This window comes from Metarhizium album (genome assembly GCF_000804445.1).
Source record: "Metarhizium album ARSEF 1941 chromosome Unknown scaffold_3, whole genome shotgun sequence".
Taxonomy (NCBI): Eukaryota; Fungi; Ascomycota; class Sordariomycetes; order Hypocreales; family Clavicipitaceae; genus Metarhizium; species Metarhizium album.
Genome location: NW_024467577.1, coordinates 305,973 through 440,974, shown reverse-complemented (window position 1 = coordinate 440,974; position 135,002 = coordinate 305,973). Strand labels below are relative to the sequence as shown.

Genomic DNA, 135,002 nt, shown 5'->3' with positions numbered 1-135,002 from the left:
AATCCTCCCCTTTCCCGCACCAAGTCTTCGACTGTGATCTTCCTGTCTCCAAAGATATTCAAATGGTCGCTGATTACGTGTCGGTTTCGACAACTAGGACAAGTGATGAGGACCGAGCCCGTGTGGTAGCCTTGCTTCGAGACGTTGTGGTGGCTGCGATGCCCGCACGGCACGCAGGTAAACGACAGCTGGTAGTACGCAGGGTTGGCCTTTGGACGCGGCCCCTCGCTTACGGGCGCCTCGCCCGACTCGTTTGCCTGCGCTTCGGCTTCGGGGCTCAAGTAGACCGGTTTCTGGGAGGGCCTGGGGATCGAGTGCGCTGCGCGGGCGACGACGGGAGCGACGGGCTTTGCAGAGCGGAAGGCGGACTGCCGAAAGGGGATTGCGCGGAGCCCTTGGGGACGCAGTCGCCGCAAGATGGAATAGAGCGGCTGTGTTGCTCTTGCCGCCATTGTCTGTGGTGTTGTGGATGCTCGGAGGCGTGATGGAGAGCAAAGGAGGTGATTGAAGCGTGTGGTGTGGCTGTTGAGGAACGAGAAAATTGGGAAGAGACGGACGTCATCTGGCATTCGTCTGTGGTTGGTTGTTTTGGCGGGTCCCTGCGAGACTCCTGTGGCGACAGGGGCTTGAAGGCTTGAAGAGTTGAAGAATTGGCTGTGATAAGGGGGATATTGGAGAGTGGCAGGACGTATTCACATTTGACGGCATATTTTAACCAACGCAGAATATCACGCCCAGATCAAAGTCTTGGTCCGGAATGGCCCGAGGTACCGAATACCGAATACTCGCAGGCAACTCACCGCGCAACTGAGCGGAGCTTCTTGCCTCGTGTCGCGACTCCGTGTAAGTCGCTCCTGACCAGTTTGCTCGAATTCAGGCAGAGACATTCCGTGGCACCTTCCATTTTGGAAAACCGAGAGCTCCCTCTCCTTGGTCGGGGCACAAAGAAACATCTTGCCCTGGGCGGTACAGATTCATGTCTGAACCACAACCACTGCACCTCTCGCGCTCTCCCCGGGTCACTATCGAGCGTCGTTTTCCTGGCCAAGTATCTGGACTAGGCCGCAATCATGAAGAGCTTCCTTGGTTTAATGATAATGGGCTTCCTTTTGGCTCATAGCAGCCCCGTCACAGCTGTCAGCGATGATCCAAACATGGCCTTGGCGCTTGTAAACCAGGCTCGTCAAGCCAAAGGGCTTCAACCTCTCTTGTGGGACACCAGCCTGAAGGCCTATGCTCAGTTCTGGGCAGATGAAATGGGCAGTGGTAGACAACCTTTTGAACATGCACCGGTTTCATATCGGCCGAGCCAAGGAGAAAACCTATACGAGCAGTCGGCCGGACAGTGTGACGCGAACTATGACAACCCCCTCCAGACGGGAATGCGTGCTTGGTTATCGCAGGAGCATCTGTATACTGGTCAGCCGATAACTACTGGGCATGAGCCGTGGCTTCACTGGTGTAAGTACAGGTCGTTGTCGTTCACCGGCGATATCGTGCGGGCGCAAGCTGATGTCCTGAGTAGCTCAGTGCATGTGGTCTTCTACCACGCGGATTGGCTGTGCTCGAGCTTACAGCCTCTCTGAGCCCTATAAATTCTTTGATGTTTGCCGGTTCTCTCCGGAAGGGAATATGTAAGTAAACTGCTGATCGTCTTGTGTCTGTCTGCACTCTCGCTGACAGGCTTAGTGTTGGTCAGAAACCGTTTTAGGTACAGCTGTCAGTAGCAGCTAGAACGGACCGTCTCTTGACGCAAACGAAGAAAACATCACTTCTAAAGAGGACCAGTTGCTATCATTGTTTCAAATTTGACGCGGAAATCGCTCGAAACAATTGTGAAAATGAAAATTCTGTTCATCGGACCAAGCAATTTTGTCAGCCATTACAAGTCATGTCCTGGACGGCACTGTTACAACGCGGATCTATTGGTTGTACACTTTCTTGATTTGCAGGATTATCAGAGTCCGCAAATGAGTCCTCGGGTAAAGCCCCTTTGCTGCTGCAAGGCTGAGTGCGCATCGTTCACCACGCTCCGGGTTTAGAGTCCTGGTTAACTTTGTCCATTACTATTTATCAATGTCAGGGGATATGTCGTCTGTACTCGGCATATTTGCCAGTGTCATGTGGTCGTGCAGAGTGAGGCATTGTTCACACTAGCAAGGCAACTAGTTAGCTATTAATTTATCAAAATGGGCAACGGCTTACATCCTTTATAATTGAAATTCTGCGGCAGGTCTCGGACACAGTAATCTCGATAAGTTGGGCAGGTCTAGTTCAGCTTCTATCCACCACTGCCCAAACCGGGCTGTCGTTCCAGTCGTTGACTTTCGGCCAACAAGGTATGAGAGAAGCAACATCTCTTTGTGGTCTATGAGGCAAATACGAATATAATTCGGAGTCGGCACCACCGCCTCGATAGACGATGTGTTGTTTCACTCCACCAAAGCTCCAAGTTGTTGAGGCGGCCTCTGGCAGGATGGAGTCGGGACAAAGAATGTGGCTGGTGTGGATAGAGCCACGCTTGTGCACCGCCGCATTCCCCTGCGAAACGGAATATGCCGAAATTTCTGACCGACGCGACTGCCAAAGCGACAGACGGACACACAAGTCGCGACTGTGACTGTGAAGGCTTCAACCACCATCGAGCCACGTCCATCCGGCATCCAGTGCAGCCACCCACACCGATCCCGTCCCGACTGCGATCTTCAACAGCATCATCCTGGAGAGGCCGCCAGCTACGTGATTTTCTGGGACGCGCTTTTGCAGTCAATTGCGGACACGGGGTTTGTCCCTGTCCTCCCTCCTGCTGCTGCGCGTTGCCATCAACTTCGCCGCCGCTGCTCCCTTGCGCCGGCATGACCTGACGCATACGGTCGTCTACTGCACATCATGGAGCGATCGAAACCCCAAGCCTTTCAATCGTCTTACGCGCCTCGCCTGCGCGCCTACAACAACTCTCTTCTGACGCCCGTGCTGCCGAGCGCCCCCTCGGGACCCCTCTCCAGAACGACGAAGCGAGGCACCACCATCATCAACTACGCCGAGGATGGTTACGATGACTTGGAAGAGGACAGCGACGACACCCGCCGCCGACCGACTGGCTTAAGAAGCCTGCGCAAGGAAGATTCCGCATCCAGACAAGATCTAGCCGACAAGGCTGGCAAAGACACCAAGGAGCCGGTGGAAGTTCAAGGCATCTGGCGAGACTGGATGGGCAAGAATCGAGCACTGAAGAGCGATCAACAAAATGCTGCGCAAGCAAGTCTCCCTCTCACCCTGATTCCCATACGAATTGATCTCGACATACCGGCGTTTGTTCCCGCCGCCGCCTTTCCCATTCCAAACACCACTGCGGTTGACAGCACTCTTCCGCAATATCGACCGGGTGAGATGACAGTGCCGTACAAGCTCAGAGACATATTCTGCTGGAACCTGCACGAAACACTCGTCACGACTGATCAATTTGCGCAGACTCTGGCCCAGGACTTGGACCTGCCCAACCGCAGTCTCGTGGTTGCCGAGATAAGCAAGCAAATTAGAACCCAGCTGGAGGAGTATGCAGGGGTCGCGCTTCATCCTTTGTTTCACACGGAGCAAAATACGCTGGCAGCAGCGCCGGTGCCGGCGCCGGCGCCGGCGCCACCTCCCACAGGCGGTTCCCACGGCACTGCCATGGGAACGCCAAGGCCGAGTCTGATGATGAAGTCGAGAGAAGACTCGCCGGCGTCGATGGCGAGACCACTGTCACGACCGGACACTCCTGCTCGAGGCGGCGCCGGCCCAGCAACCCCGTCGCAGGTCGCAGCGCCGAACGTTACGGCGGACGCTACACCGATCCCGCCCGATTCTGACGACTACAACCCCGATGATACCTACCGTTGCATCATCAACCTCAGCCTCAACTTGTCATCCATGTTGTACACGGACAAGTTTGAGTGGTCACTACTTCACCCCCCGGGCACGGCGGAAGCCTTTGCAAAGACGACTTGCGCAGATCTGGGTTTGACTGGCGAATGGATACCGGCCGTGACCCACGCCATTTACGAAGCCGTTCTGCGGCTGAAGAAGGAGGCCTGCGAAGCCGGCGGCTTGGTTGCCGGTTGGGGCGGGCTACAGCAAGACCTGCCCAACGACGCGGCCCTCGGTACGGAAGCCGGATGGAGATATGATCCCGACCACCTGGCAGATGAGTGGGAGCCAAAGGTTGAATTCCTGAGCAAAGAGGAAATCGAAAAGCGAGAGGGCGAGCGGGAGCGAGAAGCCCGCCGACTGCGTCGCGAGACGGCGCGATTCAGCTCGACGGCCGGCCTGCTGGGAGGCACACCCTTCGGCGCCCCTGCCGAGGTGGAGGAGGAGAGGATGGGCCGCGGCGAACGGTCAAAGAAGAAACGGCGCTTCAGAAGCCTCAGCCCGCTGAACCGCAGCGGAACGCCCGGCGGTCGCGGCACCCCGGACGTCGGCGGCTACGGCGGCGGAGGCGCACTGACAGACTTGGAGAGGCAGACATGGAGGTGCACACACTGCCGAGTATGGGGAACCAGCGTCTGGGCAGTCCGCGACGGTCCTGCCGGCCCCAAGGTAAGTGGAATCGTGTTCGTCCACGAAGTCGCGTGGCTGTGCTGACGGACGCGCCGCTGCAGTCTCTGTGCGCAAACTGCGGGTATTTGTACGAGCGCGATCGCAAGCTCCCTCGCCAAACGAGAAACCTGCACGTGCAAGACCCCCGAGCGGCCTAGGAGTCCTCCGTCTCGCAAAGCGGCAAGGACAAGGCGGACAAGGCGACGCCCGACCCTCACGCCCAGCAGGCGCAGGCCTCGACTGGCTCTCCTCGAAAGGGCCAGGGTGCTTCCCCCCCGTCCGCCTCGCATCCGGGCTCCAGGCGAGGGCGCCTGCTGCCCATCTCTAGAGAGTGGTTGCAGGCGCTCCCCGTCACAGGCGGAGACCGTAGCATTGGCTCTATAATCGCTCGAGCCGTCGAGTCTGGTATACAACAAAGACGGTCAGTCCGGCTGTGAACCCGGCAGGCAGGAACAGGAACGCCATCTACAATATGTCAGGGGAAAAGGGGCGTACAGGCAAAACTTGTTTCATGTTGTGTTTGATATATTCTCTTTTTTTTTGCCCGCGCCCCCCTTGCCTGTCGAAGGAGGGGAGAGACGAGCGTGAGGCCAAGGGTGTTGTTTGTGTTTGTGTGCGTGTTTGTGTGCGTCTGACAGAGGCCCTCGTTGATCCGGGTTTGAGCCATGCGGGAGGGGAGCTTCAGCACTGAGGTTTTGTGCGAGGGCGAATGGGCAAAGTTCCCGTGTAGAGTAGAACTGCATGTTGGGTGGTCGATATTGCCGGGGAAATCAACAAGCACTCGCGGCATGTGTTTTGGAGACCCCTGCTCGAGGGCTATGTTCCGGGCACCGTCGCCTTGTCTCTGTCCGTGTCCGTGGACGGCGTGCGCCCTGAACGGTGTGATGTGCTTGTCGGATCAAGTATCAAGTACCTGAGGCGACACCATTTGCGGTGAACACAATATTCGGTGATACCCCATCTCTACTTATGCGCGGAAGAAGGATGGATGGAAAGAAGAGGGGGGAAGAAACGGGGAAGGGCAAATCAAGCATTCCGGCTCGCGACGACAAACCTGTCTGCAGTACGACGTCGTTTCAATGCAAACAATCACATCGTCCAGACGTGTTTGTAAGATCCGGCTGGCTCTTGTAGCAACGGATCTTGGGCCAGGGCGCCTCTCGACCTCTAACATTCAACATCACAGTTGCAGGCATCATTCACCTCCTTTTGCTTATTCTGAGTACATGTATTATTAGATCTCGATCCTTGATCGGAATCAAAGCGCATGGCCGTCCGAGGTGTGACACGGAAATGGCCAAGGACGGAGAAGCACCTGAGCCGCAGCACCGTGCGTGCTCGTGAGTACTGTTCAAAATCGTATATACAAGTACGGGTATTATATCCTTTTTCTCCCTTGTACGGAAAAAAAAACAAAAACAAAAACAAAATAAAACACGCAATTTACCCTTAAAAGCTCGTCAGCATACATTACTTTTCCAAATGAGAATAAAAGGAACGGCAACGTCGACTATTGGCGAGGCCCTCCGTGCATCATCTGGGTTGCATCCACTCCTATCCATCTCATGCCGGCGGGTGCCTGCTGACCTTGGCCTTGGATCTGAACTGCTCCCGGGGGGGCGATAGAATGCAATCCATTCTGATACTGGCCATGACCTGATATCTGACGGAGATTTCTCAGGCGGTCCACTGTCCCGTTCGACAATTGCTCAAAGCTCTGCTTCAGCATCAGAGCATCTTCCCACTTCGTCCCGTAAAGCTGCAACGTCTTGGGAATGCGCTCCAAACACCAAATGGTTCTGCCAAGATTAAGATTGCTGTCCACGGGAACATCAGGTCTCATATGACGGTGGGGTATGGGAGGCGCTGGCGCAGAGCCAGGAGGAGCCGGAGGGGGTGGAACATGCGCCCCAAAGATGAGTAAGTCCTGAGCGTCTCGCAGCACGGCCAGTAACTGATTTGCCATGAAGTAGACCTTTAATGCGTCGTGGTATGTGTAAAATGCGCTGTTCAAGCCACTGTATGTAATGTCATACATGTTGTTGAGATACTCTAGAGAGTACTCGAATATCAGGACTCGGATGTAGTCGGTGATTTGAGGGGCCCTGTCTGATGGCGCAATGCAGTACACATAGCTGTAGCGTAGCTCTTGCTCAAACATTTGCCGAATACCTGGGGGAAGTGTCTTGGGAAGGGACTCCTGCCATTCCCTCATATCCAAGCACATCTGCCAAAGAAAACCGATGGGATCCGGCAAAGGAGTCGGCGCTGATTGATATAACGCCTGGTACCAGTATGACTGTGCTCGACGTAGCTGGAAAAGTAACAGGGCCGGATTCGCAGATTGAGGTCCGGATATGGGTTTCGAAGCAACTGGCTTATCTCCCGGGTTCGATATTTGAGGGAACGCAACATTAATGGATTCGTCCGCGAATGAGAAACTCCGCGCATGGGCCATGCTGATAGCACTGGTTCAAGTAAGCATGCGCTGATAGGCGTGAGACATAAGTATAGGGGAACAAACTGACCGGTCGAGAGCGTAGGTACAATAAAATATCTTGCGTCGCATATCCAGCGCAGACCGGTCCGATACCGACGATGTGGGAGGATCCTGGTGCAATCCCAAGTCAACTACGGCCCGGGACGTAAACCCTATCAGATGCCACGTATCAAAGTGTGCAGGATCCATCATGGAGTAGATAGTAAGCAGAAGTAGCGACTGGATCTGGGTGACATATCCGGGCCTAAGTGCCCGATGTGCATAAGACATAGCGCTGCAAACGAAATCGACGCCGCGAACATAATACTCGTCGTGGATCTCGCGACTTTGAGACGTAGAGCCTATAGCAAGAACCAGGTAAAGCAGCCAGTAGTCGGAGTCCCTGATGACGCGCTCATCTTGACGATACACATCGTCCAATATTGTCAAGAGGGCAGTTTCAGAGAAACACGGAAATAAGGAGTATATGTGGGCCATGAAATATTCAACTATCGCGTTGGCGGTCTGTCTAGAAGGCAGCACAGATTGCGTTGAAACTGGTAAAGGGTCCTTTGTCGTTACTGCCAAAACGAGCCTTGCAAATGTAATGTTTCCCAGGGAAGGCTCAAAATCTCTGGTCGTGGCATCGACCGATCTGCAAATTCGCGTCTTGTCAGAAAAGAAGCCGGAGGAGAGAGGAGAAAAGAGAAAGGGGGGGAGGACAAAAGTATGCTACTAGGTAAAGGGTAGAGCTCATACAAGATGCCGAAGTCCGACACCAGGGAATTGACGTCCAAGTTCTCCCGGTTACGCGCCGCCTTGCGATGGATGGCAGCTCGAATAGCAGCCAGGGAATCTCTTCTCTCCACCTCGGTCAGGTTGGTGTTGGCAGTACCATTGACTTCATGTTGACCGATGGAATCCTTTCGAGACTTTGCATAGTCCAAACGTCGTTCGAGCTTCTCGATGCGAAGTTCAAGGGCGGCGACGTAGCTGTTCACCCAAAGGTCAGCCAGGATGAGCGGCAAATGTCGTCGGGCTTGTCATTGACACACCTCCGTTCTTTTCCCCTGGCGAATTGATCATTGGCTGCCGAACATTCATTTTCACGACCTGCCTTTTCGCAGGCGGTGCAAGCAGGCAGTTTACCGTCACACTGAGGTTCACGAGGAGTTAACTACGAGGATCAATACCGCGACGCACTTGATGAGCAGTGTGTACTTTGACCTTGGCGGCACGGCCTAGGATGACAACGGTCAGTCGAAGGAACAGAAAAGATGTACCGGGGGAGGCTCGTAATCTCTTGTATCAACTCACATCGCGAGCACGCCGAGACTGGTCTTGAGACCCTCAACAAGGGATTTCGCGAGAAGCTGGTGCGGGGCATGGCGCATTGCTGCTTTCGCAATTACTGCGGTACGGAAGACGGGGCAAAAGGCCCGACCGACACCTGTGCTTCTCGGGAGAAGACAAGAAAGATGCCAAGGCGATGCAGATTGGCGTCTAGCAAAGCTCGCAAGCACAGGTTGGTGATGCAGAGCTAAAGGCGGCTCTTATTACCACCGACTGAGCCGGGTGAATGAAGTGTCAGGTGTGTGAGTGGGACTGGGACACAGCGACCGAGGGGAGCGTGAGCAGCACGACGCGGCCAATCGATAGACTCCGAGGATTATGGATTATCGTCACGGGCCATGGCCCATACATGCATGGCTGGTGGGGTCGGTCTCGGATCTGGCCAAGTCGATGATGAAGGAGAACCTACTTGAAGCGCAGACCAGGTTGGGGATTGCTGCTGTGTACTCCGTAGGCGTAATTGAACCGAAGCAAAGTTTTCTAGAAGGCGATTCAAGGTTGACGCCTGCGCCTGTACGCCCTGGGCGGGAGCTGGCCGCAGCAGCGGATGGCCGATTCAAATTCGAGGTGCAGCGATGCAAGTTAGCGGGCAAGCAAGTACGTACCACCGGCGACAGGACCAACTTCCGGCTGACACGAGGCCTGGCGGGTGCTGTCGAGCGCTGCCCCACACGCACTTGACACATCTTTCTTTGGGAAGATATGCCCGAGATGAGGGCGGCACGCTGGAAGGATAGAAGCATCCTTTTTTTCATCTTTCTCTCTCTCTCTCTCTCCTCATTTGTTTTCTTTTGTACCGACCGTAGGCTTACGCCTGCTCTCAAATAAATGGCTGACCAGAAGGACAAGCCGATAAACATGCCCTGAGCCCCCTGCTAGTACCCGCTGACGGAGAAAGGAGGACGAAACATCCCCGCTGTCCCCAAAAGGACAGCTAAGATCTGCTACATGTACCTAGTATAGCGATAGCACGCCTGATGCTCCGACCGGAGCGGGGATTAGCCCCAACCAAGGCGAAAAACACACACACACACACACACACACACACACTTGACGGATTCCCCAAGGCAACTACGTAGCGTGCTCCCGGATTGCCCCGCGCGCCCGGCATCCCCCATCCCCCACCAGTGCCTCCCCGACGGAGCGCTCAAAGACGCCATCGCGATAATCCATGGTGTTGATGGTTACCCCGCCACGCTCGTTTCCTCCTCTTCCCATTGAAAGGGCCTCTCCTCTCCTCGCAAAGTCGGCGTCATCCACCATGTCCGCAAACCAAAAGATTGCCATTCTGTCCGTCTACGACAAGACGGGCCTGTTGGACCTGGCCAAGGGCCTCGTCCAACACAAGGTCAGAATTCTCGCCTCGGGGGGAACGTCGCGTATGATCCGCGACGCTGGCATTGCCGTTGAGTACGAATTCCCTCCCCCTTCGTCCCGATGCCTGCAGGCTCCATGTCAACGTGTCAACGTCCCAAGCGTCATGGGATGCGTAACGCCAAAACTAACCGTGGACAACATTAAAAAACCAGAGACGTCAGCGCCATCACCAATGCTCCCGAGATGCTCGGTGGCCGCGTCAAGACTCTGCATCCCGCTGTCCACGCCGGTATTCTCGCACGCGACCTCGAGTCGGACGACAAGGACTTGGCTGAGCAGGGCATTGCCAAGGTCGACTACGTCGTCTGCAACCTGTACCCCTTCAAAGACACCGTCGCCAAGGTCAATGTCAGCATCCCCGAGGCTGTCGAGGAGATTGACATTGGAGGCGTCACCCTCATCCGCGCCGCCGCCAAAAACCACAGCCGTGTCACCATCCTCAGCGACCCTCTGGACTACGCCGGCTTCCTCGAGGAGCTCGAGCGCGGCGGAATCACCCCAGCGAGCCGGAACCGATATGCCCTCAAGGCCTTTGAGCACACGGCCGATTACGACGCCGCCATCTCTGCCTTCTTCCGCAAGGAGTACGCTGCCAACGGCGAGCAACACATGGCCCTCCGTTACGGCGCCAACCCTCACCAGAAGCCCGCCGCCGCCTACACCGTCTCCGAGAAGCTTCCCTTCAAGGTCCTCTGCGGCTCACCCGGCTACATCAACCTTCTCGACGCTCTGAACGCCTGGCCCCTGGTCAAGGAGCTCAAGCAGGCACTTGGAAAGCCCGCCGCCGCCAGCTTCAAGCACGTCTCTCCCGCCGGTGCTGCCGTTGGTCTTCCCCTGACCCCCGCCGAGCGCAAGGTGTACTTTGTCAACGACATCGAGGGCATTGAGAACTCTCCCCTCGCCCAGGCATACGCCCGTGCCCGTGGCGCCGACCGCATGAGCAGCTTCGGTGACGTCATCGCCCTCAGCGACATTGTCGACGTCCCCACCGCCAGCATCATCTCCAAGGAGGTCTCGGACGGCGTCATCGCCCCCGGCTACGAGGACGCCGCCCTCGAAATCCTCAGGAAGAAGAAGGGCGGCAAGTACCTCGTCCTCCAGATCGACCCCGAATACAAGCCCTCCCCCACCGAGACCCGCACCGTCTACGGCGTCACCCTGCAGCAGCACCGAAACGATGTCGAAATCTCCCCCAAGTCCTTCGACACCGTCATCACTTCCAAGGGTGCCGGTGCCCTCCCCGAAAACGCCGCCCGCGACCTGACCGTGGCCACCATCACCCTCAAGTACACACAGAGCAACTCCGTCTGCTACGCCTACAATGGCCAGGTCATTGGTCTCGGCGCGGGCCAGCAGTCCCGCATCCACTGCACCCGTCTTGCCGGAGACAAGGCCGACAACTGGTGGATGCGCTTCCACGAGCGCGTCCTCAACATCAAGTGGAAGAAGGGCACCAAGCGGCCCGACAAGAGCAACGCCATCGACCTGCTCGTCAGTGGCGAGCTCCCCGAGTCTGGTGCCGAGCGTGACGCTTTCGAGGCCATCTTCGAAAAGGTTCCTCCTGCCTTCACCGACGACGAGAGAGAGGCCTGGATGAAGCAGCTCAGCAATGTCTGCGTCTCCAGCGACGCCTTTGTACGTGTCTCCCCTCCCCCCCTGCGCATTTTGGCTCACACATGTTAGTTCCCTTTTGTCGACAATGTCTTCCGCGCCTCTCGCTCAGGAGTCAAATTCATCGCCGCTCCAAGCGGCAGCCAAAACGACAGTGCCGTCTTCGAAACCGCCGAAAAGCTGGGCATCACCTTTGTCCAGCAAAGCACTCGTCTCTTCCATCACTAGAGGGCAGCGACGAGGAGGAAGATTAAAATACTGACTGAGTTTTATTTTTACTTTTTCAAGGGGCGGTGCAAAACACACACACATACTCAACGGGACGTCATTTCAAAAATTGGGACAAGTAGGCAAGAAGAGCTGGAATTGGGTGGTTCTTGGTCAAATGTCCAGCACATGTCAATTCTAGTGGGGTTCTTTTTTGTCTTTCCTTTCCAATCTGTATATACTTAGGTGATTGGAGTTGTCAAATGCTCGCCTCAGCGTGGTGCGATGCCCTCGCACACTCGTCGAGGAGTTGGTGCCGCTGGACTCTGTGTCTCGGCGCCAGCAAGACGCGGCACTTGGAGCCGGAAGGAGAAGGGGAGAGAGAACCATGCGCGTACTCAATGTCAGGGAAGAAACACATTCCACATTCCACCAAAGTTTCTTCGAAGGCTTCGTGCCCTACCTTGTCGGCCGTCGGTCCGTGCTGTGCCGTTCTGCGTGCACGTGTGTGCCGTGCTACCCGCTATCCGCTACTATCGACAACCCGAAACCAGGTCACAGCAAAAAGGGCCAGGCACGAGCGTGAAGGGGCCGGCTCATGGGAGATTCGGAAGCCTAGGCGGAAGAGTCCGGCAGGCCATTTTGCATTGACAATGCGACCACGCCTTTCCCGTCGCATAGAGTGCCGATCTTGAGATGTCGATATTGCTGTTCATAATGCACTCCCGCGCTCTTTCGATCCCGAAGTCGAGTCCAAAGATAACGGACCGGCTCTACGTTGACGTTGGAAGCCGACACGCTCATGCCCCACGAGTTTATTTGCGGAGCCTCGTCGTCGAAACAAGATGGACTAGGCTGTTGCGTGATTGGCTGCCGGATTCATGCATGACAAGTCTGCCACGAAACAGGGTTCATGGCTTGAGCACCTACGGAGTATACCATCCATCTATTAGTTCTTGGGCGGCCGGGCTCTTGGGACCAGGCAAATGAGAAATCCCAGAGAGGGCCAAGGGAACAAAGGATGCATGGACTGCAACCTGGGGCCAGAGTAAGTACTACGTACTGATGAATCGGGAATACATGGTAACGTTAGTAACTACATGGTTGTTTTTTAATTCCCGGCCCGCATGTCGACGCCATTCCACGTGGCAGCGCTGCGCGTCGAGGTGCCAACTGAAACATGACGTCCGTATATCCATCATCTACCATCTACATCTACGTGCCTAGGCAGGTACCAAGCGAGACAGGTAGCAAGACGTGATTGTCTTCCGAGGATGCCAATATTTACACATCGGCATCATTGTCAGTGACATGTACTTGACCTACCACCAATAGTTTGCGTGACGAGGCCCTGCGCCCTCGCCTCCGTCATCATCAAACCGCTTCGCACACGGACTGGCCTATGCTACTGATTTATTGTATACATGTCTCTAGGATCTGGAGTCTGGACAGGAAAGTGACGTGAACCACCATGGACTTGGCCCTCGTCTTCCTCACCTCTTTACCACCAGTCGTTGATACGCTGAGCACTCGAGTCGGTCATGATCAAACCGTTACACGACCCTGGCTACGCTTGGCCGTGTGGATCCAGGGCGCTTTAGTGCTCCCGAGATCCCCCCCTCAAGCCCTGCCCGTGGTGGGCATCGTTGGTCCATCACGAGTCGGCATTTTGGCGGCCAGGCCGCCTGGCCAAGTATCGTTGTGCGTGGTTTCTCGTGTTTTTCCGCGTCGGCAGCCCGTTCAGACGAGCGATGCGACGTCGGCCAGCCATCAACATCTGCAGGCACACGCGAGCCATCGAGGTTCGGCCATTGTGTGCTGGCGATGAAGGCTGGCTGGCGGCTGCATGCCCTGTGCATAATCACCCGCCACATTCCTGACTTAGATGCCCAGGTAGATGGATGGATAGATATGAGCCTCCCTCAACTGCAACTGCCTTGCACGGAGCCTATCAGCGCCAACGCATCGCCATCGCCATCGTCTTGGACCAAGTCCACTCTTTGCTGCTCACGTGTCAAAGGCCATGACATTTCGACACCTGGACCTGGACGTGGACGGCATGCACGCCTGCACGGCACATGGTGGAAGGCTGAATGCTGAGTGCTGAGTGTGGGCTCTTTCCCGCACCTTGTCGCATGTCGTGCCAATCAGCACACGCCCAGCCCAGACGTTCTTTCTGCCTCGCCCCGTTGCCAGCAGGCCGCCGACGAACTGTCAAGCGTACTTACTTAAGCACGCCACGGTCGGTACGGTCTACCGTCTGCTCAAGTACCTTGCCCTAGTACTTACGCAGGTACCTGTGGGCTGTGGGCGCCTAGGCAGGTACCCAGGCTCGTTTAAGTAAAGTTCAATGTTACTTTACGTTGGGTACTCGCTAATGTGCCGACGTCTTCAGAGGGCCATGGTTGGTTCTTGTTGGTCATCAAGAGTCAAGACCCTCCTAAACATGCCATATCCCATGTCAATCTCTCCTTTCCGCCAAGCAACCATTGCTCCGTACTGACCACTTTCCCGAGTCGAGCGAGCACCTTGATCCCGACTTTGCAACTTTTGCGCATCGCTCGCTCCGTCACGGCGCCTCTGCCGACTCTCTGCTCTGCCTTGGCCCGTCCCTTGTCGCTCGATTCACCGGGGATATATAGCTGTCATTGACTCAGGCGACTCGCCTCCCTAGCAACCTAGTAGCCCGCCGCTATAATCTTGCTTCGCCTCGAGGTCAGCGTGCGAACCTTGTCTTGTCGCGCAGTCGCTCTCTGCGGCCCCTTGGACGTGCCTCGTCGACGGCGTTGTTGTTCCGGATTGCTGGGAGAGGCACACCTTGGCGCCCAAAAAGAAACCAAGGAAAAAAAAAAAGAGAGGAACGGAAAAGGAACGATAAGTGGCCTACTACAACGAGCTTGGCCGGCGCCTCGGTAACTGTACACCACCTCACGAGTCACCTACTCACCTACCCTCCTCCTTTCCAGCCTGTTTCCGGCGGCCCGGTCCAAGGCGACGCCCCACGACGTACGCCGACGTGGCTGACCAGCCAGCCAGCCAGTCAGTCAGTCAGTCAGTCAGTCGTACGGGGCTTCTCGTGCAACCCGGCGTCGTCGTTCAAATACGTTTGGGAGGGTGCGATTGACTGGCGCGTTTTACGATTCACATTTGCCTCTGTCAAAAGTGCATGCTCTCGACACCAGCGTTTTGCCACCAAGCTGGAGGATCCCATGATGGATCCGGCACACATTTTTAGGCAAGGACTTGGGTCTGTGCCTACCCGCCCAAATCAACCATACACAGCTCGTCATCAGAAACCACCAAGGTCCAATGACGATCTTTCCGATGGTGATGGCTCAGGCCACCGCGTGGCGCATACATTGACGGCCTGCTGTCGCTGTCGTCAGGTATGGCTAGCCTTACCCGCCCCATGCGCTTATGCTGACACTGTTTGTAGCGGAAAACCCGCTGCGATCCGTCCTTGCCGCGATGTTTGCCATGTGAGCGATCCGGCTCAAAGTGCGAATACTTGGACACTGCCAAAGGCAAGAAGATCGACCGACACTATGTCGTCAAGCTCCAGGACAAGGTCAGGGCGCTCGAGGCCGAGTTGGCCCATTACACGGATGATGAGAATGACTATCCCAGAACTACCGAGGACATTGTTCGGCCCGGAGGCATGATCCGTCTGCAAACAAGTGACGAAACGTCTAGGTACTTGGGGCCCAGCAGTGGCATTGCTATGACGAGGCTGTTAATGGAGGAAGCCAAGAGATACACAGCATCCAACCGCATATCTGACCTGATACCGGGGGTGCGGGCTAGAAGTCAGGCCCGGATGCAATCTATACAAATGACCGGGCCGCCACATGGCAGAAAGAAAAGCTACCCGATGCTCAGTGATCGCCCTGCCGACGATCTACCGTCTCGCGCAATCATGGACAAGCTTGTCGAGCTATTCATTCAGAAGTGTATGACTGTTCCAATCCCAGACTGGCCACCCACCTACTAACTCAGCTTCCAGCACTAGTCTTTTGGCCTGTCCTACACGAGAAAAACCTTGAGAAGGACATGGAAGCGGTGTACAACGGCGATGAGGACCCATACAAGAACTTTGTGCTTCGAATGGTTATTGCCATTGCCCTGCAAAAATTCGACTCGCAATACGCCGGGTTAGCGGACAGCTACTACTTGGCAGCCATGCAGTATGCTGAAGCCGTGATACGTCCCAAGGACCTGAAGACGTTGCAGTGCTTGGTCTTGGTCGGCCATTACTCGCTTCTCACCCCCACGAGGACACCAGTGTACTACGTTATTGGCCTCGCGACTCGCATCTGTCAACAAGAGGGCTTGACGGACGAGCAGACGATCACGACGGGTTACAACCTGGATGAGCAGACCATTGATATGCGGCGACGCCTGGCGTGGATTGTGGCAGTCATGGACTTTGGGTTGTCGTATCACATGGGGAGACCCAGCGGGTTCGCAACAGGAAACGATAAGATACATGTGGCCATCTTTTCTACTGCCGATGACGAGCACATCACGGCAAACGGAATCAGTGCTGGCCCTACCAGTCCCCGCAAGGCGTTTGCTGCTCACTTCTACGAATGCCGAGAACTGCAAGCCGAAGTTCGAAGAACCCTGTACGAACAAAAGCGAGCCGAGCCAACCAACGACTCGCATCCTTGGTACAACAGCATAGAGAAGAAGATGAAGTCTTGGCTGGACGCCGCGCCCAAGGACTTCCAATGGGGCCCTCCCTGGTATGCCCATGATTGTTCAGACATGACACGTAACGCCTTGGGCTAACAGATGCAACAGGTGTGCCACCTTTTATCACCACACACTTGTGGTTCTGTACCGACCCTCGCCGCAGGTGCCCCAGCCCTCTGCACGGGCAGCTACGGTTTGTTTTGAGAGCTCCGCCTCTGTAGTTAACCTGGCGGAGAAGCAAATAAGCAGCGGGCTCTTCAGCGTCACTTGGCTTCTGCTACTCATGCTCACCTCATGTCTGAATGCCCTCTTATGGGCAACGTCGTACCCGGAAGTTCGGCAGGCCCATTCCCGACAGGAAGTGCAGGATCTTGTGGCCAGAGCATTGGCATGTCTCGAAAAGTGTGCAGAGCGATGGCCGGGCACTCGCTACACGGCTCAACTGTACAGCATCATCGCCAACGCCTGCTTGCAAAGCTACGACCGGGCTCCTGACAGTCACCACCCAGGCCTCTCCTTCCCCAGTCCATCGTCGGTCGCCGAGCCGCGGTCGTCGCCTGATGGCTACGTACAGACCGGGGCTCCTCAGCAGCTCCAGTACTTGAATCCTCCCCAATTTGGTTTCGTTTTTGATTCACCGCCCGAGTCTATGAACGCATACACGTTTGATCCGAACTACCCGCCGCCCCAGCCGACTTTTAGATCCAACTCGATCTTCTGCAATCCTGCTACTGACGCAAACGGGAGGCGGTTCTCGTACTTCCCGCCCGAGGGCTCGCCGGAGGATCAACTCACCCAAGCTGCTGTAGGTCATGACCAGACGACTCCGCCTTGCACGGACCACTCGAAGCAGATGCCGACCCCGCCCGATTCGATTCCAAACACGACCCTGTCACCGCAAAACTTGTCGTTGCAATCGTCAGCTCCGTCTGACGCTGCATCTGCACCTCGTGTTGTGCCGATGCAAGACCACACATCACCTCCCCAAAGCGGACAGCCAACTCACGCAACGTCCAACTTCACCACGGCAAGGCCACCAGTTCCCCAGCGGCCGTTGCCGGTGACCAACTCTTCTGCCGACTGGGTCTGCCCCGAGGCTCCCTTTGTTTCGCCCTACAACTTTGGACCCATGAGCAGCAACTTCTTCAACGACGCAATGCCTAACAATTTTGCCGAGATACCAACTGGTAACCTGGGCGGGCTGCAGCACATTGCCACGGGGTTTGATGCCCCCGGCCATTACGGCTTCATGCCTGGGAGGCAGGGCAGCCTTACTCACTCGCAACAGTTGGAGCTGATGAACGCGTTGGAGACGGAGGGCATCGGAGACATTGATGCTTTTCTGAATGCCGGGAACAACGTGGCGGATGTCAGATGGTGTTAGAACCACTGTCGGGCAAAGACTTGTCCGGGACCTCGGGATTGCAGCAGACGTTCCTTCAAGCACATTTGTGCCGGAATTTGCTTCGGCTTTTGAGACATTGCAGTTTTCCTTGACATGATGATGAATGGCGTTTGGTCACGCGAGCGGGCGTTTGTTGGATGGGAAGGGATATATATTGGGATATACCCCAGCGGTCTTGGGGAAAAAAGGCGAGTTGCCAACGCGAAACTTTCGCCTCGAGAAGCGGACGTGCACTGCAATACATGTACACGACCGCCACATATTCATGGAGTCTCGAGAACCTCAACGCTGTGCCGGTGCGCTGTTTTGCATTGACTTGCATCTTCTAAAGCTAGATACCGCGTATATATGTACACCCGGCCACGGCATCGGGCCAACGGCAGTCTCACTCTCCAACCGTGTCCAACCCGCTCATCTCGGCCGACAGCCCATCGGCCTCGACGCCCGTCCGTTTGGACCGCTTCCTCCTCCTCGTCATGCCCGTTACTATCGGCACTTCGAGGACCCAGCGTGCAATGGCTGCTGCCCTCTCTGTCAGCAGCGGATGGTGCTCGCATGCGTCGCCGCGGCTCGGATCCCGGGGTAAACACAAGTCACACTTGAATGTTGGTGTGGGTGGTGCTACGAGGACAAGGTCACCCAGGGGCTCACTGATACTCGTTTGAGACGAGGCCCCGGAGAGCCCACGTCTCTCATCGTCTGGCGAGCATGTTCCCGCACCGTCTCGTCTTATCAGAGATGTGACGGCAGACGCTAGGGCGCGGTGCGCTGCATCGGCACCCACGAATGCGGGTGTGCAGAGGATTTCCCAGTGCGGCCCCAGAGGGAGCGAGCTCGTTGTCCGGCGGAGGACTTCTACCCAGTCGTATTGAGCTGGAGATGTGGTGGCGCGAAATACAGGAAAGCCGTCGGATATTCGCATCAGACGAGCAACCATTTGGGCGTGGCGCTGCAGTTCCTTGACCGACGTTTGCAGGAGACAGTGGCAGAGGAGTAAGGCGTGCAGGGCTTCAGCCAGGAGGGGATGATACGTGACTTTCTCGCTTGTCGTAGGCTCTTGGCCAATTTGCGCCGTGGTCTTGATCCCAACCCTTTCCCCGATTTCTAGGAATGGGTGGGGAGGGAGATCTTGAGGTGACACAGCTGCAAAGAGGCGAGATACGGGGTACGTGTGCTCCCCAGAGGCGCTGCCGGTTTCGAAAGGTCTGTACGGCTTGCGATCACTATTCACTGCTTGTGCGACGCGTGCGTTAAACTCGGAGTCGGCCGCTTTTGGTACGTTCGGGGAGTAGTCGAAACAGGAGAGAAAGCATGTGTAGTCGTTCAATGCCCGTCTAGCCAGCTTCTTCACGCGCCTTCGGTTTTCAAGCTGTTCACTTGACACCTCTTGTGTCTCGACAACATCCCCAGGCGTTGCATTCGCATCTTCATCTCCACCTGGAGGCTCCTGAGGCGGCGAGGGGCCGATGCTCGGATCGACATATCGACAAGCCATCAGGATTTGTACCGAAGCTCGGTGGAAGAGCAACTGTGCAGAGAGGCCGCTGGGCTGGTCCTCCTCTGGCACCACAGTGCCGCGTATCCTTCCCAGTCCACGGGGGCGAAGACGATGCCCCTGCAGGTCCAGCGCCCTTGTCAGATCTTGCATAGCGCCATCGAGATCATCCAAGAGAACTTTGGCCAGTGCCCGAGTGCGAAGGACTTCTGCCTGGTCATGCGCCGACTCAATTATGTCGTTCAAGGACGAAAGGCTTGTTGTGTCAACCAGTTGCCCCGGCGCTATCTTTTCATGGAAAAAGTAAACATATTTGGCGTGAAGGTCATCGCGTTTTCGTTGCAACACCAAGCCAGCGACTTCTTTCAAAGCAGTCGAGGTTCGCCTTGTTGCAACACTACAAGCTATCTCGTCCAAACGATACGCATGAGCAAGCTTTTGGCATGCCTGCTCTCTCATCCGCAGCTTCCTCTCACCACTCAGCTTTTTGTGATGGCGTGCGAGGCTGAAATGTGAAGCGCCTCCGTCCACATTGACAAGCGTCGAAGGACCCAAATCAATGGCAGCTCCTCCGGCGATGCCATCTGCCTGATCGACTGCTTTGCGAATCTTCAGGACATCAAACACAACAGCTGGGTCAAGGGGACGAGGTCGGGGGTGGTCGTAGTTTATGGTAGCAATGATTTCTAGGACCTGAATGGGCAATTTTAACCACGGCCCCTGGAAAAAGGATACATAACGCCAATTCCTAGTATTGTCCATTAGAAACCGAAGCAGTCAGAGGCATCTACGGCCCCAGCATGGCTTGTGCAAACACGGCAGACGAGATATATCGGAAGAGGACGACTCACTTGCCGCGGCATACCACGACGTCGTTCGACTGTGTCGTGTCCTCTTCTCCTTTGCAGACCTGATGACCAGGTGGCACCGGAGACGGAGGGGAAATGTCAGATGGCGTGCCCATCTCCCCGACAGGAGAAGAAGAGCTGCCATTGCTTCCGGGCTCGATGTTGCTTGACGGCCTCTCTTCCTCCGAGTGTGTGGGCATTCCGAGAAGGACAAGGGTCGTAGTAAAACGCTGCCTGCCTCCAGATCTCACCTTCTACCCGGTGGCAATATGTTTGTCATGGAGCTGTGCCTTCGGTCCATAAACGTGGCGAGATTCCGGGCAGAAGTTTAGTTCAGACCTGAGGGAGGAGAAACTTGATGTTATGGATAGACTTGGATGCCATATAATAGAACTAGCGCAAATGACTTGGGGAAGAATTACCAGACGTATTGGAAAAGAGAGTAAACCAAAACAACATCCAAAGAAAAAAAAACTGGAATTAAAGGTCAACAACTTGGCTGAGCAGGTGGCGCGCAAGTCGAACAGAAGTCACAAGGGAGCTCGAACATGCGGGATGCAAATCACGTGCTGCAGCGTGTTTGCAATCTGCATCTCGCATCTTGGATCCTGGGTGAGGCTATCCCAACTTTCCAATTTCCACTGCTTCTCCGCCGCTTCCACACCTGCCACTTGGCGATGGATGAACATGGCCAACCCGAGCGTAGGCTTGACTGGATGACGTGAGCCGTGAGCGTTGTTGTTTTCCCGCCCCGTCGCCGATGGGGGTTGATGTTGATGGTCACGCCCGCTCGCTGGCAGGAACCGTCCGCCTGTTGTCTCCTCTTCTCTTCCACACTCCAACGCGGCTTGGCGTGTTGGAGGCGAGGCGCGGCCCAAGCTCAAAGAGAGGACAGTACTGGACGTGACTTGCTACTGTCGCGTTGTTTCTGGACTCGAGATAGAACAGAACGCCTGCTCGCAGGTGTCGTCTCGATGGTGCAGTCGAGAAAGCTCAAACCGGGAGAGTTTCGGTTTCTTGGTCGTGACCTTGTGTGTGTGTGTGTGTGTGTTTTGTATACTTTTGAATGAGACGGGGGTCATGCACTTGCATGTTCAGTCGCAAATCACCAGACGTTTCACGTGAAGACTGTCATCTGACTCATGAAGCTCATTTTCAGAGTCGGCCTTTCTTTGTACCTTTTTTTATCGGTCGGTGGCCACGGTGATGCAAGATGATTGCCCGCCGTCCACACCAAATTATGCAGTGTCTATGATTATACAATACATCAAGGACAACCTGTCCCCGAAAGTTGGTGAAGATGCTAGAGAACAAAAATCGCCAGCGCCACGCTTCCCACCCACCATAGCAATGGGCCCGGAACCCCCCTTCCCGGCGGCGGCGATGACGACTGTCGGCGTCGGGATGACGAAACCGCTAGAAGAAACCCCCGTGCCTGCTGGAGGAGACTTTGTCGACGATGTCGGGGGGCTGCTTGTCGTCGTCGCGGTCGCAGACGCAGACGCAGACGCAGACGCAGACGCAGACGGCGTGCTGGACGATGTCGCCGTCGTCGGCCCGGAACTACGCTCACCGCTGCCGGTACAGAAACAGGCTTGACTAGTTACTGTCGTTGCTGGAGCGCGAGTGCAGAACTGCACATCAGAGGAGCTGACCCCGGGTAGCGAGACGCTCGGAATGTCAGGCCCGTTCTTGACAAAGTCGGCACAGGTGAGACGAGTTGAGTTGGCCAGGTGGACGACAAAGGATCGGTTGCCAAAGAAGGCAGCGTCGCTTTCTTTGAGAGAGAGGAATTTATCGACGTACTCAACGACGAACGGGTCGCTGCTTATCGTGCCATATTTCCCAGACATGTCTCCGACCTGGCACGATGCAAGATTGTTGACGTCGCAAGGCGGCTTGTCACCGCGCTTCATGGTGTCCAAGTGGCCGCCGGTCGCAGTACAGTTGCCGCCGCTTGCTTTGTTGACATGGATGTGGTAGGCTGCCTTGCTGTTAGCGATGCGTGCCTCTTTAACGTGACGAGTAGGCTTTTGATCCCGTTCCTTCTGGAGCGTCTTACTCACGGAAAGGGCCTCCTGTCTTTGGCAGGTTCTGGAATCGCACGGTGAATCGAACTCCCACACCGTCTGGGGGGGCGGCAGCACTGATAAAACCTCTCATATTGCCATCAAGCTGTGGCGCGTGGAAGAAGGCGTCCTCAGGAAGCGTAGCTGTGTAGACTACATGGAGCGGATTGTCCTTGATTTCCGGCGCAGGGTCCGCGGCGTTGGCAAGGTTGACGGCGGCGGCGAGAGCCACGACGGCCGCTGCAAGTCGCATTCCCCTTCTTCCCATGTCGACTATGTCAGAGAGAGAGTTTGAGCAGTTGCTGGGTCTCTTTGATGTGTATTGCACACAGGTTGGGTTCAGAGTTTCCCGGACAATACTTGACTGCCAGCAATTTATATATCGCAGAGGCAGAAAGTTTGGCGTCACACCAGACAGACTCCAATGACAGGTCGTGGGAAGACTCCAAGAAAGAAACAGGCAGAAGCGGATGCCCAGGCCCAGCCAGGTACGTGGTTTGATCGAAGAGTTTGAAGTCGACAGGCGGTAGGGGAACATGGATGCTGGAACGCATCAAAACATGTCAGACAGTTGATGATGATAATAATAACACAAAGACAACTTAAATCGGAGCATGGACGAATGCACAGAATGGGCAACGATTGGAAACGACATACAAAGGCCGACGTGATGGATAAATAAAGAAACCACAAGTGGCCGGGACCTGAGATGGGCACTCGTTTATTTTTAACAACCAACGCGTTGAGACATGGGCGCCCAATCCGCACTTCCACTTGGCTTCGCTGGTCGCAAGCACAATAGACCTATCACGCATGGACAAGACTGGCAATTCGAGGGCGCGAGCCTCTGTGTCTGCTCGCCGTCGGATGAGGCCGGGTAGACGAGATGGCAGTCTGAATGCACTCCGTATCACGGAGAACCGGCAGTCAGCTCAGCCTCAAAGGAATCGCTTCCACAATCCCAACTGATGGAATCTTGAGTGCCAGACTAGACCGCTTCCAGGTTCCAGCTGGTAGATATCAAGAAACGGCCACTCGGCGTGGCGCTGCCGTTGCTATTAGATGACTTCGGTAGACTGATCCACAGCCAAAGTGACTGGCCGAGGAGTCATCATGGCATGGCGCATGGTAGGACGGTTAAGGATGGTGTTTTAGGATTTGCACGGATGCTCAGTAAAGGCGCCTGCTCGGACACGTCTGAAATTTCAGCCATCTTGATTGCCGAGATTCGAGATTTCCAGGGACTGAGTCTGACTGGCTGACCACTCCGTACTTGAGCGCGAATCGTTTCGCGTCAGCTACGAGACGGCATCTGGAGTCACCCTGAGAACCCCTGCAAACTAGCGCATTGTTGTTTCGTGAATAACACACAAGACACATGGCGAGGCCACGTGGTAAGGCCACAAGGCTGGATGCAATCCCGTCCGGAGCGGAGAACTGTTCGCGGTTATTGTTTGAGTCTCACTTCCAAGGTTTCGTAAACGCAGGTTGTGAGGTTGGATCGACGCCCGTGTTTTCATCGGTCCGTATTGTTTTGCTTCATGCTCAGCGAAACGATTTGGTCCCGATGACACACGCGAATGGATCCGCCCGAACTGTGAGGATGGAGACGGCCGTAAAAACTGACTTGAGCTGTTGAGAAGACGATCAGGCGAAAGATGGCATCCATCCTAAGGCTCAGGGGAGGGAGAAGTCCGCTCTCGCCTCGAGTCCCAACGAGCATGTGGCGCGCAGCTTGGGTATGTGGCTGAAACATGCTGGTGGTGGCTGTGGCTGTGGCTGGTGAGCTGCCCATCATTGTCGGCCTTATCCTTGAGGCGAGCAAAGCCACGGCACGGCGTACGTAAGAACTTCCAACTTGGACTATCACTCAACAGAGCTACGGACGGGGCGGACATCTCGGAAAGCCATCACCACTGCCCGCGACAGCAACACGTCCGTATCACGCGGCTCTACTGAAACATCTCAACGGCAATCGCATTCGCCTCAGTCGAGTAAACGGGCTCGCGCCACCAGCCCTCATCATGAAGCCCGTCGTCAGCGCCATGCACGCTTGGTCGTGGTATGTCCTCGTCCACACTGAACAAGTCACTCGTTGTCGCTGGTCTGCGCTCTCGGCAGTTGACTAACGTCAAGCTTCCGCCTACAGCACCGTCATATCTGTCTTTGCCATCATCATCCTCAGCATTCTTGCCGGGCTGTACCGCAGTGGACATGAGGAGTTTGTCGGAGGCGTTGCGGACCCCAGCCCCGAGGAAGGCAAGGCGGTAGCTGGAACCATCTTCACAGCCGTCATTGTCTACGCAGTACGGGAATCCTTGTTTCCCATCCGAAACATGCTTCGTGTGCTACTTTACTGATCTTGTCAAGGTTTTCCTTGTGTTCTGCGGTTTCCAGGGACTACTGCACGTCCGCGAGAACCGAAGAGGCACCATCGCCCTATAGACCGTTTATCTCGACCACCCTCTCTCACACAAAAACACATAGGCGCTGGCGTTGGATGGATTGTCTTTGGGCTGGGAATTTTGTCATTTTTTTTTCTCCATGATTCGTCTGTTTTACACTGCATCCCGCGATGGGGGGATTGGCAGGGCAGCAGGCAGCCGGACAGCGATGGCTTGGGCGGTGCCTTTGTTGGCTAGGGCCCGCGCTCCCGGAAAGAGCTACTTTAATTCAGGCGCCAGGGAAATGGCTGTGTGTATACAATTAACAAAGAGATGACTATATGGTGAGACCTAAATGTGATGCTTGCATCTCCTGCTCTTCCCTAACTGTGCCATTCCGCCGGGCTACATGTGCTGTCTTGTCTGGTCCGCAGCATCCGCTCAACGACGACCATGACCAGCTGCCAGTGTGGTTGATGAAGTCGTGAGGCTAATGCGCGCCACTTCCTTATTCGAAGCTACTTGTCTTTGCGGATGATCAAGTCCCCCTGTGATGCATTCTATCGCACATGTGGACTGACGAAGCAATCACTCCCAATGACTTGTCCCCCAAGCGCAGGCACGACGCCCGTGAGAAGAAAGCATGGGACAAGATATCGAATGTCGTCGGCGCCTAGCTGGTATTTCTGTCGCGCAAAGAATGAGCTGGGCTGCAGCCTACGAGGCGGACCACCGCGCGAGCCCAAGACGCTCCATGCTGTCTGTCTACTTGGCATAATCGACGCCAGCATGCCGCCGCTTCTGTACGGAGAGGGTGCCGCCAGCCAAGGCACTCAGGCGCCTTCAATACGAGGTGGTGAGTCGACTGACGACGACGAGCCGCTCCATGTATAGCGCTACTTGACTGACATGGGGCGTCGGTCTGAAGAGCAGAGCACGAATGCGAGCGCCGAGTGTGAACGGGTGCTGGATCAGGGGGCGAGGAGAGGGCTCATTGTTCTGGCTCATCATGTTGTGCTTCCAGGTAGTCGTGGTTGGTCTTTACATGGAGCGTTGGAGCGGGGGAGATGAGGATGGAGGCATCAAGGCGCGCAGAGACCTCGAGACAGCACAGCCACTGCATCCGGATTCCGGACGCGCCACAGACTCGCAGAGGCTTGCTGCACCTGGCACCACTCCACTGAACCGACCGACTGACAGCGCCCGAGTGGCCCAGCGGCCCACTGACACTGACGCTGACACTGACACTGGTGTCCACTGTTCCCCCGCCGCCTGGCCTGGCCCAAACCGGAGTTGACCAGTCAGCCTGGCGCTGGCTACCCAGCATTCATTCGCCTGCACCGTCGTCGTCTTGACCCTCGAATCTTGAATCTTGATTCTTGATGCATCGAGCCAAGCAACACTCGTCAACGTCAGCATCGAATCCAAGCTGGACTCTCTGCTCTCCATGTCTTCATAGATTCCTCTACGGTCTGGTGCCGAATCCAGCCGCAGAAACCGCCAAACTGCCTTGGTACCCTCCACCTTGCCTCCCCCAAGTCCGGCCTCGACGCTTCCCGACGCTTCCCGACTGAAGGCAACCATCACAGTCGTTCAACGCCGTGCATGTCGCCACTGGAGGAGCCCACGGGCCAAGAGGTTACTTGCCAGCCTGGCGGCAGAGACGCAGCACCTGTCAAGGAAAATGTAGAGTCGACGCAGCCCTCCGACTCCCCAACCCACTCTTTGGTTGACCCAGCCGGTGCTACGGACAAGCAAGACGACCTCGAGAACAAGGAGAAGCAGCAAGCGCACGCCTCTGCCTCGGGCGAAACGGGTACGGAACAGGATGCTGCCTCTGCCCAAGGTTTGTCCGAGTCTTCCAACACTGCCAAGGACACCAAACAACCTTCAGCACCCATCCTCCGGAAGCACATCCCAGCACCACTGGAGATCGTTGAACCGGACGCATCAGACGCCATGTCCTCTTCTGTGTCTACCATCAAGGCCCCGACTTCGTCGTCACACAAACTCGAAAATGATGCCCAATATCTTACGGCCGAGCAGTCGGTCTATGTCGATCCCACACCCGCAACCCCGACCACCTCACAGCCACCATCGCGGAGCCCGTCCACCACCACCGCAAGATTTTACCGATCTGACAACCCGTCACCCGCAAGGTCCGATGGGGCAGATGAAGAAAAGAGGTACACGAGCGAAGACGAACAGGATGGCGGCTCTCGCTCCGAGATCCAGAGTATCATGGAGCAGTTCAGCGAAGCAGGTGGAGGACCTGGGTTGGACGAAGTTATGAGCCCGCGGTTGGAATTTGCTTCTCCCATTCTCGCCGGCCCTTCTCAGCATCCGCCGCGGAAGTCGAGCCTAGAGCCCCTGTCGCAGACGATATCGAGCCCACTCCAAGAATTCACCGCCTTGCGGGTGTCCTCATCGTCTCCGTCTAGTGTACGGTCCAAGGAACGAGCCTTCGACGACGAAGCGCCTCCCGTCCCCCCCAAGGATGGTGCCTTTGGAACGCCTCCTAGAACACGGGAGAACAGACGGCCATCTAGCATCAGATCGCCAACCTCTCCCCAGCTGTCTATGCATCGGCCACCCCCACCTGAGCCGGAGCCGGAACCGGCGCTGCCCTTCGATTTTCACAGATTCTTGGAGCAACTGCGGAACAAGAAAGCCGATCCAGTCGCGAGGTATCTCAAGTCATTCTTGTCCGAGTTTGGGAAAAAGCAGTGGATGGTTCATGAACAAGTCAAGATCACGAGCGATTTCCTGGCCTTCATTGCTAATAAGATGATGCTGTGCGATGTTTGGAGGGATGTATCTGACGCTGAGTTCGACAATGCCCGTGAGGGGATGGAAAAGCTCGTCATGAATCGATTGTATGCGCAGACATTTTCCCCCGCGATTGCACCTCCGAAACCTATCCCTGGCGCCAAGCCAAGACGGCGAGGCGGCGATGTCCCTCTGGGGCCCGGCCGTCGTGGTCAACATCAGGAAGATGTCGAACGCGATGAGATACTTGCACAAAAGATTAACATCTACGGATGGGTGAAGTTGGAGCATCTGGACATTCCACCCGTAGGTGACAGTGGTCGCCGGTTTTTGAAACTAGCTCAGCAAGGTTGGCCCGTCCTCTCAAACTCGTCGCGTCTGGAAAAGTCGTTCTAACGTGTCTTCTTGTTTGCCTTTTTTTTTCCTTGGCCAGAACTCTTGAAGATCAAATCATATAGAGCTCCGCGAGACAAGATAATCTGTGTTCTCAACTGCTCCAAGGTGATATTTGGTAAGCTGCCTCGAGGAAAGTAATGATCATCTCGTCTTCCTCAGTTGCTAATCTCGGCAGGTCTGTTGAAACACAACAAGTCCGACTCATCAGCCGACTCATTCATGCCGCTTCTGATTTACGTTGTGCTGCAATCCAATCCGGAGCATTTGGTTTCCAATGTGCAGTACATACTGCGATTCAGAAATCAGGAGAAGCTCGGCGGCGAGGCTGGATACTACTTGTCATCTCTGGTACGTTTTCACACCAACACACATGCCATGCTTGCCCTCCACGTAGCTAACGCAAGTCCCCCCTCCCGCAGATGGGTGCTATCCAATTCATTGAGAATATGGATCGTTCGTCACTCACAATATCCGACGACGAGTTTGAAAGACACGTAGAGGCAGCTGTGTCAGCTATTGCCGAAAAACACCAAGCCACATCTCCCGTCATCCAGCAACAGACGACATTCCACGAAAAAACCGGCCTCCGCCGCAGCGGGTCAAGCGGTCGCCCCGTCGCGGACAGCAGCGCGGAGGGCTCGGCCCCCCGCCGCTCAACTTCCTCCTACGAGGGCGAAGCCCAAGATGGCGCAGCCATCAGCGGCCTCCTCCGAACCATCCAGAGACCTCTCAGCACCATCGGCCGCATCTTCTCCGACGAAAACGGCCCGTCGTCCTCCAACCCCGGGAGCGCGCCCCAGTCTCCAGGCCCGCCGGATCGTCACCCCTCCCGGTCCAACCACCGCGACGAGCAGGTCGCCTCGCAACGTCAGCAACACCAGTTGCTGCCCAAGCACGCGCTTTCCGCTGAAGAGGCGGCTGCGAGACAGGCGAGTGCTGAGGCGGCCGAAGCCCAGCGCCTGCACCGTGCCGAACACGCGAATGTCGTGGAGACACTGGCAGGCATGTTTCCCGATCTCGACAAGGAGATCATCAGCGACGTGGTTTACCAGAAGCAAGGGAGGTAAGGACTTTGATTCTCTTGACGTCCCGACGCCCTTCTTTCGATCTCGATTGAGCGCTGAGAGCTGAGCGCAAGTACTAACGTGGTGATGTGATAGGGTTGGCCTGGCGGTTGATGCATGTCTGGCGCTATCTTCATAGACATTTGGGGACCTGGGACTGCAGGCCATCTGATCATTACGGTTAATATATTTAATTGGGGGGACACATAATTCATTACATAGGCATTCTCAAGTCATTACTTTCTCATGTCCCGTCTGGCCGCACACGCGCAGCGCGGGACGCATATTAATCAAGTTCTCACAAAGCTACCGCGATCCCAAACCTGTACGCCATCTCAGCATCTGGATCAGAAGATCGGTTTTCCACGGAAAGTTCAAGATATCACGCGCGAGCTGTACCCGGTAATTGTAATCGCAATCTCCAGACACTTCCGAGAGGGGTCGCACTAGCTGCAGCACGGTGCACAACACCTTGGGGTTGTCGATGAGTTGCTTCTCGAGATGCACCAAGGAAAAGGGCGGTTGGGCAGGGGACGGTAGGGCCAAGCCGAGATTCTCGCAGATGCGTTTGAACATCTCCTCTTCGGAGCAATCTCTAAATCAGAGCGGGTATTCATCCAGCAAGCTCCTGACTCTGATGCCCCGCAAAGCTTCAGAGTTCGGATCCGCTGGGCGCTCTGCCGTTGTAGGACGAGGCAGGAGACGTGGCAGGCGTCGTTGTTGGCGGACAAGTCGGACGTCTTCGTCATGTGCGTCGTGGTCGAGTGCTTCGTGGTCGAGTGCTTCGTCGGAGGGATCCGGTACCATTACCGACGCCAACGGGGGCTCCTCGTGGTTTTCAGAATTCATGTTTCGTTACGGAGGCGGCGGTTGTGGTTGGTTTCGCACTTGCAGGACATCAGACCTGGAGGAATGGTGGGCACATTTGTCTTTCTTTTTAACTTCGTAACAACATGGCTAGGTCTCTGGAATCGACTGGAATACATGTACAAGGGGGACAGCGAGTTCGGGGCTCGTGGAGGTGGTGATGCGTGGTAGTTTGTCATGGCTGCGCGGCCTTGTTCACGACCGAGGAGCCGCGTTGAGAACGTAGCCCCGGTTGGGCTCATTTGGTGCATCGCCAACGTGCCGTTGGAAAGGGAACGTGGGTTGAAAAGAAAGACGGTTTGGTCGATGGCTGTGTGGTTGGTTATGGTCGTTCAAAGAAGAGGCTGAACTTGGGGCACCGATGACTTGCACGCAGCTTCAACGACCACGAACGAACGTATAAAATGAAACTTGGCGCAAACTTGGGTCCGCAGGCATAACCTTCGGTGCTGGAGCAGCATCTTTCCAGCGACGTAGACATGGAGAGAGTATCTGAGCTTGACTTTTTCGCATCCGCCGCCCGCATGGCCGCTGAATCCCACGCTCTGCGTCTCAAATGGCTGTCTTGGTTTCCTCGTAATGTCTTGTTCGGCCAGATGCTCCTGGGACGACTGTGCAATGTAATCGAACATGGTGCCCACGTTGTCCCGCCCAAGGTAAACATGGCCCTTTCCGGGTTCCTTGTCCAGCATTTCGACCCGAATGGCTCTTTTCCACGACTTGTTTTCATAACGATTCCCCGACGCGGGTGATTCAGGCGAGGAATGTCAACGACGAGTCTGGCCTTGGGGGCCGGAGATACGCAGCCCACTGCTGGACAACGCGGGCAGAGGTCGTCGAACAAGATGAACACATTGGAGCAAATAGTTGCATGATACGAGCCCTTGACAAGATGCTCGCAGGACCCAAGATCCATGGCATCGTACTAAGGACCAGTCGGCGGGACAGCGTATCATTAGTGATCTGCATTTTGCGACAGACGTCAAGCATTGCCTCGTTCCATGGCGGGTTCGAGGCCAGTGCTGCAGGCGAGGATAACACACGATGACCGGGTCGAATGTCGACAAGCTTCACAAATCGGGCGGTGCATTGCAGGTGCCATGAGTTGTCGTAGTATCCTGCGCGGGCTCGATATGACTCTTGGGCTGGCGCAAAATATGAGCACTACTCGGGAGTCACTGACGCTGGAGTCTGCTTTATCTTTGCAGCAGCGATGGAAACAGGGCCGAAAGTCCATACAAGACAGGCTGTGAACCTCCGGGGGTTTATAAATCACAAAGCATGAATCCGAGGACCAAGAGGTATTCAGGCCGTGCTTCGTCTGCCATCACTGAAAGTGCCAGTAACTCCTACGGCCACAGCAATAGAGTCGGTTTCGGATCGGTCCTGCACACGGCTACGCTTTGCCCATCGCCATGTAATGCCATGGCATGCGTGGATCATATCGTAGATACTTGAGCACAATCATTCCATTCCACTACAGCTGTTCGCCTCACAGAGTAACGGTCAGCGTAAGGAACGCGAACGTAACGAGTAGACAGGGCCGCGATACCCTTGCCTCTTGCCTGGCAACGTGTTTCAACACTTGGCAAAGCATGAGAAGCTTCGAGCTGGCACCCCGGTTGGAGAACCACACCAGTCGAAGGCTACATTTGCTGATTGGGCAAGTGAAGGCTGCAAATAGAACAACACCAAAATGATGACAGCTATTCTCGCCCCTCCCAAAATCCCCATGGGTTTGGTGGATCGTAATGTGCTTTATTTGCGCGTCTGGAAGAAACAATTGGTACTGGAGATGGCGAGAGAGGTCCGATGGAGGGCAGTGTTTGCGTTGGTTATGCGTCGGCTTCTCTCTTCGAAAAGAAAAAACAACAATGTTGTTGCCTGACATCTACCTCGGAGCCTCAAGGGAAGGTGAATCGCGTTAGGGAGGCCTTCGATCGCGGGCCACTCTCGGCGGCAGTACCCGCCGTATATGAGGTAGCTGGTTCCACACATGTACATGAGTAGGGATGACAGAACCGCTTGACGTGGTTGAGGTCCTTGGCGAGGACTGAACTGAAACGCTGATTGATGCCTTGAGCTATTATCGGACCTTCAAAGGGTTTGATCACCCTGGCATAGGCTGCTCGATTAAACACAGCGCCATTGGCTGGAATAAATGCCACTTGAACTTGTGTCGCCGACAACCCGTGGAGCGTTTGAAAAGGGTGTCGACAAAAATGGAATAAGAAAAAAAAGAATCAATACAAACAACCCTTCCTTGGCTGCGGCGGATGGGATCAAGAGTCAAGACCACGGCCGGAAAAGGCAACTGCCGGACACGAAAATATGGAACCGAACAGAAACGCGGCATCACTGAGAGAAGAGAGTGGTGACTCAGTCGGTCTCGGCGCCATCACTGTTGACTTGACTGGCTTTCGACCGGCGATTGAGAGTGACCCTGGATTTCTTGATGGGCTGTGACTGGGCTGCCCTACGATGGACGGGATGGTGGAGGACGGCCGCGCAACGGACAGATCTCAATTGTGATGCTGATTGGATGCAGTCGCGGCGCCAGTCTGGCGTGACAATAGATGCAACACATGTCGCAGGTGGTGCTTGGTGGCTCTCTAAACGCCACCATCTGCCGGAGAACCAGGGAGAGTTGGTGATCGACAGGTCAAATGGGCCAACCAACAAGGCTCAGGGCCAACGCTGTTATTGAAGCCATGTGGGCTGCTGCTGTACGGAGTATGTAGTTAGTAGTTATATATTATGCCGTACACCAAAGTCCTGGACAAAAGGTCGCGGGCTCTCGGGCACGTCGATGAGGGTCGGGTTGCAGCACTGTACCAAATGTCAACGTCAAAGCGCTTCTTTGCTGACAAACCGCTTCGTGGCTATGAGCAAAAGTATCAGAGGATATCGATCCGGTCTTTCAGCCTCCAGGGGCCGCAGCCAGCCAGTCTGTGGTGCAGTGCGTCGTTCCATCGATCGCGGAGTGGCTCGCTGCTATGACGTGCCCACATAGGACATTGATGGGAGTGTGTCAATTCGTCTTGCTCCATGTTTGTTTCCGCACCAGGATGGACAGAGTCAAAAAGCATCCATGCCAGCACCAACAGAAATGCACACTCAACGCGGGTTCAACAGCCGAGTCCTAGCTGCAGTTGGTAGTCACTGGTCAGGGGCTAATGGACTGGCAAGGCAAGGAGGACCACGCCATGAGGTGACTACTCCGTACCCTGAGAGTCGTATCAAGCCACGATATCGCGCTGCTCTTGGAAGACGAGGAGCACGAGGAGCTGTTGGGCGTTGGGCCCATCGATTTCGACAGCCGACTTTTGCGTGCTGCTCGCGAGGCATTGCGACAGGCTTACGGCGGCGGCAGCGCCGGGCCAGGCCACGGTGTCAAGGTCCGAGGCCAAACATGGAAGCAACTCGTCATCAACCCCAACAACCGTCCGTCTGAAGTCGTCAACCGCTCGCTCCCATCCTGCCGTTCTGCCGTCCGACGCACCCACGCATCGCGGGGGGGTTTTGCGAGGTGGAACTAGGACGTGGTATGCAGACGCAATGCTCGTCGTCATGTCATTCGGGACGGACGATTTTTCTGATGACGCAGCCGCTTCTTTGGTGTTCTTGCAGGTGTTCAAAGCCCTCAAGCCGGCCTGGCGACTTGCACCGGGGAGTCGGCACTCGCAGATGCCACAAACCTACTCCGTACCTTGGTAGTTGACTCGGCCTCCAGGAGTGCCAGGTGCTTGGACCTTGGGGCACTATCCGACGCGATAGATACGTCGAGGTCATGCCCTTGTTGAAGATCTGTGTGAGGATGCGGCTCTGCGCCAGCAAGTTCGTGAAATCCCACCCGCTGCATTTACCACCCCAAAGTACCTCCTTGTCATCCAGCCAATCACCCGCGACGTTGCCGACAGGGATTATCGTCCTCCGCGCAACCCACCCTGACATACCCATCAGCTTGCGGAAGCCACTAGTCTCGTTTAGGCCAGAACTCTAGGCAGCAGCGTCCCCGGGGCTGAGGACGACTGGCACTCGCCCGGTTGGCACCGTCCATTTCCCGCCTCGTCACCGAAAGGCACTCTTCTCGTCTCAACGTCCGTCGTCTCTCATCTCCTCTCGCCGCTCTTCATCCGTCTCGTCGTTCCTTGCCTAACGCCCACCATCATCTGGTGGCCATTATCGTGTTGTTTTCGTTCTTTGGCGGGTCCCTGCCCGTCTAGCCGCTCCGTACCTCCGTTACTGCCGACTCCTATTTCCGCCTTCACACATATATCCAATCCATTTTACGCCCTAGTCCTCGCCCGAACACCAACCTTTCCCAATCTACCTGGTTGCTCATAACAAGCATTCTCTCGGCTGTCGGCATTTCCCTCATTCATGCGACATCATTTGCTCGGGTAACAGTCATATGTGAGGGTCGTCCGCCAGGGACATCGTCCTGTGCTTCTGTTCCCCGTTCAACACCATCAGCCGGCACTCCTGGCCCAAGCCTCTCGGCCATTCACCCGTGTGTCCATTGCCGGAGTTCCCATATATAAATCGACTATCCACCGGCATCGACAAGTAGATTGGTGAGGGACAGCTACTGTTCTCTCCAATTTCTCAATATTCCATTGTCTCCTCTTTCCTCTACGTCGCCAGGACAGGCATTTGGCCTGTCGTGGCTCCAATTCGAACCTACGTCGGTCCGTCCCGTCATTTGGCGCAACAGGCTGTGACTCACACACCACCAACATTACCGTTCTTCTCCGCCAGCCTCACGTTGATTCAATTGCGGGACAGAAAGGTTACCTGTGTCATTGCCGAACCAACCCTAGAAAGGACACCTGTGGTATTATCATCAATTTACTCTACCTGCATTGGGCCTTGAACATGTCCTTCGCCAACCCTCGTCGAAGGACTGCGGCGAGGAGTCCTGGGAAGGACAAGGACAACGAGAGTGGCCTGGCACTTAAAACAACCATGACCCTCCGTAAGGGTGCCACCTTTCATTCTCCCACGTCTCCTGCTTCTTCAAATTTGGAAGACACCTTTAATCCGCCTCTACTCTCTCGGTCCCAGACTCGTCTTGATGACGTTATCGACGCCAACCGTCGACGCATTGCTCTCACTCTGAGCGACATCGACGAGGCTCTCTCCAGGACCGAGAACCTGTCTCTATCGCCTAAACCCGAGAAGAAGAACCTTCGTGACACCAGCCTTCCTGTTCCCCAAAGCTTCCTCAACCTTCCTGTCGTTGACTCAACCATGGCCCACCCCGAGCCTGAGCGTCCGGTCTTGCGCCCTCGCTCAGTGCGTCGATCAAAGCAGCGAATGTCGGACAGCGGCCTCGGTTCTTCTATCGCCACTACTATTGAGAAGTGCGAGGCTGCTCAAACTGCTCGAAAGAACGGCATCAATACACCGAAAACGGCAGTAGCCCTTACCGGCTCCGGTGGGTCTTCTACAAAAGGTTCTCTTCCTTCATTGAGCCAAAAAGCCTTCAACCGCATCCACGAGCACACCCTTCGTCCCCTTCTCGAGAAGCCAACCCTCAAAGATTTCAAGTCTATTGTGCTAGATATACCCGGGAGAATTCGATCCAAGGAGATTATTTGCCTTCGAGATCTTGAAAAGACTCTGTTTTTTATGGCACCAGTAAGTCGGCTTTTAACTGATGACGGCGTTTGGAGTTATACTCATCAGCGATTGCTTCTAAAGGGAACGGCCAAGTCCGCCACCTTGTACCTCGATTTCTGCCTTACCTCGATTCGATGCATTCAAGCAACTGTCGAATATCTTACGGATCGAGATCAAGTTCGACCTGGCGACCGCCCTTACACTAACGGCTACTTCATCGACCTGAAGGAACAAATCTACCAGTACGGCAGACAGCTTGCCGCCGCCAGAGAGAAAGGCAGCTCTGGCGACGCGGATGTGGACAAGTATGTACCGCGCTTCGTGCCGCTAGACCATCCCGCTAACAACTATCCAAGGGAGGATGAGATCAGGCTCTACGGTGGTATCGCCGAGAATGGCCGCCCCGCTGAACTCATTCGCGTGAGAAAGGACGGATCTGCCATCTCTATTGCTACTGGAAAACCTGTAGATCTCAGCGAAAACCCCGTCACTTTCAAGCGCTCGCTTTCTGAGCAGCGTGAGGACGAGGAGGAGATTATGCGCTCCATGGCTCGCAGGAAGAAGAACGCCACCGCTGAGGAGCTGGCGCCCAAGAAGTGCCGTGAGCCAGGTTGCAAAAAAGAGTTCAAGCGACCATGCGATCTGACCAAGCACGAGAAGACGCATTCTCGACCATGGAAATGCCCTATCCCAACTTGCAAGTATCACGAGTTTGGATGGCCCACTGAGAAGGAGATGGATCGCCACGTCAATGACAAGCACTCTGATGCGCCCGCCAAGTTTGAGTGCCTCTTCAAGCCTTGCCCATACAAGTCGAAGCGTGAATCGAACTGCAAGCAACACATGGAGAAGACTCACGGCTGGACCTACGTGCGAACCAAAACCAACGGCAGAAAGCATTCTGGCAAACCGGCCAGCTCTGCTCAACAGACTCCTCCTCTTGGTAATACGTCCACCCCGTCCAGCACTCCCACTTATAGCGTCCCAACTCCTCCACAGGATCAGGATGCCATGACTTTCCCCACCTACCAAGCAGACAGCGATTGGTTTGCCACGTACGGTATCCAGCCAGCGACACTGGATGGTATGGACTTGACACTGGAACACACGTCTCCGTCTTCTGCCACCTCTTATGAGCAGTACCCTCCTTACCAGAATGGGTCGACGTTCATCCTCAACGACGAGGATCTCTATGCTGCGCACGTGCAGCTTCCCGTGCAGTTGCAGGTGCCGGAGCAACTATACAACAAGATTATGCCTCAGCAGCCACCATCTTACAGGGATGTTCAACGACGTCCGCCTCCCCAGTTGCAGGTTCCGGCCCACTTCTCGCCCTCTGGACAAGAAAACGCGATGCTCTTCACTCCGAACTCACTTCGCGAAGTTGATGAGGGGTTTGATGAGGCATACATTGGAGACGGCTCGGATTTCCCGCTTTTCCCTGCTACTTCTGCTCACAAGGACAACAAGTTTCAACAGCCCTTGTTTGCTGAGGTTCCTAGCGCAGATGTTGGCTTCTCCCAGGCGTCCCAGGCAGATTTGTTTGACCAAGTGGACTGGACAAACTTGGACCTCTAATTTATCCGTGAGTGAATGACTGTGGACGATGAATAGACTGTGATGGGCTTCATAGCCATCACTCAAACACAGCAAGACTGTGCTTTCAACGGAAGACGCGAGTCAATTTTTTGCTTATGAATTTACGAAGATGGAATGAAACTGGGACAGCGAAGACGATTCGCTCTTGTTTTAAGGAGACATTTGTCGTACTGTTCGCCAAGTTGTGCTTGTTGAAGTTGCACTTCAATATGGTAGGATGAAGGTTCACAGGTTAACACTATACTGGAACGTCGCGGCCCATTTGGGTATTAATTTTGATGAAGATTGCAGGGGTGGATATTTAGCGAAACAGATTTCGCCTTTTCCAATTAATGGAGTATAGAAAGACTATCCACCTAGAAATACTCACGCCGTACTGTGTGCCTTGAGCGTGGTGAGAAGTCAGTTGCTGACTTAGTGTGAGTGTTCAGCAATATTCTTGCTAGATTGTGTCAACCAAGATCCTTAGGTTGAGAGCTACCCGGTACAAAACAAGAGGAATCTGTCTTGTTTCCTTGGGTTGAGCCATATTTCTGTACAATTATTCTATTGACACTGGTGGGGGGTTGGTGCGAATTGACAAAGGCTAGATGGGACCAGGACCAGGACCGTTTGGACTACTGAGCCAAGAAACGGCCGTACAGAGCCAGCGCCGCAGACTCCAGATCAACATGTAGGGAATTCCAGCTTGAACAAGGGTGCAGCCAGGTCAACGTTCCCTCTGCCGCCGGGGTATGCGAAGTAACAAGTCGACACGTGGCCGAAGGCAGACGAGAGCCTACGACGCCACTGGTAGCCCGTGTAAATCGGCCGGGCAGGGTACTCCGTACTGAACATGGTAACAGGCCAGCAGCAACACGAAATCGCTTAGCCGGAGACTTTAAGCCCAAGGGGCATGATGTTTATATATATATTTGAAAAAAAAAAAAAAGGCCAAGCAAGCGATTTGATGTGTAGGCAAGCTGCTTAGTGTTCGAGGGACAAAAAAATCTTCTCCGATACAGGGAATCGAACCCTGGGCTGCTCGGTTCGCCATGCGCGACATGAGAGCGAGCGATGTTAGCCACTACACCATATCGGACTTGGGCGATTGCACGACTGCCTTGCAGGCGCCATAGGTGGGATGCCGTGGGGTTTCCTATTACGCTATAAGGAGGATTCACGGCCAGGTCGCGAGGGAGACGAGTTCGCCGTCTGACCTGGTTGGGAACTCGGATCGATATTTCTCAGACTTCTAATGGCGTAGGCACCGTCAGTGCACCGCTTCTGGGCTCATACGTCTGTCTTCTTCCACTTCAGTGATGAGCGTGCGCTCGCGAATGCCCAATGGGTTCATCTTGCCATTGCCACCTTTGTGCTCCTGCCCGCCGCATCATTCTTCGCATCTGAATTCTAGACAGGGGCTTCTATTGCATGAGACTGGATTGTATATTGAACCTGTCGCCATTTGTGGCCTGAACAACGCAAGGCAAGGCAAGGCCGTGTACGGAATAGCTGATTGCCAGTGCAGCAGTTGTCCGCGGACTGCTCCGTACCTTTCTTTGTGTTTAACCAACGCTGGATGGATGGGGACTGCCACGGCTCGTGGCCCTCTGCACCAGCTCTAAGCGCCAGGAACGGGCTTGGGCTCGTTGAGGAATCCCTTGGCAGCAGCTTCTTGGATGCCGCGGAGCCAAATGGCAGCCATCTTGCTGTAGCCCGCGTCATTGGGGTGCGTGGCGTCGGCCATGTCGGGCGCCTGAGGAGCGTCGGCGGCGTGCATGTCCACCAGGACGATTCTCTTGCCCTGGGCCGCCCGGTCCTCGGCGACCTGCTCAATCTGCGCGTTTACCCTCCCGACGCGCGCTTCGACCGGGGGGGACAGGTTGACGAGGAGCGTGGACAGGATGACGGTGGAGCCGGGGGACGCCGTCCACAGATACTCGAGGAGGCGGTCGATTCGGCGTCCCGCGGCGTCGAGGTCCAGGTTGACGGCGCAGTCGTTGGTGCCGGCGTTGACGAGGAACACGTTGGGGAGGCGGCTGGGCACGGCGGCCTCGGCCTTGGACCGGACCTCGTGGATCAGGAAGCCGGGCCAGCCCTCGACGGCGTTGTCCTCCATGGACCCGTGCCTGCGGGACCCGACCATGCCGACGGCGTAGCCGTTGCTGGTGAGGAGGTCGTGCAGGTCGCCGCGGTAGCCGTTGCCGGTGGACGAGCCTTGGCCGTAGGTGATGGACGCGCCGAGGGGCATGAGGCGCAAGGCGACCTTGACCCTGGTGGCTTCTCCTCGGGGCATGGAGGCTGGTGGTGCTCGAGCCGGACTGGGCTTTTGGTCGGTGGTGGTGCGTGTTGCTGTTGTCGTGGCCCTGGGTGCTGCGAGAAGGGTCAAGTTGCAGATGCCGGTGGTGACGAGGGCCAGGCCCGCCACGGCCAACCGGCTCAGGCTCAGGCTCAGGCTTTGGACGGGCGGTGACATGTCGGCGTTGCGGTTGAATCCTCCTTGTTGCGCGCGCGTCTGGATGTGAATCTGGGCAGAGCCGGCGGCGGCCATTTAAGGTGTACGGACAACACCACGCACCGAATGTGGCGATGATGCCCTTTATTATCCGTGTGCATGGCAGGGATTGCGGGCCACGATTTACGGCCAGATAGGTACTACCAGCACTCCGATTGCGCATTTCTGATTTCAAATTCTCGGTTGAACATCAACGCTTTACGACGAGGCTCGACTTGGAACCGAGGGCAAGGGGGCGAGGCGACCTGCTTTCTGGCAATCCTTGGACCGTCTTGGCTCCGTTTCTGCGTTTCTGCCGGGATTCTCGGATGCTCTCGCTGCATTGGGGCGTACTGGGACATGTCGGCTTGGACTTGCTGGTCGATCTCGGTAACGGCTCGTCAGCTTCGGATGGATGGTAAGCGACCGCGTGGGCGGCGACGTGTTGTGGCAGTGAGCGGCCGGGCCGTGTGGTTGGACTGCTGGACCGTTGATTTGTTTCGACGAGTCGACCACGTTGATGTGACTAATAATGAAAACCGTACTGTCGATTTCGGAGTTGCAATGACAAGTGTGGTAAGGATTAAATTCTTGGCATGAGCGGTGGTGGGTAAGTAGTTGTATAGTCAACCTGCGAGACCAACTTTCGTGTACAGTAAACCAGGTCTATAACGATAACCTTCGTGAGCAATTTTGCATCGTTATAACCCGACTACAGGGATTATATCGCTAAGATGCGACTACCCTTTTAGGAAAGAGCCCCACATAGCCCCACTTTTGTTAGTAGATAAGGCTGATAAGGCCTGATAGGGCCTGATAAGGGATTTTAGGGGGGATAAGTTGGTGTGTAATTATAAACTTATATATATTAATAAGCAATATTTACAAGAAAAATCGCTATAGATAAGAAGTCACTTTTATATATATAACATATAGGAAAGGTACTTCACGCCTAGGCGTGTGTGCCGAATCGCTATAACAGGGGATCGTTATAAACCTGCTTTACTGTAGATGGACAGATTCTGGAGGTGTCACCTTTCCATGGGGTTTGTAAGCACCGGTGACCTCTGCGCCGTGTCCAAGGTGGGTCTCGGCTCCAAGTATCTACCAGGTACGGAGTACTTAAAAGAATCAACGTCGCGGCCACAGACCTTGGAGGAAAAAAGCATTTTCACGGCCACTTCGTGCTGCCACCACAGAGGGGAGCAGAAAAGTCCCACGGGCCGGGAGACAAGAGTCTCATCTTGAATCGGCGCTGGCTGGAACATGTGCGGCATCTATGCTGTCATTTACACAGCTGGACAATGTCCCATCCCGTCTGCCACCCTACAACGTCGCCTCCAGAATCGCGGCCCCGATCACCTGGGCACGGTCACGACCGGCCTGGGCGGAAATGACGCGATATCGTTGTCATTCACTTCGACGGTGCTTTCTTTGCGAGGGGATCATGTCACAAAACAGCCGCTCGTCGACGACACCACCGGCTCTGTGCTCTGCTGGAACGGAGAAGCATGGGAGCTCGACCGGCAGACAGTCCAAGGTAATGACAGTGAGGCTGTTCTGTCCTTGCTGAGCGTGGCGAGTCACCGTTCCTTGAAGGATGATGGAAGAGGCGTGCTTGACGCGCTTCGTGGAATCCGTGGCCCCTTTTCTTTCATTTATTTTGACAAGCCCGCGAAGCGTCTGTACTATGGGCGAGATCGTTTAGGACGGCGGTCCTTGCTGGTCCAGCCTGGAAGCCCGTTTCTTCTGGCGAGCATATCTGACTCTCTCAACTCTGGATGGAGTGAAGTTGAAGCAGATGGGATATACACCCTACAGTTCAGCCACGAGGCTGTTGCACTGGAGGACCTGGTTCACGCCAAGCACGACTGGGTCGAGAATACCTCGCTAGTGAGTCCATTCATGATGCAAAGCATACCACATCTCGGGATTTTGTCCTTGCCACTTACGCCACGACCCTGCAGGTATCAGGAATCGGCGCCTTCAACAGCTCGATTCCGCTCGAACCCTTCCACCTCACCTCGCAGTCTGGCGTCGTGGCCCAGCTCCGCCAGCTTCTCACCGAGTCCTTGCAGCTGCGAGTGCTCCAGGTACCCATACCGCCCAAGGCTTCATCCACGGATGCCAGAATAGCCGTCTTGTTCTCCGGGGGGCTGGATTGCACCGTCCTGGCTCGTCTCGCAAGTCATGTACTGCCGCCGGACCAGCCCATCGACCTGATCAATGTTGCCTTTGAGAATCCTAGACTTGCAGCCCAGAACAAGGGTGCCTCTCAAGATGAACTGTTCGCATCGTGTCCAGATCGAATCACCGCAAGAAAGTCGTTTGCTGAATTGCTCGCTGTTTGTCCCTCGCGCAAGTGGCGTTTGGTCGTCGTAGGTCCCCATCTGCGATTGCCCAGGTCAGCCTCTCAGCTCTTTCTCTTCCACTGACAATGTTTGCAGGTAAACGTACCATTCTCGCTAGCCACAGAACATCGCGCCGAAGTCATTGACCTCATGCATCCTCACAACACGGAAATGGACCTCTCCATCGCCTTTGCCCTCTACTTTGCCGCGAGGGGCTCCGGGCTTGGCCAGACCAGACTGGTTACACAGCCAGAGCCGTACGAGAGCACCGCTCGGGTGCTCATTTCTGGTCTGGGCGCAGACGAACTCTTTGGAGGCTACGTCCGGCACCAGAAAGCATTCAACCTCCGCGGTCACGCTGGACTCGTTGACGAGCTCAGACTCGATCTAAAACGTTTGGGCAAAAGAAATCTCGGACGGGACGACAGGGTGATGGCTACCTGGAAGCGAGAAGTGCGCTTTCCCTACCTCGATGAATCATTGGTAAAATGGGCTATGGAGCTCCCTGTCTCCCATAAATGCGGGTTTACAAACGACGGCGTGGACGACAGCTGCAATGGGACACCTGAGCCGGGAAAGCGGGTGCTGCGTTTGCTTGCCGAAGAGCTAGGCATGAACGTCGTGGCAAGGGAGAAGAAACGTGCCGTAAGTGAGCTTTCTCGACTTGTCCTTTGCAGAACATGGTGCGAAAATGATCAGTCTGCCCGTCCAAATTCCGTCGGGCCATCTTGGAGCAGTAAACAGGCTAACGCCGCGCACAGATTCAATTCGGTGCTAGAACAGCCAAGATGGAGAACGGCAAGGTCAAGGGGACCACTCTCATATGCCCATGATGCGGGATATATACTCGGCGCCTCCCGTCCTGTACCATGTACTCGGAATCTTTCTGCGTGAGGCAAGTACCACTGTCGGATTCTCAGACGGAAGCCCCTTCAGCTAGTTTCAGGGCGCTCTGTACTGCGGAGCATCTCGTACCAGTCTTAAGGTGACGAGACGGACCTGGTTAGTCGGCCGTGATGACGACCAACAGATACTTCTGAGCTATGTGTCGTTTCTTTTGGCGGGGCGGGTTCGTCTTTCCCATCCATGAACTCGGCTGTGTGTTTTGCCCAGAGCAAAACCCCCCTCTGTTCTGTGCTTGGGAAACGCGTCCTGTCCGCCTACGACAATGGCAATGACGTCGTAAAGGCAAGTCTGAGCCGCATGTGCACACTGTCTTGCTTGCACGTTTGTTTTCCCGCCAGCCTCGGCACGTGCATGATGGTGAATCAACGGTTCTGTCAGATGGCGAACGATGATACATCTTGATGAAAATTCGGCATCATCCGTGGATCAAGAGTCAAGACAGTACGTAGCTTGACGCGGTCCAAGGAGAGAGTACTACCCGGGTGCCGTGTCAAGCAGGGTCGAACACACGCAAACTCGTGGCGGCAGAAGTAGTTAGAGGAGAGAGCAGAAGACAACTGGGACCGAGTCGAGCCGCCCATCCTTGCGCCCGAGCCCGGGCGGGCGCCTTGGCTGTGCGACATTACTCGCGGGGAATTATCACAAATCGCAAAAGTATCCCGTATTCGGAAGTCGGGACACACGTACGGAGTACATGCATGCACGCATGCAGACGGACAGACAGACCAACAGACAGAAATGGTCGCCGAGTACCAAGAGCAGCGTCGTTATTGCACAGCGACAGCGAAAAGGGGCTTCTCTCATGGGCAGGGATGGCACGGCGCCCTGACCTGGCTGTAGCCTGTCAAGCTCGCTGGACAAGGTGCTCACTAGCAGTAGAATTACCGACCTGTATCATGTTGGGGAGAAGAGGAAAAAGGAAACAAGTAAAAGACCACAGGACATGAATGTGCGGACAACCACCACTCGCTTGTTGCAGATGTTGTAGCCAGCATGGACAACGGCCGCCGGGCACTCCTGAGTCCTTACTAGCTACCCAAGCAGGTAGCAAGCAGGAGTATGTAGTAAATTCCAGACATGGAATCGAAAGACATGGTTCGCTTCGGCACGTAGCCGTATTCTTCACGGCGCGTGTAATGGCGCCCGTTGGATGCCGACCAGTCGATTGACGTGTTGGAACCACGGTTTGCCTGCCGGCCATCTTGCATCGTGTGGTTTGCTCGTGTCCCTCGGATCAGGTCTCGCGGAGGCATTGTTCACATGCAAAAAAGAACAGAGGGCAGCACCGTCGCTCACGAACGACTCCGAATCACGTCGGGATGCTCTGGAAACGCTAGACCACGTTATCTGCACGTTCCATCAGGGACACCGCAACGGTGACTCAGCCTCGTTCGTCTCTGTCGCCGCTTGGCAAATTGCACCTGCATGTCCCAGCGTCGTCACATCATCCATCATACATGTCCGGCACGCCGGCAACGAGATGCCCTGAATCATTAATCATTTGGGCCAGAACCAGAACGGGCGCCGATGAGATGAGCAACGTTTCTTTTTTTTCTCTTTTCTTTCCATCCTTTTTTCCCTGGTTTTACTTTTTCTCTCTTCCCCCGGCCCGTCAACAACCAGTCTCCACTTGTCTTGTCCACCTTCAGTCGTGGCTGAGCTCGCGGCGGTCAACAACAGAACAGAGGCCGGGATGGGATGAAGATGGATCTGCAGAGTTCCTTGATCCATGCGGGCGCCCGTTCCCGCCTCTGGGGCATCATGAGGCTGCCGATCCCAGTTCGTTGGCGACATGCTGTGTACGGCGTACATGGCCGCCCTGTTCACGGGCTGCATACGGAGTAACTACTCGGTGCATACTCCGTACGCCTTGGTTGTTTGGCTGCCAAGAGGTTCCTCTAATTTGGTGCTGCCCAACGCATTGCCGTGAGACATCAGCAGAAAGTCGAGGCTGAGGCTGTTGCCGGCATTGAGATTAAGTTGCTTTCCTTCTTCACTCCAATTGACCGAGAGAGAAGACTCACAAGAGGAGGCACTCATCAGGCCTCAAGGGGAGAGGGGGAAACTTGCTTTTGCTGCTTGCAGACAGCGCGTGCCTTGACATTGTCTCCGACAGCGGCCCGTCCAAATTACACAAACTTCCGGTAGCCTTATGATGCATGGGTCGACAAAAACTTGCTAGTATGTACTCCGTACGGAGTAGTTGCATCATAGTGGTGGTAGAAGACTAGAAGTGATGTCTCAGCCGAGAATTGTAATGCGAGAGCTGTCTACTCCGTACGGCGTGCGGAGCACCGGGTACGGAGTATGACCAACATCGTGGTCAGCATCCGAGTACCTGCCATGTCTGCGCGCCAGTCCTTATGGCGCAACTTGTTGTTCTATCGTTGGTTTGCTGTGCAATGGGAATAATACCCAATGCTGCACGTAATTCCTAACTGGCGACGAGAAATTCCGAGGTGGCCTCAACGTCGTGATTCGCAAGCCGGCAATGTCTATGGACATGCCGCCAGGACAAGCGTCAAGTTGGTACAGACTCCTGGCCTAGCCTGGCGCCGGATGCTTCCACCGGCCAGAAAATGAGTTGCCATGGTCAGGGGGGGGTGTGATTTAGGCTCTCAGAATTCATCGTGAGAAAACAACCACCTTGGAGCTCGTCCCGGCAAATACAAGCACCTGTTTTGCCAAGGTTTCACACACAACTTGACAGGCCTCGAATACCAGACCAGACCAGACCAGAGCTTGGAACAATGAGTACTGGTGACTTCGGGAATTGCCGATGTAGCATAGCAGTCTCATGTAACCTGTTAATGCCCCTGACTCTGATCGTGGTCGTTTGTCTGATAATTGCTGCGGGTCCCCGTGCTTCCCGTGAAGACAACAACAACCTTGGCCGTGGTATTGTTCCGTCCCTTGTCGTCGACCACAGATCCAGTCGGATGGGAATCAATACATGGTACTCCGTAGGCGCTGTCCACGGGGCCTCCTATTAATATTTCTTCCGGCATATCATGGGTCTTTGTGGGGCTGTCAATCTCGAGGTTTGCTTCTTGTGCTGCGTCCGATATGCCATGATCCGTCTTGTGAAAGGGTGACGGCCAAGATCCACAGATAGCGGCCTGCCGACGACGGTGACCACCGGGTGGATGGTGCATAGTGGCTGAAATGCACAGTCTCCAGCTGAATGGGACCGGGGCCGTTGGCGAGTGCCTCTGTTGTGATGTGATGTGTCCTCCACGATGATTCTTGGTCGACGGGGGTGGCGGAACGGTCTGTGTCTGTGTAGGGACTCGTGTGCCGAGTAATCCTGGAAGCTGGGCCTTGTTGTAGACTTGTAGTGCTGCGTGCGCCAGGCTTCAGCCAACTTGGCACGGGGGACGAGTCCCAGACGACAATTCAGTAGTTATTTCGCGAGAAGCACCGTCAGAAAATGTTATATAAGTCGACGTGCGGTCCCACGACCTCCCGCCTCTCTCGGTACCTCAGCCTCGGTCTCCTCCTCAGCAACTCTCAAGCCCTCAAGCGCATCAGCTTTGTCATTCATTCGTTCCTAAACACTCAGTCGCTCTTTTCTAAGCCAATATGCGTTTCATTGTTGCTGTCGCCAGCCTTGCTGGTATCGCCTCCGCTACCGTCATCAATGCCGTTGCGGATGTTGCAGTTGACGCCCTTGTCGACGTCGACGCCGCAGCCCACCTCGGCGTCAAGCTTCTCGACGCCAAGAAGGCACACAGTGGTTACAAATGCCCTCACGCAATGAGCTACTGCCCGTGGACCAAGGCCTGCGCCTGCCCCCCTGGCCAGAAGCTCGACCTCGAGACCAAGACCTGTGTCGGTGACGTACTTCGAGGTGCTTGGCCCGAGCCTGATGTCAGTGTCTACGCCTCGGTCGGCGTCACGCTCGGCAAATTCTGTGCATTCTCTCCCACCAAAATCGTCAAGTACGACCCCAACCACGAGTATTGCCAGGCAAACCTCCACAACGTTGCCTTCTTGGCGGATATTGCTATTGCGGCAGAGATCGCTCACCTGGTCGAGATCGACGTCAATGCCAACATTAGTGCCGAGCTGAAGAACGTATGCGCCGCCCTGACTGGTCTTTACATCGAGGACGTGCTTGATGCCGTCGTCGCCTTCAACACCGACCTCCTTGGCCTCGCTGTTGTCGAGGCCGACATCAAGGCCAGCCTGGGTGTAGGTATTTTCAACCTGGTCAACAGCCTCACTTGCAGGCTCGGTTTGGGCGGCTGCAACTATGACTGCGTCGCTTACTGCACCAAAGGCTGCCCCAACTATGTCGACGTCGTTGGCGAGCTTGGTGGTCGTATCACCGGTCTCGTTGGCTTCTGCATTCTGCCAAAGGTCATCTTGGTCGTTAACAGCCTCAAGGTGGTCGTCAGCGTCGTTGTTGACGGTCTTCTGTGTCTTGTCGGTGGTGTTATCAGGACCGTCTTGTCTACGTTCAACTGCCACTGCAAATAGTTGTTCTAGGACATGTGACCGTAGCATCTGGACCAAGTGCCTGGTTGAGTACGGAGTGGTTGATAGAAGACGATCTAGCGTTTGTATCCGGTAATGTCTTGGCGTCGGTCATGCCTGCAACGATGTAAATAGTTAATTTCTTTTTAGAGGCGATGCAATAGTCTCTAGATTATAATATACCAGCCTGGCATCACCAAGACGTCCAACGGTGACAAAAAAATGAAGCGCGACTACGTCCTCCAGTATGTTTGACCATGTCCTACGTGTGTGAGCTGCCCAAAAAGCAATGGGGTATACAGATACGACTCAACTAGAGCTACAGCAGACATGTGACATAGCAGATCCACCACATTATGAAATACAAGCCTTCACGCACACGTTGACACAACCATCGGCTTTCCAAGATTGTCCAGCATAAAGTGGCTAAACGATTCGTCATCATTGTCGTCAGTTAGGAAAGCCCGGTCTTTGGTTTCTGGAGGGAGTTTGGAGTACAAGCCTTGCCCAGCTCTGGGCCAGGTAGGCGGTAGCGCGTCTCCCTCGACGTCCTCATCTTCTGGTGTGTCGACCTCATGTTGTGCCATTATGAGACGCTTCAGCGCTTTCTTTGCGTTTTTCTGCCTCTGTCGTGATTTTGGATTAAGTACAGCATGGCCATGTCTACGTCTTCCAGCTGGACGAGCACCACGAGCTGCCGCAGCAATCTGGACGTCTAGAGAACGGGGGATAGACCTCTCCCAGTCCGGAGAATCGAAAATCGGCAAGTCTGGATGCTTTCTCGACACAGACACCAGGATATCAGCAAGAAGCTGGGGTTTAATCTGATCACAGAATGAAAGAATATCCAGTAAATCCGTTCTTTCCTTCCTCAGGAAATATTGTGTGCGCTCCAAGTGTCACTTGTTAGTTCAATGGGGGCTGTGATGCAGTGCGTTGACGGAACTCACGGCTACATCGGAGGACTGTCCAGCATAAAATCCCACCAAGTCTGATTTTGCAGGAGAAATTCCATCGCTAAAAGCTGAAAGTGCGTTCTCCCTTATATCGTCAACTGCGGTTTGACCTGGAAAGCCTATTGTCGATGGGAGACTTTCCAATGCAGTCTTTGATGTGCTGCGCTCTGCAGTTGAGAACAGCCGAGGAGATGCAAATATTTTGGAGTTGGAGTTGCTGAGCATCGATTTTGGGCATGCTATTGTACTTTGTGTAAAGTCCGGGGGGTCAGAATCGGGGTCGTGCTTGCGTTTTAAGCTGAACGAGACGGAGGCTATCTGTTCCTGCTGCGTCATCGAGGCAAGAGGTGAGGACAGAGCTGAGCTATTAGGCAACGACATTGTCCATGAATCCGCGGGCTTCACTTTCCCCTTGTTGCAGCCAAGCTCATTGGGCATATGTGATGAGCTCCCTTTGGTCGGCCCCAGGTTGTCACTGTTGTCTCGAATCCGGCTTAGAATGAACGCAGCTGCCGAGGTGAACTGCGGCATGTAATTACTGCCAACGACCTGATGCCCTACAACTTGGCTTGAAGTCGCTTCTGTGACGTTGGTCTCAGTCGATGGAGGAATTGAAGGCGTGCGGTCGGAATCTATAACCTTGACAGCGATGCATCCTTCCCCCAGCGGCGTCTCTGGTGGTGATGTCATGGTCCACTGGATGGCTGGAAACTCGTTGAGGTATGAATGTTCATGGACGCTACGTGGTGATGCTCGATAAGAGTTGAGATTGGCTGGGCGAGACTTGCTGAATCCTGATAGATCCATGGGCGGATGGGTGTCACGTGATGCCACCACATGGACCTACACTGTGACCTCTTGTCAACAAGGTGCGACGATACATGGAATTAATGGATCTACAGCTATTGTCTAATGTTCTCCCAAAAAGGGCAAAAAAATCTTTCAACGTATGGCGCCTCGTTCTTTCAGGGCCGAAATGTCAGACTTGGTCATGCCAAGATGCTCGCGGAGAATTTCGTCGGTGTGCTGGCCAAGCATGGGCGGCACGGAGCGGATAGAAGGCTGGGTTTCAGAGAATTTGAAGGGCGTGTTGACCATTTTGATTGGACCACAAACTTCATGTTCCATTTCGACAACCATGTTACGCGCCTTTGTGTGGGCATGGTTCAGCGTGGTTTGCACGTCGTTCACGGCCGCGTAGGGCATACCACTGCCTTCAAACACCTGCAGCCACTCCTGGGTGGTTCGCTGCCGTGAGATGTTTTCAATCTCAGCCTCCAACTGCTGGCGGTTTGCGACTCTGTCAGCGTTCGTCTTGAATTTTGCATCACCCTTCCACTCAGGTTTACCAAGACCGTCGCATAGGACTCCAAACAAGCGATCATTCCCGCCGCCAAAGAGGATGTCTCCGTCCTTGGTCTTGAATGATCTGTAAGGAACAATGGAAGCTGGAGAGCGTCAGCTTCCCGACAAGTCATTCGTGAATCGGGGGAACGACTCACGATGTGCTGTGCCCCATCTGCCCGCGTCTTTCTTCCCGCTGACGAGGCAGCTGCTGGCAATATTCGCCAGGGTTGCTGTCTGGCAGTCGCTCAGGGCTACATCGATATATTGGCCCTTGCCCGTCTTGGCCCTGCCCAACAGTGCTGCCATGATGCTGTTGCTGGTGTAGAGGCCGGTGGTAAGATCGGTAACGGCCACGCCAACCTTGACAGGAGGACCGTCTCGCTGGCCGGTGATGTGCATTAGGCCAAACTCGGCCTCGACCATGACATCATAGCCGGCGCGGTTGGCATATGGGCCGGTTTGCCCGTAGCCGGTGATGGAGGCGTAGATGAGACCAGGGTTGATCCTGCGCACGGTGTCATAGTCCATCGAGTACTTCTTTAATGTGCCGGGGAGATAATTCTCAACGAGGATGTCGCATTTGGCAACAAGCTTGTGCAAAATGTCTACCCCATCAGCATGCTGAAAAGAGAGAGCCAGTGACTTTTTGTTTCGGTTGGCCTATGACAAAGAGATGTTGTTCAGCGGGATCGGAGGCTGTCGATTCCCTATCGGCCACGGACGGGTGCAGTGAACCTACTCCGAGAAAGTATGCAGCCTCTCCAGGGCCGTCGACTTGTGCCTCGGGCTTGTATGCGGCATAGGGTGGCCCCCATGCTCGTGTGTCATCTCCTCTCACAGGATGCTCGATTTTGATGACCTCGGCACTGCATTGTGAAGGGGGGCGGGGGGGAAGTGAACGAGGTCAGCAAGTCGACATCCACATATGCACCGAAGCCATCGTGAAGCATGTTCAACTCACCCAAGATCACCCAGAATTTGGGTGCAATAGGGCTGTATTTGGCCACGTCAGCAAAAGTGCACCCTGCTACCTGCCATGGCGGCGTCACTGGCGCCTGGTGTGTTGTGGCGGTCAAGAATCGAAGGCACTCACACCGGCCAAGACTCGTGTCATGTCCAACACTCGATAGCCTTGTAGAGGCAGAGGCAGAGGCAGCGGGGGCTCTGGCGCAGTCGAATGCCGACGGAAGCCATTGGCACGATACGAGGACCGCATCGGCGACAGCGGCCGAATACACCTGGAAATGGCCGACATTGCCAATACGCGTGCCGTCGACAGCGTCGCTGGAGCGCGTGTTGGTCGGAGCGAGGGTGAGGGTGATGAGAAGGAGTGTGGGCGGGAGCGAGCAGTCGGCCCGTCGTGTGTCTGTATTATGCCAGTCGGTTCGGTGATGAACAGGGCGGAATCGGGGCGGGGCGGGGGGGCCCTTCACAGAGCAGCCAGCACCAGCGGGGGACGACAGCGGGGCGCTCGGGGCGGTTCCGCCTGGGGGCGGTTGCATCTTGGGCGGATGGGCGGCTAGCTTTGGCGGGTTGGCGGCGTTCAGTGATGACTGGGGCGGGCCCGGGCCGCGGATTGACATGTCAACAACGTCCAAGGCCGCTCCAAGGAAGGACCAATCGCCACCGCCCGCAAAGGTTGACAATTTCGACCAACATCAATTGCTTCATCGGCTTTGCCCAACTTGAACGCACGTATTTCTGTTGACTCGCGCCTTGTTTTGGTCCAACAAGGCGCAGTGACCAGAAAACGCTCTTGCTTTACCCCTACATTGGCCAATGCGTCGACAACACGAGAGCGGCGCAGGCGCAGTCTTCATCCGGTTTGGAGTTCTGGACAGCACAGCCGCCAACGCCTCATTGACACCGTATTGTTGATCTGCGCGTTGGGCATTCAATGTCCACAGCATCAAACTATTATTAGATGCTCGATCCATGTCGCCGTGGATATCGTAACAACTTGGAACACGAACAGCGTCTACAGCACAGGCTGTCCGTCAACTGCCAAATGCCAAATGCCAAATTCCAACTGCCAGACAGTGACAGAATCTGTCACTAGCATTTGTCACTCGAGAGATAATACCAGGAGAGGAGCAAGGGGGAAAACAGCGGCCATGTCTAGCCTGCTTGCACCCCCCTCCTCCGTGTTTGATCACGCGCAACCCGCCAATTATTGAAGCCAAAGTGCGGCACACTAGTTGATTGATTGGTGCCAGAATGACGGCACTCAAAAGTGACAAGGTCCACGGCTCCTCGTATTTCTTTGACGTTCCTCCCGGTCTCCGAGTCGAGACCCGGAGCCAGTCTTCACCACCTCATGTGGTGACCGCCTGGAAAAACATCGCCATGGCGCACTTGTCGAAACGACCATTACCCGACGATCAGCCTCCAGAATTTGGAATATGGGTCGTCGTGGCCATAATAGCCGCCATTGTCGTCGTTTCTGGCGTTGCTGCTGCCCTCGTCATCCTTGTCTTGAAGTACAGGCAACCACAGTCCTACAGCCAACTCCACCACATCGACTCTCAGCCGTCGAGTGCAAAGCTACCAAAGATTGCACATGATATGACTCCAAGGAATGTTTTGTACTCCGTGCATGAGGACCAGAGGAGGTGCATGATCCGAAAGTCGCTGGCTGACCGGAGGGTCGAGCCTTTGACTTGCCTTCACGAAGAAGGCCGCCGAGTCAGGCCAAGCAGTCGTTCAGGAAACCAGAGCTGTCAAAGCCATGAAGCGGGCTCTTTAGTAAAAGACTGGAAGGAGTTTGAGGCGGCACTGCGGATGGACAAGTCAAGATCGCCGATGTGCCATCCCAGCGTCATGCTGTCGACACACCCGCCGCCTGCACGAAGAGCTGCCGAACCATTCGCTCCGTGACACTGAAGAGGCAATTGTCGACGGGGAAGGAAATACCGATCATACCGATGGGTGCCAAGGGTGCAGCGCGGAGCTGCAGATGCCAGTTGAGTGGCCAGGACAGAGATGGCCGTTAGTAGAAACGGTACAAAATGGGAGAAGTCCATGGGCGGCTGGAGGAAGCTGTGTGAGGAGACATGCTGAATGGGATGTGGTTATGAATCGTGTGGCGTAAGTATCCTGTATCCACGAGCTACTGACACAAAAGCCAAGCTCAACCCCATGATGCAGGATAGTATATAATCCCAAGGCTATTTATTCTTGTCTCCAAGTAGATCTAGTTCATGTGCGCAACGTCAAATTGAACATTTGGACCGTCCTAGCCACAAGACTATGGTCAGTGCCAGACTCCGAATCCGATCAATCATGAACCAATCTCGTTGGTAATGTTGACAAACGCTTGCCACTGCTTCCAAGACTCGCCGCTCTTGATAGCCCACTTGGCTCTTCTGAATCCCTCCTTCCAACGCTGACCAGCGTGGCCACGCTCCAAGATGACCTTGCCGTCGTCGCCGTGTCCCATATCACTGGTGTCGGCCTCACAAATGCCTGCCACCACGAAAAGCGCCGCCGTGTTGATGGCGATGAAGTCGATTAGCGGATCTTGGTCGGGGAACTCTCCGCATAGAATTTGTCGCAAGATTTCGGCATTCTCAGCCGCTTCTTTGCCCGGCGATACTTCGCTGAGGGGATGACGCGTGGCACCAAAGTCCTCCGGAGTAATGGTAAAGTGCTCAATTTCGATCTCACTGCCGGGAGACTTCTCCCGGATCATCCAGCAAAGGGTCGCGCCGGCGCAACTAATCTCGTCTAGCTCCTCCTCTCCGCAGACAACCAGGGCCTTGCGGCAACCTGCAGTTTTCAGCGCCTCAGCAAAGGCAGGACCAAGGTCCCGTCTTCCGACACCAATTACACGTGCCTCCAGGACATCCTCCACGGGGTTTGCTAGCGGGCCCAAGTTGTTGAAGATGGTTCTGAATGGCAGCTGTTTCCGAATGGGCGCAACGTAGCGCATGCCGGTATGAAAAACGGGTGCAAATAGGAAGCTGTAGTTGGTCGACGAATAGACCCTGAGTAGGGAGTCGGGCTTGACAGCGTTCAGGATCGGCGCCCTGGGTTTCATGCTGTTGATCATGTCGGCACTGCCTGACTTGGAGGTGCTGGCTCTGTTCCCGTGCTTGGATACCATGAGAAGCGAAGAGGCCAGGATGGATGCCGTCGTGCTGACGTTGAAGGTGTTGTGAGAGTCGCCTCCCGTGCCAACAATGTCGCACTACATGTCAGGTATCAATCAACGGCTTGCTCTCGTATGGACTGTCAAATTGTGAATCGCAAGAGACGTACCAAGCCGCCATTATAAGCGCCTTCCTTCCTGCCTCTTCTCGCAAGGACCTGTTTGAGCTCCTTCGCCGGAATGTCCTCGGCAGCCTTCAGCATGACGCCCGCCGTCTTTTGCAAAACATCTGCTCGGAAATCCAACTTGGTGAAGTGAAGGGCCATCAACAGGGCAGCGGTCTGCGCCTCGGTCACCTGATTTGTGAAGAAGTGAGAGATGGCCTCGGCAATTTCATCGGCCGTCACCTCCGTCTTGACGGGCCAGAGTTTGGTCAACAGAGGCTTCAGGTCGACCGGCGGCAAGCCCGACTGGTGGCAGCGGCAAGAGCCGGAGGGCGTGGGCGTGGAGGATGCCATTGTCGGGCAGTGACTGGACAAGATCGCTGCAGGGTCACCGGGAGATGCTGGCAATCCGGACTTATATGTTATCAAGTACGGAGCACGGAGCACGGAGTAGTCTGGCTGCCAGCAAGATGACCGACTGCGCTCAATGTGAGTCGACTCATATCATGGCTGCATCGTCGACTCCATCGGGCGTGCAGCGACAGAATTTCAGTGGAGAATGCTGCCGTGAGGGGTGCCATTATTGGCCGACCTCGGATCCACGCACCAATGGGAGGTACCGCCTGCCTGAGGTAGGTCCCTATGCACCTAGGTAGGTACATAAGTAGGAGGGTTCAATGCGACTTCCTCGGCCAGAGAAGAAAAAGAGGTCGCCTACTCCGTAGCGTTTTTGAAGTTCGCGCACATAGGCGTGGCGCGATAATGGTTTCCATAATTACGGTCTTGACGCAAATAAAGACGAAGTTGCTAATATTGATTCTGCAGGTTTCTGCTTCTGGTTGCTGTGTGTTGCTCTTTTATTACTAATGCTGTCGAGTGTTGACAACTTGGATAAATAAACCTCGACTTAGAAAGCGCCGGGAGTGAGCCACTTCTGCTAGGCGGCAGGTCATGTGACTTGGACCGACAATGTGCAATTTTACCACTCGTGCAGTCATGCCCACGGCTGCCCTTCACTTCCCCTCGGTCAAGGGAGATTCTGTAGCTGCAGAAAAGTCCTCGGGCGGCCAAGCGACTCCGTAAAGTGTCAACTGGTTCGACGAAGTGAGCAGCGCAGCGCAGCGCAGCGGTCCGTCGCAGCGGTCGCACCGCCGCCAATCCAGACGAAGCCAGAATGTTTCCTCCAGGAGGAGATGCGAATGGTGGAGGCTACCAAGAGGACCTGAACAACATCCTCTGTTGTCCAGACTGCAAAGAGATCCCGCCCAACCTGGTGGAGGAGTTCTCCAGCGGTGACATGGTGTGTCAAAGCTGCGGCGTCGTCGTCGGCACCCGCATCATCGACACACGCTCGGAATGGCGTACTTTTGCCAACGACGATCATGGTGGCGATGACCCCAGCCGTGTCGGCGGTCCTCAGGATGAGTTTGTGGAAGGCGAACAACTTGCTACGACTGTCGCCTTCTCCGAATCAAAGGCACACAAGGCTCTCTCGCGTACACAGAACAACGCCAACCAGGACAAGGCGCAGAAGGGCTTGATGCAAGCCTACAAAGAGATCGTGTCGCTATGTGAGGCCATCAACATGGGCCAGAACGTCTCCAACGCTGCCAAGCACATTTTCAAGCTTGTCGACAAGCACAAGTTCATGAAGGGCAAGCCCCAGGAAGCTGTCATTGCCGGATGCATCTTCATTGCCTGTCGGCAGAACAATGTGCCGCGAACATTCCGTGAAATCTTCAACCTTACCAGTGTCAGCAAGAAGGAAGTTGGCCGCGTCTTCAAGCAACTACAAAAGTTCCTTCAAAAGTTGCAGGATACCGAGGGTGAGGGCGCAACAGGCTTGAACACTGTGACCAATTACGAGAACACCTCTGTTGGTGCGGAAGACCTCTGCAGCCGATACGTCTCGCAACTCGGCTTCAAGAACCAACAAAAGATTTCCAAGATTTCTCGGGATTTGGCCGAAAAGGCAAACGACATTTCCGCACTTGCCGGGCGATCTCCCCTCTCTGTCGCTGCCGCTTGTATCTACCTGGCTTGTCATCTTGTGGGCGAACCTCGCTCCTCGCTTCCTATTGCGAAGCAAGCGGGTGTAAGTGACGGCACTGTCAAGACAGCCTACAAGCATCTTTTCGCTGCACGCGAGCAGCTCGTCAAAAAGGAATGGCTCGAGGATGGTGGCAGCATGGATAACATCCCTCAGGTGCAGGCATAGAGGGACATCAGAGGCGTTCTGGTTTAAAGCCGCATGGGATACCGCATGAATGCTCGTGACCTTTTCGTCGGACCTATTTTCCCCCGCCCTTTGTCTCTCTCTCTCCGTCTCTTTTTTTTCCCCTCTCCCCCTTGCTCTCTTCCTCTCTCTCCCTCTCCGTCTCCCCGTCTCTCCATCTATCCGTCTTTGTATGTGTGTGTTCTCGCGGAAGTTCGTTGGCTGATTCGCGAACTTGAAATTCGCAAGTAGTTTTAAATCATTGTTTGTTTCGCTTTTATTCTAGACGAGCAGCAGCGCAATTTGGCCATGGCGTTACAACGGGGAATATGATTTGTTTTTACCATCTGGCACAAATGGCACCATCGGGCAAATGGTTTAGGTACTTACACTGGACGGAAGCATTAGAAGAGCCTAGATTGGGATATCAGAAATAGCTCTGAGCGAATAATAAAAGCTTGATACCACGCCTTCTGCGTTTTTCTTTGTCAGCATTTTTGTGAGTGGTGATGAATCGACGACTATTCTCGGGATGCACTGGAGATACCCATCAACCAGCCTACGCTGCCTTTTCTGATTTACCAAAACACCCTTCATCTCATGGCACTCGCTCTAGACCGCACTAATAGCCTGTTGTTCTTCCCGCTCTCACCACAAAGCGAATCAATTGTCCACACTACGGGTTGTCCCGCAGGTGCCGCATCTCGAAATTTTCTCTATAAGCACAATAGTAGAGATATGTCATCATACATGATAGCCCCGCGTCTTGTTAATTTCGTCTTCAAGTAGATTCGTGACATGTTTTGAATTCCATTTGAGCAAAGAATTGACAGGGCTGTCCAGCGCTGTGGTGAAGGAAAGGTTTCATGAGTAAGTCAGTCTATTCATAAGAGGACCAGCAAGTACTCCGCGCCCACAAAGCCCACAGAGCTACCTGGAGGGACGCCCATCGACATTGTGCCATCTAGTGAATAGGAGATCTGCCTTCCTTACAGGCTGATTGCTGGCCTAGGGGCTAGCGTCCACGCGTCCTTGCCACTCACTTCGCAATCAACATTAAAAGCTGAGCCAGCATCGATGTTCCGGCGCAAACGCCACTGGTCCCCCCCACGTGGCTTGAAAGCCACTTGCTAAATGGAACATTTGAAGTTCTTGATTGTTCCCCAATTAGACCTGGCGCAGTCGGTCCTGGGGCTGGTACGCTTGCGGATTGGCGCATATTGTCCGCTGGCGGAATGCATCTGTGTCGAGGGCGGGCAGGCCGAGCTGCTGCGAACTGTCCAACCAGCAGGCGGCGACGGCTGCATGTTGTGAAGGGTTGCTCCCCGATCCAGATCTGCTCGAGTCAACAATGTGGGTTTTTGTTGACGGCAGGCGCACGGAGTACTCCGTAGCGCAACAGCGGTTATGGGTTATGGGGTCTACACTCGCGGGTGTAACCATCACCCGAACCGATGTTCGCTCCTCCAAAACTGTAGCTGTTGCACGTTGGCTGTCGATCAGTCATGGGGTGGTAAAAGCGAGGCGGCGTGCGAATGGAGATGAGTCCGTGAGCAAGCCATGTAAAGGAATACCCGACCATGTCCTTCCCTCATCGAGACGGTTTTTTTTAGGGCAAAAAAAAAAAAAAACTTTCTGGATATTGCGAGACCATTGGTCACTCGCCGTCTTCGTCGTTCGTTGGTCCGTCAGAAATAGAGTCGAGCCACAACGTAGCACTGTGTTGCACTGCCCGCTCAATTTGGGCGATTCAACGGTTCCATCGCTACATCCAAGACCTTCCTTGTCTTGTCTTGAACAGAGTGGCTAGCTGCGACCTGGAAGATGCCCTCAACCCCTGTGCTATAACTAGCACCAATACTAGTCTCTCGGATCCCTTCATTCGTTGCTCCATCTTCCGACAACACGAGGTGCCGTCGTGGTTTCATTTGCATGTGGGTATTTTCTGGCCGGACAACCGGGGCACGACGAATGCGTCGAGCAGTGCGGCAACATCGCCAGGTCAGGATATCTGTCTTAGCCTCTTCGTTCTTTAAGCTTCAATCTTGTGTCAGAGTCCTCTGTCTTTTATTCTTGAGACCCTGGAAATTGGGCAGTCGGAAGAGCTGGCTCACCTCGATTCGCTCCCAGTCGCATTATGGCCAAGGGTGAGTGCCGCACGACAGAAGAGCGCCCGGTCCAGAATGCCCACGAACCCATCGTGCGTCGACGTAAAGCACTGGCGACTTCAGTTCCATCGGTACGGCAGCTCGAGAGAAATTTCCGTGAAGTGGCCAGCAAATTCTACCAGTCGACCGTGGTTGAGTTGATCCTTCGGCGCAAGCACTTGACTGCGTCCAAAGACGGAAGGCACATCCCACTTTCCATTGAGCACCGCGAGCCTTTGGTCGACACCAGGCGAGGCCACTCGTACATCTCCAACAATGTTCGGACATGCAGATACACGGTCTGGGATTTCATCCCGAAACAGCTGTTCTTTCAATTCACCCGTGTAGGAAACTTTTACTTCCTGTGTGTTGGCGTGCCGCAAATGGTGAGGATCCCCTCCATCAATGTCTTCCGCTGCTCGTCGCCGCAGTCTCAACCTTTGTCCCGCTGACTTTGTCTTGATCATAGATCCCCGGCTTGTCGACAACTGGGTCGTATACAACAATTTTGCCCTTGCTCTTCTTCATTCTCTTGTCCATAGCCAAGGAAGGATACGATGACTTTAGGAGACATCGACTGGACAAGGTGGAAAATGCCAACTTTGCGACGGTCCTCGGCAGAGAAGACTACTGCACGGCAAAACCCAAACCTCTGCGTCTGCTCAACCGTCTGAACCCTTTTCACATTGAAACCACAGCTAAATGTCGCCCTGTGGCCGATGAGGAGTTTGAGGGTATTCGCTGGGTCTCGACCAGGTGGAGCAACATCAAGGTCGGAGATGTTGTGAGACTGTCTCGCGATGACCCTATCCCTGCCGACCTGGTATTGCTCCATAGCGACGGAGAAAACGGCCTTACATATGTCGACACGATGGCGCTCGATGGCGAAACAAATCTCAAAACCAAGCAGGTTTGCCATGCTCTTGAGGGTTGCAGTACCATTCAAGGCATCGCAAACACCAAAGCTGAGTTTGTTGTTGAGGACCCGAATCCCGAATTGTTTAATTTTGACGGCAGAGTCACGATGAACGGGAAAGCCGTACCGTTGACTTTGAACGATGTCATTTACAGAGGCAGCGTCATGAGAAATACGACATCGGCTACAGGCATTGTCATCAACACAGGTGAGGAATGCAAAGTCCGCATGAACTCAAATCAGCATCCCAGAGCAAAAAAACCGGCACTTGAGAAGGTAGTCAACATGGTTGTCATAACTCTTGCTGCTTATGTTGTCATTCTCTCCGTCGGCGTATCAATGGGCTATGTCAAATGGAAAGGCGACTATGAGCAGCTTGCCTGGTATTTGGATAGGGCCACGGTACCCTTTTACCAAATCATTATTGCGTTCATCATCATGTTCAACAACGTTATTCCTCTAGCTCTCTATATTAGCTTGGAGATTGTCAAGATTGGTCAACTGTTGCTCCTGAATTCCGACATCGAAATGTACCACGACGAGTCTGATACCCCGGCTCGGTGCAACACCAACACTATCTTGGAGAATCTAGGCCAAGTTGGCTACATATTTTCTGACAAAACTGGTACCTTGACCGACAACATAATGAAATTCCGAAAATTGAGTGTTGCAGGGACAGTTTGGCTGCACGAAATGGACCTGGAAGAAACCGATGGTTATGATCCTATTCAGAAACCCACGGTACACTCCTTCGCCCGGAGACCTCTGATTCAAAAACCCGACAAAGTTTCCCCCACAATTCACGAAGACCAAATCAGCGCCCTGGAAAAGCCAATGTCTCCGTCAAGGGCATCTTTTGCTGGCCGACGATCGTCCTCGCAGTGGCGTTCAACTGGTCGCCCAGACCACATCCAACCAGACGTCAACACATCTGATCTCGTTGACTATCTCAGAGTCCGACCGAATTCTGCGTTTTCCAGGAAAGCTAGAGAATATCTTCTAGCGATTGCCTTGTGTCACACTTGCTTGCCTGAAGTAAAAGACGGCAAAATGGACTTCCAAGCATCTTCGCCGGACGAATTGGCTCTAGTTCGAGCCGCCTACGAGCTGGGGTATCGAATTACGCGCCGCACGGCCAAATCGATCACCTTGCAAGTCCCCCAGCCAAACGGAGGCACCGAGAAGATGGAATTTGAGATCCTAGACGTAATTGAGTTCAGTAGTGCACGAAAACGTATGTCAATCGTCGTCCGATATCCAGATGGGCGGATATCTATCATTTGCAAAGGCGCCGATTCGGTAATCCTCCCCAGGCTGAAATTAGCCTCTTTGGCTATGCAAAAGGCCAATGAAGTGAGGAAAAGTGCAGATCTTGAACATGAGATGTACCGCCGAAGCCAGCAGCACGAACCCCGTAATAGTTTTGGCGGGAGGCTCAGTCTAACCGCACGACGAACTCCCGTTATATACCGAGACCGCAGCATCGATCAACAGCGACCTCCGATGAACAGAAGAAGGTCTTTTGAAGTACACAAGCTTATGAGACCTTCCGATGACCGCCAACATTGCAGCCCTCTTGCGCCGCGCGGAGTCTCCTTGGACGTATCTAGAACGACAGCCTTGAGCCCATCGAGCCATCACCAACCGCAATCCGTGCCAGCGCATCTCGGTTTTCTTGAAGACTCTACCATCTATGGCGAGTCTGAGATTTTCACCAAGTGCTTCAAGCATTTGGATGATTTTGCAACGGAAGGCTTACGAACATTGCTCTACGCCCAAAGGTTCATATCCGATCATGAGTACCGATCGTGGAAAAAGTGTTACGACGACGCGTCAACCAGTCTTGTTGATCGACAGGAGCTCATTGAGGCAGCAGGCGATGTGATTGAGCAGTCGTTTGACCTTATTGGAGCGACTGCAATCGAAGACAAGCTTCAGCAAGGGGTTCCCGAAACTATTGATAAACTACGACGAGCCAACATTAAAATCTGGATGCTGACAGGCGACAAGCGCGAGACAGCTATTAACATTGCCCATTCCGCCAGGATATGTCGCCCTGGGTCCGACTTGTATGTGCTGAACGTTGCCAAAGGATCGCTAGAGTCCCAGCTCATGGCACTAGCCGAGGAATTGCACAATGGATCAACACACAGCGTTGTTGTCATCGATGGTCAAACGCTGGCAATTGTGGAAAAGTCCGATTCCCTTTCGAAGCGATTCTTCTCAATTATGCTGCTTGTTGATTCGGTGATTTGCTGCCGTGCGTCTCCTGCCCAAAAGGCGCTGTTGGTGAGAACTGTGCGGTCCTTGTTAGGCAAGCTCAAGGGTAATGAGCATCGCGGCTTGACCTTGGCCATTGGCGATGGAGCCAACGACTTGGCTATGATTCAAGCAAGCCATGTGGGCATTGGAATATCTGGAAAAGAAGGGCTTCAGGCAGCGCGTGTTGCAGACTACTCGATTGCGCAGTTTCGTTACCTTCAACGACTACTCCTCGTCCATGGTCGATGGAGCTACGTGCGGACAGCGAAGTTTATTCTCTACACGTTTTGGAAGGAAATGTTCTTCTACCTTCCCGCTGCCCAGTACCAAAGGTACAACGGATACACCGGTACATCACTCTACCAAGCGACGAGCTTGACGGTGTTCAATACCCTGTTCACGAGTCTGTGCACAATCTGCATGGGAATTTGGGAACAGGATCTCAGTGCCGAGACGCTCCTTGCTGTCCCGGAGCTCTACGTATATGGGCAACGCAACATGGGACTGAACCCATGGAAATACGTCCGCTGGATGATTCTGGCCGCGGTCGAAGGAGTCATCGTCTGGTACGGCGTCTGGGCAGGGTACGGCTGGATCTCTCCTGCAGCCCGTGACGAGGGCGTATACGCTCTGGGCACTCTCGCATTTACTGTAGGGGTACTGTGGATTAACTGGAAGCTATTGTAAGTCGACTCGATGCACAGCCATTCCTTGCAAAGCAGATTTGTCCTAACAAGTTGGCAGTATTTTCGAAACCCACTACAAGTCAACCATTGTCATGTGCTCCTTTTTCATCACAACGTGTGGTTGGTTTGCCTGGTTAGCCTTTTTAGATGGTGTCTACGCGCCAGGCCCAGAGGGCCCATACCTCATCCGGCACACCTTTACACGCGCATTTGGCAATGATGCCGTGTGGTGGGCAACGGCCTTTGTCGTCCTCGCGTTCCTCGGCCTCATGGAGCTCGTCGGCAAGACCATCAAGCGGAACATGTTGGCAGCAGGCATGTGGCACTGGCCGCCATGGAAAATGCATCGGTTGAGCGACAACGCAGAGGAATGGGACCTCCAAGTCTGGCAAGAGATGGAACAGGACCCCAAGGTCCGTGAGCGGTTGAGGAGACTGGCCAATGACGAAGAGGGGATGGAAGACATGGAAGCGGAGGATGTGTTTGATGTCGAAGCTAGAATGGATGGGTAGAAATGCTTTCTTCCGTCTTCTTTTGTTCTTTCCCCGGACACTTGTTCGCGCCGAGACAGGCGCATGATACCCCTGATTTTACAAGACACGATACCACTGATGAATACTAGAACAGGTACACAAAGAAGATGCACACAAGGAACAGGTACACCACGTACAGGTACAAAAAGTACACATGTAAATAGAGAGCCGTCACATATACATTGAAGAGTTTCTTGTTCATTATAATGGCCGCTGCATGGGTATATGGGTACGTGTGTCCCACGGCGCGTTGCGCCACATGTTGTCCGTCACAGTCATTCCGAGGTGTTGTCCTCATCATCATCATCATCATCATCATCATCATCATCATCATCGTGGATTCCTGTCGTCGTGATGCCGTGGCGAGTTTCGGCCTCGACAAGACTGGCATCAGGCCTCGGCCTGCCGATGACATCCATGCTCCGGAAAGCCGTCACAGCCACCAGCAGGAAGGCCACTCCAAAGGCAAAATCCACCCAGCTGGCCGCCCTCAAGCCCGTGAGCGAATCGGCATCCCACTGTCGAACAGGGCCGGCCTCCTCTACGGCGACGCCGCGCGCCTTGGCCATGGCAGCCGCCTGGACAGACGTCCCGACAGCCAGACCAATCGACCGGCCAAAGTGTGCGAGGGCGTTGATCAGCGCACCACCAACAGCCTGGTCCTCCCGCGGGAGAGCCTGGGACGTGAACAGCGTCAGGCAGGGCCACGCGGTGTCGGCGCCCACGACGGCGAGCACCATGGCGGGAAAGCCGTAGGCCCAGTACGTCGTGGTCGGCGGGATGGGGACGGCGTACAGCAGACACGCGGCCGACGTGGCCAGGGTTCCGCAAACGAGGATGAACAGCATCGGGACGCGACCGAGGAGCTGTGCCACGACGAGGGCCACCAGGATGCCCGTGACGCCGGTGGGGATGTACCGCAGCATGGTGTCGAGCGGCGACAGCCCCTGGAGGTCCTGGAAGAAGTAGGTGGTGAAGATGAGGTAGTTGTTGAAGGCGGCGAAGAAGAGGCCCGTGATGACCATGGCAGCGGCGAAGCGCCGGTTGCGGAAGACGGAGGTCTTGACGAGCGGCGCGCGGGAGAGGTGGCGGCTGCGGGCGTGCCGGCGCTCGAGGTAGATTTGCCAGAGGGCGAAGAGGGCGACGAGGACGAGGGACGCGACGAGAAGCACGGGCACCCAGGGCGTGGCCCAGCCGACGACGTTGCCCTCCGTGAGGGACAAGTTGAGCGCCAGGAGGGCGGCGGTGACGAGCGCGGCGCCGAGCCAGTCGACCGCCGGAGCAGCGTGAGCCTCGGGCGCGCCGCCGTCCGGCGTGGCGTCGTCGGGAGGAGACGGCGCGCGGGGCGGGATGAGGAATACGCCGGCGACGGTGATGAGGGCGGAGAGGATGGCGAGCGCGCCAAAGACCCATTTCCAGCTGGCGTACTCGGCGACGAGGCCGGAGAGGAGGTTGCCGCAAACGCTGCCGAGGGGCGCACCGGCTCCTTGGTGGCAGCGTTCGAAGGCTTGTCAGCAGAGGGCGCGACTTCTGGCCGGCGAGGTCAACTGCTTGCCGGACTCACCATAGGTGCTAAAGGCGTAGTTCTTTGCCTTGCCTGGCGGGAAGGTGACGCCCAATATGCCAATGGCCGTGGGCACGGTCGCGGCGGCCCCCTGTCGAATGGGTGGGTGGGTGAGTGAGTGAGTGTACGAAGACACGAGGCGCATGTCATGACAAAGGCCTACCAGTCCTTGAAGCCCTCGGAACAGATTAAAGGTAATCTCATCGGGCAGAAACGGATTGGCCGCCGTCACACACGTCACCCAGACGGAGCCGAGGATGAAGATGAGCCGCTTGCCGTAGACGTCGGCAACGCGGCCCCAGAGCAGGAGGAAGCACCCAAAGGCGAGGGAATACGACGACACGATCCACTGCTGGCGGCTTTCGGGGATTTGGAGATGGCGTCCGATGGTGGGGAGGATGATGACGACACTTTGGATGCTGAGGACCTGGACAAAAGCGTCATCACCAAGCTGGTCCATTTCTGGGTTTTTCTTCTTCCTCTTCTTTCCTCTTCTCTTCTCTTCTTTTCCTCCTTTCGCCATCTATTCTTCAGGTAGAGCAAGGCAACAACGGCACTTACGTTGAGAAAAGCAGCCCCCGTGACAGTGGCCACGAGCGCAACACATCGTGTCTTGGACATGGGCAAGCCGCCATTGGCATCCTCGCCGTCGGTCTCGGTGCGCCCACGGCCGGTACGCCGTGATTCATCTTGCTTCTCTGGCGCCGAGACGACCCTGGCGCCGTTTGCCTCGCCATCAGCCCGCCCGCGTCGCGGCCTCGACGTCGCATCCTCGTTTGGAGCGGGGGGCCCGGGGCCCATCATGACGTGAATTTCTCCCACGCTGCAGCTCTCATGAAAGTCGTCCGGACTGCGCCCGGCATCATCTTCAAAGGGGGAGAGGAAGGAAATCAAAATCGACCAAGCAAGCAGGTACAGGTTGGTCCATGTCCCCGGGAGTCGGGATCGTCGGGACTACCAACTTTGCTTCAACTTGCATTTAAGTAGTAATTGCCTGTCGGTGGGCCGGACGACGAAACACGCATAACTCCAAAAGTAAATGCGCATGACCCCCTCTGCACGGGGTACCATTACAATACGTACCTAAGTAGGTACTTTTAAGTACATTTTGCAGCATCAGTACCTGTGGCCAGCCAAGTGCGTGATGTACATGGAACAAGTCACGAATTGCCCCTCGCAGCAAATGGACTTGTCCTGTGACATTTGTCAATGTACATGATTTATTTCTCATTGGCTGTCTCCTATCGCCTCGCATCGCATCGCATCGCATCTCATCACATCTCCTGGAAAACGATCAAAAACTCCTCATGTGCACACTCCCTCCCCCCCCTTTGTCAAATACAATCTGTCTTGTTCCGTCATCGCCTATGCTGAAAACGAAAACCCTCGTGAGCCAACGTCAACCCTCTCACGCCTTCCCCCGAGGTGGGAGCAGTTGTTAAACAATATTACCAAGAAAAGAAAAGAAAAAGAACCATAGAGTGAGAGACAGTGAGTGGGGAGGAGAGAGCAAAAAAAGGCAGCTTCTTGCGCAGTCGCAAACGCCTCTAACACTATCCACGCTTGATGTTCTGTGTAGAAAAGATGAGCTCGGCATTGTTTCCCCTTCCCTCGTGTTTTTTCCTATAGACGGTACCGTTTCACCCCCCTGATTCTTTCTTTTTTTTTAGGATATTCTCGATGAAAACAAGAGGCGGCGAGATAGAAAAAAGAAAAACGCAGTAAACAGGTTTTCTTTTGCAATTGTACACGTGCGCCATGGGCCAAAAATCAAATAAAAAAAAAACACAAATCCGTCCGGCCCATTGCTGTTCCCTTTGCCTCTCTCCCCGTGATTCCAATTAAACATCTGTGCGTTGCGGCACGTATCTTGGTGATCATGTTTTCCCCTCCCATGCTTCGTTATAAAACACACAAAGACAACCATCTCAGGGATTCGGTAAGCCAAGGCCGAGCTCTCTCATCATGCGTTCCTCACGTTCCCTGACACGTATTCCTCGCTCGCCATAATCTGGGCGGTATCTACCTCGCCGCTTTCCATCGCGATCACGGTTCCTACCCCACTAATGGTAGTTTCCGCCCCAGCCGCCACGCTGTTGCTGCCCGCCTCCGTAGTAACCGCCGCTGCCAAAGCCCTGTCCGTAAGATCCATAGGGAGTGTTGCCGTGTTGGCTGGCCCCCGCTCCGGCGCCCATTCCATAGGTACTGCCATGAAGGTTGTGTCCCTGGAGATGGCTTGGATATCCGCCATAAGCGCCGCCCATCTGGGAGTTCTGAGGAGGCGGGAGACCGCTTTGGCCGCCACTCGGGGCGTTGTTGGTAGCAGATCCGGGCCGAGGTCCGCCCGCTAGAGAAGGGGAGGGCCCAGAGGCGGCCGTTTTAGCGTCACCGAAGTGTTTCAAGTCGTCGGCGGAGCCAGATGCTGGGGCCTGGGTCTGGCTGTTAAAAGACTGGTTTTGAGACTGGAAAGAAGAGGTGCCACGAGCAAAACTCTCGTGGGCGCCGCCGAAGCTGCTGCCACCCAAACCGGGCTGGCTACCCGCCTGGCCAGACGCAGCGCGACCGTACTCACCGAGGCCAGAGCCAAGGCTGCTATCTCGGTGAAGCGAAGATGGGCCGCCAAAAGTGCTAGGGGACGACGCATGGTCATATGGCGCGTTGGGGGACATTCCATAAGGTTGACCATACATTCCGCCCTTGCCGCCATAAGGACCAAAACCGCCTTGCCCGTAGCCAGAGTAGTACTGATGATAGTAAGGGTTGCTGTAATAAGGATGATTGTATCCAGGATACTGCCCATGAGACTGAGGCTGCGAGCCAGGTGCTCCCTGCTGAGGCTGCTGGGACGGCTGGGCTTGCTGGGCCTGTTGAGCCTGCTGGCCTTGTTGCTGGGCTTGAGCTGCGGGATTGGGAGTTGAGTGGCCGCTGTTTTGGCTTTCATTCGAACCACCAAATCTAGGCTGATTGTGCAGAGAGCCACTCTGCGGGTATTGGCTAAGGTTGTCAGCAACATTGTAGCCGGCAAAAGGACGCTGCTGGGAAACACCGTCGTGCTGGCCATGAGCAGCTTGCTGGGCGCCGTACTGCTGCCCGTAAACGTTGTAGGTGTTTCGATCCTGCTGATTGGCAGTGTAGTAGTTGGAGTAGTCGGATGGGGTAGACGTAAAAGCTGCGCCAGGCTGCTGAGCTTGGGGTTGCGTAGTCTGGGTGGCGAAGCTGTCGAACTGAGGCTGGGAGGAAGGCGCAGGCTGGGCAGCGTTGAAGGGATCGAGAGGCTTCTGAGTGGCTGCGGCAGAGTCTGGGGGCACAAATCGACCGAATTGTTGAGTTGCAGTGGTAGCAGAGGCCTGAGCGGCAGCGGGAGCGGTGGGAACTATACCGGATGATTTTTTTACATCAGTGTCGCTCATGTAGAAAAGGAGCACAAATATGGACTTACCAGCTCCGGTGACGGCTGAGGGAACGATACCAGTAGTCTTCTGAGAGAACGATTCAGGAACGGCGACAGGTTGAGAAACCGGAGGAAGAGAAGCACGAGGATGAGCAACAGGGGAGTCCGCCGGCGGTTGAGCCCGGGTCTCTGCTTCCTCACGCTCGCCATCAACATCCTCGTCACCGTCATTCAGGCTGAAAGCTCCGAACTTAACAGCAGCTCGATCCACCTCGCGGTTGCCCGGCATGCGAACAGCCTCTTCTTGATCCAAAACTCGTCGTTGGAAGCTAGGAGCACGAGCCGACCGTTCAGTAGTTGCCTTGATCGCTGATGCGGCATACCCGCTTGCAGCAGTCCGCTGAGCCTGGTGCTGGTGGTGAGCAGCCGAGATGGGGGTGGTGGAAGAACTAATGGGGCTCTGTCGCGGGTCCCAAGAGTCAGCAGCGGTGCTAGCAGCTGTGCCAGTCGCGGGTGGATTGGAGGCGTCAACAACCTGTTCAAGATTTGTCTCGGTGAGTTCGTCCTTGCTTGGTGGCAGGGTAGCTTCGGGTTCAGTAGCAATGACAGAGGCGGAGGCGGGGACGGGAACGGCTCGTTGGGCCACAGGGGTGGTTTCTTCTTCTGTAGGCTCAACAAGTCCGGGCTCGGCGGGGACAGGCTCGGGTACAGGCTGGGCTTCGAGGTCAACGGGCTTCGACGCAGGAACTTCCTTGGGAGCAGTAGGCGTGGGGTTGAGGGCGGTCGACTGACGAAGCATGCTGGCCCACGTCTTGGCTGCGGGAGCTGCTGGCTTGGCAGGTTCGACAGGAGCAGACTTGTCGGCAGTAGTACTCTTGAGCTCAAGCTTGTCATCTTTCGATTTGGGACTATCCCATGCTGGGGATTCCTCAGTTGGGACCGAGAGCTGTTGGTTCTCCTTGTTACGAGTGCCGTTGGTGCTGGGTTGGGATGACCGGCCACGGCCAGCGCCACCACGAGCACCTCTTTCAAAACCTCGGCCTCGACCGCGGCCGGCCTCAGCGACAGCCCGTCCGCCACGAGCAGATCGCGAGCTTGACGCAGCCGGCTCGCCGGCAGCAGCGGTCGTCGTCTCCTTCGCCTTTGTGCGGATGGTCTTCTTGGGCTTTGAGACCTCGCCCCACTGGGAGACGGTGCCTATGCAGGGAGCACAGAGTCAGCTTGGAGACTGCACCGCGACAGCGTGAAGAGCTCGAACAGGACGGCTGCAAAGAAAAGACGAGGCAACGGCGGGCGGAACATGGGGAAATGGTCGGTACATTGGTTGTTTAGACATGTGCTCGAATCATGATGGAACGAATTGACGGCAGGCAGGCGGCGGCAGAGCAAGAGCAAGTTTTGAGAAGCTGGGAAAAATTCAAGTGCAAAAGGGGACTACGCACCTTCAGCAATACGTGCGACAGCTTCGTTCTCGTCGCCGTTTGTCTCCTGGAGGGCAAAAAGGACGTCGGCCTCGGACCAGTCGGGGAACATCTCGCGGATGACAGATGTTTTATCGCCGTACTGCTTGCGCAGCTCGGCAAACTCGCCCTCGTCTTCGAATGCACCGAGGTTTTCGTCCTTGTGGTCTGACTTGTCGCCATTGGTTCTGGAGCGGCCGCCTCGACCGGCGAAACCTCCTCTACCGCCTCGGCCAGAGCCTCTGCCACGCGTGGCGGACGACCGTGATGCGACCTCGGACATGGAGATGGTTTGTGGTGTGGCGCGTGGGACGGAGGAATGGTCTGAGGCGAGAGAGGTCTGGAGCTCTGGAGGGATGCAGCGGCCTTGATCAGGTGGCCCTCTGCAGAGAGAAGGAGAATAAAAAGGGACAAAGTGACACAGTAAGGCGGCTATTGGCCAGCTCCAAAACGAAGAGATAGTCCCGTGGATGAGGACGCGGCAATGAGTTGCGAAGCGATGGGCGTTGCTGAGGAGAAGGAGATTGGGGATGGTGAAAGTGCTAAGGGAGGCACGAGGTTTTTCCCCGGAAGCAACAGAGGGCCGGGTGTGGTTGACGAAGGATTTTGACTTTGACGGCCACCAGAAGGGCAACGCGCAGCCACCAGTCGGGGCTGGGTCCATGTGCCAGCGCCAGCGCCAGCGCCAGTGCCGGTGCCAGCCAGCCAGACTCGCAGTGGGGGGGGTTGGGCGCGCGCAGGTGTGCGCAAGTGGTCTGTAAGTCTGGCGGGAAGACGGCCAAGTGGGAACCATTCAGTGCGAGGCCCAGTGTGCGCCAGGCGCCTCAAGCCGCCTGGCCACCGCTGCAGGGGTCAACTGGTCCCAACGGTCCAGCAGCACACTCGGGCACTTGCGATTTTGTCAACTGCCTGGCTGGCCGGCCTTTTTCTTTTCTTTTCTTTTTTTTTTTCCCAGCGGCCAACTGGTCAGATCTGGGGCGCTGGCACCGAAGCACCAAAGGAGATGTGCCCGAGCAGCTGAAGCGCAGATGCTCCGCACTCCGTACCTAAGTACCTAGGTACTACTTAAGCACCTGGGTACCCGATACAGCATCTACCGAGTATGTTCATGCAGCGCGCACACTCGGGGGCGTGCCCGGTGTCTCGTATTTTTGCCAACCCTTGCCGTGTGTGCTCAAGTATGCAAGCTAGGGCTTCTGGGACGTTGGGACGGCGTCGGGGAGGAAGAAGAGGCATGACAGGTACCTCGAGACCACGGTCCTCAGGGTAGGTAAGTTACTCCGCCATATAACAATCCGTCACCCATTGAAGCGCGCGCCATGACGCTTTCCAGCCCTTTGTCCTAGCCGCGCATACAAGGTGAAGGTGAGCCGGTCATCACCCTGATCTGGCACATCTCGGCACAACTTACTATTTTTGGGCTTGAGTTGGGGCTCCGCGTCGTCACGGTCCAGTCTCTGGTGCTCGCCAAGTCCCTATGTATAATGTTAGTCAGATACTCCGTACAAGCCAACGGTACTCCGTACGCGTCTATTAGACGGCGAGTCCTGGCGAGCCTTTTAATAGCGGGGGGTTGCACGAGTACGGGTTTTGCCGTTTTTCATGAAGCAGTTGCCAAAACCGCGCCGGCCTAACCAATGCGTCAGGGCACTGGTTTCTAAATCCCAAGTCTTCACTTGCTCGCTCTGCATCTCCCGTCCTACAACCTGACTTACCGCCGCGAGCTTGACCAATGCCAAGATTTCGGCTGTCCTGAGGCAAGAGTCAGGACCCTCGGGTCCAAGGGACGGACATTGACAGCCCCACACTAGCTCCCCGCTCTCTCAATGGCCAGAGCCAAAGTCAACCCGACTCATCACGTGATGCCAATTCGAGACTCCAGCACCTCCAGCGCGCGGGCTGATAACCACCGACCAGCCCAAACGTCATCACATCCAGTCGAGCGGCACAGTTATCATTGCGCCCGGCAAGGGCAGCAAGTCCTGACATGAGTCTGCCGTAGGCAGAGCCAGCCCCCTCTGCGCCTCCTCATGTTGAGATCAAGCCAGAGCCCACCATGTTTCCGACAAAACCTGCCCGAGCGCTCCGCAACCTCTTCGCGGGCTATCACGAACCAGCCGGGTTGTCGAAGCAACAGACTCAAAAGCTCCTGGATGGCCTCAAGGCGTCCTTTCGACGGCACCTCGACCGCGAATACGGCCGAATTGGCTTCGAGCGCGCCGCAGTCGTAGCCAAGGTCACGGATCCCGACGACGCTGTTCGACATTCGGCCGCAACGAGACATCTAAGGTCCATTCTCTCCAACCCGCTCTTCAGCTACAGCCAGCGCGCCGGCTCCCCCTCGCAAGCCGAAAAGCTCCACGCGACCAGGCGAGATCCCATGGACGTGTTCGACCACGCCGTAGCCAAGGGGATGATGACGCTCACAGCCGCCACGGGATGCATGGTGGCCAAGCGACAATTGCTCTCCGCATCCGACGCCCCCCAAGACCTGTCTTCCTCGCAGACGGCACTACGCGTCGTGCGGTGGCTCAGATCGTCCGGCGCCGAGTCGAAACTCTCGTTCCTCCACAACTTGTCCTTTGTCCGAGCCCTGACGCCATTGCTCGTCGCAGAAGGTCTGGAAAGCATCGCGTGGGAATGGATAACCCGGGCCGTCGGCGACGCAAGCCTCTGCTGGGAGACAGGCGCACGGGTCAATCACGCCGCCTTCTTACTCGCCCAGATTGTCCGCACCAAGAGTCAGCCGCAACACGGGAACCTAGACGCAGCCATCACGGCCATCTTGGACGCCGAACGGCTCTACAGGAGCAGCCCTCTCCTGCCGCAAATACTCGTCCTGCCCTGGCGCTCAGTATCTTGGCTCTCTACCGTCGAGTCATACACCCGGGACGCCCCTTCGGAGAGGCTGTTTGACGCGCACTTGGCCGCCGCCGAGCTGCTCCCCACGCCTGTCGAGATCGAAAAGGCGCACCTCCACCTCCATCACCCGACGCATCCGGACCACGCGCCGGCCCTGCGTCTGTTCGGCGACAGGAAAAAGGTCCGGAAGCTAGTGGCGAGGCTGAACCCCGACAGGATTCAATGGAGCAGCATCAGAGGCATGGGCACCCTACCGTGGCTTGCGTTCCTGGGCCACGACACGGTCAATCACTTGACGCGGTCGGGGCGGAAGCGAGAAGCAGACAGCCTGACCGAGCTTCTGCGGTCAGCATTGGCCATCGTACCGCAAGATTCGTTGAGCCCGACCTGAGCCGGTCGACCGTTCGACGTGCATGGCCCCAGTTTTGCAGACTTCACATACTCCCGGCCCCCGGATACGGCCTGTAACGCAACCAACTTGACTTGACACGCACCGTCCATGCTGCCCGCCGGCAGCACGCAGGGCATTCGCACTCGCAGTGTTGATATGCACAATGCGTGAAAAGCGAAAAGGCTGAAGCTGCTGAAAGCGAGCCCCCAAGACGGAACGCACAGTCTTGTATAGTAGCAGAATGTAGCAGATATCAAGAGGATTCAGAAGCCCCGACATACATACCCTACCCTAGTTCGTGATCAATCTAGCTCGTACATCCACTTCCACAACCGCCGCTCCGCTTAATCGGACTCGCTTCCCTCCGTGTCCGAAAACCCATTGAAGACATCCTCGTCGCCCGACTCGCCCAGCGCAGGACCGGCGGCACCCTCACCGTTGCCCTCGTCCCCGTCGCCATCTTCGCCGTCGAGGTTTCCTATTTCAAAGACGCCGGAGATATCCCACCTGTCGCCCTTGGCCTTCCTGCTAACGTACTTGACAAACTTGAGGGCGCCGCGGTCCCGCAGCACGATTGTCAATTTGTTCCACGACGCAGCCTGGAAGAAGAGGATGTTGTCGTCATCACTCGACGACTTGTACACGGCGGCATCTTCGTCGTCGACGTCGTCGTCGTCGCCGGCCATGTAGATCTCCACGCCACCGACCTGGTCGTCTTCCCCTGCCAGTTTGGATGGTGGTTCTTCCACGGATTTGGCCTTGCCTTTGCCTTTGCCTTCGCCTTTTGCCTCGGGCTCCTCCTTGGCCTCTTGGTCATCGTCTCCCCAGCCGGTGGTTGGCGTCATGCCGAGACCGATCTCGAGCCGGGGCTTGCCGTCGTGGCCTGTGGCGAGGGTGTAGTCGGAACCGCGGCGGAAGCGGCGCGCAACAAGGTCGTGGCTTTCGACGGTGCACCCCGTGGCGATTTGGAGCCAGTGGCGGAATTGCCTGCTGGGCAGGAGGATGTCGAGGAGCTCAGTGATGGGGGATTCCTCCTGTGACGTGCGCAGCTGGTCCGGTTCGCTGGGTCGCTGGTACAGGTAGCGGTGCTTGTGAGGGGGCTTGGACACCTTCCAGGGCGTGGCTTTCTCGATGGCTTTGCTATCTCGCGGGAGGGCCTGCTCCTCCTGCTCCTGGATGTGGTGCTTTAGTCGCCGGGAAAACTTCTTGGACAGTATGTCTGACAAGGTGATGCTGGAGTTTTCCCCAAAGTGCTGCGAGACTTGGTCGAGCGTGTCGGGCGTCAGGTACGTCGGCGCGATGTACCTGAGCAGGAATTCCAAGTCGGCCTCTTCGAAATCGCCCTGGCTGGACGTGGGGTTCGCGATCCTGACGGGCTTGGCTTGGGGCGCGTCGTACTGCGCCGGGTTGCCCTGAAGCTGCATCAGGCTGCTGTTCTTGGCGTTCTTCTCCTCCTCACCCTCGATGTAGCCCTCCTCTCCGATCTGGGGGATATGGAACCAGCCGCTGATGGCCATGCGAACTCGTCCATTGTCCTCGTCGAGCTGTTCCTTGGACTCGGCGTGGTACACCTCCTCCACGTCGTGGAAGCTCTCGCCCGGCTGGACAGCAAAGAAGCTGAGCTGATTCCAGGCCGGTGGGATCACCTTGACGGCGTCGGGCAGCGGCGTCTTGGCAACCTCGCCATCTTTGCCCACAATCTCCTGCACGGGGAACAGGCGCAGAGCACCGCCCCATTCCGGCTGCCACGGCTTGTCGGGATCGGTCAGGTACAGGATGTAGCTGACTCTGCGACTGCCAATGACATCATCGTGGCAGAGCAGAAAGCAGCCCGGCGTGTAGACATTGACTGCCATGTCAGTCTTCCTACCACTCAACGGGCCGCAGCCGGTGATGCTGGACACGTAGTCTCTGAACGTCTCGGAGTAAATGGCGTCTCGGAGGGCCAACAAAGACGGCAGCTTGGCCAAGGACTCGTCGTCGAGGCCATCCAGGTTGGCCAAGTCTCCGGACTGGTGAATCTTGTAAATGTCGGTCTCCTTGGGGGTGAATTGTACGTTGTCGCGCACTTCGTCTCGCACAGAGCGCAACAATTTGTCGTCGACGAGCTCATGGATCACAGCGTGCTTGTACGGTGAAGAAGTGGCATATTCACGGGTGTACGAGTCCAACACGGACTTGTCGAACAGGCCGCTTCGGAACCGCTTCTGCGCCCCCTCGTCCGAGAGAGCTGTTTGCGTGGGAGACGAGGTCAGTTCATTTGTCACGGACGGGTCTCTGGGTGGTTCACGTCGGGGAGCGTACATGGTTTGGATTTTTTGCCGTTGGGCTGCTCGCCATTGGCCTCGGTTTCCGCCTTTCTCTTCATTTCCCATGCGGATCATGCCGATTTGCGCCCTTGACAGAGTACACAAGTTGACGTGGCAGGTGTGAGTGAGATAGATGGCAAGGGGGGTTGGGGGATCATGAAATAAAATAAGAAAAAGAGCCCGCGCTTCTCTCCCCAGCTGAGAGCGTCTTGGTGGGCCAATGCCGTCAGAATCCAGAAAATTTTCTGGACCGTGGCACCACCTCCTCGAAGTCGTCTGCCGTCCCACCGTGTCAACGTTGACGTTGATATAAAAATACTTGCACGTTCAAATGTTCCATCATGGGCTGGATGAGTGGACGTCAATGGATGCGCTTGGCGACCTTGGTGCCGTCGTCCGTCGCAAGATCCGTTGATTGAGGGCCAATCGTCGGCACGCAGACATCAAACCAGCAAGAATTCCCACCAACAGTCAGGCCCAGTTGTCTGGCTTTGCATGTCATTACTCCGTACAGCGCTTAGATATCGAGAAACCGCCCGACAGACGCTTGGCCCATCCTCAGCCAGCAAATAGTCACTGCCGACCGGTACTCCGTACTATCCATGTGATACTTGCCCCCCAGGCCCGCTTCCATGATGGCCGGCATTAATGCAATGCGTGTTGACGCCAGGCAGGCATTGGTTGGTCTCGTTTCAGCCCGCAGCATGTGTTGCACGCGGGTGGTTGTTTTTGGAAATGCAGTTTGCAGTTTTGTGTGTCTGGTCGCCTCTCGCGGTGGCCTACGGACAGGATCCCGTCACCAAAGGATATCATGTATGGGCACTAGACTCTGCGGTTGCGTCTTCCGTCCGTCATTCTATTGTCTATTCGTGTACACGCACGTCGGCCCAACGACATCCGTCATAGCACGCTCATAGTCTGCCAGCCCTCGAATCTACCGACTTTCGCAGCAGGGAAATCACCTCGGACGGGTCCTTGGCGCCAAACACGGCACTACCAGCAACGATAACGTTGGCCCCAGCATCAGCAGCCTGGTCAATCGTTCCAGGCCCCAAGCCACCATCGACCTCGATGTTCAACTCGGGATATCTCGCCCGCAAAGCCTGCACCTTGGGGAGCTCACCCGCCATGAACTTTTGGCCGCCAAATCCAGGGTAAACCGTCATGACAAGGACCATCTATTGGGTCAAAGAAATCGTCAGCAACACAGCTCGTCAAGAATGTGAAAGCCCCATGACTGTCGGGGTATGACCTACGTCAGGCTTTTCCTTGGGATCAGCAGCCTCCAAGATGTCCCACAGCACATCAACAGACGTGCCTGGTTTGATGGCGATGCCCGCAAGCATTCCGCTATCGTGAATATACCGAATGAGCTCTTTGGGGCTGGTGTTCTTGTCGGACGTTTGCTCAGGGCTCTCGGCAGCCGTCGAAAATGCCGCCTCATAGTGGAAGCAATACAGGTCACAGCCGGCCTTCTTGAACTCCTGGACCCATTTCTTGGGCTATGAACACAACCAGGAAACCCGTCAGCCGTGGCCCAATCTTCAAGAATTGGAGTCGAGACCCTTCGTCCTCTCGCCAACTGGTATTTACCTCTGCAATCATCATGTGGCAGTCAAACGTGCCTCTACCGTTACCCTCGCTGGGCCTGTCAACATGTTTTCTGATCTTGGCAACGACAGGAGCTCCGAATGTAATGTTGGGAACAAAGTGTCCATCCCTGTATCCTGATTAGGGCATTGCAATCGGCAGCTGGGTAGCATTGGACGAGCAAACATGATGTCGACGTGGAGCCAGTCGGCGCCATGTTCCATGGTACGAGCGCATTCGGCACCAAGCTGAGCAAAGTCAGCAGACAGAATAGAAGGCGCAATGATTGCCGGCGGCGTCATGGTGTTTTGGCTTTGGGATGTGCCTAGGCACAAATTTCGACGGCCAAGGGAAGAAGTAAGCGGGAAGAGCCGCCATGTCAGAGGAGGGAAGCTCTGTGTGTTTGGTCTCTGATGTCAGTGGGGTGTGGTGTGGCCACTCCCGTTTTTTGGCTCGACAGGTCCGGTCACAGGAGAGCGGGCAGTGCAGCGGGGCGCTGACCAGCTGATTCTAATCCTATCCAGGAAGCGCCGCGGAGCTCCACAGTCGTGAGCAGGCACTTTTGGTCAGGCCATCACTGATGGACAACTTGAACTACTGGGCATGCTTTAAAGCTTACAGGCTTGCTCCGCGAGGGAGTGAGCTTGGCAATGCTAACACGCCAAGATGCCGGGCTGGAAGCAGTAGCACAGCGGTCGAGGTAACAATTGAGTCGAAAAAAATATCTTGGCCCGCCATGGAAGACCGGCATATTAGAGGGACAGTCTGGGCCGGTTCGCCAGGATACAGGAAATCATTGTCATGTACATCGGCTCTCGTACACACCAAACTCAAGCTCAACAGCTATGAGACTGTAATATACAAACTTATTTTCTGTACGCCCAGTTCTCTTCCAACTATCCACCCAGTTGCCCAGATACCTAGGTGGATGATGGGACTCGTTCGTGCAACGTCAAGGGTAATTTCAGAGAGCGGCAGCGAAGGCCAGGGCAGCACCGACAAGGCCAACCGCGTTGCCAAAGGTAGGAGCAGCAGCAGCACCACCAGTGTGAGTGGCAGCGGCAGTGGCAGTGGCAGCAGTTCCGCTGCCAGTAGGGCTGGTGTTTTTCGTCTGGGTTGCGCCGGAGGGGGAGCCAGAGCCAGAAGGACAGACAAGCTGCTTGGGAGTGTCGACGCCGCTGGCAGCACACAGCTTGTTAGCGAAGTTGATGGTTGACTCGATTTCCGAGGGGCTGCAGCTCTTCTGGAGGCAGCAGGAGATGCCAGCAATGAAGTCCTTGTTTCCACAGACGCAACGAATGTCGGCAGCCTTGCAGCCCGCAATATTCGTCCCGTCAATGGCCGACGAGACGCAAGGTTGCTGTAACCAATGAGGTGTTAGCAACGTGAGCAAATAAAAAATAGTAATAATTGTTCAAGACGAGTCCGGTCTGGTTACACCAGGGGGGAAGTCGTACGGCGCATTGCGGAATCTTGTCGAGCTGATCGAGCTGCGCGGCTGCGAACGCGGCAGCGGCGGCTAGAATGATGAATGAGGATTTCATGGTAAGTATTTTTTAAGCGTCGCGACAGATAGCAAAGAAGGGGATCGAATCCTAGGTGTTTGAACAAGAGAGATGCGCAACGGACACGAGGTGGCGGGAGCGGGACAAGGTTTGAGGAGCAAAAGCGCAGCCGACAGGTTGCCGAAGACGAGAGACTTGATGGACCGGGGAGTACCCACTAGCTTAAGTACCTAGGTAAGTACCTACCGAGGTACCTGGTATCCAGGTACGGAGTGCTCCGTACGGAGCCCGTAGATCTACTCCGTGCTGACTGGCAACGAACAGGCTTGACTAAGGTACCGAGTACGGAGTATTCGGCCATCATTGGCAGGCGGCAGGCGGCTGACGTGGTGCCCCGTGTCGAGCGTCAACCAGGAAGGCCATGGCAACGTTCCAAATGCCAGTGCCAGCCATGCATCCGTTGAATGAAGGACTATCACCGGCATCCAAGTAATATTCATTTCAAATACGGGCGCAATGAGAGAGAGGCTTGCATTGGCGCCATGACATGGACGGGCGCTGGCGGCAGATCCATCGGGATCCTGGATCAAGTTGGTTGACGATCAAACTCGCTCCATCACTTGCCCCGCGTATGCTCCCAGTACCGAGTACCCAGAACTTAAGTGCGCTGCTTACCTCGGAGCATGTTAGCGTCATGTACAAGCTACCTGTGTACGGGCCAGCAAACTCCCCCAAGTGCCCCCTTTGTCCGCGAGACGGATGGAAAGAGGATCAGCCTCTTGGTCGACACGGCTTCAAGTGCCATGGGAATCGACCCCCAGGTTGCCCGTCAGACCTTGTTCAGCTGCCAGCTACTCGGCCAGCCGGTCAGCGCAACACAGTTGCGAGGTCAAAGCAACCAAGACTTGCGTTCATGATGGAGAACTTGTCGACCTGTTGACATGGGCGGCTGGGAGACTGCGGGGCCGCCCTTGCCGCCGAACATGTTTACTCGCACGCCAAGGCTGTGTCAAATGGATCGTGGAGACTTGGGAGTCAAGGGTCAGAGTCCAATCGGACGCTAACGGATAAATGGGACCAGTTTAAAAAAAAAAAAAAAAAAAAACTCCCAGGTTGCCCAGGTGCCTGAAGGAACGTACCTGCCAGGTACGAAGAAGTGTACTTTCGTCTCATGGGCCCAGGTGAGTTGCCTGCTTTGTAGCGCGAATATATTATAGTAACTATCACAGTAGCTTGACATGCAGGACAAGTCATTGCAGTGAACAAGATTAGGTCATCACCCCGCGTGATATTTGTCCGCGTTTCGGTGCACCCCCAGCCCTGCCAGTCATTACGTCATGTCGCCGGGGTGCGGATTCGGCATTGGCATTGGCACTGGCACTGCATTGCACGCACACCTGCCACCTGGAACAGTCGGACTGGCAGCCGACGGTGTTCGTGCCCGACAGGTAGTACGACGATCAATAGTATCCCCCATGGAACGAAGCTCATTCGCAAATCCGTCATTTCGCGCATTTATTCAGAGTCACGCACTAGCCGTCGGTGTTTGGATGCCCCAGGTATTAAAAGTGCCGGCTGCTGGCACAGCATTTCGCAGCTTCGCTTGAAGACCGTCAAATCCCTCCGCATATGATGGAATGAACGGTCCCCTGTTGATACCATTGACCCCCAGCTAAGCTTTGATCATCTCGGTCAAAGTATGGGTTCGGCCGTAAAGTAGTGCTATGTGCCAGTCCCGAAGGCAGGGAAGAAAGAAACTCCTCTTGGCTTCTTCTTGTACCTGCTGCTGGATAGATCTATGCTTCCACTAGAACGCGCCGGTTTCAGTTGCAGGAACGAGCGAGAGGTTTCGTTTCACGCAGTTCCAGTCATGAGGGCTTCGCCTCGGAGCTTGTTTCCTCGAACCGACCAAGGCGTTACTGCACAAGCAGCTTTGGTAGTCACACGCTGACACAGTGACATGTGGCCTCTGATGACTTTTTGTATTTTCAGCAACCACTTCCGCGGCCGTCACACTTTCTTGCCCTGTCTCAGTAAGTCGGATACTTTGGGCGGCAAAACAAGTGCGCTCCTGTCGTTTCGCCTATAAAAGTCCGCCAAAGAGATGGCGGTCTTTTCCGCAATGTCCTCGTGGATGAAGTGGCCAGCTTCTGGGAACACTTGTAGCGCATATTTGCCTATACCGTCGTCGTTATTAGCTCTTGTCACACTTTTCTGCTGCACGAAGAGCACAAGCAGCTCCGAACCCAAATTCGAGTTTACCTTGCATCTGACCAATCGTCAATTCTGTATCCAAGCGGTCGGTCCCTGCCAACAACAACAGTTTGCCGCCTTTTGCTTCCAGGAACTTCTTGCTCAGTCCCACAAACCAGTCCTCCCAGAAAGGCTGGGTGGTCGCCAGGTTGGTCCTCCATCTCCATGGTCTAGAGCCTTCCGCCGAATCCTCTCGTTTCAAAAGCGCGGGGACTGACGTTCTGGCCGATACGGAGCTTCGTATCGTACGTGACCGTATGTGCCAGTCGATTGCCATCTCGATGCTTGCGAACCCACTCGGTCTAGTAGAGAGGTAGGTCTGCATGCTCTGCAAGGCATCCATGGCTGAGCCTTCTACAACATCCAGAACAGCATATCCAAGTAGGCACGTGCCCAACTTGGCTGTAAAGGCCAGGTCTGTCACGACCGCGCCTCCCAGCGAATGACCAACCAGCATGATTTGGGGCATCTGGTGCCACCCCATCTGCTCCTTTGTGGATTGAATCATGAAGAACAAGTCAGCAGATAAGGTAGCCAGACGAAGGTCTAGCTCTGTGTCATCTGGCGACACCGTAGACCCATGGCCGCGGCAATCAATGGCAAGGATGCCCGCTGAAGGAAGCCGCTTCCGAATCTCGGAGCTCACCACAGCAAACGAAAGCGCTGACGAGCCGGCTCCGTGGTGCATGACAAACAGGGGACCATTGTCTACCGGAGACGTTAGATAGGCGTGAAAGGTAGCGACCACCCCTTGAGCATCGCCGCGTTGCATGTAAAGCTGCCTCTCAAAGTACGCCGTCCAGGGTATCGGTTCCAACGTCCTTCCTGTAGCGACACTAGTTTCAGTCAGCAAGGCATGGGTTGGCGTTGGAATACAGGATAGGCAGAGCGGCAGAATCAAATTCAATCACACCTTTGGGGGCGAGCAAACAATCGTTGGCTAGGTGTGGGAACAATGGTGCCAGTTGAAGACATTGACGAAGCCGAGGAGGAATCATCATCCACATGCTCTGGTAGCTCCGGGACCTGGTCTCCAGTCTGGTTCTCCTGGTCCGCCTGGTCCGTCTCCTCTGCCTCCTCCGCCTTCTTCTGCTCCTCCGCCTCCATCACCAAAAAGTGTTCCGGTACAAGAGCAAGCTTTGACTTAGCCCATGCTCGCTGCAGATCGCTCATGGCGGTTTGTCCTTGGTGACTCTCCCCGTTGTTGTACCCGCGGGGTTTGGGCTGGATGTCGTCGATATGTCTGGTATTGTAGAGGGGGGTTGTTGTCCCGCTGCGAATGACGTCTCTGGGGGGGTTGGGGGACTCTTGCGCCCGGACAGCCTTCAACCGCGCCCAGTCCGTTCACAAACGATCGTCGCTGGCTTGTTCGTTGACGTGCATCCATTCACGTCGCGAACTTTCCTGGGGTGGGGTTTCTCATTAATACTGTGCATAGCCCATCCAGCCCCGAGTATCAACACGGTGCGGGCGAAAATCTCCACTTGCGACAAATGGTTCCCTTGCCATGCCATCCAACTACCCTATACCACAAGCACCACCAGAACCGACAGTGTTCTTCCATCCCAAGGTTCCAGATATCTGTCCGTACTGGGTACATCATGAACACCAACGGCAGCCCAGGCTGATCAATACTGGCCCCAGCCTGTGCTCTGTGACCACCTAGAGCGTTGCTTGACCATGTCTCTCTACATACAAGTCAGTCAAGAAGCGCCTGGCTTGGCCCGCCATGACTGGCTTGCTTCGCCATAGACGCCTCGTCATTTGCAGGTCGCCGCGCGCAATGGTAGTACTAGCACTCTCCCTCCCCAGAGTTGTCTATTTGCATGTTCTATTGAGCTGCTGCGGAGTGATAATAGTACGGAGTAGGCTGACTGACATAGGGATTCTGACTCCTGTCTGTACCTCGAATCGACCGCCGTTGATGGCGAACAGAACCAACCTGCCAGGACAAGTGGTGCCCATGTTCCCGAGACGGGTAGTATGGTCCCTCAATTAGACACAGTTTGAGGGGCAATATAACGATGTACTATCATCACATTTGTTCCTGCAACCAAACCCCAGCACATATCCAAGACTAGCGTGGATGGGAGTTAAATGCCAGGAGCAGCCAGGGCCAATAGGAGAGCTTGCCTGATACCGCTGAGTCTATTCCACAGCAGATATGGCAGATGATAATACGCCGTGCCTTTTCCCGGGTGGTATGCTGCAGGTCAGTTCCAAGTTGACGCGACCTGCTGTGGCGGCATCACGGATTACCGAGCACCCAGGACCGATTGTTGAACTTCATCGCCATGTGATCACCGGACCAAACAGCCATGCACGACTTCACTTGTATCACTTGACGTGCGTTTGCGTTGCTGAACGAGAATACCGCAGCAATGTCTTGTCCTAGCGCCTTGGCGCTGGCACATCTGCCTCTCTCCCACCTCTTCCTATGTGGCGAAAACCAAATGCAGCCCAGCCTGACGACGACCGGGGCGTGTAATTTCTTTTTCAAAACATGTCCTCACTCACCGCAGTGAGAATCTCGTGTACAATGTCTCAAACAAACCATGGCTGTACAATGCGAACATACATGCCGGTATGTACTAGTAGCATGTTGACAGGCCCATGTACATGGTATGTTTACCACTGCCAGATGAGTGTTGGAAATGTTTCCATGCAGATCTAGGCGCGGGACGTGCTCCATACAGATGTTTTATATAAGGACATGAGTGAGACATTTTGGGTACCCAAACCACGCTTTTTGAGCGAGCGCCCGTTCATCGCGGCTAGAGCTTCGATTTTTTTCGTGACATTGCCTAGTGTGGAATTCCACATAGACACTCACAGTCAAAGTCCAGAGCATACCCAGGCACACCAAGGTAACAATCGGCACTATGCCAGGTTTTAGTGATGACCTGACGAAATCGTGAGTACCTATCAAGGAGACTTGTGTTTTTCCAAAACACACCAGACCGTTGACGGACAGAGGGTAGCTACGTGCGTATTGCCACGCCAAAGGTTAGGCCTTGGCATGTCGTGCAATATTGAAGCCCCCATATTGGTTCTCGTTGAGTCTTGACGATGTGTTTGTACTACGTTCTGACCAGATTCAATGGTCTCTAATCAATGGCAATGTGAATTTGGCTACCAATGAGGCGGCGTTTTTCTTCTTTCTACATCGACGGTGCTGGCGAGGGGGGCCCTGTGAAACATCAACCGACATGAGCAATGACCTCCCTGTGGTACCCTTCAAGGTGGTAAGGTAACCCTGACCAGTCTGGTTAACGGTCCAAGTTCTCAGCGGCTGAGTGTGGATTAGAGTGCAGATTCACAGCCAGCCTGTCGGATCAGACAGCTGCATCTGATATGAGGTGACGCTGGCGCGAAATGCTCCGACGGGTATGCCGCCTTTTTGGAGGAGATCCAAAAAGCTTTGTCGAGTGGTACCAGAATCATACTACCCCCAACACAGGAATGAAAGCGAGTCTTTTCCTGAGGACCGACCAAGACTTTTTGCATACATGCCGAACGAAAGCTGTGATAATGTGGCTCAGGGGAACACGCCAATACTGCCAAGACCGGTACAGAGAGACGGGTAGTGACGAATTGTTGGCGTAAAGTGGCATTTTGTTGACGATGTGGGCTACTGCTGGTAGGTTTGGCCTAAATTAGAATTAGGAGCTGATGAAGTGCTCTCCACACAACGCAAATTTCGTGTGTACTACATACATCGGGGCTAATCCTGGCATTCCCCAGGCGGCCATAGCTTGCTGTCGGTCGAAAGGCCCTTGAAGAACCGATAGGGCATTGTGTCTCGCACAGAGCTGACATATGTGTGGGCTGCTGCTACCTTTTGAGGCTGACGCAGCAGTACAGTCCGTCGTAGTGCCATCCAACATCCGTGACGAGGAGACCGGCTGGTTGGCTGATCTAGCAGTGAGGGACTAGTTGTAATTACCAGCCAGCCCTGCGCATCTGTGGGCTGCTGACAAGACTCCTGACGCTCGAGTCCTGACAGGTGGACAGGAGTCACAGGACATAGAGGCGAGACCAGCGGAGAATGCGCTTCAAAGCCATAGTCATCCCCATCGCCGCCAGTCAGGATATTGGGAGCGGAGTCTCTCCGGAGTGGATCTCATGCATGTCGTCAGAAATGGTCTGGATATTGACGATTCTAATTAGCGTGGAACGATCGAGGAGGCATTGCCTAGTCCTAGGAAACACACTGATGATAAGACGGATATTTGGAGTGATGAAATCAATCTTCTCCATCCTCTCCCCCCATGGAGACTTGCTGACTGGGGAACCATCCACGCCGCACGCCGCACGCCGCACGCCGCACGCCGCCTTCCGTTGTGGTACTGCACATACGGAGTATACCTTGGTGGTTAGCGTAACATGGAGTATGTACACATGCACTCCTAATAGAATGGTCCATCCGATACTACCGAGAGGCGAAAATGGTTTGCGTCGGCCTTGTTCTCCGCCTTTCTATCTTCTTACCGCTGCGTTGGGAGGCGCGGAAATCCTTTGCAATCATGCGAGCTTGAGAAGCAGCGCAAGCGCAGGGCTGGCAGGGATCAGCGGGCTTCATTTCATATGTCGGGCATTTTGCAGAGGAGACGTCGCAACGAATTCCAGGCTGGATGGATTTGCAGTGGAATATTCTAAAGTCGGCAAAGCCACTGGCTCCCAAGTCGACCTGGCATTTGTCGCTTGGGACAGCTGCGTGGCCACTCCGTACTTCATGACGGTCTGTCAGTCGGAGCAAAACAGCCAGTAAATCCTCGCCGCGCCAACTTGGCGGTGATAGTCACTGGCATGGATGGTGCCTCGAACGCTGTAGAACCAGACATCCGGAACGATCTGTGTTCCTGCTCTCAAAGGTCCAGGGATTAAGGGGCCTGTAAAAGCTGGGTGACGTGACCAGATATCTACCACGAGTGAACGACCGTCGGGTGGTGGTTCTCGAGAACAATCCAGGCAGCCACTGATAGAATCCGCATATGAATGCACTGCGGAATCGACTTGTATGACACTGATTGGCGTGCCTAGCTACTAATCTGTGCGTCGAGATATAAGGAAGGGTGTCCAGGTTGCTGAGGCGAGGCAGCTTCGGCTTCGGAGAATAAAACCAGCATCCTGGTTGGCATTGCCAAACCCCGTTCTCGCAGAAAAAGGCCGCAGCGCCACATATTATGATGTGGACTTCTCCATTCTCGCTTTGATAAATAGGTCGAGTGACGTTTCGACCTAGAATAGCCAAGTGCATCATGTATAGGCACGATGATGTTTCTCTGGCATCATAGACCAGGTCGTGCACGTATGCACAATACTACGCCGTAACGGTCGCGTTCTTCGTCCTCGAGAAGGTGGGCATATAATGAACCCTTGATATGAACAAGAGCTCAAGTTGCTGGTTCAAGTGGACACCCGTAAGGAATCCGACAAGGTTTGGCATACTCGAGTTATGCAACTCGCTCGCCTGGTTGGATCCATCCTCGGAGATGCGTCCACATACATGAAAGGCTGCATTTTGGGGGTCGCTGGAGTGGATCGACCGGTGTGAGCGTTTTTTCCGTACCATTGAAACCCACGAGCATCGTGTACCCTGCCTGGACGGGTAGGGCAATGACAGGCGAGACAAACGAGGCCGGCAAGGCAATGGTTGTTCCCTCAGCTGGGCAAGGTCGTCACTGATTCAGTTGCTGGGGCAGGACTGGACAACTGGCACAGCTTAGCAGCCAGAGTGATGAAGTGTACGGGGCATGTACCTGGGCAGTCCATGTATGTAGCATGTGCGGAGTGCATACAGAATGTTTAAACAGTTTGTGGAGGAGGCGTCGCTGCTGGTTCTTCAAGATCCACAGCAGAGAGTTGCTCATATTAGCGGACCTGTCAGGCATCGGAGGTCTGTCTCTCTCGTCTCATACAGCGGTTGGCGGCAGCGAAGTCAACGATCCGTCGAATCGTAGGAGCGGGCACAAGGCACAAGGTATCGATCGTCCCCAACTGCCTCCGCAGGGCATTTGGCATTTGATGCTTGGCACGACTGGCCTCTTTCGTGACCGTGGGTGGTGGCTGTACTCCCTCCACACGTACTCCGTACTCGGTACTCCGTAGCATCTGCCAGTGTTAGGAAAGCCCTTGGGCGCGGCGACCAAACATACGAGTCAACGAGTGAGAATGCTTGTAGCTGATAGCCGTGGCTTCAGGGAACACATGCGTCTGGCTCCGCGGATTCGCGCAGGCTAGCAAAAGAGCCCTTATAAGTTCGCCGCGTGGGGATGGAAGCTCACAAGGTTCCTAGCCGCACTCCTCTGTGCCGAGACCGAGACCTGTGCTAGCATTTCGGTAATATAGGTTAGGTTGTGTACATTGATATGGGGAACTATAATGGATAGAAAGAAGAAGGAGAAGAAGGAAATGGAGTGCCGGGTGGAGGGCGCAGAGTGCAGAGTGCAGAGTGCAGAGTGCAGGCTGCAGGCTGCAGGCTGCGGAGGGCAGACTACAGACGGGGAGCATGTACGTACAAAGCAGAGCCGTGAGCACCACGGTGTCTTTTTGGATTTGGAGATCATTCAAGGAAAAGTCGAAAAGGACGGTGTTTTGGATGGGGCTTAGGTTTTGGCTTTGGTGGGCTCGAGCATCCAAATCGACTGGTGCGTCAACTGTCTTTCTCCTCTCCACCTCCAGAGCAACTCTGACTGGCACTTGAGATTTCGCAAACACAACCACGCCGACGTTAGCGTTAGCGCATTACGGATGCCTTTCCCGGTTCTCCCGAACGTCTACTAGGACTTGGCTCTTCCTAATTTTTTTCCTTCACAGGACAGACAGTATGAGACGTATGAGACCAGATGACATCTGCGGCTAGTTGGGACCTGGTCGATGTGTTGTGCACCTGTGGCGTGGGCTCGTGGGCTCGTTGGACGCGGGACCCCCTTCCCCCCCTCCCGAGTCCAAAAACTGTGCCAATCGAGGCCCAAGTACGGAGTCATTGTCGTGCAACCTCCCCTGCCTGTCAGATCTCGGCCGAGGGGTGAGGAATTGCTGGTGATGGTCCGAAGTAATATGGCAAGTTGGCCCGCATTTGCTCCTTCAGCTGTCGAGGGAACCTCGATGCTCGATGCTTTTATCACAAAGACATTGTTGGCTCGCATAGGCCGCAGCTCTGCCGGCGCAGATGCAACTCAGCTTTCGTAGCCGCGATCTGGGTACAAGATATAATATGCCGGGCATGCTCGTGGCTCATTGAATCTACAGGGAAGAATCGTAGGCTGACGACGGAGTACTCTAATTTTAGGGCCAACGGAAACAGAGGCGTCGACTCTGGATTGGAAACCAGAGACAAATTCTGGTACTTCGGAAACCTCGTACGATGGTTTGTTGCAACCGGTCCCAATAGCCCTCAGTCAAACGCCGCCACTTGTCGAGGCAACATGGGGGTTCGACTGAAGTACTATCAGCGTTGTCTCAGCCTTGCAAGACGACCCTTATTATAAGCGCTTCATTGGAGGATGTGTTTGGAACTCTGTCTGGCAACCAGCAGCATATATTCTGTACGGCTACATTCCATGTCTCCCCCTCCCCCGCCCAAATGAGTCTCGGACTAGCCATCAACGGACACTCTGGAGAACAGCGGCGTGCGGACCGTGTGTTTGAAGGGTAAAGATGTCGCTCTGGCCTCAGTCACGCAGGAATGCGCCCCCCCCCAAGTCCACTACCCCTTGGACACATGAGCAAGATGGGGGATATGGCGACAGTGGTCGTCCAACTCTGCGTCAAGAAGCAAGATTAAATTTACCTTGTCCAGTCGGTACTAATTCGCCATGTCACCGACAGACGAGCAATCGCAAACTTACCTGCCACTATCGGCAACAGTCGAGCACCGCCCCATTCGTCTTTTATTATCATGCCCTGCCTGTCTCTTGACTAGAGAGAGGGCTGCCTCGTGTGGCAACCTTTCTCGAGACGCAACGGCTGTTGGCCAAGCCTTTCGGTGCTACCCTAACCAGGGTTAGTCCTCTGGGAATCAGTGACCCATTCAACGGCGCTAAGAAGCTGCTTGCATGCATGCAGCAAATTAAGACTTGACCTGGAGACTCAGGTACTGCTACTCCGTACTAGCCTGGAAATCGTGTAGCTGGAATAGCCGTGGCCGGACAGCCTGTGCCAGGCAAGGGACGAAGTCAGTGCTCACGCTGAGATGGTCGTGCTCGATTCCGGGCCTTCGCTCTAACAGACATGAGCCTGTCGGTATCGCTAGGACAAGGATTGTTTGGGCAACACCGTGGTTGAGAACAAGACCAAAATCATCGACAAAAAGCCCGGTCTGCTGTGGACCACCAACCACTCCCAAGGCGGCTAAGCAGTGATTGAAGCGATGTGAGAAATGGCAAGGCCGCAGGGTGCTTCCGAGGCGCCGTTGTTAGATTCCCGCCAGGATCCATCCAATTGACAAGCTCTTGATATGGTGAACAACATGGGAAGCAGCCTTTCGCAAACTGGAGCCGCCCAACGCATGGCCTGTTGGGGAAGATGTGGAACAAGAACAACTTCTGCACATCTTCATTCATCCCTACATGAATATCAATCATTGCCTGTGGCCGAGGTGTGTACATTGCCGATCCAGCGTACGACTGGGCCTATACTCGACCAGGCAGTCCCCGTCGGCCAACTGAGGTACTGTTCGATAATATGCGGTCATATAAGAGACATATCACGCTATATCGAAAGGTACAGCCGCGGTAACGGTGCAGATTGCGCCGATGCGCCGATGCGCCGTTGCCAGATGCAACAGTTCGTTTTGTCAAGTTTGTTGCCATCGTTCGTCTCCAGCCCCCAACTGTGTTCCAGTCCTTTTCTGGCTAGTGGAGGAGGTTTGGCACTTTGTGCTGGCACCGCAGAGAGATTGGCCACCAAGGGGCGAGGCTCAAAGTTTCTTGAAGCACTCTCGCGGGCAGCGAGCTGTCGTCCCTGCCCAAGGTTGCTGATGCTGGTGTTCGGTGTTCGGTGCTCGGTGCTCGTGCTCAAGCTCAAGATCAACTCATCCACCAGCACCCGTCTCGCACTAATACATGGATAGCCACGAACTACGACGGGAGTACGGAGCAAGCTTAATATGGATAGAGAGATGCTTCTAACCAGGGTCCACAAATACTCATCGGAAGTACCTCAACGGTCTCCACCAAGATACGCTGGGTATTCCTAGGATAGAACGAGATATACGGAAGTTCCATGTTCCATGTCTGAATGGCAGTCATGATTGTCAAATGTGGACGCAGAATGGACCTGCATACCGAAGGCAAGATTTAGAAAGACCAGACTCACTAGTCATATCGATTCGGACTGATTCTTACCGCCGGTCACTTGGCAGGGAACCTCACAATCTGTATTTCATTCCCGGGGGGGGCCATTTGTTGCTTCATTAAAAATATCTCTCGCCCCCGCCCAGCAGCAGAGTTCCATCAGAGAGTCAATACTTGCCGCCACTCGCAAGCTAGTAAACCTGGCCAAAGTGAGCTGAGGCACCAAGACGAGTGAGCAACCAAGGCGAGCAAGCAACTTATTCACCTGTGACCAACCTGCGACCTTGTCCTTTGTTTTCCTTCCCACTCACAAATATATTGGTCAGCCCATGTACTGGCTTTGGTTGACCATTGTCGTTGATCCGAATTGGCCTCCAAGACTTTGCATTTCCATGGTCCTACATGACAGGGCAAGATTTTCCAGCACTAATGGAATAGCAAGTGTTCCACTAGAAAAACCTGACTGAGAGTGACTGGCTACAGTCTGAGGTTTTCGTTGCCACCCCGGTACACGCCACGCCTTCAAAGTCCACAGGTGAGAAAAAGAAAGACAGTCGAAGGACGCTTAATAAGAGACATCCCGCCAATATTTCTCCTCCGAGCCTGGCACCAGCAAGTCACCGCCTTCCCTTCTGTCACCCATCAGAAATTTCGGAGCCGGGTGCTCCAGTAGCTGCATTACAACCCACTCAGCTCGTTCAGACGTGGTATAAGGGCGACTCGGCGACGCGGAAATAAAAGCAAGAAAGAAGACTGTTCTCCCGCAGTCCTTGTTGTCGTGGGCTGTTCCAGATCGGTGCCAGGTATATCGCAACACGCTTCCTCGGCTGTACCGCTGTCCCTTGGCACTGTTTCTGGGCAGCTCAGCGGACGTCCAAAACCAGTGCCGACTCATTCAGGACGTTCTGGGCTAATACAATAGGCGCTGTGGCTGGTTATGACGAGTCTTTTCACAATCTTTGGATTCCCTGTTTACTGTCGGTGGCCTCTACTGCCGTCATAATTCACCTCTCAAGATCACGGCAATCGTCGGCTGCATGCGTACGAACCGTCTTAAAGTATCAAATAATCTCGTCAGCGGTCACCTTGCGCTTTTCCCACGCTTCAGGCCTCCCAAGAGATTGGAACATTAGACCCGAATACGGACAAGGGGCCTGCGCGAAAGCTCCGGTGTTGCGAATCAATTCGGCCGTCTTGAGTACGCATACTGCGAGGTTCCTTCTATCAATCGCAACGGAACTTCAATTTATGGCCATTCTTGAATTGGGGAGATCGGATATTGGGTATTGAATTTGTAGGGGACCTCGGGCCACCGAAATTGTCAAGAAAGAATCAAGCCCTGGATGCTGAGCAATGGCCTATCACTTGACGCAGCCCTCAGAAGATCAGGTGAGTGTTGACTCCTCTCCACTGAATACTGGCCTAGGTAGCGACTTACTTCTTCTGCAGACACTTTTGTCTCGAAAGGAAAACCAGAAATCAAACATGGGGTCCCCAGAGAGGCCCAACAGCCCCAATGCCGTGCTCAAGAGGTCCTTCAGTACTCCGGATGCGGCGCGATTGCAGAAACAAGCAGCAGTCGACTCTCAAGGGCAGCATTCGTCTACTGGTGAGAAGAAGCGCAACAAGCTTGGTTACCACAGAACGTCCATTGCCTGCAGTATGTCTGATCCCTCGTCATCCCTCGTCAGTGGAAGGCCCATTCATCTCTCTTGTGCTGACGTGGACTCTGAAGGTCATTGTCGACGAAGAAAAATTCGATGTATTGCGTCGCCAGATGTCCCCAATCGGTGCGTCAATTGCATTCGGTTGAAGAAAGAATGCAGCTTCTATCCCGTTGATCAGCAGCCGGGAGCAGACGCACGAACCAAAGCACCGTCGCGGCAAGCAGGTGGCCCAAATGCGTCATCTGCTTCATCATCTCCGGCCGTTGGTACCGGAAGCCCGGCAGGAACACCATCATGTATGATAGCAAGCGGCGTCAACTTGTCAGGTTCCCAAGGAGCGAACGCCGACTATTTCCCCTCCGATGCTACTGGTAAGTACCCAATTGCTCGTAGAGGTCCCCGGACTTTCTCACTCATGCGCTTTATCATGCAGTCTCGCCCAATGGCATGCCTGCTGGCAGTCAGTACACTTTCGCAAATCAGCCGACTTCAGGTTGGGTATCAACGGATATGAGCTCGACCGGCGTTTCGAAACCCGAGGAGATGGCAATGCCATGGCATGCGTATCCAACAGAGTCGCCCATCAGTGGCCAGTTCTCTCCCTACACGCAGACATCCTCTGCTTCAATACCTTGGACGTCTGGAACCTCAGAGGCCGGGTCGCACGACGAAATGGCATGGGGAGAGTTTCCAACACCAATGAGATCGCTATCATACAGCGGCGAAAGCAGCGGGAGCCACCCGCAAGTTCCTTTCATCCAAATGACTCAAGCACAAGGATACGAACGCCGGCAATCCAATTTTCCCGATGCGTATCCGCCCTTTCCGACAACCGTGGCTGGGGGCAATCCGATGACTGGCGTATGCACCGCAACCCAGGTGCTACCCGGGGCAACATTTGCACCAGGTGTGAGTCCGTGGCAGTCGCAACAACTTCTGGCGTCTCAAGGTTCAACTTCGGATTGGCAGTATGGCACACCAGATGGTAATCAAGCAATATTGATGGAGGATCAACGGATGACACCAGGGGTCACACAAGCTCCATCCGGTGTATATTACTCCACCTAAGTTTGATTTGATGGAATCGACCATTGATGTTAGAGCTACGACAATGACCTGAAATTGGTGGCATACTCCTTGAAATGCGGATTCCATACTCTGCCAGTAACTACTTCGCGCGTTGCACTCGTTGTTTACGACTGGTGTTCAGGCACGTGTGCCTCGACGGGCAGTCGCGACAAACATGTACCCATGGATCCACGACAAAAGACTCTCAGAAATGAAGACAACGGTTAAATACTAGCTGAGTGCTGTTTGGAAACATCCGATCGTTCCTGCCAAGGAAGAAAATATGATACCTGTCGACCGGACGATGGAAGCTTGCAGCACTGTCACGAATTGATTCATCGCCTCATGAATGCACCGTTTATGTTCTGGCGAAGGGGATGACGAAATGTTTCACGCCTATAGAGCTTCGGAATGAAAAGATTTTCTCGTAAGCAAGGAGAAGAATCCAAGGGACAATTTGGTCGAGGGGAGACTGATGGAATGCGCATTTTGGCCTGAGTGGGGACCGACCCGGGCGGGTTGATATTGGCGATCTACTGCTTGATTTATTCGCGTGAATGGCCTTGGAATTATACACATCACATTTCACGGAACAAGCGCTCAGGTTTGATGTTTAGAAATTTTTCTGGAGTAGAAATCATTCAAACGGCGTTGGGTCACTATTGAAAGGATACATGCATATACAATAGTCGATAGGGGAAAATATACATTGTACCAACGGTGTGATCCTTTGTTTCGCCGCCCGATGTTTCACACGGATCGAGGTACAGTACGTCATTCTTCAAGTTGAAACAACATGGGGTCCAGGACCAACGAAGCCGCATGAAGACGTGGTCATGAAACCAAGCGCCAGGTCAGCACAAAAAGGGTGGTGTAGGCCCCTAAGCTCAGCGCCGTCATGAGCAAGACCGTATCACCGCTAGTTTTGAACTTTCTGTGAATGGTGCCACCAGAGGATTCAGCAGTGAAGAACTGCCGATTGCCCTGATAGCGTCGGTACGCGGCCACGAGCAACACGGCCACGCCGTACACGGCAAACAGAGCACCAATGGCGTAGAACTCCTCGGTGAAAATCTTGACAATGACCAGCGCAAAGGAGAATTGCCCGAGAGCAGTACGCACGTAGGCGCCTTCAAAGGTGCGTTGCGCCGCGCGGATTTCCACAAGCCTGAGGCGTTTGACGATGTGCCGATTAGTCTTGTCCTGGCCAGGACTGGAGGGAGGGGCGGTACGGAGTATCGTGACTCACTCCTGAGAAGTCAGGACCACGGATCGCGCTCTGTGAAGGCGCAGGTGGAGGTGTTCCTCGGGGTGTGGCTGCACGAGCCCAGTGGTCCAGTGGCAATCAATCAGTCGGTTCTGTGATAACGTGGGCTCGTGCCAGCAGGACCAGTCTTACGTGGAACATGGTTGTGTAACTTGGGTTGTGTTGTGCCTAATATGAGGCCACGCTCGTTCCTGCATGCTTTCGTTCCTGCGAAGAATTACGTGCCGGCGGGGACATGTCGTGGGCGAGCAAGGTGCCACAGCAGGTGCCGGCGCCGGGGCGATGATCGCAGTCCAGATGTTATTGTAGGGGTACGGAGTAGCAAATGTCGCCGGGCTGGTTTTCTGAATCCTCATGGCTCATGGTGTGAGGTCGGCGGTTGGCACGGAGGTTATGACGTGAGGGGGAGGGGTGGCCGATTTAGGTCTAGCGCGATTTCTTCGGACAACCATCACGTGGCCGAACGGTCGCATAGTGCCTGATATTTCGGCATCACAGAGGAGACACGGACAGTTAAGTTACTCGGTCGATCAAGATTGGGATGAGACGTAGCGATTGACTCGCGGTATGCAACCTTGATAAAAAAAAACAGAACGTCTCGGGCAATCTAAAGCACAGCTTTGAGGGGTCCAGGCAACGAAATTGACGAACCGCGGATGGAAACAATTCCGAATTGATCGCGGACGTGCGGGATACTGCACAGAGAACAGAGACACCACCGTGATACCGAGTACAAGATAACGTTACAAGCTACTAGAGGCTGGTGGAACCCTTTCCGGGCTGCGCCTTTGCCTTGGATGGCTTAGATCCAAGGGCCTGCCCGGCCCTGACCCTGAGCCATGGCGACTGCTCGGCACGCGCCGTTAGGGCTGGACCCATGGAAGTTGGAGCACTATCATTACTACTACTACGACCCTCATCAGTCCATGTGCCCCGAGGGCTTCGGATGTCGCCAAGAAACACAAGATCAAGACACGTCACACGCCTCCGTCCGTATAGACCTTGGGGGCCAAACAAAAAGACTGCTCACTTCTTCTCAAGTGGGAGCGAGCGCAAGTCGTTCGACGTCTCGCGTAGGCGGTGCAACACGACGCAATGGTGGGGTGGTCTCCCTCAATTTCGATTCTCAGCCGCGAGAACCCATCTTTGTCTTTCCCCTTTGCCCATGACGCTGAGCTGAGCATCATTATACTTGCCTTGGCCAGACGCTCCTCGCCTTGCATATTGAGATGAGGGAGGGTTCTACGGAGCGGTACTTCCGACTTGGGCATCACGCACAACCTGCCGCCGAGGGGAGACTCTGACCATGACGACTAAAAGATGCCGGCTTGCTTTGGCCACTCCGCAATACCAGTCGCGGCAGCGGGAATCCTTGCAAGTTTCATCATTATCACATTCAATGACGCTACTATGTAATCCCACAACATAAAAGGCGCCTTTACGATCTCGGAGCGACTTGCCAGGACCGCTTGGCGGAACTTGAGTCCATACATACTACTTGAACCAAGGTATATATGACGGGGAGGGGAGGTCGTCGCTCAAACCTTAGCCAGCCCGGAGGGTGGATGTGGCTGACACTGCTGGGGTCGAAGGACAAGACACCCTTTGGCGGTTGCACAAAGGAAACTCACTAGAAGCAACTGCTGCTCGTGAGGCGTTCTAAAGTCGGGCGAGGCTGATTGTGCCAGACTCAGCCCCATGGCTTGACGGATGAAGCCACTTGAGTCACTGCTCCCACAGGTGTTGAATTGGGAACGAGATACACACTCGTCAGTCACTGAGCAGAGTTGATGCCTCCAGGCCCTACGGCAACGGGGATGAGACAGTCGTCTTGCCTGGGAAAAGGGGTCGAGAAAGCCGAGTTGGGGCTGGCTACCGAAGCATCTCGACACGAAGCTAACGAGTGGACGAGAAGGAGACTGACTACCTTGTGCCAAGACTCGATGTCCTATCCTGGTCCATCCACGGAATATGCCAGTGGATGACCACCTTGCTCTGAGAGGGGAACAGATGGCTGAGTTGGCTGTTGGAGATGATGGTGGGGACCGACGCGGTGTGACCACCTGGCTCAAAGGCTGAATTGGAAGATGGCGAGTTTCTTCTACTGTATTGACAAAGACAGACAGATGCTTGCGATGGGAAGTTGAGAGAGTCCATATACTGACTAGACGACCCAGTGAGCGGATAGAGCTGATGCCGCAGATTATCAAGGACAAGTGAAGAAAGCGGCGGTCGGCAGCTGCGACTTATTACATAAGTTAACTGCTGGGTACTTGCACTTGAGCATCTACCATCTCCCCCAGCGCGGCCAGCACTTTCCTCGTACGGAACCTGGGCCGGTTCTCGATTAGTTACGAGGTACTTAAGTACGTACTTAAGTAGGATGTACTACTTCACCTCAGCCCTCAAGCCCGCACAGTCCATCATTGACACCTTCTTCCCTCGACACACACTCACCTCTGCTTTGAAGCGCATACCACATATCGCGCTCGTGAGGTCTCTCGACTGCCGCCCGCGCTTTGCTCCAGCCAGCTGGGCTAGAGACGCCGTTTCCCTCATGACCCTTTTCCATGACCTGTTCATTGCAACCACTAGCTAGGACTGGCCTCTCAACATCGAAGCGATTGCCGTCGGCGCAGCCAGGAACATGACACCCTGCTGGTGACTTCTTCCACGCCAGACTGAACACCAGTAGCTCGCAGGGTCACCTTGACAATCGGAGCTGCGCCTTTCTGCCTTGCACTTGGCAATACCCTCTGCTGGTGCTCGCCGGGGCGACTGGGCCTCTTGCTCCGCCATCATGGCTTCAAGCTTTGCTGAGGCACCTGCACCCTGGCAAAGCCAGGTCTCTGAACCCCGTGCTACTCATCAATCTTCAGATGCGAACCGACAAGAAGGCCTATCTCGCGGAACGGATCCTTTGGGCTTGTCGCGCCGTCCAAACGAAGCCGTGTCCGTGGCCCCTCCTGCCCAACATATTGAGACGCCTGCTGGTTCGAATGCGACTCTGAGTCACCATCAGTCCGGCGACCTCAGCGACCTCGACGACGACCCGTTCTTTGGTGCCGACTTTGACACTATTGACCCGGCGACGCCTTCATTTTTGGACGAGGGCACGTGGGATCAGACCACCTTGTCTGCCAACAATCCTACAATATCCGCCTCCCACCATGAAACAGCAGTAGACGGCGCCTCGTATCCCCTGACGCCCTCACGCACCGCCTCTTTGCACGCGACACCGCTTGCAAGTGATCCCAAGCATCTGGCTAGGATCGCAACTTCCGAGACGTTCCCGGATTCCATCTCGCCACAACAGCTCCAGCGGTCCTTCAAGCCAAATCCCATCCTTGTCACCTCATCAACGCTTACCCCAAGTCACAGCAGTAGTAATCGGACAAGCGAGGACGGTCTTGTACCGGCTCCTGCGGCTATGCATCCCCAGAGTCCAAGAGTGACCATCTCACTCTGGGACAAGGATGATGACGCTCCCATTCATGCTGTCGAGCGTACGTTAGAAGACAACTCGAGGACGGTCTATGGGGGCATCTGCTCCGCAGGTGACCTCATATATGCCGCTCAAGATCGAAATTTCATGCCTGGCAATAGATATTCCTCGGAATGCTGGCAACATGAGCCTGGATCAAGACGAGCAGGGCTTGATCCCAGCCGTCGTCCATCTGACGATATACTCAGCATCAATGAGATTGTTTCCAAAAGGGAAAATGCCCAACGCAATCAAGAAGTCGGGCGGTGGTTGTCAGATAATCCTGATGACATGCTCGTTCCACGGGAGAAAACTGCGGACGAAATGCGAGCCATTGACGCCATGGTGCACGGAGACGATGAGATCCCTTTCGGACAACACACTGAAAACCGATTCAAGGAAGGGATGACGATTCTTGGCGGCAGTGGAGGCGACATGTCTGATGTTGATCGGAGAATTCTTCTCTCCAGTCGAAATTTCGGAGACGGGCCTGTCCTTCATGAGATCCAAATGGGAGAGCCAGGGAGATTCCAACCAGAATCATCACAGGCCGCCATTGCCAGATTCGAGAGCATGTGCCGAGACAATGATTCCATTATCTCGAGATCCGCAACTTGGGGCACTCGTCGGCGAAGTTTCCCCAGTCTTGTTGACGTCGAAGGTGTAACCAGCGGGAATTTCTTGAAGAAGTTGTCCATCAGCCGCGGCAACGGAGAGAAGACTAGCAAACCAGGCAGCTTCCTCAGGGATCTTCGAGGCCTTGTAAGACGTACCAGCACCAACCAACTGCGGAAGCGATCGCGAAGTCGCTCTCGTGGTCAATGTGATGGTCTGGCGGAGTCAGCAGTTAACGAAGGAGCTGAACGACACATCAAACGCGAGAGCACGCCGCACTTGTCGCCCCCCCTAGGATCAGCTGGCAGTGGCAAGAAAGTGGCCCCCAGCATTAACACTACCTTGGCATCCATGAGCCAAAATTTTGCGTCCATGTGGACAGGTCATGCCAGAAGTGGCTCTGTCAGCGGATCGTCTCCAGTGACCTCACCCAGAGCGTCCGTTGGTGGTCTTGGCGTCAAGAATTCACTCCGAAGACCTCGGAGTAAATCTGAGATTCCCAAGCCCACAGGCGGTGTACCTGATCTCGAAGGCGCATCAAGTCTCGTCGACATGTGGCGCAAGTCTGGTGGCCCTCCGGTGGCGCCGGTTGGCAGTGTTAGTCAAGCCCACGTTGCCGATGACGACGATGATGACGATGACGACGACCCTTGCGAAGATAATGATATAAGGAGGACGAACCCGCATCTAATTGACGAAATTACGCCAAACTTTACTGGATTTCAACAACATGTGATTCTGTTGAACCCGGCATTGGAGAACCAACATGGGTATTTGGTGGAGCGCATTGCTCAGCACCAAAATATCAGATTCAGACAGTTGCTCAGCGCCAGGGTTAAGCACCTGAACCTGGGCGCCAATTGCTCTTCCGGCTCCTTGTGCATGGCACTCGGCGGATCCGCAATTATTCTTGATCGGAAGGGTAGTAGTACCAAGTTGTTGGATCCTCTGTCGGCTAGAATGGATGAGGAGGAGGGCGTGCCAACAGAGGGCACCATCAACCAAGAAAGCTTTCCGCAGGATATTCCCATGCCACCAACTCAGTATCTACCTGCAGAGTTCGAGTGTCAGCTTTGCTATCAGAGGAAACAATTTCAGAAACCATCTGACTGGACAAAGCACGTGCACGAGGATGTACAACCATTTACGTGCACTTGGGACAAGTGTCGAGACCCGAAATGCTTCAAACGCAAAGCCGATTGGGTCCGACATGAGAATGAAGGCCACAGGCATCTAGAATGGTGGACATGCGATGTTGACGACTGTCGACATACCTGCTACCGCCGAGACAACTTCCTTCATCATTTAGTGCGCGAGCATAAGTTCTTGGAGCCCAAAGTAAAGACGAAAGCTGCCATGAAGCGTGCTGGGGCCACGGATCCAACATGGCAAAAGGTCGAACAGTGTCATAACGAGACAACGAGCCGACCACAAGATGAGCCATGCCGATTCTGCGGCAAAGTCTTTCCGACTTGGAAGAAGCTGATCGTTCACCTGGCCAAGCATATGGAGCAGATTTCCCTCCCCGTCCTGCGGCTTGTGGCCGCCAAGGCGATGGAATTTGTTGCTGACACCATCAGTCCAATTCAGGACCCTCCGCAAACACAAGCAATCCCCTTGCCCATGACACAGGCCGCGACTCCATCACGGTTCCTCGGTGGACAACAGATTCAGCCGCAGCACAGCTACAGCCCCCCGAATTTGGGATTCCAGTCGCCAAGCCCCTGCTTATATTCTGTCGTAGCAGCTGGACAAGTCCACCAACAACAGCCCCATCTACCACAGTCTGAACATACCGGACCGAGTCTTCCGTCTGACATGGGCGTGGAGCAACTGAATCAGGGTTACGGCACGGTTAAGCGACTGCAGAAGATGCAGGGAAACCAAGGCGGAAGCCACTTGGCGTCAAACAGAGACTTCGCTACCATGCCAGAAACCGATGTAGAGCCGTTTCCGCAACTGAGCATGACTGCTCTTGGACTGCAAAACGCGCATCTAGGAGGCCGGCTTGGTGGGCAAATGAGCTTCGACCCAACGATGGATCCGTCCAGCGCGAACGGGAGTCCCTTCAGTGGGCATGAGTCACTGTCGACATATTCTCACTCGCCGCAGACGGACGCGTCAACTAATAACCGAGGCCAGCGGTATAGTCAGCACCAACAGCGACGGCAGCACCATTGTGACGAGCGGCCACTTTTTTCCTGAATTTCTATCAGCTTGTCGTCCCAGGAAAGAGCTGACGTGGTTCAGGCGGCCATTGAATATTGCACTTTTCTTCTCATTTGAGTGACTAATAACTCTCGGTCATTTCACAACTGGACATGGTTTCTAGCCCCTTTGTCCAGCATTCGCCATATGTCAGAATGGCGCAGCTGAAACGTGTGGCTGGCAGGCGTTGGATTTTCAAGGCAGATGGGCTGTACTGTAGTACAACCAATGGCGTCGGAGCCATTCTGAGCAAGAGGACTTGCATAGTCTGGACAATGGACATCCAATAAATAGCATGGATGGATGCGTGCAAGACGCGTTCCTAAAGAGATGAGTTGACCTTGGCGGGTTATCGCCGCGGTTGACAGTGTTGACTGATAGATATCCTTGATCTGGGTGCGTATAGATTTGGGCAAATGCAGCCTCAACCGGGGGTTCACGTAGCGCCTGCTGAATGTTTATCTCGTGGGACCCACATGGAAGCGTACCCGGGACATGATGGATCATGAAAGATGTTTCTCTTGGTTGACGCGTGTGCAAGGGGGAGGAAATCGGAGGTCGTTTCATTTTTTTAATTTTTTTAATTCTTTCCTTTTTGCCTTTTTTCACCCCTTCTTCTCCCTTGATGACCGGTAGGACGGGCACGGGAGTCCGGCAATGCGTGGCTGCGAGGCAGGGGGGAAGCCTGGGTGGAATGTCGTCAACTGGTAGAGACTGCCAGGCGCGCAGTGGGTACCGCGATCTACAACCATCACCCGTGCGTGCTCCGTAGACATGTAGGTACCTCAAGTACCGAAGTAGGTAGGTCTGCAGCGTTGGGCTGTCTCCGTTTGTGCAGGCTTTTTTTCCTTGTCCGCTCTGCCGCTCTGCCTCTCTGCCTCTCTGCCTCTCTGCCTCTCTGCCTCTCTGCGCCTCTTTTACCCTTCTTGTTCCCCGGCAAGAATGAGATTGGGGCACTGCCGCGTGGCAAGACGGGGCCCGGCCCGGCAGTTTGTCGCAGCCGCGAGCGAGCCTGCCCCGAGCAGATTATGGCGTGGGATCGTGCACGACTTGTCGCGGCCGGGATGGCGTCTAAAAGTAGGCAATGTGCCGCTCATTGCCCACCTGCCTACTTAAGTACCTGCTTGTCTGCCCAAGTGCCTACCTACAATACTCAAGTCAGTCAGCAGTTGCTAGGGAAGAACGGCCAGGAAAGGCGGCAAGCCTCGAGTCACGCCGGGCACTCGGTACGGAGGACACGAAAACGAAATCTCTGACAACTCGTGCGTACAACAGTATCCGCTCTGCTCGGTACGGAGTAGGTGTGGCGACTTTGCATTGGAGTCGTTTTTGCTTGGACAGACCAGACACTCCCTAGTACCTACGGAGTGCTGAGTAGCACAAGCACTACTCCGTAGTACGGAGTACTACTACTCGCGTCACGACGACGACGGCGGTTTGTTTGGGCGGCAGCAAGGAGGGCTAGAAGCGAGAGCAGCCTTGTGTTGTTGGTCATGGGGGTAGGAAAAGTCGAGACGTTTGTTGTTCAACGATGCATACGCGCAGCCCGGCATTGACGACCACGTGAAACTCTGGGTCGAGTCGACGATGCATAATAGCACTACGGAGTAGTATGACTAGTATGGACTGACTGACAGGAGTCTGTGCCGCGAACAAAGCACACGTCATCCCATCTCGAGGCCTGGAGGGCAGGCCAGCATCGGAAGCTCCATTACCCCAGCAACTCGGTGGCCGTCCACATGACGCTCGGCTTCGGCGAGACGTTCGTCTACCTCAATCTCCTGTACTACGTGAGGTAAGAATCCCCTTCCCACAGCGGTAGCGGTCGACGGGGCTCCCAACTTGCCGCCGCCGCCCCTGCTTACGCCTTGTCAGCACCCTCATGCTTCACCGCGAGTACTTCCCCTTCCTGCCGACCCCGGAGTCGGAGCCACGGGGTCCAGTCGACCAGCCCATGCTGGGGGCGCCCGCCCCCGAGGGCTGGTGGGACGACAGCTCCCGACTCCTCTTCGGCGCGGCAGAGCACATCGCCGCCATTCTACACGAGGCCTCCGAGTGTGGCGTGCATCTCATGACGCCCTTTGCCGGGTTCTGCGCATTCTCAGCCGGCTACCTCAACCTCTACGTGGCGAAATACCCCCGAATGAACCTGGGCCGCAGCCCGCGAGCAAGCGACTGTCTCAAAATGTGTCTCGACTACCTGGAAAAGTTTCGACTTGTCTGGAAAATCGCCGACGGATGGGTAAGCCGCCCGCAAGCATGACACGACCGTGGCCACCGTTGCGCTAACATTGAGAGGGCGGCACGCGCAAGATCAAAACGATACACCATGCATCCGTGCTCTACGAGCGAGCAACCGAGGACCGGACACGATACCAGGGGCGCACACGAGCAGACTTTGATACTCTACACCAGTCTGTCCACGAGTTCCGTGTCGTGGATAGATCCGACGCGCATACTCGGGAGATTCGGGGCGCGGAGCGGCCCTCGGCGCAGGCGACTTGGCCGGTTCAAGGGCACGAGCACGAGCACGAGCACGAGCACGAGCTCGACACTAATACCTTGTTGAACCAGCTTTTCGCGGAAGTCAGCAATAACCTCGACGAGCAGGGGGCCTGGTCTCAATGGTGGCCGGCGATTGATCAGGTGGATCTTTAATGAGCTGCGTAATTACATCCGGGGTTTTTTTTTTCGTTGAAGCTTCCAATGAATGAGTGACGACCTTTGATTTTTTTGATTTTTTTTTTAAAAAGGGCTGTAATATCTGGTTTTCTATACATGTCCTATTTTTATTTCCCGGTCTAGAAAAACAGTCAACAGATAATGCACCTCTTCATATGGCTCCCCTCCCGTCACCGCCAACAAATGCATACCTGTCGCGTCAACCATTCGCCGTTTCTCCTTCCAATCACGCCTTTGCAAAGACCTTTCTCGAGTTCATCAGGCGAACAGCAAGCATAAAGAGCATGCCGACAAAAGGCGCCACAACCACGCCAAGAGGACGTTTTTTGAAGCAGCTAAAAAGGCACGTAAATGGCGTCTGGATTCTGTACTAGATCTACTAGAAATTTGGGACGAGAAGGGTGTACATTATAGGCGAAGAGGTTAATAGCGTTATTAGGTTGAAAATTGGCCCGCCTTGGTGTCCGGCCCGCCTTGCTGTCGAGCACCACCTTTGGTGGTGAGGGCTTTTGCTAGCCGAACCACATAAAGTGGGGCGGGCACGATTAGAGTTTTTTCACCTTCCGGATGATAGATCCACTACTCCGTCCTCCGAGTCCGTACACTGTGAGAGAAACCGACTCATGCGTACATGACATGACACGAACAAAAGCTTCAATTGTCGTCTGGGGTGACCGAGTACTCCCGAGTCCCTGGACAATCTCGGTCTTTCTGTATCGCTTCCTCGAATGGACCCCAGAATGCTCTCGATCCCCGTCTCGTTTTATTACCGCTCAAAACCTCGGCCAATGGACAGGGACTCTCCTGAGTTCTGTCACTTCTGTTATCTACCCCCTGCGGATTGGTTGGCGGCGGCGGTTGGCAACCAAGTGGTGGCGAAATGTGCCCCTGGCCGTAGCGACTCCGAGGTTTCAAGTGTGGCACCACGGCAACACGGATCAACCCTGGTGTGGATGGGGTTCCTTGATTGGTGGACTCTGTGAGACCTTGAATAAGGCTTGTTCCAAAAGCCGCCGCAGAGCCGCAAGGTCTTGTCGGGAGCACATTGCCATTGTCCCTCGGTATGGAACGTGGAGGAGGCTTGACGGCAAACTGAACGGCAGGACGAGCGAATTTCGTGCCAACATCTACGCAATGGCATAGCAACTGTGTTGGGCATCAATCCTGCCAGTTGTTGCTGAGTAGATAGACGTGCCCATGCCTGGTACTCTGTACGATGAGTTGAAAATAGTAATCAACACCAAGTGTTCCCCTGAAAGCCATGTGGAGTCGGACCGCACTCATCAATGCAACACTGCAACACCGTCAGATGCTGCCGCACCCTTCTCGAGACTGTATTCAGTACGCGGTCGGTAGCATCCCCTGGCACGCCGCACAGCGACGAGGGCGTCTGGATTCCCGCAGCGAATCCAGACGCAGCTCCGGAGAAGACTCGCTTCCAAGCTCGACCTTTTGTTGACCGTGAGAGCGTGTCCGGGGTCCGCGCTTGGCTTTGCTGACATGTTGCTTTTTCAGTCCGTCGACCTCGCCCCCGACCCCTGGGTTCCCTCCCAAGTGGCTCTCTGGTGGATTGTCTGGACCACGAAGAACAGCACCGGACACGCGTTTGAGGGAGCTACCAAGAGTCGTCGTCGTCAAGGAACCGTCGACGGCCCAGGGTGCCCAATCGACCTTGCCGTTGCTGATGGGGCTGCCCTGTGCACTACAACCTGAAAATGTATTCTTTAGCGTGTGCCAAGGAGGAACGTGATTGGGAGTTTGATGGTCAGGTACCCATATGCCTTGTATTCGAATGTGATGATTTGAACAAACATGGCTGGGCCAACGTCCCGACGGTGTAGACAGTCTGACGGTTGGATTGGAGTGCCCGTGCGCCGGCCTCTTCTCCCAAGAATGGCCGCTTACCAGGTACTCCGTGCGCCATGCTAGTAGTGGTAGTGCTCTAGGTACCGACTACCAGGTAATTCAGCCATGACGGGACTAGTAACTACTACGGACATAAGTAAGTAGTACTCCTTACTTTGGGGGGATAGTGAAATGGTCGATTCCACGTTACTTCAGTGCGAACCATCTGGGGTCGGCATGAGGGCAGTCATGACCCATCTCACCATGCAGGCTCCTTCCTGAATCTTGATTCAGATTGTGCCTTGCCTTACGGAGTACTCTAGGGATTGCTGTGCTCGATCCACTCGTTCTCTCCTCCTCCTCTTCTTCCTTCTACTCGACTCCCTGCCCTCTCTCTCGCCCGTCATTCACCTTTTTATTCCTTTGCGTGTCGTTTTGCATTCCATTGTGATTTCGACGCTCGTTTGGGAAATCCGTCTTCCGTCTTATTCGACATCGACGCGCCACCTTCGACCTGAGTCCTTTCCCTATAGCACCATCTCGTCGTGGTCGTAGGCGTTTCAGGTCAACAACGGTCTGCCCCTTGTTCGAGTTGCAGCCGCCGCCACCAGCACGACCTGCAGCTCCATCACGGCCACTGATTCCCGTCGTCTCTTTCCCACCATCCATCGCCCAATCTTTATTCCCTCTTTCAACAGTCCTTCAACGACGGCTGAATCCGTGGACGAGGCGACACGTTCAGTCCTTCGCGCGATTTCGTCCTTTTCTGTTGCATCTTTGTTCACTTCAATTCTGCTCGGGTTGATCCTAGGTCATTTGGACCTGTTCTTTTGCCGCTGGACGTACCTTTTTGCCTGATTTCACTTCCCGCACCTCGTCTTCCAACTCCTTGGCTTTCTGAGCGAATATTGGAAAAAGTCCAATTCCTCCAGTGATCTGGTCCATCCTCTTTTGTTATCAACACTGGCCTTCCCGAGCCGGGGACAACAAACGCGACTCGGGATCGAATTCGACGCGAAATCGCTGGCCTACGCCTCTCTGTTAATTGTAGACCTCCTGCAGCCATGCACCTGACCGTTGAAAGTCTTCAACCAGGCAATCCGAACTAAATTTGAAACGATTGTGTCTTTAACGCCGAATCGAAACTCGTTTCCGTCCCGAATCATAAATTGTTTTGCAAAGGATTCCTTTCTATCAATATTTTCGTCAGCAGTGCAAGAATGGCTCGTGCCAACTCGACATGGAGTTCCTGGACCCTGACAATGGTGGCATTTGGGCTCATGGCAACGACAGTAATGGGAGGGCAGATTCTGAAGACCAGCGGTTTCAGCGACTGTGGGTCCGATTCCACTGTTAAAGTCGACAGGATTAATATCAGCTACAACAACGAAAACAAGACTGTGAACTTCGACGTTGCTGGCTCTAGCAGCAAACAACAGAATGTCACTGCCATTCTCGATGTTACTGCCTACGGCAACACGGTATATTCCAAAAGCTTCAATCCTTGCGACAAGGCCACATTTGTCGAACGTCTATGTCCGGTACCCGTCGGCCAATTTGCCGCTCAAGGCACCCAGCAGATTCCTTCCCAGTTTGCCAACATGGTGCCTGGTATCGCCTTCGAGGTACCTGATATCTCTGCCCACGCCACGTTGCGGCTGGTGAGTCAGAATGGGGATAAAGTCGCCTGTGTACAGTCAGATGTTTCCAACGGCAAGACTACCGATATCCCCGCAGTATCCTATGTCGCCGTTGGCGTTGCTTGCGCGGCTTTAGTCATGTCGGGAGTATCGGCTGCTGGTGCTGCACTGTCTGGCGGCAGCGCTGCTTTGGGAGGTGGCACGGCCGGCCCAAGCTTTGGCGAGACGATTGGGTGGTTCCAAGGAATGGCAATGAACAGCATGTTGTCAGTCAACTATCCTCCCATCTATCGAAATTTTGCAAAGAATTTTGCATTCTCGGCCGGCATCATTCCCTGGTCAGGGATGCAGAACACAATCGATAACTTCCGATCCAAGACGGGTGGTAACTTGACACAAGACAGTTTCTCCTATCTTCAAACTGCTACGCTAGTGTTCCCAGATGGTTCAACAAGAAGTCCAAACCAAGGTCTACTCAACTTCAAGCGTGCCGTCGACGTCTTTGTGGACCTGGCCGAGAGGGCAGTTGAAACCTCGGTCAACTCGACTGACCCGGTTTCCAGCGGCGACTCGAATGGCGTCCAACATAAAGTAAAGGGTATTCAGGCCTTTGCTGAGCAGCTTCTCGTTCCAAAGTCGAACATATTCATGACGGCCCTGCTGATTGTAGCCATCATCATCGCTGCCATTGCGGTCGGCATTCTCCTCGTCAAGGTTATTCTTGAAGCCTGGGCCCTGTTTGGCAACTTTCCGGAGGGCTTGAAGGGCTTCCGAAAGCACTACTGGGGCTCTATTGCTCGAACTATCACGTCTCTAATTTTGCTCCTCTACGGCATCTGGGTGCTCTACTGCGTATTTCAATTTACCAACGGCGACAACACGGTAGCAAAGATTCTCGCCGCTGTCACTCTTGCCATTTTCACTGCAATCCTGGCCTTTTTCTCATGGAAGATTTGGTCAGTTGCGCACAAACTCAAGACGCAAGATGGTGATACTGCTGCCATGTTTGAGAACAAGAAAATCTGGGTCAAGTACTCCTTGTTCTATGATTCATACAAGCGACAGTACTGGTGGTTGTTTGTTCCAGCTATTCTTTACATGTTTGCCAAGGGTGTCGCAATTGCTGCTGGAGATGGCCACGGCGTGGCTCAGACCATTGCTCAACTGATCATTGAGGCCATTATGCTCTGTCTGCTCTTATGGAGTCGACCATTTGAACGACGTTCGGGTAACGTCATCAATATTGTCATTCAAGTTGTGCGCGTCTTGTCCATTGCCTGCATCTTGGTCTTTGTGGAAGAATTTGGAATCAAACAGACGACACAGACCATTGCAGGTGTGGTGCTCATCGCAGTGCAGGCTACGTTGACTGGAGTGCTCGCGATTCTCATCACTTGGAATGGCATCAATGCTTGCTGCAAGATAAATCCTCATCGTAAGAGAAGAAAGGAGGCTGGTATGTCACGTCGCCCTCCGTAAAAGCTTTATTTTCAGCCTTTGCTAACCAATTTTCTCAGAAAAACTCAAACGTGACATGGACAATCTCACTCCTCTTGATGCTCGCAACTCGCTACTTCTTGACCGAGCCCCATTGCCTCAGAAGTCGATGTTTTCTGTCTCCGGCGATTTGAACGAGAAGGGTCATGTGCGAAATGGCTCTGCCGAGCGATTTCACCCAGGGGGCAGCGACATGAGACGTCCTGTTGCTCCTTCCGGCGGCCACATGTACCGACCACTCACACCAACTCTGGCGAATGACTCCCAAGGCCTTTTGGACGGGGCTGCCCCAATTAGCGTATCAGATCGACAACCGACTTTGCCCACCATCGATCGGGAGTATCGTGGGTCGTATGGACCGTCCGCTAGATACGGCAATGGTGGTTACAATCGTCGATTCTAATGTCTTGTCATGCTTGACGAAAAAAGTAAAAATCGTGAGGCAATAGGTATAGGAATGAATCAAACGACGCCTTTCCCTTGTCTCGTTCTCCGCTGTTCAGCATCTGTCTTTAGTTTGATGGTGTCCTATCGTTGGGAGGATATTTGGCCTTATGCTTCTATTTTTCCCTATTTGGTTGTTTTAATCTTTCTCCTTTTCTCCGCATAACCATCTACCGTCAGCGACCACCATTCGACGACTGACCTATCCTCTGAACATCGCCATGCACAAGTAGCATGTAAAAATGAGAACCACCTAAATTGCGGAAGGTATATTTAAAGCAGAGCGGCATTCATAGCACACAGCCACAATTGCATTTACTTGGGCTTGGATAAGGTTTTTGTAGAAAGATGATAGATGTAGCTAGAAACATGCTCTTTCTCGCTTCGGAAAATGCCAGACAAAATTCATGCACTCGCTCCGGTCAATTTTTCAAGGACTTGGGGTTGGGTGATCCAGGCATCTCGGCCGGTTCGCCATGGGTTCCGCGGAGAGCAGGGCTTGAGGAGAAGTTGCTAGCGCGGGCTTCTCCGGGGGAAAGGCGAGTCGATTTGGGCGAAGAGAACCCTTTTGATACATCTTGTGGATTTGGCATTGGCGACTGGCTGACGATCGCGCTGGCCGCCATGCCGGCTGGACACGGGCATGAATTGTATGAATTTTCCTTGGGGGCAGAGAAGATGGATACAGCTGCTGGGTAGATTGTCTTTGCTTGGGGCCAAGTAGATAGAACCATTTACCACTTACCGCTTTGCCTTCTCCCTGGTGGTAGCTCCGGCTCGAGATTGGATCCGGCTGGCACGCGATCGATGGAGCAACACACGTTTCTCATCCTCGTACAAGTCACCCCGCGTTTTTACGTTTTGGTGCGTCGTCGTCCGAGGATAGAGATTATCAGGAGTTGACCGCGCCCGGCTTATCATACATGCGCCCAGCCATTGTGGACCAGAATCTGCATCTCGTTGATCAAACAAAACACACCCGGCTCATGATTGCCGCTCTCTTCTTTCTCCCAGCGGCTGACTCTCGATCGTATGACCGCCTGCTCGAGCGTGGCTGATGTCCAACGTCTTAACCTGTTCTTCCAGATACCCGTGAATATCCCCCACGCAGACACCCAGGATCCGGCTGGGTGCGTGGCAACGTACGCCGCGTGGCTGTAGCCAACCCTGACCCGGGGGTTGAGGTAGACGCCGAGCGTTCTGGAGAGCGGATTGTCAGCGTGTATGAGGCAACACTCGGAGCCTTCCAGGTGATGTTTGGCCAGGGAATCCGGGACGCCACGGAAGCGCAGCCGGGTCGAGGAGACGAATGGCTCGGTGGGCATAACGACTGCGGGGGGGCTTTTGCCTCTCCCCCTTCTTTTCTACGGCCTGGAAAGAAAAGGGCATTCGTTGAGACGCACCGATGCCGTTCCAGCAGCTGGCGACGGGCACGGCGTCCACATTGCTCACGAGCGCGTTCCTCGATGCCCTCGCTCTGAAATACGGCCAGGTCTGCATGACGTGTCCGTGGCCCTCGACGTCCCGAAGCGCAAAGGTGTCGTAGTACAGCGGGGGTTGGGAGAAGTCCAACGAGCAAGCCGCCGCGTACTCGCCGCCGTTCGTGTCCATCAGCGTCAACACGTCGTCCACCTGGTGAGGGTCGAGAAAAAGTCAGCCATGCCTACGGTCCCAAAGGGGTGTGCTTGTGACACCGGCTCCGCGCCCTACCGTGAAGACCACGTCGTTGAGAAACAGCACCTTGTCAAACTCAACACCGAGGCCGTGAAGATGCACAAGATCCTGGATCGTCTTATTCCTCAATCTCGCGAGGTACGGAATGCGGCGCAGTACCCTCTTGTTGCTCGGCGCGTCAATCCACCCCTCGCCCTTGTCCGCACTGCTCAACTCGTCCTGGTGCGTCACGTCAGACACCTCGATGCGGTGGGGGACACCTCTCGTCTCCAGATCTCGGTCCAGCTCCCGCAGAAGGTCTTTGCTGTTGTCCCAGCTGCCGCTCTCGAATATGCTGATGAATACATTCTTGGGGCCAAACGTTTCAGTCAGTCCGATGACGGCGTCCCTCCAATGGCTCTTCAAGAGCGCGCCGTCGTTGAAGTGCATGCTGGCAATGTAGATTCGCTCGTGCGGCCGTGACGGGCCACGGGATTGGGATGGTCCGGAGCGACGTTGCGCATGGCCGCGGCCGAGGTTGTGCTGAATACGGAGCACGTCGATGAAGTTGAAGACGAGGAAGAGGAGCACTGCTGCTCGCGTAACGCGCAGGCGGAGGATGCGTCGAATGTATAGACGGTTTGCTGGGCCAAGGACCACGACCATGGTTGCTGTCCTTGCTGAGTAGCTGCGTGATGGATTCGGGGTACCGTGAGTCCATGACCTCTCCGGCCTCCCGTCGATCAAGTCGGAAGCTCGAATTCGCTGTGATCAATGGTCAATGGTTAATGGTCAATGGTTAATGGTCAATGGTTAATGGTCAATGGTCAATGGTCAATTGCATCAGCGATGATGTCTGCTTGTCCAAACGTTGGTGCGAGCCTGACGACACCTCAGTCACGTCAGGGACCACGTCGGCCATTGCGAACCGAGCTGCCGGCCCGCCGGCCCGTCGGCCACTGACTGGACTCATTGACTAAGCGTTGAACCTTGCTGGTGCGCTACGGAGTACGGAGCAACTCTCTCCTCTAAATATTTCCCCTAGGGACCTACTGTTAAGGATTCCTACCTAACTACTTGTTTAGCTTAATACTATAGGCAAACCTATAGATATAGAACTAGACCTTAGCTTGCTTAAGAGTATAAGCCTGCTAGAAGCTATTAGTAAAGTCTGCTTTATTACTTCTAACTTATTGCTATTACTTATTACCTCTTTAGCTTAGAAATTAAACTATAAGAAGAGAGTTTCTCTACTTAATAGAGATAATAACTATATTCCCTTAGGCCTTAGAACTTAGCTTCTTAGTTCTAAGCTTAAAATATAAAAGAACTTATTATAATACTAACTTTCTAAAAGAATTAGTACTTTCTAATTAATCTCTACTACTCTTAAAGAAGCTATTAGAAAACTACTAACTAAGACTTAGAAAGTCTTAAGCTAGAAGGTTATTTAAGGCTTTCTTAAAACTATAAAATAATAACTACTTAAAGACTTTAAAAAACCTCTTTCTAAAGAGGCCTAGGACTTAAGCCTTTAGATTGCTATAATATAATATAAAGAGGCTTTACTCTCTATATAAATATATACTAAAGCTGTAGTAATACTCTCTAGTAAAGCTATCTAGACTCTAGCTGTAAAACTTATATACTCTCTTAAAGAAGATATAAAAGTTCTCTTTTAGCTAGATAATATAAGCTTAGCTTAAAGTTATACTTTATTCTATATTAAGGACTTAGTTACTAAGGTCCTAGAAATAAACTTAATATATATCTTTATAATAAAATAAACTACTATAAGCTAGTTAGTGCTTACTAAGAACTAAATAATAAGAAATAAACTTCTATCTAGCTAAATAGCTATTCTTAGCTAAATTAGTAGAATCTTAGCTGCTAGAATTATATTTTAGTATATCTATATAGTATTTAAGTACTTATATACTCTCTACTTCTTTAAGAGCACTATTATTAACCTTAAAAATATAATTACTTAGAAGGCTACTACTTAGACTAAGTAGACTCTAGTCTTAGTTAAAGCCTCTAGGCATAATAATAATAACTAACTAATAGTTATATTTCTAGTTTTCTTTAAGAAGCTAGTCTAGAAGAAATAGCGCTTATAAAGCGCCTCTAAACTAGCTAGACTAGTTAAGAAGAAGACTCTACTATTTTAATATAAAACTTACTAGAACTTCTATACTTAGAAGAGTTATAAATAAAAACCTTAATATAAAAACTATAGTAGCCTCTTCTATAAAACTAGTAGCTATACTTTAAAGACTTAATATATTAACTATCTTAGCCTTTATCTCTTAAATTATAAAGAGTGCTTAGCTAAGCTAAAGTAAGTAGATAAAAAGTAGTAGCAGCTTATAAAGGCCTAGAGAGGTAGTATAAAAGCTATAAAGGTAGAGCTATTATCTAGATATTAAGCCTGCTTAGCAAGCGCCTTTATTGTAAAGACTTTATCTCTGCAGACTAAACTATACTCTCTAGTGCTAAAGACCTCTGCCCCCCCTGCCCCCCTAGTTATACTAGCTCTTCTAGCTCCTACTATAAAGATTATGCCTATAACTAAGATATCTATCTCTATCTCTACCTCTAAGTTAGCCTCTAAACTAACTAAGAATACTAACTCTAAGAAATATAAGTAATATACCTTAGAGAAAACCTCTATAAGTTATTAGCTTAAATACTTAGAACTTAGAACTAATAATAAATACTATTTTTAGCTTATTAGCTATAAAGAAAATTAATATAGTTTTTATTTAAGAACTATATACTAACTAAAGGAAAGAATAGCAATATATTAAAAGCTACTCTCTCTATAAAGCTTATAAACCTCTAGCTTTATAGAATTCCCTTAAAACTTACTTTAAAGTAATCTCTTATATTAAAGCTAATTTTCTCTTAATATAACTTCTCTACTTTAACTTTTAATATTTAATTTAAATTAAAGTACTTAAATATACTTTAGTAAACTTCTACTAAAAACCTTAGAATATAGAGGCACTAAAAGAACTTTTTATATAGTTACTAATAAGCTATACTATAGTAGCTAGTAACTTTAATGCTAGCTATAAAATATAGTAATTTAGCACTTAATAAAACTAAGGAGAGAATATAGTAGACTAAGCTAATACCTACTTAATAACTCTTCTAAATACTCTAGATATATCTACTTATAACTTAGGAGAGGTCTTAGACTTTATATACTTAAATATTTCTTATTACTCTCTTAGTATTACTAAGAATATATAATATACTTTAAATTACCTCTCTCTTTTAATTACTATTTTTAGAGGAATTACCTCTAAGTATTTTACTTATATTTATATAATAATAAACTCTAAAGAAGAGAAATAATTTATTAAAATTCTTACTGCTAAAATTAAGTTTCTACTTATAACTATTAAAGATACTAGTAAACTAGACTAGCTAGTAGAGTAAATAACTTATACTTTTATATTCTCTCTCTACTAAGCAGGCAGAATCTCTAGAAATAAAGAAAATTTTAAGGTCTAATAAAATAATAACTATAGTTACTTATACTAAGAGCTGCTAGTAAAATAGTATACTTACTTAGATATTACTAAGAAGAGAAAAGCATTTTAATAAGCTATTTAAGTAGCTAAAAGAGTCTTTTAGTTAGAGAAAATAAACTAAGTAATAACTAATAAAGAGATATTTACTATTACTAAGTAAGCTTATAAAACTATAGCTAACTTCTAACTTTCTAGCTTAATATTCTAGAGCAAAACTTATAATATACTTAGCAAGAAAGCTAAAGAACTTTAAGTAGTAAAACTCTATAGAGTTAAATCTAGTAATAACTACTTTAGAGAAGGAATTTCTACTATTTCTAGATAGAATATTTCTTTTTATACTTTTATCTTACTAGTAGAGACTAAATATACTGCTTATTCTATAAATAATACCTTCTTAGGTATTAATAAAATTAGTATTAATATTCTTAAACTAGCCTAGCTAGTTATTAAACTTATAGTTAGACTTATTTATAAATTCTCTCTTAGGCTTAGCTACTATTCTGCTCTCTTTTACTATATAGAAGTAGTTATAATAGTTGAGCTAGGTAAGACTAACCTCTTAAGCGCAAGCTCTTACTGCTTTATATCTCTTACTTTCTGCATAGAAAAGAGTATTAATAGACTCTTTACTTAGTAAGTATTCTACCTTACTATTAAGTATAAAGTTCTTAGCAATAAATAGATAAAAGCTCTTTTAAAGCAATTAGTAAATAACTTAGTCTTAGCACTAGTATATAATATTAAAGTTGCTTTAGAAGATAGTAAAGTAGCTACTTTAGTTACTATAGATATTAAAGAAGCCTTTAATACTATACTAGTTAATAAACTTATTAGCTATATAAAGAAATAAAGTTAGCTTCTACTTATTTTAAAGTAGATAAAGACCTTTATAGTATATTATAGCTATAAAGTATATATAGATAACTACTAGAGAGAAGCTTCTCCTCTAGAATATAGAGCACTATAAGGCTTACTAGCTTTCTCTATACTATTCCTTCTATATACTATACTTATTTACTTGCTATTAAAATATAAATTCTAGTATAGATATATAGATAATAACACCTTACTCTCTATAGATAACTTACTTAATAGAACTATAGCAGCTACTAATAGAGGTATTTAATAACTTAAAAGCTAGAGCGCTAAAAATGCTATTAACTTTAATATAAAGAAGATAAAAGTCTTATACTTTATGAAATAATAAAACTCCTAATAGCTCTCTATTAAATATAAAAGATAGAATATTTAACTTAAGAATAGCCTAAGGTAGCTTAGCGTCTAGCTAGACTATAAGCTTACTTTTTATACTTATATTAAAAAATAAGCTAGAAAGACTTATAAAATAGCTTTCTATTTAAAATCCCTTATTAATACAAAATATAGTTCTCTACTTAACTTAGTTTAAAAGGCAGTAAAGATATATATAGAACTTATACTATACTATAGGCTTAAAGTCTAGTACTCTAGATGTACTTTACTAGAGCGAAAGATAAGAGCTAAAGTTAGTATAAGTATTATAAGTCTAGTAACTAGAATAAATAAAATAGTAAAGACTGCAGCTTAAGCTATTCTTTTAGTTTAGTAAATAACTCTTTTATTTATTCTCTATAAAGAGGCTAGGCTTCTACTAGCAACTTTTATAATAAAATATATTAAAATCTTCTCTACTATTTAATTATAGTAGCTTAATAAGAATTACCTTCTTACTATTAAAGTAGACTTATAAATCTTTAGTAGCTTAAATTACTAAAGGTTTTAATAACTATTAAGATTTTAGTAATACTAGAATCTTCTTTTATACTACTTCTACTTTAAACTTCTAGAGAAAAGTAAGCTTTTAAAGCTTATAAAAGGCTTAAAAGATAAAACTAAAGATATAAGTAAACTACTTAAATAAATAGAGTCTTTTAACTCTATAGACTTAGTAGTATACTTTAATAGCTTTAGACTTTAGAATAAAGTCTATAGCTAGAGATATACTATTTTTTAGAATAATACTAAGATTTTCTTTAGTAATAAATAAATTAACTAAGTAGAAGTCTTTAATATAGAAGTAGTAAAAGCTCTTTAGAGGCTTTATACTACTCTACTTTATAAGATAAGCCTTAATAATAGAATTAAAGTTCTTTTAGATAATTAAGCTATAGCAACTTACTTTACTAGTATCTCTTTAAATAGTTCCTAGAATATCTTTATAGAATTTAAAGAACTAGCTCTAAAGAATAGTAGAGTATTTATTTACTAAATTTCTAGCTACTTTAATATTCTAAGCAATAAGTAAGTAGACTAGCTTGCTAAGAAGAGTACTTAACTCTTAGAATTAGCTTTTACTTCTTTAACCTTTACTTATATTAAGTGTAAAGTAAAGAAAAATACTACTAAATAGTTCTAAGAATAAAGAGATACTTACCTTCTCTCTACTTACTAACTACTAGAGCTTAAAGCTAAAATAAGTAACTTCTATAAACTTATTTTTATAAGGGAGAATTTAGTATACTTACTTACAGCTAGAATAAAGTATAAAGACTTTATAGCTTACTATAATAAGTTTAGCTATATTACTAATTACTACTATTTCTATAGTAGAAAGAAGCACTAAACCTACCTTTTTTATTACTATAAAATATTGCTAAGAAGAAGAGTTCTACTAAAACTCTCTCTTAAAGCAGCTATTAAGCTAGCTCTTACTTTAGACTTTAAGTGCTTTACTACTTTTATTAAAAATATATCTTTCTTTAGCAAAATATACTCTAAATAAAAATAGTATACTAAAAGGCTAGAAGTATTATTTTTATTTCTCTCTTTATATTTACTTTCTTTTCTTTTATACTAACTATAAGCTAATGCCTACTTATAATAATACTTAGCTGTCTAGAAGAATAAGCTTATAACTATACTTTAAGCTCTTTATAAGTATCTACTAATAGAGAAAGAAGAATAAAACATCTCTACTATTCTAAAAAAGAGGACAGCTAAGAGCTGCTATATATACTTAGTATAGCAATAGCACGCTTAATGCTCTAACTAGAGCGGGGATTAACCCTAACTAAGGCGTTAAATACACACACACACACACACACACACAGAGTACAGAGTACAATACTCCGTACGAAGTATGTACACACTACTCTGTACCTAGGTAGGTACCTAACTTAAGCAGGTACCTGCACGACGTGGGCACTGCCCGAAAATAAGTACCTAGACAAGTACCTCCCCTCGCACTTCTACATACCAAGTACCTAGAGGCTCCTGGGCACCCAGGGGTCTTAGCAAAGAGTCGGGCCATTGAAGTCGTCCGTCCCACGTGCATCTGTCTTCATCTCGGAATTTTCTGTCATTTGTACATCAACATCTTCAATCTATTGTTAATCTTACAACTACGTATCGAGTTCCGCCCATTTTTTTGACTCCAACACCCAACAACCGACCCTCCCTCCTCTCCATTAAACCGTTTATTCTGTCGTCACTATTTCCACTCACATCACTCTCCTCGAACCCCACGCCACAGGCACATGGACTCCATATCGCTGCAATCACCCATGACATGCACTCTTCGGGCGCAACCCATCTTATTTGGCAAAGTGCAAGTCGTACCCCAGCCACTTCCTTCGAAGAACCTGCTCAACAGACAAACCAGGGTAGCCATACGTCAATGGGAGGAAGAACCACCAGCCGGCAATGACCACGGCCAGTACCACGCCACAGGCAACCCAGGCTCCCACCATGCTCTGACCAGCCAATCTCTCGCGGGCCAAAAGGTGCTTTTTGGGGCTTTTCCTGGGGCTTCTAGTCTCGTCAACTGGTTCTGCGCTGACAACAAACTCGATGAGCGCACCGGCGACTAGACAGGATGCAAGATGAGCAGGTAGATAGTGGTGGAGGAAAAGTTGCCTGCCCATCACAAAGAAAGGGAAGTAGTGTGTGGCCCATGCAACCCAGAAGAAGCCAGCAGAATTGTAGAGGCGTGAACGTGTACCTGACTTCCACGTTAGCGTCCTGCACCATCAAACGGTTACGCCGCGGGGGGGAACGAAAACACTTACGGTGGTCCAGTGCATCGATGCCTCGGCGTAGCGAGATGTTATCAGCGAGAACAATCCCAATGTAGACAGCCAGCAGACCGCTTGCAAGCCACCAGCCAATTGGGTTGCCAACGAAATATATCTGCTGGCGCGTGTCATTCTGAGTCCAGAAACTGACGCCACGCAACAGGAATGGCCACTGATAAGGATGGCTGGCGTACGGGTGGCTGCTGGTCAGCTTGCTGTTGTGGTAGAACATGGCTCGCTGCAGCTCGAACCACTTGCGCAGGAACGGCAAAGTCTTCACGCTGCGCCCAGGCTTTTCTCGTCGGGCATCTTCGGCAGGAAGACTGGTAATGTCATCAACCAACCAGACGTTGGAGCTGGGGGCGATCTGCTTATTGCCGTTGACCTCTTGCTGGTGAGAACCCCAATCAGGCAGAGGCTTGGTGTGAGTCCACATGGCCACTTTGCTAGGGAAGTGAATGAGCTTGAAGTGGCTGGCGACAGACTTGAATTCCTGGTCTTTCTTTCCGTTTTCAATCCGAATCTCAAACAAGGTGTCGTTGATTCGACTGCCGTAGGCATCTTCGTGAGATACAGTGGTAAACTCTTGGTTGGTGGGATAGTAAGGAGAAGCCACGTCGTGGGACAGGAGAATCGTATCAGTGCCTACGTGTCTCAACCGAATCAATTCATTGTTCTTGACCTTGCGACCCATTTGCTTGTCGTCATTAGCGGGAAGAATCTGCCAGTGGTTATTGGTATCATTATGAGGGTAGCCGGTAACTTGTTGGCCCTGGCTGGAAACACGACCATCATCGTAGCGGAGGGGGTAGCGGTCGGGATGACTGTGCAGGAATGCCTTCGTCTGCTTATGCTTAATCGTGATGGTATCGTAATACTGAATATCGACCGCGTTTGCCATCATGACGTTGTCGCTCAACGTTTCCTGGAACTCGGGCGACATGAAATCATCGCCAGGGCCGGAGCGCGACAGTACGGCAAAGTGGACTTGAAACCAGAACAAATAAAACAGAAACGGCAAAATAATGAGGCCGATAGCTCGAGCAGCAAAGTGCTTGCCAAACTGAGGAAGGCTGATGGCGCCTCCAGGGCGCTTGATGTCCAGCAGATCCCAGAGATCAATGATGACAGCGGAGCCAATGGTGACAAAAGCAAAAGTACCAACATACTTGGTGGACATATCACAGGACAGGGCGTAGCCGGTCAGAATGAGCCATTTCCACCACTTGCGACTAAACGGCTCGTGACGAAGCTTGTAGAACTTGATGTAGAAGAGCAGACTACATGCCATAGCCAGGACCAAGGTAGCATCAAGAAGTATCAGCCGCGTCTGGCCAATATGGGCGTTGTCGAATAGAACCAGACCGGCGGCAATGAGGCAAGCAGGAACACTATAACCCGACTCCCACATGATGAGATACGTAACGGACACAGTCAAGGCGCCCAGGAGGGCAGGAAGAGCTCGGAATGCCACATAAGGCACCTTGTTGTCAATATAGGAATCACCAATGTTCTCGAAGTGGAAGTGACCGTTGTAGCCAACCAGCCAGCCCACGAAGGCGAACAGAAGCTTAGCAAAAGGGGGGTGGACATCGAAGAAGTAGGTTCGTTCAAGGTAGTATGATGCGAACTGTGACGCCATGGGGTTAGCTACGGAAAAGAAGGCATGGTTTCTTCCACGGGGGCTGTAGGCACATACCTTGCCAAAATGGACTTCGTCGAACACGACCTCATTGGGGTGGCTGATTCCCCAGAATCTGGTGACGAAAGCCAGAATGGTAGTCAGGGAGAAGGCAGCCCAGTGATCGCGCTCGCACTTGGACGTATTCTTCCGAATTGAGGCTTTGGCGAGCTTGTCGAGCTCCTCGTCAACGGCCGAGATGTTCGGGTCGGCCTTTTTGGTGCCAACATTTCTTTGCCGCAAGCTGCCTTGCGGCGTTTGGCTACGGGCCATGATTCTGCAATTCAAGATTGCGCACCGTCAGTGACGACTCGAAGAATGAGAGATGCTGAGGAAAATGCACCGCGATTTACCCCCTTGCCAATTGCGATGGAGTCAGGAATCAGATAACGGCGACTCACAAAACAAGGGGAGGCTTGATGCCAAATCAAGACACTCGACTTGCGTGTTGAGGGCTTTAATTGGAGACGCAGAAAGACTGGCCTCCGTCCTTTGCCTGACAACCAAGGATGAAGCTGGAGCAACGTGTCAGGTCAATTGTGACTAACTTGGTATGTATGGAACTGACCAAGACAGCAGACGATTGGCTTAGCCTGTACCCCTCACCCCACAATCCAGGCACCCTTTCTGCTAGCTACCCAGGCGGTCTTTGGAAGGCCAAGGATTTCTGCGTCGGCACAACTACGTATGTACAAAGATAGGTAGCTCTCCCCTGCCGGATCTGAACACCTTTGAAACTGGGGTATTGATGAAAATATGCGATCCGAAGGTTAATAAGTTATAAAAATATTACTACTGGGTCTGTGCAGCCCCTGCACACAGCGACCGCCGTTTTTCGTCCTGTTGCCAGCATGGATACTCCGTACTTTCTCTGGGCGGAGGAGCAAGTCCGAGCCTAAGGCAAGCTTGCCAACGTTCCAAAGAGACATTGAACGATTGACCATTCGTCTCGGTAATGAGTGGAAAATAAGACGAGACAAAAAAGACCATTACGTATCCAAAGCGAGGAACTCTGCATGCTAAAGGCATCAGCCGAGCGGGTAGCAGCACCGCCAAATTGTACTGCCCAGGTACGGAGTACTCTGCATCAAAACCTCCAAAAAACCATGCTTTTCGAGTGTCGGTACCAGGGAGGTATGTGCATGTCAGTTACTATTTCCTGCCCGTCTAGACACCTTGATAGACTCGGCCACCGCCCTCGGCACCAAGCTCCCCGACTCTCCATCAAGGAATTGATCTTTTCCCTCTGTACGTAACAAATTGACGTCTAGGCCGCCAAAACCCGCCGCCATTTCTCTTGCCCCGCCGCGGGGCCAAGGCTCGTGTCCGCTCAAAGTGCACTCCCAACTACGTATTTCTAAACCCCCATCTCCCGTTTCCCGTCTCCCATCTCGCGCCGTCTTTGCCTCCAAGACGCACCAGACGCACTGTAGGGTCCATCAGCCTCTGTCCAAACCCGAAATTCCTTCTACTTACGCACAGCGCTATCCGTTTTCCGCATAGGTATGTCGTCGATTGCTGCTCGACTTGCCCCGCGATTGTCCCTTGGGAGCATCACCACGTCCACTCGACGGGCCGTAGTTATTACAGGATCCAAGTTCACACCAATCTCAGTCCATCCCCGTACTAAATCCACAATGGCGGACCAGAAGGTTGTTTTCACCAAGGACGCTCCTTTTCGTAAGTCTCCCAACCAACTGTGCGCTCCGGCGCCGCTCCGATTCAGCTCCGATTGTGCTGATAAGCTCCTCCGCATTAAGCCGCCGGCCCTTACGTGAGTCTTTCCTAGGCCCTGGGGGGGAGGAAACGACGACGAAAAGAACAAGGCAGCCCGCGTGGATACTAATGACATGTTCCTCATGACGTAGTCCCAAGCCATCAAGACGCCCTCGGCCATCTACTGCTCCGGTCAGATTCCCTGCACCGCCGACGGCACCTTGGTTGAGGGCTCCATTGCCGACAAGACCAAGCAGTGCTGCGAGAACCTCGAGGCTGTACTGAAGGAGGCTGGCTCTTCCATTGCCAAGGTTGTCAAGTGCAACGTCTTCATCAGTGACATGGCGTATTTCGCCGTACGCATTTCATTCCTATCTGCTTGTTCCACTTGGTTGTCATTTCAAACTGACCCATCACTGTAGGAGATGAACTCTGTCTACGAGAAGTGGTTCGCTCACAAGCCCGCTCGCAGCTGCGTCGCCGTCAAGACCCTCCCCAAGAATGTCGACGTCGAAATTGAGGCCATCGCTCTCCCCTGAGAGCCTCTTTTGGGGTACATGACGGGTAGCTAGGTTCAGCTAGTGCAAATCAAAACTGTACAAATGCACCCACCGGGCCCGTAGCGTGAAAGGTTTCATTGTCAGTAATTGGGAGAAGCACTGGAATCTAATTGCCTTGATATCATTTTTGATTTGGGCTGCAATATGGTTACACACAGCTAATGGGACATAATACAAAGTCTATGCCTATTCATTTTGACAATACCTTGTCCAGTTGCTACATGCATCCGTTTTAGGCATTCCAAATAACGACGCGACCGTCGACACCGCTTGCTGTAACTATAATTAGCGCTTTGTATTAAAAAAAGAAAGAGAGAAAAAGACATGTCGTATGTGGTACACGCACAACTAAACCTAGTGACTCGGCCGCCAGAAGACTCAAAAGGACGGATGGTCGTAATCGTATTTTGATGGATGGTTTTTAGCTGCGTGTCGTCCTTAATTTTGCCCTTGAGATCCATTTGTCTGAACATGTTGAGGGCTGACTCCTCACGCTGAGCTCCGGCATCACGGCCCTTGGGCTCAACAGTACCCGCAAGCTGCCAGCCTGACTCGCCGCCCTTGAAGCGGAAAGCCTCGCAATCGTAGCCGGCGGCAATAATCTCATCCTCGCTCTTCCAGATCAAGCTTTTGAATGGCAAGAGCTGCGTCAAGACGGTGAGAATGGCGCGGGGCGGCTGTTCGGGGCCAGAAGGATAGACGATAGTAACGCTACTGTCGTGAGCGGCAAAGGCAAGGCTGTTACCGCTTGGGGAGAATGCAACAGAGTGAACCCAGCCAGCAGAGTTGTTTAAGAACTCTCCACAAACGGTGTTGAAAGGGAGCCTCTCGCCCCAAACACTGGGATCGGGCTTCGCGTCAACTCCTTTGATAAAGCTAGAGAAGACTCTAGCGTGGGCATCAGTTGAACCGGCGGCCAGGAGCACCGAGTTTGGATGCCATGCAACACTCGTGATGGTGCTGCGGATAGGCTTCTTCAGGTGCTTGGACACCCACCAATCATTCTCCTCTTCGAAGTAGCAGATGGCAATGACCCGATCGCCGGAGCCAACGGCGAACTTGGTTTCGGAGGGGGACCATCGAACGAACGTAGCAGCTCTACTGATTCGGAGAAGGACAAGAGTAGGTTTGTGCCCTGTGGGGGATGGTTCCCAGACCAAAGCGTTTCGATCTATTCTGTGTTAACTGCAGATACAAATCCTAGATGCTAGATAGAGTCTTGCCCTGAGAACAAGTGACAATACGACCGCTGTGGGGAGCAATATCCACACTAGTGACCGTCTTGTCATGGCCCTTTAGCTCATCTTTGAGCTTGAATGCATTTCCAACTCTTCCATACAGCTCGACATATGAGTCTCGGGCGACAGCAAGCGTGCCATCCTCGGCCGAAAACGAGTGGTCCGCAATGGGGTTGTGGAACAAGTGGTGAACCTCGGGAGCTGCCATACTAGTCGGTCGTTATATTTGCGATAGGAGTAGCTCTCCACTACCGCAGCAGAAGGAAATAGAATCGTAAGTAACGGTTGATGAACGCGACGGTGATGACGGCGGGGTTCCGATTCTGCAGGAAGGTCTTCAAGTTACGTATTGCGAGGAGGGTACGTACCTACAAGGCGGAGCTCGGACCACCCTAGCTAGTGGGCAGTTCGCAGAAAACTCCATCCCTCAATCCACAGCATTATTTCACCTGCAACCGCGTCTCACGACTAGATTCAATTTATTGAACCAACTCCCACGAGCACATAGGAAGAAACATTGTATAGGAATATTTCTTCAAAAAATATAGATAGCCATTGAGTCGCCATGGCCACAGTCGTTCCTACTCGCGGCCTGGTGCCGAACGCTTCCCTGCCGGCCAAGGTTCAGCCTATCCCTCCCAATCAGACGTGAGTGCGCCAGATCATGCCCGACTCCCTCCCCTTCCCTTAAGCTTCTATTTAACGCTTTTAGGCTCTACGTAACGAATCTTCCGTCTTCGAAAATACAAAAAGCCGATCTTCGAACTGCGTTATACCTTCTCTTTTCGACGTACGGACCGGTCTTGGATGTCGTGGCTCTGAAAACGATGTCCATGCGAGGGCAAGCACATATTGTCTACCGGGATGTACAGACAGCTACCCAAGCCATGAGATCTTTGGAAGGACAAGCATTTCTGGGTCGTCAACTCGTGAGTGCCACCAAAATTTCTTCGCGAACTCAGACATTGACGAGCAACCCAAATCATAGAAAATTCAATATGCCAAGTCGAAGTCGCACTTTGTTTCCAAGCTGGATGGCACTTTCAAGATGCCCAACGCGTCCGGCGCCGCAGTGGTTGAACAAACACAACTCCAGCAAAGCATTTTCAATGCGCCACCGCCTGGCGTTGTTGTGCCTCCGAAACCTCCTGCTCCGGTTGACCAAGTCATGAAGGACGCGGGTACGCCGGAAAGCCGCGGCCAGAAGCGGGGACGAGAAGACGAAGACGAAGACGAGGAAAGCGCAAGCGACGTGGCCATGGAGGAGGATAGTGATGATGAATGAACTTCAACCGAATCAGACGAACGATATTGTAAGCCGACAGCATAGCGTCCCATTCAAGACCACGCGAGGCTTCATTGAAATGCCATTTCTTTGGGCATCCACAGGCCTACACATCCTCCAACTAAGCCGAGCCAAACCATCAAGTAGTCCTGCGTGGAGCATTTGAAGTTTGATATGGCCTCTCCGAGTAAGCATGGATGTACGAAGAAGGAGGGGACTCCGGTTACAGGGTGATGCTACAGAATCCGACAAGCATGAGTCTCATGAGTTCAATCAAAGACTGCAAGTATTTGCAAGACTCACATCTGCGGAGATACCACCAATTCCCCCAAGCCCTCGGAGACCTTCCTTGTGCTCATCGGGGACGAGACGACGAAATACGGTGTCAATATTGAAGGCAGGCTCATCTGGAGGCAGACCATGAAGGCTAAACCAAAGGCATGGAATCCTATATGTAGGATGAAGATGAATTTCATAGGTTACGGTCTCAGTGGCTTGAGACATGGATTTGACGATTGCGGCCTCGGATCATATACAGTGAGCATATGACATAAAACCGTGAATATAAATACGGCATACCTCGTCCGATTCATGATGAATCATTCTTTCATCTGCCATCGGAATGTCACCGGCTGCTGGGGATGAGGATATTGTAAATCCGTCCAAACTCAGATCAAGGTCATCCGACACTTGGAGTGGGCGCGCAATTTGAATATACGTGGTATATCCTCCCTCGGTAGAAGAAGTCAAGTCGAGAGCTGTGCACACTTTTAGCCTCCACCGCTTTCTCAGCGGACCTAAATTTGCACGGCAGTATCGGCTGCCAAGGTGATTACAAGCTGCTGCGAATTCTTCCGGGTTGAGGAACGGGTAATCTTCGATATCCATGCTCGGGTGCCTCCTGTGTCGAGAACGAGGACGATTTCAGAGAGGCCCTGAGGGGAAGAGCATGCCTTCAATACAACAAATGCCAATAGACTGAGTTGTCTTTCACCCTCTTGGTTCCTTTCCTTTGGCATGTAGGTGATTGAATCGAAGGCATGGCTGCATTCTAGATGGCATAGAAGCGACAGGCGATCCTGATGATGACCAAGTTAAACCCTGTGCAGACTGGCACTGTGTGCACCAATAGATGTTGGATGATAGTGCTCCATTTTTCTGTGCTCACCTAACTAAGTTTTTGTTGGGGAGATATAACTGTTACTAAGTTAGGAAAGGTGACCTTTTTGTGAAATTTTGTGGAAAGATTCAGGCCAAGTTGTGAAAGCGCCTGTGTTGTGGACCACCGCCGATGGCGATGGACTGCGACCACACACGTCGCACAGGCTTTGACTCTTGACCTGCGTGCTGTCGGTCCTGAATCCTGATACTCACGAGTCACGGCCAGAGCGCAGCTTCCTGAGCCCAGCACGATATGAGCCGGCCGGCCCAATGCTCCGCGATCCATTTGACATCCATCGCAAGAACGCGTTCCAAGCCACAGCTTTCCAAACAGTTCAGCAAATAAGGACGACGGCAGCGCATGTTGGCGCAGCGGCTATTGACATGTCGTTCAATATCCCTAAGAATGTACCCAACTTCGGAGCACCGCATCGAGACCTCGAGGACAGGGCCTGGGCAGCGCTATCGCGAGGCAAAGAGGGTGCCTCGCGTGCCTTTACAAGCGGCGTCCAGAGCAAATTGTCCCATTATTTCGACGACAAATCGTTGCCAATGTATAAAGACAAGCCGTACGGTCACGGCTACGGGACGAGGCGGTGGTGGCGGAGGAAACGAGTACCAATCATAATCGTCGCGCTCGTTTCGTTGACATTTCTCTGGTTGACAGGCTTCTTTGGCGGCAGCGGCGAGAAGCGTCCCTCGACGTCCAAATCTGCGTGGTCATGGCTGGGCATGCCCAGCATCCACAAAGCCGCCGATTGGGACCAAAGACGGCAGAGAGTTGTCGAAGCGTTCGAGTTGAGTTGGGATGCGTATTCGCGCTATGCTTGGGGTAAGATTCTACTTGACTCTTTTTTGTTCTCGGTGCATGCGCGGCTCTATTGGCTAAACGCGTTGCTTCGTTTCTTCAGGCTACGACGAGTATCACCCCATCGCAAAGACTGGCAGAAATATGGCGCCGAAAGGACTGGGTTGGATTATCATCGATTCACTGGACACGATGATGTTGATGAATCTGACGTCCCGAGTAGAGCATGCTCGTGAATGGCTGTCCAAGTCATTAACTTGGGACCAAGATCAGGATGTCAATACGTTCGAAACTACGATTCGCATGCTCGGCGGTCTCCTCTCCGCCCATTACCTTTCCAACGAATACCCCAATCTGGCTCCCGTCGTCGACGATGACCATGGGAAGCCGGGCGAGGACCTATACTTGGAAAAGGCGAAGGATTTGGCTGACCGACTGATGGCTGCATTTGAGTCCGAATCTGGCGTTCCTTATGCCAGTGTGAACCTTGGCAAGATGAAGGGCCTGCCCTCGCATGCGGACGGCGGCGCCTCTTCCACCGCCGAAGCGACCACTATTCAACTTGAATTTAAATACCTGGCAAAACTGACCGGCGAGACTAATTTCTGGGAAAAGGCTGAAAAGGTCATGGAAGTCGTTGACAGCAATGGCGCCAAGGGTGGCCTGGTCCCCATCTACCTCCACCCCGCGACTGGAGAATTCCGAGGCTCAAATATTCGCTTGGGAAGCCGGGGTGACTCGTACTATGAGTATCTCATCAAGCAGTACCTGCAGACGAACAAGCAGGAACCGGTATACGAAGAAATGTGGGACGAAGCTCTCGAAGGCGTCCGCAGGCACCTCATCACGTACACGGAACCGACTGGCTATACCATCATTGGGGAACGACCAAGCGGATTGGACGGCCATCTGCACCCCAAGATGGACCACCTCGTGTGCTTCATGCCTGGAACAATAGCCCTGGGTGCCACGGGTGGACTGGCGGAAGCAGAGGCGCGCAAGCTCCCTTCCTGGAACAAAAAGAAGGATGACGAAATGAAACTCGCCCGGGAGCTGATGCAAACTTGCTGGGGCATGTACAAGGCCATGGCCACCGGGCTGGCGGCCGAGATCACCCACTTCAAGATTGCAGAACCGCCTCGGCCCGAATCTGCACCTCATCACCCTCCGGCAGACTTTGACCCCAACCCGCAAGCCAGCTGGCGTCAAGACTTCCAAATCCAGCCCAACGATGCACACAATCTGCAACGACCAGAGACTGTGGAGAGCCTACTCTACATGTGGAGAATCACTGGTGATGTCAAATACCGCGAATGGGGCTGGGAAATGTTCGAGTCGTTTGTCAATTACACAGCTGTCGAGGACGGGGGCGGCTTCACGAGTTTGAGCAACGCCAATACGATTCCACCATTGACCAAGGACAACATGGAAAGTTTCTGGCTGGTAGGTCTAAGCATTGCCACGGATGTACGCTGCAGGTGACTTGGAACAGATGGCTGACCCTACATGTATCTGCCTGCAGGCTGAAACCTTGAAATACCTCTACCTCCTTTTCTCGCCGAACGACTTGTTGCCCTTGGACAAGGTTGTCTTCAACACCGAGGCGCACCCGCTGCCTCGATTCGACTTGGGCAGGCTCTTCTCGACTGGATGGAAGCGCAAACCTCGGGATGCACATGGAAATATCGTTGGAAAGATTGAGAGCGCATCTGCATAAAACGGCAATGGAGTTGAAATTGGCATCTGTTTGCATCTGACGGCGGCGGCAGTGTTCAGCTTCCCCTTGCCTAGACAGCTGATTTTTTTTCTTCTCTTTTCTTTTTCTTTTTATTCTTTTGTTGGGTTTAGTCAATTATATAATTCAATCAACTACTCTATTATCCAAATGAGCAAGAGTGGGATGATGGGCTTGCTGATGTCACGGAGCCAGGTACGGAGCAGAGACGGCGGGTGTTGACGACTGCACGTATGTCATACGTATCCACATCACGGTTCATTTGTGCCGAGGCAAGGCAGTTGAGAAGTTGGCGTCGGACGGGCTGGGGCTTGTGCGAACCCTTTCAGGGCTCTTGCACCGAGCCTCTGACACTGGTACGCTACTGGTACTTGAGACTACACGTTGATCATACTTGTACTACCTGAATCTTAACAACTTACGGAGTAGTAAGTAAGAAGTTACCCAAGTACCTAGGTACTTTAGCCAAGGGCACAGAGGCAACGCGGTGGGGCAACATATCAACTGGTGGAGAAACCTGGAGAGCCAGCCAGCAAGGCCCAACCAACCCCAGGCGGACGCCGGAAGCAATTTGATTGCAAAAGGTGGGCAACAGGTGCCGCCGACATCAGGGCATCAGGGCGTCAGGGCCTAGTGGCCATGTTCCTGGGGCGCTCGCGCTCGCGGCCGTCGTCCGAACCTCTGCATGAATACCCTTTAATTGTGTCCTCGTTGGTGAAACAAGAGCGGGCTTCGAGGCAACGTCGAGTTACGTCCGGAACCAGCCTGACTCCGGAGCAGCCCGTCGACGTTGCCATGTTGCATTCGGGATCTCAAGGCGAGAAGGCAGGCCAGCTGGCACCCACCAGGCCTCGGCCCACTAGTGTCAACCCCGTTGAGATAATCCCCGGAGGCACAGCGTGCGTGATTGCATTGCCAAACCTGCTGATCCTGGTCCTGAAAAACGCCACTGGCGTGTGTTGGCGTGTGCCGGCGTGTGCTGGCGCCCATCCCCATCCGCCGTCCCCCATCCCCCCATGCCCCTCCAAACCTTGGGGACACGAACTAGCGACGCGCGGAACCAACAACGTCCAGCCTGACCATTGACCATGCTTACCATCCATCTTTGGCAGGCTTCCTCTCCGACGCTAAGGAAAGCCTAGCCTGTTCCTATATTGCGAGTGTGAGCAGGTCGGGAGAGTGAGGAGTGAACCGACGCGTTGCCCATCATCCATCGTCCGGCCGACACGTACGACGACTCTTCTACATCCCCTCCTTCGTGCTCTCTCCCTCTCGCACATTGTACCACGCGGATTCGGATTCCATCCCTCGAGGTTTCGCGACATGTGCCATTGGCGCCGGCGCCCCTGATCTTGGACCGTTGACCGCGCAGACATTGACCGCCGAGCGACATCCGGCTGTCGATGGCGTTGACTATGGTGTAGCCGAACCAGCTTTGAGTCTCAATCAGCGGCCATTTCGGCATCATGTCTGCATAGTTGCCTGGTCATTGAAACTTGAAATAGCAGGCATTCGACTTTTTTGCCAACCTCGATATCGGCTCTGCCCTTCCGCCGGGCTGCTTGGTGCCGTCACCTCACACGAGCCTGCGTCGCCAAACCCAAGATTCCAACCATCATTGAGCATGGCACCGCCACCAGATATCGAGCTGAACCCTCTGCAGAATTTCAAGGGCAAAGCAGAGTCCTTGACGCACGGCAGTTCCCACAGTATGCGCGAGCCGGAATACCTCGACGACCAACCGCCGCCCCGCTTTCAACGCTTTCTCGATAGCTTCAAGCGGGATACCGACCATTCGTTCTTCCCGAGCGATCACCTCAGCCAAGTCAACAGTCATTCTGGCCAACGGCAATATGGACGTAATTACTACGACCTGCGCTTGGCAGCCTTCGAGTCCGCAAACACCGGACTGGCGAGGAAGCTCAAGGGCAGACATTTGCAGATGATTGCGATAGGTGGTTCCATAGGTATGTTGGCCGTCCACGCCCTTCCCTTCCCTTCGTTTCAAGTTACGTCACACCCCTTTTTTCTGACCTTGGTGGCGCCGTATAGGTACTGGTCTCTTCGTCGCTTCGGGCGCCGCATTACAGTCCGGCGGTCCAGCATCATTACTTATTGCGTTTAGCATCGTCGGCATTATGCTATATTGCACGTGTCAGGCTCTTGGCGAACTAGCCGTACTGTTTCCGATTGCCGGGTCCTTCTCATCGTGGGCAACGCGTTTTCTCGACCCGTCGTGGGGGTTTGCAATGGGTTGGAAGTTAGTTCGCGCCCTTCCCCGCCCCTCCCCGTGGGCTGAAGACGATATTTCATGCTAATCAAGCCTATCCCGTAGCTACGCAGTGCAATGGCTCACCGTCTTGCCGCTCGAAATCATAGCCGCGTCTCTGACAATCAGCTACTGGGGCGATGCGCTGCCAAAGGCTGGTTTCGTCGGCATGTTCCTTTTTGTAATCTTGGTGATTAACCTCTTCGGCGTCAAGGGCTATGGCGAGGCAGAGTTTACCTTTTCTATTGTCAAAGTCATCGCCGTCATCGGTTTCATGTACGCCTCGCCTCTCTTAGTTTTTTCCCGCTAGTCTTGACCACGCGCTCTTTTCTTATTCCCAAGCTTGCGCAGGCTGCTCAGGCTAGATATCTGGCTAACGCACGAATATCTGCAGTCTTCTCGGCGTTGTCCTCAACTGCGGCGGAACACCGGACAGAGGCTATATTGGCGGCGAGTTCTGGCACGAGCCAGGTGCCTTCAACAACGGCTTCAAGGGTCTCTGCAGCGTCTTCGTCACCGCAGCATTCGCCTTCACGGGCACGGAACTCGTGGGCCTCGCGGCGGCCGAAACGGCCAATCCACGCAAGTCCCTCCCAACGGCCATCAAACAGGTCTTCTGGCGAATATCACTCTTCTACGTCGTGGCCCTAGCGCTCGTCGGCCTCCTGGTCCCCTACACCGACCCTCGCCTCTTGGGCGGCGACAGCAGAGCCGACGCCAGGGCATCCCCCTTTGTCATCGCCATCGAAGAAGCCGGCATCGAGGTCCTGCCGTCCGTCATGAACGCCGTCATCCTCGTCGCCGTCCTGTCCGTCGGCAACTCTGCCGTCTTCGGCTCCTCGCGAACGCTCGCCGCCCTCGCCAACCTCCAACAAGCCCCCTCCATTCTCGGCTACGTCGACAAGCGCGGCCGGCCCCTCGTCGCCATCCTCGTCGCCGCCCTCCTCGGCCTCCTCGCCTTTCTGGCCGACCTGAGGGAGCAGGCCAGCGTGTTCGACTGGCTCCTCGCCATCTCGGGCCTCTCCACCGTCTTCACGTGGACGTCCATCTGCTTCTGCCACATCCGCTTCCGCCACGCCTGGGCCACCCGCGGCCGCCACCTCAACGAGATGGCGTACAACTCCCAAGTCGGCGTCGTCGGCTCCTACGTCGGCTTCATCCTCAACATCCTTGTCCTCATTGCCCAGTTCTGGGTCGGCGCCTTCCCCATCGGGTGGCAGGAAATGGCTGCCACCGAGGTCGCCGAAAACTTCTTCCTCAAGTTCATGGGCGTGCCCATCGTCCTCCTCTTCTACGTCCTGCACAAGCTGTACTACAGGACTAGTTTCGTCCGGATCCGCGACATGGACATCGACACCGGCAGGCGAGACTTTAACCTGTCGATTTTGATTGCGCACGAGAAGGAGGAGAAGGCTTCGTGGCCTACATGGAAGAGGTTCTACAAGTTTATGTGCTAATTGTCGTCGTATGTCGCGGGGGTTCGGGCGTCATGTATGCAGCACTCTTTTTTATTTTGTTTCCCCTGGGTGCGCGGGGTCCACATTTTTGTACTTGGCGATATCGTCTTGCATCGGCGTTTTACTGGGACTCGGCCTCGACGGCGTCGGAAGGAATGGAATCCCGTTTGTTGTTGTACGCACGGGTATGGATGGGCGGCTACTGTTATTTGACGACTTTGTGTACCAGCTACATGTATCGCCTGATTGACCGCACGTGGCCGGGAGGCACAGGCACCGGTATACCGTGTAGGAAGAGCACGAACTGACAGCAGGCATGCCCAGAACAAACGTCGGTTGCGTCGGTTGTGCTATGCGACCAAGTACACTATGTGCCTAAGACATACGATACGGGCTTTTAATACCTCATGACCACCCGCGGCATTGTAATTCCCCAGACTGTTGCACCAAGGAAGCAACACATGAAAAGAACAAGAAAGAGAGAGCAAACAAGTGTGGTGTGTGGTAGAGCATGTTTGAAAAAGACGGATACAAACTCAATTTCTGGGGGTCGAGTGCATGTCCAACATGGAGGGGATAGACAACGAGCTAAGAAACAAATTTCAGCAGAGTGGTACAGAAAAAGGCCCTCATGAATCATGAGCCGTTTAGGCGTATAAGTCGTCAATGCCAACGCAAACTCTTGGTACAACCTTGGCACAAAAAAGGGGCAAGACCCTGTTGTTGAACAATCCCGGCCCCGATGCCGGTCATCTTGTGGCGTATGCGTCAAATATGTCTAGCCTCGTTCCTCGCACCTTAAAAGTCCCAAAAGCTCTTTTGAGCGGCACCAGGGTTTGGCTTTCGTGACGTCGGCTTGGGGGCGTCATCGTCGCTGCCACCGCCATAGAGCCAGTCGCGGTTAGTACCCTTTCGTCCTCCCATGCCATCACCAGCAATGTTGATCTTGTTATCCTCCAAGAAGCGGCCCTCGCCTCGTTGCTTGTTTTCCTTCTGGGCGGTCGGTGATTTGTCGTAGGAAGACCAGTTGGCATCCATCATCTTGACAGCCTTCATCCGACCCTCTGGAATGTGGTGAGCGCGGGAGGACTCGGGAGCAGGCGACTCATCAGTCATGGCGAAGTGGGGATCAAAGTCGTTGCCACGGCCCTTCAAGTTGGTGATGTTGCCGAGAGCACGCTTCGGCTCGGGTGTAGCTCCCTCCTGGTCAAACAGCTTGTTCTTGTACAAGCCGAGTCCGTCATTGTGCATTGAACCTCGGGGGCGGGCATTGGCGCGCTCCTGGTGCGGCAGCTTCTCGCCGTCATCCTGTAGCTCAAAGTGAGTTTCGGCATCACGGCGAGCTTTCCCAACCGGGTGAGCTGAGTCATCTCCCATGTTGCTCGCCTCAGTGTCCCAGTGACGAACGTCCTGTGCTCGGTACTGCTTTGTAGGCTGAGACTTGTGGGGGGTGGTGAAGTCTTGGAAGTCCCACTGGCTATCATGCTTCGATTTCGGACGGTCCTCAAATGAGACACCCGGCTGGGGTCTGTCTTGAGGGTCGGATCCATCAGCAAAGTCGAAGTGGCTATACTTTTGAGGATTGGGCTTGATAAATCTGTTCTTGCTGGTCTTGGGCGTCGTATCTTCGTCCTCAACATGTTCTTGGCCCTCAAAGATACGCATAGGTTGTACGTTCTTGCCCTGCCCAGCCTTGCTCGGCGAGGCGGATCGGTGGCGGTCATGCCCTCCTCCGTAGTGCTCACCAGTGGGATCGTCACCCAAGACGTCGGCGAAAGACCGCTGTCCCTTACGGTGACCCGCATAAGGTGACACGACGGACGCGGACGCAGCAGCCTCCAGTTCCTCTCGGTTTCCAAATAGTTGCAGAGACGCATGGGGGTCGCGCATGGCGTTGTTGGAGCTGCCGCGGGTTCGGATGACGATGTCGTTGTGACTCTCGGGCTGCTTTGAGGCTGCGCCAGTTGACTTGAGGCACGACTGGATCAAGGTGAGTTGCTCTCTGCTATCCCTGATGGGCCAATTCCGTCCAGTCCTGCCAATGATTTCCATCTGCTTGAGCAGAGAGCCCTGATCCCATTGTTGACGAATTTGGAGAACCTTGCCTTCCTCGTTGAGCGTTACAATGTGAACCTACGTGTCACTAGTGTTAACGGTAGGCCACTTCTCCAGTGGCGTCGAGGCAGGCTGGCGCTGGGTGACCGCCAAGCTTGAAGCAACAGGTGGGAACTCACAATAGAGAGATGAGCAACGCGATCCGACAAGAAGTTGTCGTCCAGGCCGGGAAGGTAAGCGCCACCACTAGTTTGGAACTCCAGGGCCGTGTCGATTTCGGCTGCAACAACAGACTGTCCATCGACAAGGTTCAGGAATTCCTGCTTCTTGACCTTTACCTGCTTCTGGTGGGTGTTGAGGTGCTTGATGATCTCGGTAGCGCCAAAGATGGACGTAGTGGTGGTAACGTAGTGCAGCGAGGCATTGTCTGCCAGCAGGGAGGAGCTGGGAGAAGCCAAGAACTGCTTGTACACAGAAGCCATGGTCTATCTTGGTCGCTGTCGACGCGCGGAATCAAGACGCGTTGAGGTTGAAGATGGGATGAAAGCGTTTGGGGGGGAGGCGGGGAGCGCCAACTTTTGTTTGTTGTTCCAGTCTGTTGTCGATTACGAGGGGTAAGGACCTTGTTCAGCGGGGCAGAAGAAGATTTGCTGTCAGTTGCCGTTGTTTCTGTTTTGGCTTTGACAGGACAATGGGCGCTTGGCGATTTCGCATGGACGAGGGACAACGAAGGCAGAGGATGAAGAATGACGGAAACGAGAAACGGGAGTAACTTGTCAAGGATGAATTTTTTGGCTTTTTTTTATTGATCAATCACAAGCAGACGACGACCAGGCTGGACTTTTGCGTCGACGAGGACTGGAGCCACAAGTTTGCAGAACCAGGGACCGTGACGCGGTGACGAGTTGACGAGTTGACGACTGGGGGGTGTCGAGGCGTCGAGGTGTCTCGACCCTGGCGAGGGACCCATTTAAGTACATACCTACCTACTTAAGTACTTAAGTACTGAAGTGCCTGCGTAGGTAGGTACCTAGTACTGGTAATTTCATCAAACGGGATGGGCAAATGCCGGACGTTATAGGTACCTACTTAGGTAAGTACTTAAGTACTTACTCCGCATGAACACTGCACCACTGGCCCTGGCACTGGTGGTTTTCATCATTAATTTAAGTCCTTGTTAGACCTATAAGCACGTACAGAGTCTAAGTAGTTACTAGTGCCGATGCTTGGGTAATAGCGCGTCTCATCAATGACATTGATTTGCCTGCCGGGTGCGGGGAACACACTGCACAATGAAGGACCAGGTAAGGGGAAGCGCAGGGGCATCATCTCGTGGCACCTGAGGCAAAGGAACAGCAGGGCACTAAGCCTCTAGTCTCTAGTGCAAGGGGAGCCGACACGAGTGCACGGGGGAAACCACGTCCTTGAGCGCTGTCTTGTTGGAATGGGTTGTGACCGAGCACGGCGTATCTGGGTGCGTGCTCCGTGATGGAATTTCTTGACTTGATCCGTTGAACGCCCTGCACAATCGGCGTTGCCATGGCGGCGGTCGCGCTGGGACGCGTCTGCTCAGGTACTGGTAAGTACGGAGTACCTACCGGGGCACTCCGCACATACCTGGGTCCCTAGGTACCCTACTTAGGAAGTACTTAAGTAGATTCTAAGTAGGTACCTAAGTACTTAAGTTCTTATTTGAGTACGTTCTTGGGTATCCACACTCTCCATGTGCCTCCATGCAGGAACTCACCATGCAGGTACTCGAGTCGCCGCACGCAGCACCCCACGCAGCTTGGGTCAAAACTTGACCCTGAGTACTCCGTACCTTACCTCCAATGCCCACCTAGCCAAGTATGTACCTAGGCACTTAGTTATTTCATCCGGCGACACATGAGCATGAGTGGTGCTGATTGACAAGTGAGTGCAATGCTAGTCTTGTAGAGTTGGCAATACGGATTAACCCAGTGGTCAAGTACCTAGCTTGCCACTTAAGTACTGACCGCGTACCAAACTTCCCCCCAGACTCTGTAACCAGACCCAAGCCGAGGCCGCTCGGCCAGACGCCATGTGTTCAATACCATTCCATGACCATGTCAGCCCATGGTCGATGGTCGAAGAAGGCAGCAGTTCAAGCTGGAGTACCTACTACGGAGTACCCTACCTAGGTAGAAAATTGTTGGTAACGAGGATAGTTCTGATATTATCCTGAGGCTGCATCGAAACACTCTCTGTGACCGGCTTTTCTAACCTGGTCCGAATCATGGCAGTGCGGCGGCATTGGCGGATAGAGAAGATGATCAAGTTGAAACATATCACAATTGTCGGCAAGCTGCAAGCGGAAACGAATGTCCGAAACCCAGTCTAGTCGTTGACCAGTCACAAGCCACACTGCTTGTGAAT

The 135,002-nt window shown here is 53.4% G+C and overlaps 39 protein-coding genes across 39 annotated transcripts in view; 20 read left to right on the top strand and 19 right to left on the bottom strand.

Moving 5' to 3' along the window:
• Positions 1-452, bottom strand: part of MAM_01901 (DNL zinc finger domain containing protein) — a gene marked incomplete at both ends in the record, with an annotated part of 543 nt that extends 91 nt beyond the window's left edge. Inside the window, one exon of the mRNA XM_040820700.1 lies at positions 1-452. This exon is cut by the window's left edge and continues 91 nt beyond it. Within this exon, the coding sequence (XP_040681043.1) occupies positions 1-452 (452 nt within the window).
• A 2,437-nt stretch (positions 453-2,889) lies between these two features.
• On the top strand, positions 2,890-4,736 carry MAM_01900 (snf5/smarcb1/ini1; the record flags this gene model as incomplete). Its single annotated transcript, XM_040820699.1, has 2 exons — positions 2,890-4,578; positions 4,641-4,736. The coding sequence occupies 2 exons, from the start codon at positions 2,890-2,892 to the stop codon at positions 4,734-4,736; spliced, it is 1,785 nt and encodes a 594-aa protein (XP_040681042.1).
• A 1,352-nt stretch (positions 4,737-6,088) lies between these two features.
• Positions 6,089-8,451, bottom strand: MAM_01899 (uncharacterized protein; the record flags this gene model as incomplete). Its single annotated transcript, XM_040820698.1, has 4 exons — positions 6,089-7,046; positions 7,107-7,712; positions 7,817-8,050; positions 8,375-8,451. The coding sequence occupies 4 exons, from the start codon at positions 8,449-8,451 to the stop codon at positions 6,089-6,091; spliced, it is 1,875 nt and encodes a 624-aa protein (XP_040681041.1).
• Positions 8,452-9,671: 1,220 nt separating this feature from the next.
• Positions 9,672-11,626, top strand: MAM_01898 (bifunctional purine biosynthesis protein; the record flags this gene model as incomplete). The annotated part of the gene is made up of 3 exons (XM_040820697.1): positions 9,672-9,820; positions 9,940-11,422; positions 11,471-11,626. The coding sequence occupies 3 exons, from the start codon at positions 9,672-9,674 to the stop codon at positions 11,624-11,626; spliced, it is 1,788 nt and encodes a 595-aa protein (XP_040681040.1).
• A 3,191-nt stretch (positions 11,627-14,817) lies between these two features.
• MAM_01897 (fungal specific transcription factor domain-containing protein) lies at positions 14,818-17,684 on the top strand (the record flags this gene model as incomplete). Its single annotated transcript, XM_040820696.1, has 4 exons — positions 14,818-14,991; positions 15,042-15,555; positions 15,609-16,350; positions 16,409-17,684. 4 exons carry the CDS (start codon positions 14,818-14,820, stop codon positions 17,682-17,684), a joined length of 2,706 nt encoding a protein of 901 aa, XP_040681039.1.
• A 406-nt stretch (positions 17,685-18,090) lies between these two features.
• Positions 18,091-20,248, bottom strand: MAM_01896 (uncharacterized protein; the record flags this gene model as incomplete). The annotated part of the gene is made up of 2 exons (XM_040820695.1): positions 18,091-19,948; positions 20,052-20,248. 2 exons carry the CDS (start codon positions 20,246-20,248, stop codon positions 18,091-18,093), a joined length of 2,055 nt encoding a protein of 684 aa, XP_040681038.1.
• A 1,216-nt stretch (positions 20,249-21,464) lies between these two features.
• Positions 21,465-22,385, bottom strand: MAM_01895 (Superoxide dismutase, copper/zinc binding domain protein; the record flags this gene model as incomplete). Its single annotated transcript, XM_040820694.1, has 3 exons — positions 21,465-21,611; positions 21,704-22,032; positions 22,115-22,385. 3 exons carry the CDS (start codon positions 22,383-22,385, stop codon positions 21,465-21,467), a joined length of 747 nt encoding a protein of 248 aa, XP_040681037.1.
• Positions 22,386-24,141: 1,756 nt separating this feature from the next.
• MAM_01894 (uncharacterized protein) lies at positions 24,142-24,562 on the top strand (the record flags this gene model as incomplete). The annotated part of the gene is made up of 3 exons (XM_040820693.1): positions 24,142-24,179; positions 24,267-24,423; positions 24,488-24,562. 3 exons carry the CDS (start codon positions 24,142-24,144, stop codon positions 24,560-24,562), a joined length of 270 nt encoding a protein of 89 aa, XP_040681036.1.
• Positions 24,563-26,106: 1,544 nt separating this feature from the next.
• Positions 26,107-28,733, top strand: MAM_01893 (guanine nucleotide exchange factor Vps9; the record flags this gene model as incomplete). The annotated part of the gene is made up of 4 exons (XM_040820692.1): positions 26,107-27,619; positions 27,704-27,781; positions 27,842-28,014; positions 28,086-28,733. The coding sequence occupies 4 exons, from the start codon at positions 26,107-26,109 to the stop codon at positions 28,731-28,733; spliced, it is 2,412 nt and encodes an 803-aa protein (XP_040681035.1).
• Positions 28,734-34,475: 5,742 nt separating this feature from the next.
• Positions 34,476-36,800, top strand: MAM_01892 (Zinc finger transcription factor ace1; the record flags this gene model as incomplete). The annotated part of the gene is made up of 1 exon (XM_040820691.1): positions 34,476-36,800. The coding sequence occupies one exon, from the start codon at positions 34,476-34,478 to the stop codon at positions 36,798-36,800; it is 2,325 nt and encodes a 774-aa protein (XP_040681034.1).
• Positions 36,801-38,424: 1,624 nt separating this feature from the next.
• On the bottom strand, positions 38,425-39,354 carry MAM_01891 (Esterase, SGNH hydrolase-type; the record flags this gene model as incomplete). The annotated part of the gene is made up of 1 exon (XM_040820690.1): positions 38,425-39,354. One exon carries the CDS (start codon positions 39,352-39,354, stop codon positions 38,425-38,427), a length of 930 nt encoding a protein of 309 aa, XP_040681033.1.
• A 1,209-nt stretch (positions 39,355-40,563) lies between these two features.
• MAM_01890 (asparagine synthetase domain containing protein 1) lies at positions 40,564-42,481 on the top strand (the record flags this gene model as incomplete). The annotated part of the gene is made up of 4 exons (XM_040820689.1): positions 40,564-41,190; positions 41,265-41,675; positions 41,745-42,293; positions 42,410-42,481. The coding sequence occupies 4 exons, from the start codon at positions 40,564-40,566 to the stop codon at positions 42,479-42,481; spliced, it is 1,659 nt and encodes a 552-aa protein (XP_040681032.1).
• Positions 42,482-46,136: 3,655 nt separating this feature from the next.
• On the top strand, positions 46,137-47,036 carry MAM_01889 (uncharacterized protein; the record flags this gene model as incomplete). The annotated part of the gene is made up of 1 exon (XM_040820688.1): positions 46,137-47,036. The coding sequence occupies one exon, from the start codon at positions 46,137-46,139 to the stop codon at positions 47,034-47,036; it is 900 nt and encodes a 299-aa protein (XP_040681031.1).
• A 368-nt stretch (positions 47,037-47,404) lies between these two features.
• On the bottom strand, positions 47,405-48,796 carry MAM_01888 (uncharacterized protein; the record flags this gene model as incomplete). The annotated part of the gene is made up of 2 exons (XM_040820687.1): positions 47,405-47,923; positions 47,984-48,796. The coding sequence occupies 2 exons, from the start codon at positions 48,794-48,796 to the stop codon at positions 47,405-47,407; spliced, it is 1,332 nt and encodes a 443-aa protein (XP_040681030.1).
• Positions 48,797-48,931: 135 nt separating this feature from the next.
• MAM_01887 (CAIB/BAIF family enzyme) lies at positions 48,932-50,919 on the bottom strand (the record flags this gene model as incomplete). The annotated part of the gene is made up of 5 exons (XM_040820686.1): positions 48,932-49,437; positions 49,492-49,996; positions 50,076-50,202; positions 50,298-50,329; positions 50,458-50,919. 5 exons carry the CDS (start codon positions 50,917-50,919, stop codon positions 48,932-48,934), a joined length of 1,632 nt encoding a protein of 543 aa, XP_040681029.1.
• Positions 50,920-51,553: 634 nt separating this feature from the next.
• On the top strand, positions 51,554-52,213 carry MAM_01886 (uncharacterized protein; the record flags this gene model as incomplete). The annotated part of the gene is made up of 1 exon (XM_040820685.1): positions 51,554-52,213. One exon carries the CDS (start codon positions 51,554-51,556, stop codon positions 52,211-52,213), a length of 660 nt encoding a protein of 219 aa, XP_040681028.1.
• Positions 52,214-52,616: 403 nt separating this feature from the next.
• On the bottom strand, positions 52,617-53,944 carry MAM_01885 (anthranilate phosphoribosyltransferase; the record flags this gene model as incomplete). Its single annotated transcript, XM_040820684.1, has 2 exons — positions 52,617-53,525; positions 53,597-53,944. 2 exons carry the CDS (start codon positions 53,942-53,944, stop codon positions 52,617-52,619), a joined length of 1,257 nt encoding a protein of 418 aa, XP_040681027.1.
• An 820-nt stretch (positions 53,945-54,764) lies between these two features.
• On the top strand, positions 54,765-55,808 carry MAM_01884 (transcription initiation protein; the record flags this gene model as incomplete). Its single annotated transcript, XM_040820683.1, has 1 exon — positions 54,765-55,808. The coding sequence occupies one exon, from the start codon at positions 54,765-54,767 to the stop codon at positions 55,806-55,808; it is 1,044 nt and encodes a 347-aa protein (XP_040681026.1).
• Positions 55,809-57,942: 2,134 nt separating this feature from the next.
• On the top strand, positions 57,943-62,328 carry MAM_01883 (P-type ATPase; the record flags this gene model as incomplete). Its single annotated transcript, XM_040820682.1, has 3 exons — positions 57,943-58,338; positions 58,422-61,813; positions 61,875-62,328. 3 exons carry the CDS (start codon positions 57,943-57,945, stop codon positions 62,326-62,328), a joined length of 4,242 nt encoding a protein of 1,413 aa, XP_040681025.1.
• A 296-nt stretch (positions 62,329-62,624) lies between these two features.
• Positions 62,625-64,714, bottom strand: MAM_01882 (Major facilitator superfamily domain, general substrate transporter; the record flags this gene model as incomplete). The annotated part of the gene is made up of 3 exons (XM_040820681.1): positions 62,625-63,856; positions 63,914-64,436; positions 64,475-64,714. The coding sequence occupies 3 exons, from the start codon at positions 64,712-64,714 to the stop codon at positions 62,625-62,627; spliced, it is 1,995 nt and encodes a 664-aa protein (XP_040681024.1).
• Positions 64,715-65,976: 1,262 nt separating this feature from the next.
• Positions 65,977-69,047, bottom strand: MAM_01881 (UBA-like protein; the record flags this gene model as incomplete). Its single annotated transcript, XM_040820680.1, has 3 exons — positions 65,977-67,286; positions 67,353-68,501; positions 68,747-69,047. The coding sequence occupies 3 exons, from the start codon at positions 69,045-69,047 to the stop codon at positions 65,977-65,979; spliced, it is 2,760 nt and encodes a 919-aa protein (XP_040681023.1).
• A 1,773-nt stretch (positions 69,048-70,820) lies between these two features.
• On the top strand, positions 70,821-72,017 carry MAM_01880 (uncharacterized protein; the record flags this gene model as incomplete). Its single annotated transcript, XM_040820679.1, has 1 exon — positions 70,821-72,017. One exon carries the CDS (start codon positions 70,821-70,823, stop codon positions 72,015-72,017), a length of 1,197 nt encoding a protein of 398 aa, XP_040681022.1.
• Positions 72,018-72,361: 344 nt separating this feature from the next.
• MAM_01879 (2-oxoglutarate and Fe(II) dioxygenase domain containing protein 1) lies at positions 72,362-74,323 on the bottom strand (the record flags this gene model as incomplete). Its single annotated transcript, XM_040820678.1, has 1 exon — positions 72,362-74,323. The coding sequence occupies one exon, from the start codon at positions 74,321-74,323 to the stop codon at positions 72,362-72,364; it is 1,962 nt and encodes a 653-aa protein (XP_040681021.1).
• A 914-nt stretch (positions 74,324-75,237) lies between these two features.
• On the bottom strand, positions 75,238-76,218 carry MAM_01878 (ribulose-phosphate 3-epimerase; the record flags this gene model as incomplete). The annotated part of the gene is made up of 4 exons (XM_040820677.1): positions 75,238-75,504; positions 75,583-75,828; positions 75,920-76,046; positions 76,103-76,218. The coding sequence occupies 4 exons, from the start codon at positions 76,216-76,218 to the stop codon at positions 75,238-75,240; spliced, it is 756 nt and encodes a 251-aa protein (XP_040681020.1).
• Positions 76,219-76,880: 662 nt separating this feature from the next.
• On the bottom strand, positions 76,881-77,460 carry MAM_01877 (Extracellular membrane protein, CFEM domain protein; the record flags this gene model as incomplete). The annotated part of the gene is made up of 2 exons (XM_040820676.1): positions 76,881-77,276; positions 77,374-77,460. The coding sequence occupies 2 exons, from the start codon at positions 77,458-77,460 to the stop codon at positions 76,881-76,883; spliced, it is 483 nt and encodes a 160-aa protein (XP_040681019.1).
• Positions 77,461-79,431: 1,971 nt separating this feature from the next.
• MAM_01876 (Protein phosphatase methylesterase, eukaryotic) lies at positions 79,432-80,847 on the bottom strand (the record flags this gene model as incomplete). The annotated part of the gene is made up of 3 exons (XM_040820675.1): positions 79,432-79,598; positions 79,684-80,510; positions 80,588-80,847. 3 exons carry the CDS (start codon positions 80,845-80,847, stop codon positions 79,432-79,434), a joined length of 1,254 nt encoding a protein of 417 aa, XP_040681018.1.
• Positions 80,848-90,326: 9,479 nt separating this feature from the next.
• Positions 90,327-91,708, top strand: MAM_01875 (Fungal Zn binuclear cluster domain containing protein; the record flags this gene model as incomplete). Its single annotated transcript, XM_040820674.1, has 4 exons — positions 90,327-90,362; positions 90,423-90,633; positions 90,709-91,011; positions 91,074-91,708. The coding sequence occupies 4 exons, from the start codon at positions 90,327-90,329 to the stop codon at positions 91,706-91,708; spliced, it is 1,185 nt and encodes a 394-aa protein (XP_040681017.1).
• An 834-nt stretch (positions 91,709-92,542) lies between these two features.
• Positions 92,543-93,116, bottom strand: MAM_01874 (uncharacterized protein; the record flags this gene model as incomplete). Its single annotated transcript, XM_040820673.1, has 3 exons — positions 92,543-92,876; positions 92,958-93,025; positions 93,108-93,116. 3 exons carry the CDS (start codon positions 93,114-93,116, stop codon positions 92,543-92,545), a joined length of 411 nt encoding a protein of 136 aa, XP_040681016.1.
• Positions 93,117-95,775: 2,659 nt separating this feature from the next.
• Positions 95,776-99,279, top strand: MAM_01873 (Zinc finger, C2H2; the record flags this gene model as incomplete). The annotated part of the gene is made up of 1 exon (XM_040820672.1): positions 95,776-99,279. One exon carries the CDS (start codon positions 95,776-95,778, stop codon positions 99,277-99,279), a length of 3,504 nt encoding a protein of 1,167 aa, XP_040681015.1.
• A 1,742-nt stretch (positions 99,280-101,021) lies between these two features.
• Positions 101,022-101,940, top strand: MAM_01872 (uncharacterized protein; the record flags this gene model as incomplete). The annotated part of the gene is made up of 3 exons (XM_040820671.1): positions 101,022-101,077; positions 101,158-101,524; positions 101,581-101,940. 3 exons carry the CDS (start codon positions 101,022-101,024, stop codon positions 101,938-101,940), a joined length of 783 nt encoding a protein of 260 aa, XP_040681014.1.
• A 3,089-nt stretch (positions 101,941-105,029) lies between these two features.
• Positions 105,030-107,349, top strand: MAM_01871 (Transient receptor potential (TRP) domain containing protein; the record flags this gene model as incomplete). Its single annotated transcript, XM_040820670.1, has 2 exons — positions 105,030-106,905; positions 106,967-107,349. The coding sequence occupies 2 exons, from the start codon at positions 105,030-105,032 to the stop codon at positions 107,347-107,349; spliced, it is 2,259 nt and encodes a 752-aa protein (XP_040681013.1).
• Positions 107,350-108,605: 1,256 nt separating this feature from the next.
• On the bottom strand, positions 108,606-109,709 carry MAM_01870 (glycosyltransferase family 69 protein; the record flags this gene model as incomplete). The annotated part of the gene is made up of 2 exons (XM_040820669.1): positions 108,606-109,022; positions 109,101-109,709. 2 exons carry the CDS (start codon positions 109,707-109,709, stop codon positions 108,606-108,608), a joined length of 1,026 nt encoding a protein of 341 aa, XP_040681012.1.
• Positions 109,710-116,160: 6,451 nt separating this feature from the next.
• On the bottom strand, positions 116,161-118,594 carry MAM_01869 (mannosyltransferase PMTI; the record flags this gene model as incomplete). The annotated part of the gene is made up of 3 exons (XM_040820668.1): positions 116,161-116,567; positions 116,635-118,270; positions 118,340-118,594. 3 exons carry the CDS (start codon positions 118,592-118,594, stop codon positions 116,161-116,163), a joined length of 2,298 nt encoding a protein of 765 aa, XP_040681011.1.
• Positions 118,595-119,958: 1,364 nt separating this feature from the next.
• MAM_01868 (protein HMF1) lies at positions 119,959-120,576 on the top strand (the record flags this gene model as incomplete). The annotated part of the gene is made up of 4 exons (XM_040820667.1): positions 119,959-120,001; positions 120,082-120,095; positions 120,190-120,393; positions 120,460-120,576. 4 exons carry the CDS (start codon positions 119,959-119,961, stop codon positions 120,574-120,576), a joined length of 378 nt encoding a protein of 125 aa, XP_040681010.1.
• Positions 120,577-120,829: 253 nt separating this feature from the next.
• MAM_01867 (actin related protein 2/3 complex subunit) lies at positions 120,830-122,043 on the bottom strand (the record flags this gene model as incomplete). The annotated part of the gene is made up of 3 exons (XM_040820666.1): positions 120,830-120,870; positions 120,944-121,768; positions 121,842-122,043. The coding sequence occupies 3 exons, from the start codon at positions 122,041-122,043 to the stop codon at positions 120,830-120,832; spliced, it is 1,068 nt and encodes a 355-aa protein (XP_040681009.1).
• Positions 122,044-122,400: 357 nt separating this feature from the next.
• On the top strand, positions 122,401-123,120 carry MAM_01866 (Nucleotide-binding, alpha-beta plait; the record flags this gene model as incomplete). The annotated part of the gene is made up of 3 exons (XM_040820665.1): positions 122,401-122,483; positions 122,548-122,764; positions 122,824-123,120. The coding sequence occupies 3 exons, from the start codon at positions 122,401-122,403 to the stop codon at positions 123,118-123,120; spliced, it is 597 nt and encodes a 198-aa protein (XP_040681008.1).
• Positions 123,121-124,551: 1,431 nt separating this feature from the next.
• MAM_01865 (mannosyl-oligosaccharide 1,2-alpha-mannosidase) lies at positions 124,552-126,806 on the top strand (the record flags this gene model as incomplete). Its single annotated transcript, XM_040820664.1, has 3 exons — positions 124,552-125,113; positions 125,193-126,532; positions 126,612-126,806. The coding sequence occupies 3 exons, from the start codon at positions 124,552-124,554 to the stop codon at positions 126,804-126,806; spliced, it is 2,097 nt and encodes a 698-aa protein (XP_040681007.1).
• Positions 126,807-128,448: 1,642 nt separating this feature from the next.
• MAM_01864 (general amino-acid permease GAP1) lies at positions 128,449-130,550 on the top strand (the record flags this gene model as incomplete). The annotated part of the gene is made up of 3 exons (XM_040820663.1): positions 128,449-128,791; positions 129,168-129,369; positions 129,488-130,550. 3 exons carry the CDS (start codon positions 128,449-128,451, stop codon positions 130,548-130,550), a joined length of 1,608 nt encoding a protein of 535 aa, XP_040681006.1.
• A 798-nt stretch (positions 130,551-131,348) lies between these two features.
• On the bottom strand, positions 131,349-133,087 carry MAM_01863 (uncharacterized protein; the record flags this gene model as incomplete). The annotated part of the gene is made up of 2 exons (XM_040820662.1): positions 131,349-132,683; positions 132,785-133,087. 2 exons carry the CDS (start codon positions 133,085-133,087, stop codon positions 131,349-131,351), a joined length of 1,638 nt encoding a protein of 545 aa, XP_040681005.1.
• Positions 133,088-135,002: the final 1,915 nt, after the last annotated feature.